The 129,080-nt window shown below is 51.3% G+C and overlaps 5 protein-coding genes across 12 annotated transcripts; 1 reads left to right on the top strand and 4 right to left on the bottom strand.

Annotated features, from left to right (window-relative positions):
* Nucleotides 1-46,282: 46,282 nt before the first annotated feature.
* Nucleotides 46,283-60,865, bottom strand: OSBPL7 (oxysterol binding protein like 7). 4 transcript variants are annotated; one of them, XM_032163380.2, is made up of 23 exons: nt 60,720-60,865; nt 59,255-59,416; nt 59,023-59,148; nt 58,782-58,835; nt 58,038-58,151; nt 57,558-57,668; nt 57,321-57,438; nt 56,287-56,390; nt 55,812-55,904; nt 55,595-55,727; nt 55,421-55,515; nt 55,138-55,233; nt 54,245-54,382; nt 53,556-53,649; nt 52,623-52,870; nt 52,302-52,439; nt 49,748-49,811; nt 49,570-49,648; nt 48,324-48,468; nt 48,066-48,210; nt 47,854-47,980; nt 47,528-47,650; nt 46,283-47,389 (listed from the first exon to the last, which is right to left on the bottom strand). In XM_032163380.2, the coding sequence occupies exons 2-23, from the start codon at nt 59,327-59,329 to the stop codon at nt 47,281-47,283; spliced, it is 2,529 nt and encodes an 842-aa protein (XP_032019271.1). In that variant the 5' UTR covers nt 59,330-59,416; nt 60,720-60,865; the 3' UTR covers nt 46,283-47,280. The 4 variants fall into 4 exon arrangements, 3 of the variants coding, with proteins under 3 accessions (XP_032019271.1, XP_032019270.1, XP_032019273.1); XM_032163379.2 differs by having other exon boundaries at nt 59,255-59,350; XM_032163382.3 differs by lacking the exon at nt 60,720-60,865 and adding an exon at nt 60,451-60,529.
* A 1,663-nt stretch (nt 60,866-62,528) lies between these two features.
* MRPL10 (mitochondrial ribosomal protein L10) lies at nt 62,529-70,627 on the bottom strand. 2 transcript variants are annotated; one of them, XM_032163377.2, is made up of 5 exons: nt 70,530-70,627; nt 67,594-67,763; nt 66,113-66,277; nt 65,711-65,855; nt 62,529-63,533 (listed from the first exon to the last, which is right to left on the bottom strand). In XM_032163377.2, the coding sequence occupies exons 1-5, from the start codon at nt 70,579-70,581 to the stop codon at nt 63,280-63,282; spliced, it is 786 nt and encodes a 261-aa protein (XP_032019268.1). In that variant the 5' UTR covers nt 70,582-70,627; the 3' UTR covers nt 62,529-63,279. The 2 variants fall into 2 exon arrangements, with proteins under 2 accessions (XP_032019268.1, XP_032019269.1); XM_032163378.2 differs by lacking the exon at nt 70,530-70,627 and adding an exon at nt 70,379-70,423.
* A 28-nt stretch (nt 70,628-70,655) lies between these two features.
* Nucleotides 70,656-76,182, top strand: LRRC46 (leucine rich repeat containing 46). 2 transcript variants are annotated; one of them, XM_058444724.1, is made up of 9 exons: nt 70,656-71,075; nt 71,176-71,281; nt 72,746-72,844; nt 73,371-73,479; nt 74,302-74,348; nt 74,615-74,724; nt 74,982-75,051; nt 75,283-75,425; nt 75,701-76,182. In XM_058444724.1, exons 1-9 carry the CDS (start codon nt 71,066-71,068, stop codon nt 76,069-76,071), a joined length of 1,065 nt encoding a protein of 354 aa, XP_058300707.1. In that variant the 5' UTR covers nt 70,656-71,065; the 3' UTR covers nt 76,072-76,182. The 2 variants fall into 2 exon arrangements, with proteins under 2 accessions (XP_058300707.1, XP_032019266.1); XM_032163375.2 differs by lacking the exon at nt 72,746-72,844.
* Nucleotides 76,183-76,633: 451 nt separating this feature from the next.
* Nucleotides 76,634-80,112, bottom strand: SCRN2 (secernin 2). 2 transcript variants are annotated; one of them, XM_032163373.2, is made up of 7 exons: nt 79,619-80,112; nt 79,139-79,320; nt 78,396-78,595; nt 77,743-77,958; nt 77,484-77,649; nt 77,222-77,402; nt 76,634-76,950 (listed from the first exon to the last, which is right to left on the bottom strand). In XM_032163373.2, the coding sequence occupies exons 1-7, from the start codon at nt 79,814-79,816 to the stop codon at nt 76,792-76,794; spliced, it is 1,302 nt and encodes a 433-aa protein (XP_032019264.1). In that variant the 5' UTR covers nt 79,817-80,112; the 3' UTR covers nt 76,634-76,791. The 2 variants fall into 2 exon arrangements, with proteins under 2 accessions (XP_032019264.1, XP_032019265.1); XM_032163374.2 differs by having other exon boundaries at nt 76,808-76,950; nt 77,484-77,671.
* A 3,740-nt stretch (nt 80,113-83,852) lies between these two features.
* Nucleotides 83,853-94,622, bottom strand: SP6 (Sp6 transcription factor). Of its 2 annotated transcripts, none has more exons than XM_032163371.2 (2): nt 94,579-94,622; nt 83,853-87,428 (listed from the first exon to the last, which is right to left on the bottom strand). In XM_032163371.2, exon 2 carries the CDS (start codon nt 87,369-87,371, stop codon nt 86,241-86,243), a length of 1,131 nt encoding a protein of 376 aa, XP_032019262.1. In that variant the 5' UTR covers nt 87,372-87,428; nt 94,579-94,622; the 3' UTR covers nt 83,853-86,240. The 2 variants fall into 2 exon arrangements, with proteins under 2 accessions (XP_032019262.1, XP_032019263.1); XM_032163372.2 differs by lacking the exon at nt 94,579-94,622 and adding an exon at nt 89,833-90,080.
* Between the last annotated feature and the right edge of the window lie 34,458 nt (nt 94,623-129,080).

The raw sequence follows: 129,080 nt of genomic DNA, 5'->3' as shown, positions 1-129,080 counted from the left end.
TATTGTTTTTGTTTTAAATTTAATAGATAGTTGCTCTTATCCTTCTGCTTGCTTTGCATTTATTCTGCTTTTCTTTTTCTGGCCCTTGAGGAGGAAGATTAGATTATTGATTTGAGACTTTTCCCTTTTTTTTTGAGACAGAGTCTTGCTCTGTCCCCAGGCTGGAGTGCAATGGCACAATCTCACTGCAACCTCTGCCTCCCAGGTTCAAGCACTTCTCCTGCCTCAGCCTCCCAAGTAGCTGGGATTACAGGCACACACCACCACGCCTAGCACTTTGGGAGGCCGAGGTGGGCAGATCACCTGAGGTCAGGAGTTCAAGACCAGCCTGGCCAACATGGTGAAACCCCATCTCTACTAAAAATATAAAAATGAGCCAGGCATGGTGGTGGGCCCATATAATCCCAGCTACTTGGGAGCCTGAGGCAGGAGAATCGCTTGAACCTGGGAGGCAGAGGTTGCAGTGAGCCGAGATCACTTCATTGCACTTCAGCCTGGGTGACAGAACAAGACTCTCTCTCAAAAAAAAAAAATTATTAAGATAATTTTATGGTCCAGGATGTGGTATGTATCTTGTGGGCACTTGAAAATAATGTTCATCCTGCTGTTTTCAATCGTAATATTCTTGTTGGTTGATGATGTTAGGTTCTTCTGTACACTTGCTGATTTTCTTTCTTTTTTTTTTTTTTTTTAACAGAGTCTAGCTCTGTCATCCAGGCTGGAGTGCAGTGGCGCAATCTTGGCTCACTGCAACCTCCACCTTCTCCTGCCTCAGCTGCCTGAGTAGGTGGGACTACAGCCACACACCCCCATGCCCAGCTAATTTTTGTATTTTTAGTAGAGATGGGGTTTCACCATATTGGCCAGGCTGGTCCTGAACTGCCAATCTTGTCATCTGCCTGCCTTGGCCTCCCAAAGTGCTGGTATTACAGGGATGAGCCACCGCACCTGGCCTCACTTGCTAATTTTCTATCTAATTGTCCTGTTCATTGCTGAGAGAGGGGTGTTGAAGTTTCCAGTATAATCATGGATTTGTCTATTTCCCCTTTCAGTTATATTAATTTTCCCCCTCTATGTTGGACAGCTCTGAACATCAGTTTATTTACATATTTTGTAGCTCTGTTGTTTGATGCATACAATTTAGGATTGCTATGTCTTCTTGAGAGATTGACTTTCATTTTCTCTGCTTCTGGTACTTTTCTTTGCTCTGAAGTCTACTTTATCCATGCCAGGTGCAGTGGCTCACACCTGCAGTCCCAGCACTTTGGGAAGCCAAGGTGGATGGATTCCTTGAGGCCAGGAGTTTAAGACCAGTCTGGCCAACATGGCGAAATTCTGTCCCTACTAAAATTATAAAAATTAGCTGGATGTGGTGGTGCATGCCTATAATCCTAGATACTCAGGAGGCTGAGGCATGCGAGTCCCTTGATCCTGGGAGGCAGAGGTTGCACTGAGCCAAGATCATGCCACTGCATTCTAGCCTGGGTGACACAGTGAGACTCTGTCTCAAAAAACAACAACAAAAAAATGAAGTCTACTTTATCTGATAATAATATAGCCACCCCTGCTTTATTTTAATTGATATTTGCATGACATATCTTTTTTAAAAATCTCTTTACTTTCAACCTGCCTATATAGTTATTGTGGTGCCCCCTTATTCGTAGTTTTTCTTTCTGTGGTCCAAAAATATTGTTTAAAATTCCAGAAATAAACAATAAATTTTAAATTGCTCATCATTCTGAGTAGCATGATGAGATCTCTCACCATCCTTCTGTCTTCCACCAGGATGTGAATCACCCCTTTGTTCAGTGTATTTATGCTGTATACACCACCTGCCCGTTAGTCACTTAGTAGTCAGTCTTGAGGGTTATCAGACTGAAAAAACATCATATATATAGGGTTTGATACTATCCTCAGTTTCAGGCATCCACTGAGTGTCTTGGAACATATCCCCTGCAGATAAGCGGGGACTACTGTATATTTGAAGTAAGTTTTTTTTAGGCAGCATATAATTGGTCATATTTTCTATAAACTCTGCCAATCTCCATTTTTTAATATGTGTATTTAGACCATTTACATTTAATGGAATTACTGATATGTTAGGAATTAAACCAGTGGGTTTTTGTTGTTGTTTTATGATTATTCTCTGTTTCTCATTTTTGTTCTTTTTCCTGCCTTCCTGTGGCTCAATGGAACATATTTTAGAATTCCATTTTGATAGTGTTTCTGAGTATATCTTTTTGTATAGTTTTTAAAATAGTCACTCTAGCTATTATATTATCTATCTATCAATCTAATCACATTCTACTGATGTAATTTTTCCCAGTTAGAATGAAACATACAAACCTTATCTTTCTTGGCTGGACACGGTGGTTCACCCCTGTAATCCCAGCACTTTGGGAGGCTGAGGTGGGAGGATCACCTAAGGTCAGGAGTTTGACACCAGCCTGGCCAACATGACAAAAGCCTAAAACAAAAAATACAAAAATACAAAATACTAAAAATACAAAAAAAAACAAACAAAAACTTAACCAGGAATGGTGGTGCATGCCTGTAATTCCAGCTACTCAGGAGGCTGAGGCAGGAGAATCACTTGAACCCAGGAGGCAGAGGTTGCAGTGAGCTGATATCACACCACTGCACTCCAGCCTGGATGACAAGGGTGAAACTCCATCTCGAAAAAAAAACCCTTATCTTTAAGGTCCTTTACTCTCCCCATTTTTAGTATAATTGTCTTAAATATTTCCTTTATATTCACTTAGAACCACACCAGGTAGTCTTATAATTTTGCTTCAACCATCAAACATAATTTAGAAAAATCAAGAGGATAAGTTAGTTTATTAAATGTATTCATATTTTTGCTTACCATGTTCTTCCCTTCTTCCTGATGTTCCAAGATGTTCTATTATAACATCCACTCTGTTTAAAGAATTTCCCTCAGCCATCTTTAAAGGTAGACCTGCTGGCAACAAAGTCTCTTAGTTTTTCTTCATGTGAAAATGTCTTGATTAACCTCTTATTCATGAAGGGTATTTTTGCTGAATGTAGGATTCTGGGATGAGTTATTTTCTATCAACATCTGGAAAATATGCCACTTCCTTCTAGCCTCCTTAGTCTCTGATTAGAAATCTACTGTCATTTAAATTGTTTCTCCCTTATAGGTAAGATACTACTTCTCTCTCACTGCTTTAAAGCCTTTTGCTTTGCCTAGTTTTCAGAAGTTTGTGATGTGTTTCGGTGTGGATTTGAGTTTAGCCTATTTGGGATCCACTTGACTTCTTGAGCCTGTAGGTTTATGTCTTTTGCCAAATTTGAGATGTCTTCAGACACTATTTCTTCAAGTACTTTTTTTTTTTTTTTTTTTTCCGACAGGGTCTCATCGCCCAGGCTGGAGTACAGTGGCACGAACATGGCTCACTGCAACCTCCCACTGCCTTCCAGGCTCAAATGATCTTCCCACATCAGCCTCCCAAATAGCTGGGATCATAGGCACGCACTGCCACGCCCAGCTAATTTTTGTATTTTTTGTAGAGACGGGGTTTCACCATGTTAGCCAGGCTGGTTTGAAACCCCTGACCTCAAGTGATCTGCCACTTGGCTTCCCAAAGTGCTGGGATTACAGGCCATATTAGCCAGCTAGTCTGGTACTCCTGAGCTCAAGGAGATCTGCCTGCCTTGGCATCCCAGAGTGTTGGGGTTACAGGCATGAGCCACTGAGCTTAGCCTCAGGTACTTTTTTCTTTCTTTCTTTTTAAAGATACTGTTTGTATTGAATGTGTTGATCTGGGCATGTCTTTCTGTGTTGCCCAGGCTGGAGTGCAGTAGCGCAATTTCGACATCTGGGCTCACTGCAAACTCTGCCTCCTGGGTTCAAGTGATTCTCCTGCCTCAGACTACAGAGTAGCTGGGACTACAGGTACACGCCACCATGCCTGAATAATTTTTGTATTTTTACTAGAGACGGGGTTTCGCCATGTTGGCCGGGCTGGTCTCAAACTCCTGGGCTCAAGTGATTTCCCCAGACTCGCCTCCCAAAGTGTTGGGATTACAGGTGTGAGCCACCGCGTCCAGCCCTTAAGTACCTTTTTTTTTTTGAGACAGAGTCTCGCTGTTGCCCAGGCTGGAGTGCAGTGGCGCGATCTTCGGCTCACTGCAGGCTCCACCCCCCGGGGTTCACACCATTCTCCTGCCTCAGCCTCCCCAGTAGCTGGGACTACAGGCGCCCGCCACCTCGCCCGGCTAATTTTTTGTATTTTTAGTAGAGACAGGGTTTCACTGTGTTAGCCAGGATGGTCTTGGTCTCCTGACCTCGTGATCTGCCCGCCTCGGCCTCCCAACCTTAAGTACTTTTAAAACCCTGCTCTCTTTCTCCTCTCCTTCTGGACTTCTGATGACAAGAGTGTTAGATCTTTTGTTATCGCTCCACAGGTCCCTGAGACTGTGTTCATTTTTTTTGTTTGTTTTAGTCTGTTTTCTCTCTGTTCTTCAGTTGGGTAATTTCTATTTTCCTTTTTTTTCAGTTTACTATTTTTCCTCTATTCTCTCCATTTTTACTGTTGAACTCATGCACTGAGTTCTTTATTTTGATTATTATATTTCTCAGTTCTAAAATTTTCATTTGGATCTTCTTTATGTCTTCTATTTTTTTGCTGAAACTTTCTAGGTTTTCATTTGTTTCAAGTGTGTTCACTGAAGTATTTTTATCATAGCTGCATAAAAATCTTTGTCAGATAATGTTAATATGCCTGTCGTCTCAATGTTGGCATCTATCAGTTTTCTTTTTTCATTCAGTTGAAAATTTCCTGGTTCTTCGTATAACAATTGATTTTCTACTGAAATGTGTACATTTTGAGTAATATGACACTCTTGATCTTATTTAAACCTTCTGTTTTAGCTGGCTTTCTTTGATGCTACTCGGGCAAGAAAAGGGGTGCCTTCACCTCTTTACTGCCAGACAGGGGTAGAAGGCAAGGCCCTCCACATCATTTTTATTGACACTGCGGGGAGAACTACCCTCAGTGGAGATGAAAGTCCTTACTCCTTACTCTGCCTTCCCTTGACACGGCTCCATTCGGTGGATGAATGGGGGAAGGGAAGGTCAATTTCCTCCCTACAGCCTGGCAAGGATGGAAGTCTAAACTCCTCACTTGGTCTTTGCTGGCATGTTTGGGAGTTGAGCCACAGTTTATTTTCTGTAATATTTAGCTACAGTAGAATGGCTATTGTCTAAAACAGCAGTCCCCAAACTTTTTGGCACCAGGGACTTGTTTCGTTGAAGACAATTTTTCCACAGACCTGGGTCAGAGAATGGTTTCAAGATTATCCAAGCAAATTACATTTATTGTGTACTTTATTATTATTACATTGTAATATATAATGAAATAATTATGCACCTCACTATTATGTAGAATCAGTGGGAGCCCTGAGCTTGTTTTTCTGCAACTAGATGGTCCCCTCTGGGGGTGATGGGAGGCAGTGGCAGATTGTCAGGCATTAGATTCTCATAAGGAGCATGCAACCTAGATCCCTCGTGTATGTAGGTCGCTCTTATGAGAATCTAATGCCACTGCTGATCTGACAGGAGGCGGAGCTCAGGAGGTGCATCAGCAAGTGATGGGGAGTAGCTGTAAATACAAATGAAGTTTTGCTGGCTTGCCCACTGCTCACCTCCTGCTGTGTGGCCTGATTCCTAATAGGCCATGGACCCGGAGCCGGGAATTTGACGTAGGCCAGGCGCGGTAGCTCACACCTGTAATCCCAGCACTTTGGGAGGCCAAGGCGGGTGGAGCATGAGGTCAAGAGATTGAGACCATTCTGGCCCACATGGTGAAACCCCGTCTCTACTAAAAATACAAAAAAATTAGCTAGGCGTGGTGGCATGCGCCTGTAGTCCCAGCTACTTGGGAGGCTGAGGCAGGAGAATTGCTTGAACCCGGGAGGCAGAGGTTGCAGTGAGCCAAGATCGCGTGACTGCACTCCAGCCTGGGCGACAAGAGCGAAATTCCATCCAAAAAAAGAGATGCTCTTGGTTATACTCATGTACTTATCTTCCAGAAGAACTTCGGACTCAGCATTTCAAATCCCCCTTTTGAAAATCCCATTAGAGTTTTGATTAGGAATGTATTGAATTTACAGATTAATTAGAGGAGTATATCTTTTTTTTTTTTTTTTTTTTTTGAGGTGGAGTCTTGTTCTGCTGCTCAGGCTGGAATGCAGTGGCGTGATCTTGGCTCACTGCAACCTCCGCCTCCCAGCTCAAGCAATTCTCCTGCCTCAGCCTCCCGAGTAGCTGGGATTACAGACGTCCAGCACCATGCTCAGCTAGTTTTTGTATTTTTAGTAAAGACGGGGTTTCGCCACATTGGCCAGGCTAGTCTTGAACTCCTGACCTCAGGAGATCCGCCCACCTCGGCCTCACAAAGTGCTGGGATTACAGGCGTGAGCCACTGTGCCAGGCCTTGGAGGAGTATATCTACTGCATTAGAATATTGAGTCATTCCATTGAAAACCAACGACTCTTTATATTTATTACTCCTGTATTTTATGTCCAACTTTGAAAAGTCATAGTTTTTTGAAATTTCTTGTTAGATATATTCTTATATCATCACAGGGTTTCTTTTTTAAATTGGAAATGGGATATTATTAAGTAGCTATTTCTAATCAATAATTGTCAATGTCTACAGAGTCATTAGTTTCTGTATATTCATCTTATATCTGGCCACTTTACTAAGTCTTTTCATTAATTCTTCCAGTGGCTTTTTTTCCCTCTACTAAGCATCCTCTTCCCCCACATTTCTGGTAACAGCTGCAGGAGTGCATATACAATACAGTACAAGTCAATCATAGCATCCCATGCTCCTGGATGAAAGGTTGGCACATGACTCAAGACAAACCAATCAAAACCCTTCTTGGGATTTTTATGGCTGCAGTTGATATAAAAAAAAAGGCTTATTTTTTCCCCTAGTTATGGTTTTCAGGTACTATCCTGGATGCCACTGGTAGCCAGCACCCTCTAATTGCATGGAGAAACCCATTCTCATTTAGGAGACAACGAGGTTGAAACACAAAGTGGGAAACCAAGATAATAGAGAGAGAGATAAACTAGGAGTATTTGGTCCTTGTTCCCAATATATTCCTGCCTTTCCCATCTCATGACACAGTAAGTCCCCTTTTGTTTAAATTGAGTGGGTTTGTTTATTTGCAACTAAAAGAATCTTGACCATACAGAACTGGTACCAGAAGTTGGGTGATGTAAGCAATAGAATTTGAAAAGTGAACCTGAACAAGTGGTGTGGAATGCAATGAAAACGCCCTCTTTCCATCCTGGGAAGGTAGCTGTTCTCATGGTAGTGGGTCAGCTGGGTTAACCATTTCCTGTTGTACCTTGGGAGTCAGATTATGTGGCCAAAAGTGATGAAATTATTGGTGAACTTGATGGAAAATGTTAGATATTGAACATAATTTACTTCCTGTGGTCTTCAATATAGTGCTACAAGATAAGAAAAATCTTTCTTTTAAGCTGGACCATCCAAGGAGGTTGGATAATTAGCTTTGTTAAGAAAGATTCAATCTATCTGTGGCCAATGATCTAATACCACCAAGAGACAATTGTGTGCTGTGTGTAACTGCAAAAGCTGAATTTTCTTCTCTATGCTCAAGTTAGGAGTCATCAGAGCAAATGATCTATTATACCCATAGTCTATTTTTTGTTTTGTTTTGTTTTGTTTTATTTTTTGTTTTCTTTTTCTTTTTTTTTTTTTTTTGAAACGGAGTCTCACTCTGTCGCCCAGGCTGGAGTTCAGTGGCGCAGTCTCGGCTCACTGCAAGCTCCGCCTCCCGGGTTCACGCCATTCTCCTGCCTCAGCCTCTCCGAGTAGCTGGGACTACAGGCGCCCGCCACCACGCCCGGCTAATTTTTTGTATTTTTAGTAGAGACGGGGTTTCACCGTGGTCTCGATCTCCTGACCTCGTGATCCGCCCGCCTCGGCCTCCCAAAGTGCTGGGATTACAAGCGCGAGCCACCGCGCCCGGCTTATTTTTTGTTTTCTATCTCTCTGTTCTACATGCACGGTGTCGAATAACCTGCCTTGCAGTCCCAGCAGCCCTCCCCTTATTGGAGTCTCAGCAGCTCCTGGGGCTATAGAGTGTTATTTGATACCAGCAAGAAAGAACAAGTCCGTTTCACAGTGTTCCCAGCAAAAGTCCTGTGATTCACTCCGGGCTGTTGTAGATCAAGTGCCCATCCCTGAGCAATCATGGGATTGCTCCCATGACAAGGGAGATGGGAATATATTGAGTGGCACAACCTAGATTTGGGAGCGGAAACAATCCCAGATTAAATATCCTGTCTGAGGATGGACTGGGGAGATTGTTCCCCAAAGGAAATTCAAGGTCTCAATCCCAGAAGGATGCTGAGAAGTGAACCCCAGATGTTCTAAGAAAGAACCTGAACCTAAGGCCAGGATGGCATCGTCAGAGCCTCCAGGCCTGTTTCTAGGAGACAGGCACAACCATAGCCAGGTTCAGAGTCAAATTTCATAACTGGGCAAAATTGTTAGCATTGGTTCCTTGAACATGGTATCCCCAGGAATTGAAATGGCAGACAGTCAGCTAGGATTTAAGGGAGTTGCGTCACCAGAGAAATCCCAGGCCTGGCAAATAGGGGCCTCCAATGGCTCAGCCCTGAGGTCATTCCCACTCTATGCCAGTAGGAAGTGGGGCACTTGAGGACTTGAAACTCCTCCTAGGTCTAGCCATGGAGGGCAAAGGACGAGGTAAATTCAGGCAGTGGCCACAATCAGGGCAATCTGATCTGCTAAGAAACAATCGATTTCACTGCCAGGGAAGTGAGTTCTTGCAGGTCCTATCCTCCCACCTGGAGTGAATTTCTAGACTGTGGACCACTGTTACTTTCCCTCCTCTCCCCTTCCTTTTAAAAAATATACGTTACTTTTTTTTAAAACAAAAATCCTAAGTGCTGTTTGTTTGTTTGTTTGTTTATTTTGAGACAGAGTCCTGCTCTGTCACCCAGGCAGAAGTGTAGTGGTGTGATCTTGGCTCACTGCAACCTCCACCTCCCGGGTTCAAGTGATTCTTGTGCCTCAGCCTCCCAAATAGCTGGGACTGCAGGTGTTTGCCACCATACCCAGCTAATTTTTTTGTCCTTTTAGTAGAGATGGGGTTTTGTCATGTTGCCCAGGCTGGTTTTGAACTCCTGGCCTCAAGTGATCCACCCGCCTCGGACTCCCAAAGTGCTGGGATTACAGGCATGAGCCACTGTGCCCGGCCTTAAGTGCTCATTTTTATAAAACAAAACAACATAGAAAGTTACAAAGTGAAACCTGAGTCTGTCCCCAGACCCTCCCTCTTTAGGTCCACTCTGACTCTCTAGAGAGTAACACCTTTAAGAATTATGTGTGAATCTTCCAGTGCTTTCCCTGTATACATACAAATACAAGTATACACCTGAACCATAGAAGAGAGTAAAATTGAAAAAGTCTCCCTCTATTAATTCTGAGGCCCATTCCCAGAAGTAATTATTTTTAACTATTTCTCTTTTTGGCTTTCCTGATAGTACTTCCATGATGCTAGAAAATATGCTTCCATCTCTGTGCCTAATCCATCAAGTTTAAACAGTAGCTTCTGACTCCATGTAATGAAAGGTGATGAATTTAGCTTGCTTTCTCTGCTTCCTTCTTTCAATCCCTGCCAGTCACATATTTATTTACTTCTTCTTCTACTATTTACTTTTATAAATTTAAATAATATATTTCAAATCTATTTCCTGACTTCTTGTTGGATCATTGCCTGTACAAAAATGATTTTTTTGTTCTCACACTTGATTGATAGTTTGGCTGGGTATAATTTCCTCTCAATATCAGTTAGGATTAAGGTTAGCTATAAATAAGAGACTCAAAATAGCAGTGGCTTAAACAAGTTGAAGTTTCTTTCTTTCTTTTGTGAAAGACTGGAGGGGACTAGGTTCCTCCCAGTTTTCCACTGTGTCACACTTAGGATGTGGCCCTTCTCCTCATGGTTCAAGAGGATGGCCTCATATTGGCTTTTTTTTTTTTTGAGACAGAATCTCGCTTTGTTGTCCAGGCTGGAGTGCAGTGGTGTGATCTCGGCTCACTGCAACCTCTGCCTCCCGGGTTCAAGCGATTCTCCCACTTCAGCCTCCTGAGTAGCTGGGATTATAGGCGCACACCAGCATGCCCAGCTAATTTTTGTATTTTTAGTAGAGACGGGGTTTCACCATGTTGGTCAGGCTGGTCGCGAACTCCTGACCTCATGATCTGACCACCTTGGCCTCCCAAAGTGCTGGGATTATGGGCATGAGCCACCGCGCCCGGCCCTCATATTGGCTTTCTAGGCAGCGGGATGGAGGAAGGTGCAAAGAAGGAAGGGACAGCTGGAACTTAGTCACATGGCCACACTTAGCTTCATGGAAGCCTGGATGTGGAACCTTCATTCTGGATGGCCATGCACCCAGCTGATTTTTTTTTTTTTTTGAGACATGGTCTCACTCTGTTGCCCAGGCTGGAGTGCAGTGGCCTGATCACAGCTCACTGCAGCCTCAACTTCCTGAGCTCAAGTGATCCTCTTGCCTCAGCCTCCAAGTAGCTGGGAATACAAGTGCACACTGCCACACCCAGCTAATTTTTAATTTTTATGTTTTGTAGAGACACGGTCTCGCCAGGTTGCCCAGGGTGGTCTTGAACTCCTAGGCTCAAGCAATCCTCTTGCCTCAGCCTCCTGAAGTGCTGGGATTACAGGTGTGAGCCGCTACACCCAGCCAAATATCAGGTGTTTGTGTTTCTTTGTTTTTTTGAGACAGGGTCTCACTCTGTCACCCAGGCTGCAATGTAGTGGCTTGATCTCTGCTCACTGCAGCTTCCACCTTCTGGGCTCAAGGGATTCTTACCTCAGTTTCTCAAGTAGCTGGGATTACAGCCATGCACCACCATGCCCAGCTGATTTTTGTATTTTTTGTAGAGATGGGGTTTGGCCATGTTGACCAGACTGGTCTCGAACTCCTGAGCTCAGGTGATCCACCTGACTTGGCTTCCCAAACTGCTGGGATTATAGGTGTGAGCCACTACGCCTGGCCAACTATCAGTCTTAATGCACCCTATACTTGTTAAAGGTTTTGCTCCACTTTCTTCTTCTTTTTTTTTGGACAAGATTTGGCTCTGTTGCTCAGGCTGGAGTGCAGTGGCATAATCATAGCTCAGTGCAGCCTGGAACTCCTAGGCTTAAATGATCCTTCCATCTCAGCCTCCTGAGTAGCTGTGGGACTACAGGTGTGCACCACCACGCCTAGCTCGCTTCCTTCTTCTTGCATCAGGTGTTGCTTATGAGATGTCAGCTGACAATCTGATTTTCATTTTACCTTTGTAGGTAATCTCTTTTTCCTCCTAGAAGTCTTCAAATGAGAGAGAATGACTTACGCAGAGCACTTGGGATGCGGGAGCACAAACCATTTCCTCACCATTCCCCACTGACCCGTGGTGCTTGTCCTCCCCACCAGACTCCATCCTTCGCCTGCCTTCTGTGTCTGCCGCTCAGTGAATGTGGATGTCCTCCAGCTCTGGCTCGCCCTGAGTGATGGCATCCTCCTGAGGCTTTAGCTACCACCTGTGGGATGAATCCCAAATTTATCTCCACCCCTTAATCCCTTTCTCAACCTCTAGGTACAAAATTATCTAATCATCCACTGGGTATTCCACCCGACTGACCGACAGGCACCTCGATCCCCCCCACGTGCAAATCTCAACTCTCCAGTGCCTCTCACCTCAAGCCGAACCTCCCATTTGTCCCTGTCTCAAGGAACTGGGTAAGTTTGCCCTTTATCCCAAGCCAGAACCTACCATTTCTGAGGTCTATACCTCTGTATGTTACTGTCCCTCCCTGAACTTTCTTCTTCCTTTGCTAATGCTCATTCATCTTCCATAACTCAGTTGAGGGACAGTGTTTTTAGGAAAGCGTTTCCTGGTTTCCTCCTGCCTCGGTCTGTGTTGGGTGTCCTCTCTTGGGCTCCCAATGTCTGGAGAGTCCCTGTGCCCCATCATCACTGTATACTTCCTTTTTTTTTTTTTTTTTTTTGAGACAGAGTTTCTCTCTTGTCACCCAGGCTGGAGTGCAATGGAGCAATCTTGGCTCACTGCAACCTCCGCCTTCAGGGTTCAAGCAATTCTCCTGCTTCAGCCTCCCGAGTAGCTGGGATTATAGGAATCTACCACACCTGGCTAGTTTTTTATTTTTAGTAGAGTCAGGGTTTCACCATGTTGGCCAGGCTGGTCTCAAATTCCTGACATCAGGTGATTTGCCCACCTCGGCCTCCCAAAATGCTGGGATTACAGGCGTGAACCCCCTGTGCCCGGCCCATCACTGTATACTTTCTAATCATCTGAACCCTCATCGGGACTGTGAACTATGTGAAGTTAGACACTGGATCTCATTTTCGAATTTCCAGCTATAGTGGGACATCTGGCACATACAAGTGACAGCTTCTTTTTGGTTTGTTTGTTTTGAGACAGAGTCTCGCTCTGTCGCCCAGGATGGAGTGCAGTGGCGCGATCTCAGCTCACCGCAACCTCTGCCTCCTGGGTTCAAGCAATTCTCTGCCTCAGTTTCCCGAGTAGCTGGGATTACAGGCGCCCGACAGGTAGCAGCTTCTATGGTTTGCTGTCCAGCCCATTTTTTGTGCACCTCCTGATAACTACACCCCCATTTCTTTGGGGAACTGCCTCTCTCCCTCTACATGGTCCTGAGGAGCTGAGCTGTGGTACTCTCTTCTACTTCCACGTCCTCTACAAAGGCGGGCATGTGACCAGGCTGGGTTAATCAGTTTTTCATGTCCCTGGCAACAGTGATTAGACCAATGGGTATCAGTGACCCAAGCAGGACCATCAGATTCTTTTTTGGAATTACCCTGCAGACACTGGAAGGAGGTCCCTTTCATGTTGGGATTGCTAGTTGAGATGTTATAGGTGTGGGGCTGCAGGTGGCCATCTTCCCTCCTTGTGGAGGGAGTCGGTGTGTAGAAAAAAGGCAAGCAGACTCAAGTGGAGATGAGATATGGGCAAGGATGGAGTCCTGGTGGCCTTGTGTCCTGAGTTCCAGTCCTGTTGGTGCCTGTTGCCCTCCTTCAGCCCTTTAGACTCTTAGAGTACAGTGTCCTCCCAGTGTGAGCCAGCAAGTTCCCTCTTAAAGTTGGTTTGAGTGGGTTCCTGCTGCCTGTAACTAAAAGAGTTCTGACTAATAGAGGACTCCGTACAAATTTAATGAAAACACTCATAAACTAAGTGAACCATCTCAGGCACTCTCGCCCACCCTCCGAGGTGGTGCAGCAAGACCTCCTCATCTATGCTCTTTGAAGAGGCTGATACTACCCCCTGCCTGCACTTGCAGTCTCCAGTCTGAACCCTGCAGAATGGCAAGTGAGACCTTTGTGATCTGACCTCAACTTCCGCAGCAAATTTCCCATCCTCTTCCTAGGCAGCCTCTGTTCCAGCCAGTTCCTTGCACATAGGTCACTGAACTTGCCCTGTTGTTTCAGACGGTTGCATGTGCCTCACATTGATGCTCTTATCCCAGCTGATTAATCCTGACCCACCCTCCAAGACCAATCCCAAGGGCATCTCCTCTAAAGTCTTTCCTGCCCCACCCAAGCATAGTTCAGCCCCCTTTTCTGCAGTAATCACCCCCCACTGCAAACCCATCATAAGAAATCACAATCATTGCTTACTCATCTGTCCTTCCTCTACTATGCAGGGTCCCTCAAGGGCAGAGGCATGCTTTTTATCTGCCTTTGTAGCCCTGTCTCCCAGCACTCACAGTATATTGTCAACAAACACATGTTGTGAGTGGTCTTGGGAAGAGGCTTCATTTCCTTCTCTATAAAATGGTGGAAAGGGAGTTCTTCTGACCCCGCACACTCCCAGGTTTCAGGTTTCAGAAGAGAGGCACGTCTTATGATTATCCATCAGGACCCACTCCATGCCAAGAGGGTGGAGAGCAGAAAGACACTGTGGACCTCATCGGACTAGCCCGTGTCTACACTGGCTTCTGGTACAGTTGATGATGGGTCCATTTAACTTAGAGTACCCTGACTCTCCCCGAGAGTCTCTGAGCTTTAAGCAGCCCAGTCTCCTCCCTCATTTTCCACCACCAGATGTGACAAAAAGAGAGGGGAGGTTCTTGGAGGTCTCCTGACCCTCCATTCATGTGTCAGGACAGAGACATCCCGGGGAGGTGCTGGAGGAGCTTTGGGGAAGTCAGAGAAGAGGACTGGGAAAATTCTCTCTGTTGCATGCACTCAAGTCCCTGGCTGTGACTGTGTTACTGTATGAGCCTTCCCACACCAGTGGTAGGCAGCATGGTGGAATGCTTAACAGCAGAGAATCTGGAATCCAGAGTAGCTGTGCAGCTTTAGGCAAGTCACCTAACTTCTCTGTCCCACAATTTCCTCATCTGTAAAATAGGGATGATAAAAGTAGTTACCTCACAGGGTAGATTGTGAGGAATAAGAGTTATTTGTAAAGCACATAATAACTGCTATTAGTGCTTATATATACAATAATAGGGTTTCCTGTGTTGAAACTCAATCTTGGGACCCATGAACTCTTTTTGTCCTTAATAAAGAGATAACTCAATGGGCCCATGAGCAGAGTGGGGGTGGGATGGAAATGATTATGAAACTGCAGTCATGTGTCCCTTAATGATGGGTAGGGATGCGTCGTTAGGTGATTTCATTGTGGTGGGAACATCAGAGTGTACTTCCACAAACCCGGATGGTACAGCCCACTTCACACCTAGGCTATGCGGCATAGCCTATTGCTCCTAGGCTACAAACTTGTACAGCATGTTACTGCACTGAATACTGTAGGCAATTGTAACACAATGGTAAGTATTTGTGTATCTAAACATATAAAATGCACAGTAAAAATACCATATTATAATCTTATGGGACGACTGTCATTTATGCGGTCCATTCTTGACAAATGTTATGCAATGCATGACTGTGCATGGAGGATGGAAAAGACATAGTGAAATTCCTCCAGCATCCACAAGAGGGCTCCTCAATCTCCCCAAAGCACCCACTTCACTATGATGAAGAGCCTCGTGGGACTCATTGCCTTTTCTTCTACTTGGGTATCTATCGAAGCAGGTCAATGAGAATCAGGCCACAAATGTGTGATGATGGCTGAAGGTGCTGCCTAGTGATGGCAAATGACCCACATAGAAGCATCTCCAAACTCAGGCTGTGTGCATCCCAATACACACCACCTCTTATCCCGCAGAGACACAGATATCCCCAACCTTTATCCCTGTCCCCCAGGACACTGGGGAGAGGGAGAGTCATGTGCTCTGTGGAAAACTATGCCGGTTCCCTCCCCCACGCCCACCCCTGGGAGTCAGGCCCCTCCACCAGCCTCACCCATTGGGCCCTCATAGTGATCTGGCCCCTAAGCAGCCACAGACCTCTCCTCAACCACTCCTGCCTCCCCAGCTACCTGAGCCTGACCACGGTCTGAGCTAGGTCACGTGGGTCTAGCTCTGGCCCTCACCTCTGGTTTTTGGGAGAGAGCTGTAAGTGGGATGGGAGTGAGGTGGGGAGATGGGAGACATCCCTGTGTCCTGCAGAGAGGGTGAGGATTGGGTTGAGAACAGGGTGGTGATTAGGCCCACTGCCCAATTCAGCAGAGAACTCATGAGTGACAAGGGACGCCACTGCTCTGGCGTGTACTTAGGAAGCGGGAGAGAAGGTGGAAGATCAGAAGGGAGGTCATGCAACCCCCCCTCCCTACAACGCAGGCCCAGGTGACCTCCCTGCAGCTGGGCTCTGTGGGGATGCAGCCTGCAGGGACCCAGATGTGGCGGAGTCACTTCTGACCCCCCACCCTCCTTTCCCAGCTCTCACATGCGTAGAGGAGCCAGGGGCAGAGGAAACAGCACTGGATTCTACAGGAGGCCTGGGTTCTAGGCCTGCTCTGTCACTCACTGTCATCGTCCCACTGAGGTTCAGGTTCCTCATCTGTAAGGAAGGATATGACGCCATCCAGCCCCAGCAATGGCAGATTGGCTCTCACGGATGATGGAATCAGAGTTTGGAAGGGATAGGGATAAGGGCCCTGCCAACTGTAGATGGGAACACAGTTCCTAAAATTACCTACCAGTTTAGTCGGGGCAAGAGCAGAACAGACCCTTAGTGGAATCTAAGGTCCACCATCACTCAAAAGACAGGGTTACTTCGCCATCAGTTCCTGGGACAGAGCACCATCCCGTGTCTGCCATCTGACTAATCCTCCTCCCCAGTTAAGGAGGCTTGGGCTGTGGGGAGTCTTGCCCCACCCACCTCAGATACAGGAGACAGCGTGGTTAAAAGAGGCCAGAAAGTTCTAGAAGGGCTGGCAAAGATGCAGGTTGAGAGGACAGAAATGGGCACTTGCCCCCAGGCATCACCTTCAGCGCACACTCTGGGACCGACCCGGGTGGCCCAGGGGTGGGATGTGGCGGGGACATGTGGACCCCGAAGCGTCTGCAGGCCGGCGGGTGTGGACAGCAGCCTTGCAGGAAGGAGCAGTGCGGGGCAAAGCCCGGGGCTCTCGGGTGCAGCAGGCCGGGTGGCCGCGGGGCGGAGCCCGAGGACCAGAGACGCCCGAGAGGGAGGGACCCGGAGCGCCTTGGTCTCGGTCGCCTGCGCCCGGAGCGGCGCGGACCAGTCCGCCGCCTTTCTCGGCTTCCCGGAGGCTGCCGGGCTCGGAGCACGCGGAGAAGGCGCAGGGTTCGCAGCAGCGCTCGGACTCAGTCCCCCAGTGGCGGGGAAAACCGGCTGGGACCCGGGCCGGGGTCCAGGGAGGCAGCAGAGTCTCCGCGTGGTCCGTCGGCACACAGCGGGGTTCCGTTCGCCAACACTAAGGCGGGGCGCGGCGGGACCCGCACAGAGAGCAGATCCCTGGCAGCCCTCATCTTGGCGGTCGTCTACCACCCTAGCTACTAAAGAGGCTGGGGAGGCTATAGGATGGCCACAGAAAAGGCACCTCAGGTCCCCTCAGTTGAGGTATTGAGGATCAAGAGGTGGTTGGATTAGACGAGGGAGGGTTAGACCAGGCACAAGCCGCTGCAGATCCCCCCCTTCCTTTTTTTTTTTTTTTTTTTACTTTTTAAGTTCTAGGGTACATGTGCACAATGTGCAGGTTTGTTACATATGTATACATGTGCCATGTTGGTGTGCTGCACCCATTAACTCGTCATTTACATTAGGTGTTTCTCCTAATGCTATCCTTCCCCCAGCCCCCTACCCCACGACAGGCCCCGGTGTGTGATGTTCCCCGCCCTGTGTCCAAGTGTTCTCATTGTTCAATTCCCACCTCTGAGTGAGAACATGCGGTGTTTGGTTTTCTGTCCTTGTGATAGTTTGCTCAGAATGATGGTTCCAGCTTCATCCAAGTCCCTGCAAAGACATGAACTCATCCTTTTTTATGGCTAGGAGGGGTCGAGGACCAATGGCCTCTTTCCAGGCTCAAATGCTCCTTTGCATTTCTTTTGATCACTGTTGTTTTTTTCTTGCAGATCAAAGTGATGAAAGTCAATTTTAGAAAATTTGAGAATTTACAACAAAAGTAAGAAAATTATAAATTGCTCCTAATGTTATCACCAAGAGACAGTCTTATTGTCTTTATTAATATTAAATTAATATATACAAAATCACACTGTATTTAAATTTGGCTGGGCATGGTGGCTCACGCCTGTAATCCCAGCACTTTGGGAGCCCAAGGCGGGAGGATCACTTGAGTCCAGGAGTTTGAGACCAGCCTGGGCAATATAGGGAGACTCCGTTTCTACAAAACATACAGAAACTAGCCAGGCGTGGTTGTGTGTGCCTGTAGTCCTAGCTGTTTGGGAGGCTGAGATGGGATGATCGCTTGAGCCTGGGAGGTTGAGGCTGTAGTGAGTGAGCTGTGATCACACCACTGCACTCCAGCCTGGGTGACAGAGTGAAACCCTATCTCAAAAATAAACAAACAAAAAAAACAACAAAAAAACCCAACATTATGTCAAGAACATTTTTCCATATCATCAAATAATTTATAAAAGCAGGATTTTTAAAGTCCATATTATATTTAATTGGGAGAGTAGATGACAACTTATTTAGTCAATTCCTTATTGATAGAAGGTTAGATTGTCAATCTCGAAATAGTCTCTAAATTTTGCCACAGCCAACATCCTTGCACGTGAGTCTGTGCCAACATATGCCTGTTCTTTTAGGACAAGAACTAAAACAAGAACCATTGGGTGAAATATTATGAATTTTTTTCTCAAATTTATTTTTATTCCAAAAGAAGTACCAGCTCCTTGTAAATGATATAACCCATCCTAAAGGACCCAGAAAAGAACACTGAAGTCTGCCTCCACTCTTTGTAAACTCCCCGGAGGTGACAGAGTCCTCATTTTTGTAGGAAGAGGTCAAGATTTTCCTGTGTGCATTGCGAGGTAGACATACTTTTGTATATGTATGTATATGACGAGGAACAGCAGATCACACTTATAACCCCTTTCTCTTTTTAAAATTAAATACATCATTTTGTGAAAAACACACATTTGGCCAGGCATGGTGGCTCATGCCTGTAATCCCAGCACTTTGGGAGGCCAAGGTGGGTGGATCACTTGAGGTCAGGAGTTCAAGACCAGCCTGACCAACATGGTGAAACTCCGTCTCTACTAAAAATACAAAAATTAGCTGGGCGTGGCGGTGAGTGCCTGTAATACCAGCTACTTGGGAGGCTGAGGCACGAGAATCGCTTGAATCTGGGAGGCAGAGGTTGCAGTGAGCGGAGATTGTACCACTGCATTTCAGCCTGGGTGACAGAGCGAGACTCCGTCTCAAAAAAAGAAAAAAAGAAAAACACACATTAATTGTGAACAACAACAACGAGTCAGATCAAACTGGGAAAGAGAGTAGAGCGTGAAAAGCTGGGGACTGAGGGCCTCTTCAGACTCACAGTGTCCCTGTGTCGCTGTGTCGGTAGGGGTGGTCACAGTGATGAGAGCCTGGCCCACTCCCTGTGAGTGCCTATCAGGAGAGGCCCCCAGACTCCTGAGGCTGGAGTGCTGGAGGGGAGACCCCAGAGTGGAGGGGGCGTGTAGACTGGGTGGAAGTCATTACCTCAGTGCCACTAAAGTCCATGATTCTGGGGAGACACGGGACCCAAGTCGCAGGGGAAGGACTGGCCTCTTTGGCAGAACCTGGAACAAAGACTTGCAGGTCCTCGGTCTGCCTGGGGTGCATGGCTTTCCAAGCCAAGGGAACTCTCTCAGCAAATTAAAGGGACCCTCCCTGCCTGGACATGGGCCACCTGATCCGAACAGCTCTGGCTCTGTTGGGCTGAACTGCTCTCCTCCACACAGCTGGGCCACCACCCTTCAGGCCCTCCCTTACTAGTCTGAGAGCCCAGAGGCCTCATCTGCCCTCCTCAAGCAGAAGACCCTCCTCTATGCCAACCCCCAGAGCTGAGGAAATTCCAACAACCCAAGCAGCTAGCTGAGAGGAACCATGAGTGGGCAAAGGTCCCAGGCCATTTAAGATGACTGTAGTTCAAAGGAGAGATCACGGAGCAGGGACCCGAGGAAGGCTGGACCATGCATGGGTCGCCCGTGAAGGACAATACCCCCAGGCCATCGCACGCTGGACTGTCCCCAGGGACCTGTGTCAGGGGCTGTCACTTCAGGGACTTTTAGATGATACCCATGACAGTGCTGTAGAGATGCTTTTCCTGTTGCATGTTAACAGTTGTGGGTCCAATGGGGTGGGTTTCCTGCCCGGGAGTTCTGCTCTGACACTTGAGGGTATGGTTGACAGCCTCCTTCCAACCCCTAGGGTGAGGTCTTACTCACTCTGGGTAGGTGACCACGCATCTCAGCTCAGTCTGCTGCTAATTAAATGCTCAGCTGTTACATGGAGATAGAATTAAATCAGGAGTTTGAGGAAGCTGATCATTATCATAACAATTATGTTCTATTTGGTGCCTACAATGACCCAGGCATTTTACATCGCTTTTAATTTTTTTAGTGTTTATAATTGCCTCCCAGGTAAATACTCTTCCCTGGTTTACTGAAGAAGAAGTGAAGTTCAAAGAAATTCAGTAACTTAACCAAGAAAAAATCAGTAGCAGATTATGGGCTTGGGCTCATGTTTTTCATTTCTCTATGTTCTTAAAACTTTTGAAAGACTTATATAATATTTTTTACATTTAAGTGAAATTATAACAAGGATAACTTTACCCTAATATGACAGCAAAAGCAAATTGCTTGGAAAACCTGGAAAAAACAAAACAAAGTTCCATGCGGATTGTCACTTCTAAGATGTTGACTGCATCCCTGAGATGAGCTGTTAGTGATCATCAAATCGAAGATCACTTTCCCTGGAATCACCTGAGAGGAAATGAACAAATTAACAAAAAAGAAAAATAAGAAAGCCCAAAGACTGGAAAACAGTTGTGCAGTTTCTTACAAAACTCAACATACCCTTACCATACGCTCCAGCAATTCCACTCCTCAGCATTTATCCCAGAGAAATGAAAACTTCTGTTCACAAAAAAGCCTGTACACAAATGTTCATAGTGGCTCTATTTATAAGAGCTCCAAATTAGGAAAAACCCAAACGCCCTTCAATGAGTGAATGGATGAACAAACTGTGGTTCATCTACACCATGGAATACCACTCCCAATAAAAAGGAACAGGTTCAGCAGGTGAGGTGGCTCACGCCTGTAATCCCAGCAATTTGGAAGGCCGAGGTGGGCAGATCACTTGAGGTCAGGAGTTTGAGAACAGCCTGGCCAACATGGCAAAACCTTGTCTCTACTAAAAATACAAAAGTTAGTCGGGTGTGGTGGCGAGCGCCTGTAATCCCAGCTACTCAACAGGCTGAGGCAGGAGAATCACTTGAGCTGGGGAGGTGGAGGTTGCAGTGAGCGGAAATCGCGTGACTGCACTTCAGCCTGGGCACCAGAGTGAGACGCTGTCTCAAAACAAACAAACAACAACAAAAAACAAACAACAACAAAAAACCACACACACACACACACACACACACACACACACACACACACAACCAGGACGGGTTACTGTGACACACACAACTCAATGAATCACCAGGACATTACAATGAGTGGAAAAAAGCCAGTCCTCAAGGTCACCAAAGCTAGAGCTCTAGGAAAAGGTCCCTAAAGTACCTCACATAAGATGGTGTCAGGATGCGGGTGGTTTTGAAGGGAGAGCCTGGGGGATTCCTTTATCTGACCCGACAAGAGACTTTTTTCTCTCTCTGCCTTATCTGGGGAGAGGCTGATTTCTCCAGGATGAAGACTCACTGGGCTGGTCTATACCATACCACCATATAACTGTACTTGAAAAGCTTCTTTCTTTTTTTTCTTTTTCTTTTTTTTTTTTTGAAATGGAGTCTCACTTTGTTGCCCAGGCTGGAGTACAGTGGTGCAATCTCATCTCACTGCAACCTCCACCTCCCGGGTTCAAGCAATTCTCCTGCCTCAGCATCCCTAGTAGCTGGGACCACAGGTGCACACCTCCACACCTGGCTAATTTTTGTACTTTTAGTAGAGACAGGGTTTTGCCATGCTGGCCAGACTCCACCTTGGCCTCCCAAAGTGCTGAGATTACAGGCATGAGCCACCATGCCTGGCTTTTTTTTTCTTTTTCTTTCTTTCTTTCTTTTTTTTTTTTTTTTTTGAGAGAGAATCTTACAATGATACCCAGGCCAGTCTTAAACTCCTGGGCTCAAGTGACCCTCCTGCCCAGCCTCCTGAGTACTTGGGATTATAGCCATGTACTATGGTACCTGGCTTTGAAACCTTTATTCTTCCTCAACCCCTCTCTCCCACCGCCTCTCCAGCAAACCAGCAGACCATCATCCCTGCTACCGCTTTAAGCCTCCTTATCAATCCCCTGTCTCTGGAAGGATGGCCTTTCTCCTGTCCCAGCTTTTAGGGGCAGATCATTTTCAGCTCATATCATTCCCCAGTCTCAGGTCTGCAAATACAGGACAGACACTGAAGCCAAGATTTTCTGACACCTGCCTTCTGTGAACATCACTTCATTCCCTGTGGCTTTTCCCAGCCCCTCCTTCAATGGAAAAACCGTCATGTTGTCTTGTAAGAAAATGTCATGGAATGGTAAGCTGACCTGAACTTGGCCATGAGTACCCTTCCTGACCCATGAGGTAGGGTCCTGATAGGCCACACCCTTGCCATCCCCAACTGTGCAGACCCCATGAAAACAAGTGAATCTCTTCCATGTCCTCTTCACATCCCATTCAGTATGCCCCAAATCACATCTCTCCTTGTCTCAAGTAGCAACTCCCATCCTACTGCACTTGGCTCCCATTTTCCCAACACATCCTTCTTCCATCTCATACAGACACCCCTTCCCACAGAGGCAGGTAGAACCTCCATTCTAAGATGTAAAAAGTTTTTCCTTCCCCAGCGTGTACACACAATGGTCTGCTGTCCCTGTAACTTATCTGGCGTGTACTTCTCTTTGAACACACTTCTTTCCTCACAGTCCTCTCTGAATGAGGTTCTCATCTTCCCCAGCCCCTCATACCACAGGGACAGTGGGGGAGGTTTGGGATTATTCTGGCTCTTATTTTCACTTCTAACAACTCCTCAGGAAACTGTGGCCCAGTATCAGTCCCTATTGTTTCTTTTTTTCTTTTCTTTTTTTTTTTTTAATGGAATCTTGGCCAGGTGCAGCGGCTCACGCCTGTTATCCCAGCACTTTGGGAGGCCAAGACGGATAGATCACTTGAGGTCAGGAGTTTGAGACCACCCTGGCCAACATGGTGAAACCCCATCTCTATCAAAAATATTAAAAAAAAATAGCTGGGCGTGGTGGCACGCGCCTGTAATCCCAGCTACTCGGGAGGCTGAGACAGGAGAATCGCTTGAACCCAGGAGGTGGAAATTGCAGTGAGGCAAGATCATGCCACTGCATTCCAGCCTGGGCAATAGAGCAAGAGTCTATCTCAAAAAAAAAAAGAGACAATGTCTTGCTAAGACGCCCAGGCTGGCCTCTTAACTCCTGGGCTCAAGCAATTGGCCCTCCTCAGCCTCCTGGGGCAGCTGAGACTACAGATGTGTGCCACCATGCCCAGTGTCTATATTAATGAGATGTAAGGTCAGAGGAAGATCTGCCCATAGACAAGAGATACCTTTCCTTCTCTGTAGGTCCATCTTACACCACCAATTTGCATCTGTCACTAAAAACAGATGAGCTATGGCATTAGAAAGGGGTTCCAGAGTGGTCGTAACTCTTCAAAAGCCCATTTCACCAGCATCAGCCTTACCAGCAAGTAGCTGATAGTGAAGATCAACCAGAATTTCCTCTAATTCCTATATATTGTGACATTTTCTTGGTAAAAGTGTGTGTGAGTGTGTGTGTGTGTGTGTGTGTGTGTGTCTTCCATAAAGCAGGGAGGTTGATTTTGCCACACACCATGGTCTGATGTGAATTCGACCCATCAGGAGCTCCTCTCTGGTTGTGTATGATTTGTGGGTGTCACTCTCCATCATTTCACTACTGAGACATATTTTCATTTGTTTTTATTTTTATTTTTGATCACTTTAGGAATACAGGGGTTTAGACATCTCCGAATTATGCTAGCAGCTTTCTTAGAATTCCTACCTTTCGGCCAGTGGATCACTAATCAGAGCAGACTACAGATGTCCCTTAAACTGTGCTAGGTTTATAAAGACCCTTATAAGGCATAGCTCACATCCCATCAGGAAAGTCATGACTGGTAGAGGAACCATGTGACCTAATTGTCTGGAAGAGGGTAGAAAAAATGAGACAGAGGCTTCTCTCATCTTTGCTGTTGCAGAAGATCAGGCCCAGCACACAGAAGTGGAGCATCAACACCCTGTCCCAGATGTCCAACAACACCGTTCTCTTCCCATATCCCATGGAGGCTCCATGGGACTGAGGAGAATCTGTTTTGGAGAATAAACGCTGAGTCAAGACCTCTTTGAAGACAGTCAGCTCCAGGAGAGGCAATATAGTCCTGGCCATAATTGAAGCTTTTACTGAAACTTTCTCTAGGAAGTCCCAAGTTCACAGGCAAAGATTTTAGATAGGGTCCTAGCAAGTACAACAGCTAGGAATCCAAAGCACTGTAGACCACAGGTCAGCGCTTTCCGCTGTCCATGGTGCTGGTGGCTGCAAGAGTTTTGGAGCAGAGGAGACTGATAGGGAGCTAATTATGACATATGGCCTAGTGATCAATAATTTGAGAATGTGGCCGGGCGCGGTGGCTCACGCTTGTAATCCCAGCACTTTGGGAGGCCGAGGCGGGTGGATCATGAGGTCAGGAGATCAAGACCACGGTGAAACCCCGTCTCTACTAAAAATACAAAAAAAGTTAGCCGGGCGTGGTGGCGGGCGCCTGTAGTCCCAGCTACTCGGAGAGGCTGAGGCAGGAGAATGGCGTGAACCCGCGAGGCGGAGCTTGCAGTGAGCCGAGATTGCGCCACTGCACTCCAGCCTGGGCGACAGAGCGAGGCTCCGTCTCAAAAAAAAAAAAAAATAATTTGAGAATGTTACCCATTAGGATCATGTAAAATCACTCCATGAGGAGGCCTGCCATCTGGACCTCAGCTAGACTGCTGCACTAGCCTTTCGAATCTCCCACTGGGATATAGGGTTCTGGGAATCATATTTTAGAGTGAGCTTGAAAAAACAAAAAACAGACAAACAAAAAAGTGAGATTGATAGGCAGTGACCTAATTGTACATTGGGGAAAAAGTGAAAGTTACAACAAACTTCAAAGAACAGGAGTTATATACATTTTACTTTCTGATCATAATGCAATTATGTTAAAATTTAATATTTGAAAATGAAAACAGATCTAAATAATTCACAGGGCCATGCATGGTGGCTCACACCTGTAATCCCAACACTTTGGGAGGCCAAGGTGGGAGGATGGCTTGAGGCCAGGAGTTCAAGACCAGCCTGGGCAACAAAGTGAGACCCTGTCTCTACAAAAAAATTTAAAAATCGGCTGGGTGTGGTGGCATAATGCTGTAGTCCCAGCTACTGAGGAGGCTGAGGTGGGAGGATCCCTTGAGCCCAGGAGTTTGAGATTGCAGTGAGCTGTGATCACATCATTGCATTCCAGTCTAGGTGACAGAGACACTAAAAAATAATAATAATAATAATAATAATGCATAGGTCAAAGAAGAAAGCACAGTGAAAATTTTAAAGTACTTAGAACCTAATTAAATGATAAAATGGTATAAAAGTTATTCATCCTTTTAACAGATTAACAGAGAAAAACCATATGATCAACTCAATAGATGCAGAAAGAAATTTTTAAGTTCAATGTTAATTTGTGATTTAAAAAACAAGCCTTAGAAGATTAAGAATAAAAGAGAACTTTCTTAACTTGAGAAAATATGTCTACAAAAATCCTATAATAAATGCCATCCTACATGGGGAAATGTAAGCATTCCCTTTAGAATCCAAGGCTGATGAAGTTGTGGAAGGAGCTAGTGAAGCTAATTTGACATTTTGGCAGAAACCAGAAACCTAATCTCTATTTTAAAGCATATAATCCTGAATTTATCAATTTTGGAATGGAAGAGTATGTTAAAACACCCTCAGAAATTTGTGCTATCTTTATGAAATATGTTACAGAAAAATGAAGGTATTAGCAAAGGTATCTTGCTTTGTTTTTGTTAAAATGTTTCTTTTTTGTTTTTTGTTTTTGTTTTTGTTTTAAGACGGAGTTTCACTCTTGTTGCCCAGGCTGAAGTGCAATGATGGGATTTCAGCTAACTGCAACCTCTGCCTCCCAAGTTCAGGCGATTCTCCTGCCTCAGCCTCCCAAGCAGCTGGGATTACAGGTGCTCATCACCATGCCCAGCTAATTTTTTGTATTTTTAGTAGAGATGGGGTTTCATCATGTTGGCCAGGCTGGTCTCGAACTCCTGACCTCAGGTGATCCACCCACCTTGGCTTCCCAAAGTGGTGGGATTACAGGTGTGCGCTATTACTCCTGGCTAATTTTTGTATCTTTAGTAGAGACTGGGTTTCGCCATGTTGGGCAGGCTGGTCTCAAACTTCTGGCCTCATGTGATCTGCCTGCCTCAGCTTCCCAAAGTGCTGGGATTACAGGTGTGAGCCACCGCACCCAGTCCCAAAATTAAGTGTATTTCTATAGACCAGCAATGAATTATCAGAAATTGAAAATTCTGGCTGGTCATAGTGGCTCACACCTGTAATCCTAGCACTTTGGTAGGCCGAGGCGGCCCAATTGCTTGAGTCCAGGGGTTTGAGACCAGCCTGGACAACATGGCGAAACCCTGTCTACAAAAAATACAAAAAACTAGCTGGGCATGGCACACACCTGTGGGAGGCTGAGGTGTGAGGATCACCTGAGTGAGGGAAGTCAAGGCTGCCATAAGGCTGCAGTGAGCCAAGAGCGCATCACTGTACTTCAGCCTAAATGACAAGAGTGAGACCCTATGAAAGAAAGAAAGAAGAAAGGAAGGGATAGAGAGACGGAGGGAGGGAGGGAGAGAGGAAGGAAGGAAGGGAGGGAGGAAGGAAGGAAGGAGGAAGGAAGGAAGGAAGGAAGGAAGGAAGGAAGGAAGGAAGGAAGGAAGAAGGAAGGAAGGAAGGAAGGAAGGAAGGAAGGAAGGAAGGAAGGAAGTTGAAAAATTTTAAAACACCATCTTTGTGCAGTGGCTCATGCCTGTAATCCCAGCACTTTGGGAGGCCAAGGCAGGCAGATCACCTGAAGCCTGGAGTTCAAGACCAGCCTGGCCAACACAGTGAAACCCCATCTCTACTAAAAATACAAAAATTAGCCAGATGTGGTGGCAGGTGCCTGTAGTCCCAGCTACTCAGGAGGCTGAGGCAGGAGAATTGCTTGAACCTGGGAGACAGAGGTTGCGCTAAGCCAAGTTTGCGCCACTGCCCTCCAGCCTGGGCGAAAGAGCAAGAGTCTGTCTCAACATAAATAAATAAATACATAAATAATAAAACAATAAAACACCATCCCATCTTCAATGGCATTAAAATATGAAATACTTGGGGAAATGGAACAAAAGATGTTCTTGATCTACACACCACTGAAACCTATAAAACTTCCTGAAAAAAATTAAAGAAGACCTAAATAAACATAGAAATATGCCATGCGTATACATCAGAAGACTCAATATTGTTACCGCGCTAATTCTCTTCAAATTGAACTAGAAATTCAACGTGATCCTAGCCAAAATCCCAGCAGGCATATTTTTTGGTAGAAAAAATCACATGCCAATTCTAAAAGTTATATAGAAATTCAAAGTACTCTAAACTAGCCAAAACAATTTTGAAAAAGAAACATGAAGTTGGATGAATTACACTACTTGATTAGACATTATACATAAAATTGCAATAATCAAGACTGTGTGATAGTGGCATAATATAAACAAATAAATCAATGGAACAGATTGGAGAATCCAGACATAGATCAACTCCCCTAAGGTATAAAGGCAATTCTGAGGGGGGAAAGGATAGTTTTTCAATCAAAAATGCTAAAAAGTGTGGGTATCTGCATGCAAGAAACGAAAGAAAAGAAAAACCACATTCAAAAATTTCCTCAAATGGATCATAGACATACATGTAAAACTACAAACCTGGAAGAAAATCTTTGTGGTCTTAGGCTAGCCAAAGATTTATTAGACACAACACCAAAATCTTGATTTGTAAAATTAAAAAATGAATAAATCGGGCTTCATCAAAATGGACAGAAGACTTGAACAAACACTTCACCAAAAAAGACATACTATTCAGATGGCAGTTAGCACATGAAAAGATGCTCAACAATATTTGTCTATTCTATCTTATTAAATCTCATTTTACTCAGTATCTTCTGTATCCTAACTCCTTCTACAAACGGAGATGCTACTTACTGTCTTTGCACTACGACAGGTGAGTTTTATTTTCTTATTTTTGTATTTGAAAACTTTTCTACAACAAACATGCATTAATTTTATCAGCAGCAAAAAGATTTTTTGTTAAACAAAAAAATATAAAGAGAAATTGACGACCTGTATCACAACCTCCATCACTCATCCAGCGGGATAGGGGTCCTGCATTACTTGTACTTTCAACCACGTCCCCCACTCCAAAATTCTGCGCCTCCCTTAAGCCAGTTTCTCCTCTGCTTCCTCCTCGCAGCAGCCGGCGCGTCCTTGTTCCGTCCGGGCATCTTCAACGCGTCCCTCCCTCTGGACGCTGCCGAGGAAATATTGAAGTGGTAGAGGGTGTGGGGAGGCCGTCCAAGAGTGGAGGTGTCCCGCGCCTGCTTTCTCCAGGAGGAGGAGTGCTGGCTGGGGTCTATCTCCCCGCTCCAGCAGTGCTGGGGAGGGGACCCCGCACGTGTGCCCGGAGCGCGGACGCGGTGATGCGGCTGCCCCTCGCCGCTGCCCCAGGCTCGCTGCGCCCTCCCTCCCCGCTCACCTCTGCATTTCTCCCGCCAGCAGGAGACCGAGTCTGAGCGCAGCCGCCGACCCTGCGCCTTCCCTGTGCACTTAAAGACCGCCAGCTCTGGGGGAGCCCGGGGACCCACGCCGCTCTGGGCACAGGAGACCGAGGCCAAGGCGCTCCGGGTCTCTCCAGTTCCGGCGTCTTCTGGTCCTCGGGCTCCGCTCCGCGGCCACTGGGGCCGCTGCACCCGAGCGCGCCGATCTCTGCCTCCGCTGCTCCTGCGAAGCTGGTGTCCACACCCGCCGGCCTGCAGGCACCTCGGGGCCCACGTGTCCCCCGGCCACATCCCACCTTGGGGCCACCTGTGTCCATCCCAGAGCGTGCACGGAAGGTGAGGCCTGGGGGCAGGTGACTATTTTTGCCCCCTCAACCTGCATCTTTGCTATCCTGGGACTTACTGCTCTTCAGAACTTTCTGGCCCCTGGTAGAAGGAGCTGTCTCTCCTGTGTCTGAGATGGGTGGGGCAGGAACTCCCCACAGCCCCGGGCTTCTTAAGTGGAGAAGGGGTGGGAAAGTCAGGAGCTGGACTTTCTGGATTGGTCCTGTAATTTTTTTGTCTTTTCTCTCCCATTTCCATTCCATTTGTTTCATTTGCTTTCTGAGAGATTTAATTTTATCTTCCAACTCCTATTGAAATTTTAATTTCTGCTATCCTGTTTTCAATTTCCAAGAGAATATTTTTATTCTCTGAATATTCTTTTTTAAAAATAACATTCTATCTTGTTTCTTGAATACCATATTTGACCTAATCTCTTTGATCTAATCTCAGCGTTGGTGAGATTTCCTTTTCCCTGGATGTCTCTGTTTCCTCCAAGTTGCTCTTTTCACTGTGTTTATTTTGGGTCCCATTTTTCACATTATAAGGTTTCTTTAGATGTTTCAGATTTTCAGTCAATTTTACCTTCTCTGAAGAAATCTCTTCTGAAGTCTTCTAGCCTGCTCCCATTTGAAATGTCACAAGCCACACTTGGTGATCGGCCGTCATTCTGGGAATGCCTTGTCTGCCCCTGTTTGAGAACAAGGCACTAAACACTTACAGGGCTGGCTGAGTTCATGGCTGGGCTTACCCACAATGGGGTCACTGTAGTGATCTGACTGGAACTTTTAGGGGGAACCCTTCAGAGTCTTTTCCTCATGAGGTGGTCTGATTCTGTAAGAAGGACTCTTAAACCCCTCACCTATGGGGTTTAATAATGTGGACAGGGTCTGGGTGCTGAGTGGAAGAAGAGATTTGGGAAGGGTGGTCTCGAATTGTAACTCGTAAAGATTCCCTGTCCCCCTGTTTCCTGAATGGTAGCCCCAACCCTCGGCTGCATCTGGCATCTCGCAGCTTAGAGACTGTTTATTTTAACCTCTCCACAATAAACCTTCATCTTTTGGGAATTGGAAGGGGAAGTTGCCTAGCTGTGTTAAGTGTGGAAGAGAATCTGAGAATGTACCTGTTTCTTAAATAGGCTTTTAAACAATCTTTTTTTTTCTTTTAACCCTCCCTAGCTTCTCCACTTCCAGAAGTACCTGGTACCTCGTATACCAGGGTCTTTAGGGAGTTACGTGCAAAGCAGAGTTCTGACTGTGCCTTCTCCACTGCTCGTGTCAGAGTCAGTTATTTTAGGTTTGTTATCACTCACTGTTTGTTTCCAGCTTCCACAACAGCCTCCTATTTCAATCACTGTGTTTGCCTTTGTCTTTTTTTTTTTTTTTTTTTTGACAGAGTCTCTGTCACCCAGGCTGGAGTGCAGTGGTGTGATCTCTGCTCACTGCAACCTCCGCCTCCTGGGTTCAAGCAGTTCTCCTGTCTCAGCCTCCCAAGTAGCTGCCATTACAGGCGACACCACCACGCCCAGCTAATTTTTGTATTTTTAGTAGAGATGGGGTTTCACCATGTTTGCCAGGCTGGTCTTGAACTCCTGACCTCAAGTGATACACCTGCCTCAGCCTCCCAAAGTGCTGGGATTACAGGTGTGAGCCACCGCACCTGGCCTCCTTTTCCTTTTAAGGTCTACAAAGATCTTGTTAAAAGAACCGTTTGAATGTGATAACCAGACAGAACCTTGGCTCTACCCAAAGAAATGAAGAGTGGTAAAAATGGCTGATATTAAAGATAAAATTTATATCTTTTACATTTTGTATTTATCTAAAGGATAATTTACTATAAAAATTAACTCCAAATGGATCATACACTTAAATGTAAAACTATAAAACTTCTAGAAAAAAACATATAACATATTTTTTACTTTCAGTTAGGCAAAAAATTTTTGAATACCACACCAAAGGCATGAGCCATAAGATAAACTATTGATAAAATTGGACTTCATCAAAATTAAAAATTTCTGCCCTCCAAATGACATTGTTAAGAGAATAAAAAGACAAGCCACAAGCTGGGAGGAAGTATTTGCAAAACATGTATCTGATAAAGAACTTGGACCCAGAATATATAAAGAATGCTTAAAACTCAGTAATAAGAAACAAACAATCCAATAATAAAGGGACAAAAGATTTGAACAGGTGGTTCAGCAAAGACACATTAATGATAAGCACATGAAAAGATGCTAAGATCATTAGTCTTTAGGGAAATGCGTATTAAAACCACAATGAGATACTACTATACATCTATTAGAATGAGTAAAAACAAACACACAAACACTCTAAAACCCTGACAATAACAAGTAATGATGAAGATATGGAGCAATTGGAGCTCTCATATGTTCTTAGTGGGAATGCAAAATGGTACAGCCACTTTAGGAAACTGTTTGGCAGTCTCTAATAAAATTAAACATACACTTAACAACTTTTACAAAGTTAAATAGACGCCTAACATAAGACCCAGCAATTTCACTCCTTGATATTTATCCAAGTAAAAGAAAACAGGTTCACTCAAAAATTGGTACATGGGACCTGGCTTGGTGGCTCACACCTGTAATCCCAGCGCTTTAGGTGGCTGCGGCGGGCGGATCACTTGAGCTCAGGAGCTTGAGACCAGCCTGGGCAACGTGGCAAAACCCCGACTCTACAAAAAATACGAAAATTAACTAGGCATGGTGGCTCACGCCTGTGGTCCCATCTACTTGGGAGGCTGAGGTGGGAGGATTGCTTGGGCCTGCGAGGTAGAGTTTGCAGTAAGCTGAGATTTGCACCACTGCACTCCAGCTTGGGTGACAGAGGGAGAAAAAAACATTGGCACATGGTTGTCTATAGTGGCTTTTTTCATAATTGCCAAGAACTGGAAATAATCCAAGTGTCCCTTATCTGGTGAAGGGATACACAAACTGTGATACAACCATACAATGGAAAACTATTCCACAATAAAAAGAAATGAACCATTGATACACACAATGATTTAGATCTCAAATGCAGTATGATAACTGACCAAAGCCAGACTCAAAAGCTATATATTGTGTTATTCAATTTATGTAACATTCTGGAATAGTGAAAACTTTAGAGACATAAAACAGATCAGTGGGTGTCAGCAACTGGAGGTGGGGAAGGGAGCTGACAACAAAAGGGCACAAGAGAATTTGGGGGTGATTGTGGATTACAATTGTGCGCATTTGTCAAAAATAATAGAATTGTCTTCTAAAAAGGAAGAATTTTGCTGTATGATCATTGTACTCTAAATAATGCTAAAGTTAATCCATTTGATCTTATTTAGTTGTGTTTGGCCAGGAGACAAAAGTACATGCATGTGTTCCATCTGTAGTTTTTACATGAACACCATTCTGTATGCGTGTTTAAAGTAGCTTTAGAATTTCCATTGTGTTGTTTATTTATTCGCTTATTCCCATATGGGATATTAAGGTTTTTGCTATTAAAACCAATGCTAGGCTGGGTGTGGTGACTCATGCCTGCAATCCCAGCACTTTGGGAGGCTGAGGCGGGCAGATCACCTGAGGTCAAGAGTTCGAGACCACCCTGGCCAAGATAGTGAAACCCCATCTCTACTAAAAATACAAAAATTAGCCGGGTGTGGTGGTGAGTGCCTGTAGTCCCAGCTACTTGGGAGCCTGAGGCAGGGAGAATCGCTTGAACCTGGGAGGAGGAGGTTGCAGTGAGCTGAGATTGTGCCATTACGCTCCAGCCTGGGCGAGAGAGCAAGACTCCATCTCAAAACAACAGCAACAACAACAACAAACAATGCTACAATAAATACCCCCTTCTCATTTGTGCATTTATTATATGAGATACAGTTCTGAAATTGGGATTCTGTGTGGAAGGGCCCATTCTCTCCAAGGGCAGGTGAAAGCAGTGAGTGTGGCTTTAATCCCAAGGGGCCAGCAAGAGTGAGTGGAGCTGCCCGGCTGCAGCAGAGCCCCCCATGCTTACCCACCCCTCCATCCGGGAGGAAATCGAGTCTCTTTCCTATTACCTGCCAACCTTACCCCAGGCTCAAAAGTTTTACTAATGGCTGACAGTCAGTACTTTGCTGCAATTAAACTGATGTTCATAAAGTTTTAATCATGCCTGAAAGAGCTTATGTGGTTTATAAAAATTTGCATCAGTATGACCACAGCAAGGAAAAAATTGAATGCACTAAATGGGAGGAAGCCATCAAAAGACAGCATTTATCATTGTCTTTGGTGGCAGGAATATAAGTGATTATTTTCTGCTCTCTGCATTTCTGCATTTTTATATGTATTAAGAGGGTCAGGGCCAGGTGCAGTGGTTCATGCCAGTAATCCCAGCACTTTGAGAGGTTCAGGCAGGTGGATCGCTTGAGCCTGGAAGTTTGAGACCAGCCTGGGCAACATGGCAAAACCTTGTCTCTCCAAAAAATACAAAAATTAGCCGAGTGTGGTGGTGCATGCCTGTAGTCCCAGCTACTTGGGAGGCTGAAGTGGGAGGATCTCTTGAGCCCAGGAGGTTGAGGCTGCAGTGAGCAGAGATTGTGCTACTGCACTCCAGCCTGGGCAACAGAAAGGTTGATGGGTAGCTTTATAATGGAGGCTTCAAGATGTTATCAACTGAAGCCACAGGTCACTCTTGGTATCACTAAGAACGGGACAACCTGATATTCAGTGCCTTCTGGTGGCATGATGTGAAGTACTTAGTACTATCTCTGAAAGAAATGTTCTTACCCAAAAGAAAAGTTAAACTTGAATTGAATCAAGCCTTTAGATCTAACTTCCAGTTCTCAGGAAATACAGAGGATAAAGGAACAAGTTGAATGCCATCACAAAGGCATAAACAGGCTAATCTAGACTATGGGACATTCCATAGGACAACCGACCTGGTTTCTTCAACAAGCCAATAGTTTGAAGGAGGATGAGGAGAGGATAGATACTCTGGGTTAAAAGATATTTAAGAGACATCATCAAATACAATCTGAAGACCTTAACCAGATCCAGATTCAAACCAACTGACTATAAAAAGATATGCTTGGAACACTTGGGAAAATTTGAAAATGGTTTAGATGTTAGAGAAAGCCAAAGAATGTTATTTTCTTAAGGCATGATACTGGCACTGTGGTTCTGAAGAAAATGTCCACATATTAGAGATGAATAGTGAAATATGTAGGGTTGAAAAGATGTGAGGTCTGGAGTTTAAAACAACAAAGCAGAATGAACAGATTAGGCAAGTGGGGCAAATGTTTGACGATTGCTCATTCTAGGAGATGGAAATATCAGGATTTATTATATGTTCCCTCTGTAATGTTATTTTATAATGTTTTCATAACAAAAATTTAAAAGAAATACAGTAGGTGGTTATGTTGTAAAGATTACAGATAGCAAACGGGTGTCTTCCAGGGATACCAACATACATTATGTAAAAATTGCTTATTCTCAAATAGCTGAGATAGAAGAGCTTAAACAGCCCTGGCAGTGAAAATAAAAGGGATATGAAAGAAACAATTTGGATCAAATAGTTTCATAAAACGAGAGAGTGACAAAGCTGTATTTTTAAATTAGTCTATAATGTACTATATTATTTTACAAAATGTCACTTTCAATATGAACGTGTACTAAAATTAACAATATAGGACTGTTGTGGTGGCTCACGCCTGTAATCCCAGCACTTTGGGAGGCTGAGGTGGGCAGACCACCTGAGGTCGGGAGTTTGAGACCAGCCTGACCAACATGGAGAAACCCCATCTCTACCAAAAATACAAAATTAGCCGGGTGTGGTGACACACGCCTGTAATCCCACCTATGGGAGGCTGAGGCAGGAGAATTGCTTGAACCCGGGAGGCAGAGGTTGCCGTGAGCCAAGATCGCACCATTGCACTCCAGCCTGGGCAACAAGAGCAAAACTCCATCTCAAAACAAAAACAGAAACAAAAACAAAAACAAAAACCAAAAAACAAAAAACAATCTAAATATTTTCAACGTAACAAACCAAGGATGTGAGGACTAGAAAGCAATAGTTTTCATTTCTTTGGGTGGCCCAATTTTTCCAGTACCAGATAAAGACATTCTAGGTTTAATTCTTTTTAAGATTCCCTTGAGGTATATTCTATATCTTTATTATCTTTTGTTTTGCATTTTTGATGCATATAAAATAAGATTTGTGGCATATATTTGGGATATAAATTATAATATTAAATTCCTGCAAATCAAACACCCTAAGACCAAAATGGTACCAATAATTCTGCATCTATCTGTGTACTCCTTCCCTCTCCAAATCCCTTGGTCTCCCCTAGGTCTCCCTGAGAATTTACTACTATCCTGAATTGTGAGTTTGTTATTTCTTTTTTCTTTTTTTTTTTTTTTTGAGACGGAGTCTCGCTGTGTCGCCCAGGCTGGAGTGCAGTGGCACGATCTCAGCTCACTGCAAGCTCCGCCTCCCAGGTTCACGCCATTCTCCTGCCTCAGCCTCCCGAGTAGCTGGGACTACAGGCGCCTGCCACCATGCCTGGCTAATTTTTTGTATTTTTAGTAGAGATGGGGTTTCACCGTGTTAGCCAGGATGGTCTTGATCTCCTGACCTCGTGATCCGCCCACCTCGGCCTCCCAGAGTGCTGGGATTACAGGCGTGAGCCACCGCGTCCGGCCTGAGTTTGTTATTTCTTTAAGAAATTCTTAATCTGGCCAGGCGCAGTGGCTCACACCTGTAATCTCAGCACTCTGGGAGGCCGAGGCAGGTGGATCACTTGAAGTCAAGAGTTTCAGAATTGGGAGGAGAAGAATCTGGACCCTCAGTTCTCCTTGAGACCAGAAGTCAAGAGGCCATGGGAGCCAATTTCATAATTAGCCTTAAATGGGTCCAACCAATCAGCACCCTGGATGGATCGGGGTCATTTCAAGTATTCTGCTACCTTCCCTTTCCCTGAGGTCAAAATAATTTCTCCTCCTTCCTGGCCTCAGGATTTTGCAACACTGTTCCCGTCCTTACCTGTTGGTTCTACTGGTTCTGGATTTTTCCCAAGGTGAGAGTCAAGGAATTTGTACTAGGTCCAGGCTTGGGTGATTAGGCCTTCCTTCTCCACCCAATCCTGGACGAAGATCCCAGTTTTCATTGTTACCCCTTCACCGCAAATGGCAGAGAGAAAATAGTGGGAAAAAAAGTATTTCCAACAACATCCTCAGAAGAGTTATAGCCCAACCTGGCCTCTTTCAATTAAAAAAAAATCATAATCAGGGGAATAAACAGGAACATTATCAAGGCCTGGATTTCTCCCACGGAGTATTTCGCTGGATATCTCAAAGTCTCGGGAAGATTTCTGGGCTGCAGAAATTTTTTTTGAGCTCAGGCAGGAGGAATTTTATGACACTGGATTATGGATTATTCCCCTAAATTAACTCAGTCAGTGTTATCACCCAGTAATTACTCTTCCTGTTATAGGAAGCTGAGCCAGCTCCAAACTGGTTTAGGTGGCTGTCCTCACCAAACCTGACCTAAACTATTACCACAACCTTTGCCCTGCTCCTCCTTTTTTCAAGCTTTCCTGCCTTCCCCCATCACCGTAGGCATGGGAGCCACCTCCAGCTTATGGTGATAATTGTAAATGATAAGCTGGAAGTGCACTTTCATACATAGTCACAGTAAGATAAACACTGAGTGTTGTTTTGTGTTTTTGTTTTTTGTTTGTTTGTTTCTTTTTTGAGATGCAGTCTCGCTCTGTTGCCCAGGCTAGAGTGCAATCGTGTGATCTCAGCTCATTGCAACCTCCACCTCCAGGCTTCAAGCAATTCTCCTGCCTCAGCCTCCTAAGTAGCTGGGATTACAGGTGCCTGCCACCACACCCAGCTAATTTTTTGTATTTTTAGCAGAGACAGGGTTTCATCATGTTGGCCAGGCAGGCCTCAAACTCCTGACCTCAGGTGATCCACCCGCCTCGGTCTCCAAAGTGCTGGGATTACAGGCGTGAGCCACTGCACCCAGCCCTGAGTTTTGTTTTAACCAAAAATTATCATATAATTATATGGAGAAGATAAATGGGGAGGAAGCGAGTGTATGGCCAGTGTAAGAGTGCTAAATCCTCATCTTCCTTAATAGATCAATTATTAATAACATTGCTTAAAACTGAAAAATCAAGACATTAATATCAGGAGGAGCATTGTATTCCTATATAGGGAGGAAATACCAGAAAAAAATAGCTGAAAGGGTTTGGGATGAATGACAAAGGGGCTGAGAAAGAATGAAGCAAAGAACCATTGTTTTTTGTAATAAGCACTTTATACACAACATTTTTTAAAAATTATTTTTAGTTAATCAATAGTAGTCTTGCTAGGCCGGGCTCAGTGGCTCACGCCTGTAACCCCAGCACTTTGGGAGGCCGAGGCGGGCAGATCACGAGGTCGGGAGTTTGAGACTAGCCTGGCCAACATGGTGAAACCCCGTCTCTACTAAAAATACAAAAATTAGCTGGGCGTGCTGGCAGGCGCTTGTAATCCCAGCTACTTGGGAGGCTGAGGCAGAATCGCTTGAACCCAGGAGGTGGAGGTTGCGGTGACTCAAGATTGTGCTACTGGACTCCAGCCTGAGTGACAGAGTGAGACTCTGTCTCAAAAAAAAAAACAAAAACACCCTACATTGAGAGTGGTCTTGCTGTGTTGCCCAGGCTGGTCTCAAACTCCTGGCTTCAATCAATCCTGACACTTTGGCCTCCCAGAGTGTTAGGATTACAGGAGTTAACCACTGTGCCTGGCCATATTTTATAAGTTTTAAAACACACACATATGCATGATAAATGTAAAAATAAATTTTAAAATAGAAAACCCTTAAAAGAGTTTTGTCCTAGTTTTCTTTGACAGGAAGAGGATTTTATACTGTGCAAATGTGACTATGATTTAGATTTTATAATAAATCAATTCATTTCAGGTTAAGTGTGAGATTTTTAAAATCCCTATTAATATCAAGAATGAAAAGGGATAATCACAAAAGATCCTACAGGCATTAAAAGAAGTTCAACTTAACAACAAATTTGACTATTTGAATTTGAATGGACACACTCTTCCAAATAAAAACCAAAAACTTACCAAAACTGGCAGAAGAAAAGGTAAAAGCCTTGAATAGTTCAATATCTGTTAAACAAATTGTCTCTGTTATTCAAAGTGTTTCCTCAAATAAAGGCCCAGATTGATTTATCAGTGAATATTTTCTTTCTTTCTTTTCTTTTTTTATTGAGACAAAGTCTCACTATGTTGCCTAGGCTGGTCTCGAACTCCTGGTTTCAAGCCATCCTCCCGCCTCAGCCTCCAGACATGCTGGGATTACAGGTGTGAGTATTTTCACATTTAAGAATGAAATATCAGCAATATAATCAAAGTCTTCAAGAAAATAGAAAAAGAAGAGGGAACTCCTCCGAACTCTTTGATGAGGCCAGGAAAACGTTTACAGAAAAATCTAATATTATAAGAAAGATAAATTAGTGTCCGATTTCTTTCATAAGCATAGATGCAAAGTCCACATAAATTATTAGAAAATTGATTCCAGTGATACATAAAAGGGATAATACCTCATGACCAGGTGGGTTTATTCAAGAAATGCAAAGGTATTTGAAAATAAAATACCCTTGTGGGGCCTTCGCCGCTCCAGGCACAGGCGACTGAGGCAGCGGCATGGCGCGTCCCTGGGGCTTGGGCATCTCTGGTCCTTGGGCTCTGCCCCACGGCCACTGGGCCTGCTGCACCTGAGCCAGTCTGGTTGGGTGGCTGGGCTCTGTCCCAGCTGCTCCTGGAAGGCTGATGTCCACACCTGCCTGCCTGCAGGCACTTCGGGACCCATGTGTCCCCCAGCTGCATCCCATCCTGGGGCCACCCTATGTCGGTCCCAGGTGTGGTACCTGGGGGCAGGCTCCCATTTCTGCCCCCTCAACCTGCATTTTTGCCAGGCTGGGACTTCCTGCCCTTCCAGAACTTTCTGCCCCCTTGTAGCTGGAGATGTCTCTCCTGTGTGTGAGCTTCCCACAGCCTAAGCCTCCTTAACTGGGGAGGGGGATCAGTCACCTGACAGACACAGGATGCTCGGTTGTCTCCGGAACTGATGGTGAGAGGGACCACAGAGATAAGGGGTGCTGTCCCCTCCACTTTGACCAATGCCAGAGCCCCCAACCTTTCTGGGCAGACACTTTGCATCCTCCTATTTTTGGCGAAAGTCTCAGGAGAGTTAAGGCACCAATTGGTATCTGCAGGTTCACACACTAAATTCTGCTTCTGTCTCTCTCAGGGGGAATTGCTGCTGCCTTGGGAAGGCCCACAGGTGTGGGAGCGGCAGAGCTGGTGGTGACCGTGGCCCAGGTCATCTGAAGCCAGTGTGCTCCACAGCTAAAACAACCCTCAGTTCTCCTCTGTCCTAGGACAAACAAGACACCGGTGAAGGGGTAAGGCCAGCAGTATCACCCCCAAGCTACAAAGGAGGAGACTGAGGCTCAGGAGGTGAAAGGAATAAATGGCAGAGCCAGGGCCAGAACTCAGGATTCCTGGCTCTTGGTCCAGGGCTCTTCCCCGCCCAGGCTGCATGGGAGGTGGTGGGAGGTGAATGTGCCAGCCTCTGAGGGCTGCGGCCCACTAGGCCCAGCTTGGAGGAGAGTGTCTCTCTTGGGCCTGTAACATCTTGCTTAATGGAGGAGAAGGGAGGGAAGGCCAATGTGACCTGCCTTCGGCATCTCCCACCTTCGCTCTCCCTCCTCAGGGGTCCTAGGTGAGATGGCTTCCCACAGAAGCCAAGGCTTCTCTGCTAAACTGGCACTGGCTCAATAGCTCCCTTCCTTCTTGTCCTCATTCTCATCCCTCCCAGGAGGGCACCGTGGACACCACCTCCTTCAAACCATGTGCACGCGTGCACACACAGACACACAGACACACACACACACACTTCACCTAACGTTAGCCTACAGAACTAAATGCAGGGGTTCCCATCCCAGTGTGTGATGGGCTCTGGGGTGACAGAAGCAGGAGAGGTTTTAGTGGAATCTTAGGGAAATGTCCATCTTATGAGGGCTCTGGAGGAAGGGTGTCCTGACCAGCTGTCCTTGGGAGGGATGTCACCTGGAAGTGAAGAGACACCAGCAAAGGGGGCCTGAACTCCTTCCCCCAGACCATCTGGGCAGCTCTTGGGAGTGGCTAGGGACACCTGGGTCTCCCAGAACAGGGGTTTCCTGACTGGTGCGTTCTCTTTGAAGATGAAGAGGGCAGGCGGGGGTGGCCGGCAGTCCGTAGGAATGCGGCTGTAACAGTGTCTGCTGCTGCTGTCGATCACTGCTGGGCTGGGTCCAGCCAGGGCCACATCCTTGGAGGCCTGATACTCCATGCAGCTGGTGGTGCAGCCACCTGTCAGGTGGGGCTTGGGATGAGACTAAATTGGTTCTTTCAAGAGCCTGGGGTGCCCTCTTGAGGATGCCTGGAGAATCTCACCACCTTCGTCCTAGACAGACTGTGGCTGACTCTCAGGCTTTTCTCTCTTCTTCCTGCTCCTGCCCTGGCCCTGCCAATCTCTTCTTCACCCACACCCCTCCCAGAGCCCAGCCCACCCACCTACCCTCCTCTGGACAGATGCTTCATTTTGAGGGGCCTCTCATATTAGGGGTCAGCAAGGCCCAACATCCCCAGGGGCCTGGCATCCTGGGGTATAGTGCCCACAGTTTGGACTTGCTCATCAAAGCCACCCCTCCACATACTTTAGGGCCTGGAGACATCTTTTAGCAACCTGATGACTTTGCACCATGTGATGACATGTGTTAATGAGACATGGGCCGTGCCAGGTGGCTCACGCCTATAATCCCAGCACTTTAGGAGGCCAATGCTGGAAAGTTGCTTGATCCCAGGAGTTTGAGACCAGACTTGGCAACATAGTGAGACCCTATCTCTACTAAAAATTAAACAAACAAACAAAAAAAACTAGCCAGGTGTGGTAATGTGCGCCTGTAGTCCTAGCTAATTGGGAGGCTGAGGCGGAAAGATTGCTGAAGCCCAGGTGTTCAAGGTTGCAGTGAGCTATGATCGCGCCACTGCACTCCAGCCTGGGTTAGACCCTGTCTCTAAAAGAAAAGAGAGAGAGACATGAGTAGTGCTCTAGAACCCCCACCCGTGGAGCCACGCTCTCCCAGCCCCTGGAACCGCCTGCCTGAGTCCCATGCAGACCTGACTCTGGCCTGTCGGGATCTTGATAACTCTCAGTGTTCCCCTCTGATGGTAATGCCTCTTAAGGTACAGATGAGGAGAAGATGAGGGTATGTGTGGCAAGAATCAGGAAGACCAGTCCCTGCTCCACCGCATAAGGCCAGGTGATCTGGTTAAGTGCCTGTACCAGAAATAGGTCATTGGATGAGCGAGACCTGGCCCAGGCCAGCCTGTGAATGTCTCTCTGAAGTCCTACACTGCCCTCCCTGACCACCTTAAGGGGAACAGAGATGGGTCCCAGGGGGAGAGTGCTAAGCCTCTTCTCCTTTTCTACCCCTGCTAGTACTAGAGGGTCTCTAAAAGGGGAAATCACTTATAAAACGTGTCCTTTGCAGTAGGGAGACACCATTAAACTAATGACTCAATGGCAAGGTCCCTTGAGCATTCCCTAAAGGGATTGGACATGGCCAGGCAATGTAATCCAGGATCTTTAAGGTGCCTGTGTCAGAACTGGGACTAGACTAGGGCAGCCTAGAATAGGAGAGCTGTGCACCACTCCCGGGGCAGACTGGAGCTGGTGGAATTGAGGTCGGACATAAAATCTCTGCATTCTCAGCAGGCATTGGTCAGGGGCTGGGGGTTACCCCACCACTCTCCCCACCACCTGCATTCTCCCCGAAACAGAGAGAGTGGGACTCCCCTGCACACATCCCCCTGGGCTGCATGCCATCCAGGTGAAGCTGGGAGGCACAGTGCTGGCCCAGCAGCCTCCTCCTGCCCTGAACACCCCTCCACTTTGACCTCATGGAGGGAATGTGAATGCCTGGGCCTCTCACCTGGTTCAGCACTCTTTCCCCTCTCTGTTTATTACACACACACACACACACACACACACACACACACACACACACACACACCCTTTTTTCAGAAGATGCAAGCAGTTGGGGGTTTTATGTATTTTTGACTTTTTTTTGTTTTTGCTCCTTCCAACCCAGGTGTCCCTGTCAGCTATTCAATAATGATTAATAAAAATTTTAAAAATTGCTTAAATCCCTCTGGGTGGAGCAGTTTGGAGGTGGAGGGTCCAAGGAGGCAAAATGAGGACTGAGACACCTCCTGCCTACCTTCCTCTCCCTCTGCCAGCATTGCTTGGCCCGAGCATTTCCCTTGCTGTCCAAGCTCCGTCCTCCTTTGCTCATCCAGGGAAGCAAGTCCCTGGTTCTCCAAACTACTGCACTCTGAGCCTAGTTAAGGGCCATTAAGCCCCCACATTCTCCCCTTTGCCCCAAGCCCACCATGTCCTCCAACGAAGGCAGGAGATCTGGGTCTGTGCTTGGCTCCCCACGACCCAGTGGTAATGGGTACTCCTGTGGGACATCTGGACGAGGCTGACAGGCTTGAGAAGGGGGCCCACCATTCCTTTCTCAGATCACTGACTTGAGCACTCCACCCTGGGATTCTTGGCGGCCAGAAGCTGGCACCGCTCCCTGAACTCCTGGCTGGTGTGGGCCCCTCACACTCTGTCCATGGAGCACAGACTGGGGCCAGAACCCCAGGCTGCCCTCAGCCTGGCCTGAGCTCCCATCAGCAGTGACCCACAAAGCCCTGGCCAGGTGGGGAACGTTTCTAAGGAGACCACAGTCCTTCAGATGGGACTGCCCCTTCATCTGCTGGGCCCCAGAAGAAGCAAAAACAACCTTACCCCCCGCTTCCAGCTGTTGAGATGGCACCTGGGCTGTGCCTGGGAAAGGACTCGGGGGAGGATGCTGGTCTAGAGGGCACAGCCACAGAGGCAGAGGAATTTTGAGATTTTGGCTCCCCTGGAAAAATAACTTGGGAATTTGGTATATTTTAAACTCTGGTTCTCTCTCTTTTTTTTTTTTTTTTCTAGATGGAGTCTCACTCTGTTGCCCAGGCTGGAGTGCAGTGGCACGATCTCGACTCACTGCAACCTCTGCCTCCTGGGTTCAAGCAATTCTCCTATCTCAGCCTTCTGAGTAGCTGGGATTACAGGTGCGCAACACCACACCTGGGTAATTTTTGTATTTTTAGTAGAGATGGGGTTTCGCCATCTTGGCCAGGCTGGTCTTGAACTCCTGACCTCGTGATCCACCCGCCTCTGCCTCCCAAAGTGCTGGGATTACAGGCGTGAGCCACCGCGCCCGGCCTAAACTCTGGTTCTTAAAATATGTGGCAGTTTATCACGGGCTGGTCGGTCAGGTGCTGTGGTGCTCTGAGGGGAAAGGGCCCGGAGCAGGGCAGCACATGCTGTTTAAAAATATCCTGAATGTGTGCAGGCCTTGGCTTTTTTTGGAATGGGTTGAGGTTATTTCTGGCATGTGGTGCCAGGACAAGTGTGTTCATTTTAACTTTGATATTCTCTGTAAATAAACTGGAAATGTGGACCACCGCTCCTCTGCAGGGGATGAGGAGGAAGAAAAAGATGACAATGTGAAGGGCTGTCATAGCTCAGGGGTCCCCTCTGTTCCTGCCACTCTGCCACCCCCCAAAGAAAGCATGACTTCCTCCTGGGACACTCACTGGACCAGAGCAGGACTGGGGTCGCTGTTGCTGCAGGTGGTGGGGTGGGACTGGGGAAGAGGGGCTAAGAGAGAACGAATAAAATGAGGAGCCTGGGTCACCTCACAGATGTTCTCCTTTAAGACACAAAAGGAGCCAAATGAAAGACTGAAGCCTCTAAACAGAAGGGGAAGGCAACCTGACCAAGATCACACAGCTTCAGAATCAGAGCTGGCCCCAGGGGCGAGGGCAGTGGGGAGGAAAGGCAGCTGGTCCTGTTCTTCCTCCCTCCCTTCCGCCCTTGAACACTCATTGATCCTGGGGAGTCAAAGCGGGGTACTAGCAAAGAGCTGACTTAGGGTGCTGTGTGGGGGCCAGCACTCTGTGCCAGACAGGGGGCCAGGGGCCATGTGGTTTTCTACCGGTTGAAGAGTTTGGATTTTCCTCTAGGCACTGGGAAGCAGCCAATGTATTTTAAGCAGACATGAGGTGCCACATTTTCTCTTGAAATACCGCCCTGGAAGCCAGGCACGGTGGCTTATGCCTGTAATCCCAGCCATTTGGGAGGCTTAGGTGGGCAGATCACCTGAGGTTGGGAGTTTGAGACCAGCCTGACCAACATGGAGAAACCTCGTCTCGCCCGCCCTTCCTTCCTTCCTTCCTTCCTTCCTTCCTTCCTTCCTTCCTTCCTCCTTGCTTTCTTCTTTCTTTTCTTCCCTCTGTGGCCCAGGCTGGAGTACACTCGGCTCGCTGCAGACTCCCTGCGTCCGCCTCTCGTGATTCTCCTGCCCTCGCCTAGGATTGCTGTCGCACGCCACCACCCCTCCCTGGTTTTTCTCCTTTGGCTGGTGGCGCGGTTTCACCATGTTGGGCACGCTGGTCTCCAGCTCCTGACCTCGAGTGGTCTGCCCGCTTCGGCCTCCCGAAGTGCTGGGACTGCAGACGGAGTCTCGCTCACTCGGTGCTCGGTGTTGCCCGGGCTGGAGTGCGGTGGCGTGGTCTTGGCTTGCTGCAGTCTCCGCCTCCCAGCCGCCTGCCTTGGCCTCCCAGGGTGCTGGGATTGCAGCCTCTGCCCGGCCACCGCCCCGTCTGGGAGGTGGGGAGCGTCTCTGCCTGGCCGCCCATCGTCTGGGTTATGAGGAGCTCCTCGGCCTGGCCGCCCCGTCTGGGAGGTGAGGAGCGCCTCTGCCCAGCCGCCACCCCATCTAGGAAGTGAGGAACGTCTCTGCCTGGCCGCCCATCGTCTGGGATGTGAGGAGCGACTGTGCCCGGCCGCCACCCCGTCTGGGAAGAAGTGAGGAGCGCCTCTGCCCGGCCACCCATCGTCTAGGAAGTGAGGAGCACCTCTGCTTGGCCGCCCCGTCTGGGATGTGGGGAGCGCCTCTGCCCGGCCGCCCTGTCTGGGAGGTCTACCACAGAGGCCAGAAGCAATGTGGGGGCTGGACGTGGTGGCTCACACCTGTAGTCCCAGTACTCTGGGAGGCCGAGGCAGGTTGATCACTTGAGGCTAGGAGTTCGAGACCAGCCTGGCCAACATGGCGAAACATATGAAAAATACAACTGACAAACCAACCAACCAACCAAGCGACAACAAAACAGGTCTACCCTGGAGTCATACTCTTATTTTTTCTATTTTCCTCCTTTTCTGATCCTTTATCCCACTTTCTTTTTCTTCCTCTTCCTTCTCCTTTGTCAAATAGAGAATTGAGTTATTATCATTGATCCATACAAAGTCCCTCTCTCATTTATTTTCTTTAATTCCCACCCCCCATTTCTATTCCCCGTCTTCCCATGTGCAACCTTCCTAATATGTTTGATATGCATCTTTATGTTTGTATGTACTTTTAGAAAATGTTTATTGTTTTGTGTGCAAAAAAAAAAAATTAAAAAAAAAAAAAGAAACCTCGTCTCTACTAAAAATACAAAATTAGCCGAGCGTGGTGGCACATGCCTGTAATCCCAGCTGCTCAGGAGCTGAGGCGGGAGGATTGCTTGGACCTGGGAGGCATAGTTGCGGTGAGCTGAGATCGCACCATTGCACTCCAGCCTGGACAACAAGAGTGAAACTCTGTCTCAAAAAAAAAAAAGAAGAAGAAATGCCGCCCTGGAGGCCACTGCAATAGTCCAGGCAAGCGTTGATGAGGGCCCAGCCTAGCCAGTGCAATGGAGAGAAGGGGCCAGTGCGGAGAGACACCTGGGGTAGAAGTGACAGGGCATCAAACGGGAGGGAAGATGGCCTCTGGGCTTTTGGCTCGGGTTGGTGGTGGCTGTATTCAATTCCTGAGGTTGCTGTAACAATGCACCACATATTGGGTGACTTAAAACAACAGAAATGTATTCTCTCATAGCTGAGGCCGGGCGTGAGCAGGGTTGGCTCCTTCTTGAGGCTCAGTGGGAGAATCTCTCTCAGCCTCTCTCCAAGCTTCGGGCGGTTGCCAGCAGCCTTGGCACTTTTGGCTTTCAGATGCATCGCTCCCATCTCTGCCTACGTCTCCACGTGGTTGACTCCCGTGTGTCTGTTTCACACACTTGTCTTCCCTTGCGTACGTCTGTGTGCCCAAATTTCACTCTACTTATAAGGAGACCAGTCACTGGAGTAGAGCCACCCAAATCCAATGCGACCTCATTTTAGCTTGTCTCTGCAAAGACACTATTTGCAACTAAGGTCACATGCACATGCCTGGGGGCTAGAAACATTTCTTGGGGACACAATTCATTTTACCCATGACAGTGGCAGAGGGCTTTCCACTGACCTTGAGCCCACATGTTTTTCAATGAATGGTCACAGGCCAAAGTCTGGGACAGTCTTTATTGGAGCTTGGAATGTCATAGCAATTCGCCCTCATCAGAGGCAGACTGTGAGAAAGAGCAGCGATGTGGTGGACCCCCAGCAGGGGGAAGGCCGGGCTACATGAGGGAGCCCTGCTCGCCTGCAAGCAGGGCACAGGCGCACACGCACACACTCTCCCACATGAACTTACACTCACACCTGCGCACTCGCTGCCGGTGGGTCGGAGGCCAGGTGCCTTGGGCTGCTCCCCTCCTCATGGAGAGGCCTCCTCCACTCTGGGGGATCCGCTGAGCTGAGACGGGAGGGAACCACTTGAGGATCAGGGACAAAGGAGCTGGAAGCTGCAGGCATTTTGCAGTCAGGGAGAAGGGATCCAGGACAGGAGGGATGGCCAGGGACCAACGAAAGGGAGCTGGAGAAGGCCCTGCAGGGCCAGGGAAGGGGAAGAAGACGCTGGAGATGGGCAGGGGAAGGGGAGGGAGAACAGATCAACTCTCCTTCACTCACTGCAACCTCACCGCCGGGGACAGAGCCCTGGGCACAGAAAGCCTGGGGAGCGTCAAGGGGTCCCTTGTGTCCTAGGAAGGCACTGAAATGGGGAACAGATCCTGGGAGCCAGAGTCTCCCCCAAGTACCCCAAAGGGGACAGGAAGGGGAATGGTGAAGCGGGAAGGGTCTTACATGCTGGTTGTCTGGGGCAAGGAGACTGGGAAGCACAGATTCTGCTTCTCACCCCAAACGGTGGGGTGGGGGCTGGGCTGAGATGTAGACCCTCTGGCCAGCAGAGGGGAGGGAGGGCCAGGGCTACCCCTTTGGTCTCAAGGGCAGTGAGGCGGGGAGCCTGGCCTCACCCATGTGTCCGTGGTAGGGGGTGGAGGCAGGAGGAGTGAGGAACCAGAGCCTCCTGCCCCCGGGGGCCAGAGCTACCAGAGCACGGCCCCATCCATGTTCCCATAGCCTGGCTCGGCCCGCAGCCTCCAGTAGGTATTGTTGGTCACCCACCACTCCTTCCCGCTGCTATCTGTCTGCCGCCTGGTGGGAGAAGGCGGTGGCAGTGAGGGGTGAACATCTAGAAGGCAGGCTAGGGTCCTAAGGTGCTGCCTCCCACACCTGCCCCGCTCCAAGCAGGGCTCATGGGGAGACCCAGGGTGGAGGGCGAGGCCAAGGCACCTGAAGAAGCGAGCCTGGTGTACGATGTTGTTTTCCTCCATGACTTTGCGCCTGTCTCGCTGCAGCTGCTCGATCCTTCTCTTCTGGGCCTCAGCAGCCTGTATGTTCCCCTCCTCCAGGTACCTGAGGATCCAGATCAAACTCAGGGGAACTGCCCATCTGCAGGGGCCCCCAAACCCAAGGCCTCTGTCCCTGCCCAGCCCTGTCCTTTAGACAAGCCTCATTTCTCTGAGGCCACTCAGTGAAGGAAGGACAAAGCCCCAGCTCTGTACTCTGTGGAGGGAGTGAACTAGATGGTTCTAGGCCGGCACCCATCCGGCACTGACCTCTGGTCTGGCCGGAGCCTCGTGTCGGTGGAAGGCAGCGACCGTTTCAGCTCTGCTGTCAGCTCATTCAGCTCCAAGGCAAACTGGGTGAAGCCGAAGTTTCGCTCATGGTCGGGGGGCATTGAGTCTGGGGGAAGGCAAGGGGCTGGGGCAGGTGCACCATGCCTGAGCTGCTCCAGCCTCACCCAGCCCTCTGTGACCCCTCCACTTACTGGGCTTCCAGATGCACTGGCCACCTGGCGTGGGTCCCCGGTACAGCCCCTCGTGCCACTTCCCAAAAAGTCGGTGGAGGACACGGCCACTCCGACTGAGCACAGCGCCCTGCACCTCGTGGACATTGGAACTCCAGTACTTGGCCTGGGGTGGGGAAGGCAGGGTTTAGGGAGGTGTCCCCTCCCCCTTAGCCAGGGTGACCTCCAGAGACTGAGGCTGCTGGGGGTGGATGGGCAGGGTCAAGGTGGCACACACACCTTGCAGAAGGTGATCTTGCAGTGGCAGGAGCTGTCCTGTGTGTTTCGGATGAGCACCTCCCCATAGTGCTCGATCCAGCGCTGACCGCTCAGGACATTGTGAATGCAGGACGTCACCTTGTTCCACTCAAAGTGGTCCCCAAACCTGAGAGAGACAAGGTATGGAAGGGCAGCTGGCTGGCCCCAGGGAACAAATGAGTCAGGAGCCTCCTGTCTTGCTGGAGCAGGTCACATGGGTCTGTGACAGGAACCCTGGGGTCCCAGCTCCGGTTCTGCAGTGAAGGATGACTTATAATCACAAGGCAGAGTGGCCTTCACAAACGTATTCAACGAACACATCTCCACTCATCTACAAAGCCCCTGAGTGCCTGAGCAACGGGGATGAAAATACACAAAATGTCCTGCTCTTGGGCACCAGGAACCGTGTGTACATTCACATCCATTATCCTGCTTAATCCTCACCTCTTTTGGGTATCACTTCTTACTGTCATGTCACACACAAGCAGGCTCAAGGCTCTGAAGTGTCAAGTGTTTTTGCTGCTTGCATCACTATTTTTTTTTGTTTGTTTTTGTTTTTTTTGAGACGGAGTCTTGCTCTGTTGCCCAGGCAGGCTGGAGTGCAGTGCAGTGGTGCAATCTGAGCTCACCGCTACCTCCGCCTCCCAGGTTGAAGCAATTCTCCTGCCTCAGCTTCCCCAGTAGCTGGGACTACAGGCTGGTGCTAATTTGCATCACTATTGAGTGGCAGAACTCAGGGCTTCTGACTCCAAAATCCAGGATCTCTACCACAACACCCAGACCACTCTCAATACCCTTTTTCTTTCTGGCTTCAGTTCCCTGCCTGTAAAATTAGCTAGATGAGAGTTTTTCAAATTTTGTCTGTGACCCCTGAGTCCTGAGATCAATTTAGGTTTCTGTGTGCGTGTATGTGTACACGTTGGCTTGAAGTCTCAAAGGCATTTCTGACTGTGAGACTGTGAGTCATGGTCAAAAAAGTGTGAAAACCGCTGAGTCAGATGACCTCGATGGGCCCTTCCAGCTCTACTACGTTCCAAGGCTTTTCATCTTTCTCTATTGGCAACTGCCGTAAATATAGGTGTAAAACCTACAGACACTGACCCCACTACAAGCAGCTTCAGGCCAGACCTTCCTATCCCGTCCTTATCCTGTCCCTAAGGCCATGCCCCCTCCAGCCTGAAGGATTGCCTGTGGCTTGGCCTGGCTGCTAAGAGTCTAAGAATCCCACCTGGGCAGGCTGACGTTGACTGTTCCCACAGGCACAATCTCCAGGGATTTGCCCCAGAACTTGTTCTTCCACTTCATATCTGGAATTGGATTAGGGGAGGGAGAGAGAACAACAGAGATAAGGCCAGAGGGTGTTCCCTTTGCCCAGGGCCACCCCGGCCCTGCCCTCTACTCCTCACCTTGCCAGAAGGCGAAGTTCTCAGACTCTGCATGGCAGGCCGAGATAGGGGGGTGGTGCGAGACCTTGGTGAGCAAAGAAGTTATCTTGAGGCTATCCCTGAGCACCATTAGGGCACCCCAAAGTCCCTTATTCCCACCCCTAGTTCCCCTAAGTACCACAAGACCAGCTGGTTCCAGGTCTCTTGTCTATCACCCTTGGCCACCTCCCAAACCCATCATCCTCTCTTCTTCCCATGAGGCCCCTATGTTCTCCCTTCTCACTCACTCTTCCTCAGGAGCTCCCCTGGCTGGCCCTGTCTATGGCGAACCCCTGCTCAAGCCTGAAAAGTTCCCTGCAACAGTGATGGGGGGGCCTCCACCCCATGCCCTGCCTGAAACCCAGCCCTCACTGACGACCCTCTTCCCTACCATCTCCCCCCGCCGCACCCCAAAGCTGATCATCACCCTGTAACCACCTGACAGGTGGGAACCCCATCCCCTGCCTGAAATGCAGCCCCTGCTGACGACCCTCTTCCCTGCCATCTCCCCACCACCGCCCCCCAAAGCTGATCATCGCCCTGCAAACTCCACCCCACACCCTTGGAAACACTTGGCCTTGTCCCCACTTGGAATGGCTCCACATCTGGAGCCTTCAATTCCAACAACCCACAGCCTGCCTGCCTTGCCTCTCTCTCCGCCTGTCGCCCACAGCTCCAGCCAAGACGTCCAGGTCCCCGACTGCACTGCCCTCCCATGGTCTGCCAGCCCCCTCTTGCCCTTCACAGCACTCTCACCTAATACCCTCAGCCACCTCCCCCACTTGCCAGAAATGCCAGCGCCGGCCTCCTCTGTGCACCCCTGGTTCTGACTCTGTTGCCAAAACACAGACATGACCCACACTAAGAAACTGCTAAACCTACAATGTCCCGTATCTGGGGCCTTGACATCCCTCACCAGTCCTCCTCTGAGGACCTAGGCACGAGCCAGGCCCTTCAAACCTCATTTGCCTCCCACAGTCTGTGACAGAACAGAAGTGGGTCAGGGGGGCGATTCCTTCTGCTCTGGCTGCAGTCAGCCTGCTCCCACCGATGCCCCCCAGGCTCCTCCCTCCTCCTCCTTCTGCACCTTCAGTTTTTCCCTCTTTACTTCTCTTTCTCTGAATATAAAGATTTTCTGTTTCTTCCACCTTAAAAAATAGCAAACCTTTCTTTTCTAGACACACACATCTTTCTTCACATATGTGTAAAACATTTCTGGGAGGAATCCCAAAAGCTGGTAGCAGTAGTCCCTTCGGAGTGTTGGGATGAGAGGGAGGCTTATTTTCTGTCGTATGCACGAGTGTACTGTGTCAATCTTCACCATGTTTCCAAAAACACTTCAAATCCAAACAAACAAACACACAAACTGCCTCGACCTTTACCCCCTACCAACTGCCACTTCTCTCTCCTCTGTCCCTTATGATAAAGTTTTTGGAAAATAGTCTGCCTTTTTCTCTATTTTTTATAAAACCTACACTCTACACCCTCTGTAATCCAGTCTCTGTCCCCATCCTGTCTCGGAAACCTTCCTCACGCAGGAAGCCGATGACACCCCTCAGGTCCCAGGGACCCGCGCTCCCTCCTGCCCTCCTCCCTAGACACTGCGAGCGGTCCTCCCGAGGGCCGTCCTCCCTTGATGTCCTCCTCCCTCTAAGCTGGCCATTCCTCGACCTGTTAGTGCCACCTGCTGCTCTTGGAGGAGCTCCAGGCCAGCGACTCCAGAGCCTCCTGGCCGTCTCCTATGGAAGTCGAGCCCACAGAGACAGTGCTCCCACACACACCTCACTAACTGGCGCCACCATGCACCCACTGAAGACCCCAGACCAGGCCGCCCAGACTTCTTCCTCTCGACAAAAACCTCCCCATTCCCTACACGGGAGGGTACCCTGCTGAGCACCAGGCCCCGTCGGGGCAGCACATAAACAGCTCTTGAACCAAACACACCGCAGCCTAAGTGCAGGGACTCATTAGCTCTACAGAGATGACAAGCTGGACCCTGTCAGCCTCCGCCAACCAGGCACATGCCACCTGGGTGTGCTTTGCACACTGCGATTCTGAGCAGCCACTCCGCTGCCTCAAATCCTCCACGGTGCCAATGCCTTCAGGATTTAAAAACACACATACAAAAGCCCAAGGCCTCTTTCCCTTCACTGTCAGGCTCCTCAGCGTCTGGCCCGCCTTGTCTTCCAGCCCCATCTCTAACCTTCCCAAGCCTGCTCCATGCATTCCTCTACACCATCTAGAAGGAACGTCCCATTCTCCCCAGCCCCTGTACTCCCAGCTCTCTCCAATTCATCCTTCAGTTCATCCTAGCCCAAGATTGCCCCCTAGAGCATGAGCCCCCAGGTGGAACTCCTGGGATCCAATGGCTGGACCTCAGAACGTGGGCCAGGAAGCACCGCAGGGCCCGGCACAGAGCCAACTGCCCACACTCCTCTCCCAGGCCCTGGTCCCTCTGCCCCAGCTCTGGTCCCAAAGCCCAGGTCCCTCCTTGCCCCGGACACCCAAGGCCAGCCCTCTTCTCCCAAGGCCACACCTGCTCACTGATGAAGCGGAAGCCTCGGTCAGGCCGCTCACACTCGTAGGTCTCCCCCAGGACGGGGTTGAAGGGCTTGCAGCCGGCTCGGTGGTATGTGGAGGAGTAGGCCGAGACAGCAAAGGCTGCGATGTACACCTGTGGGGGGCAAGGCAGGTGCAGGGTACTGAGGACGGGGCCACCACCCCAAGCAAGCAAAGTATGGGACCTTGGGGTGGAACTTCAGCAGTAAGGAACAGCCCAGCCAGGATTTTCTGGGAGAAAAGGTCCCAGGGAGAAGGAAGCAGCCTTGGGCTGGGCGTGAGGACAGGAAGCAGGTACCATGCGCTCGCAGGGGTCGGTGATGCGGCTGGCCTGGTCCAGGAGGCTGCTGTACTCCAGCTCCTCGCAGAGCCGCTGCAGAGTGTTGAGCGGCTCGTTGAGCTGCACAGGCATTGACACCTTGGACAGGTCTTTGCCGATGTTGTTGCGCAGAATGTTCCACAGGCTCACGTCAGCCCCGGGCCCGCTGGCCGCCGGCAGGCAGCGACGGCGGGGTGGCCCCATGGATCTCCCTGGAACACACCCCCCTGGGGCCGCCCTGCCATGTCACTCTCCATCTGGGCAACAGGCATCCCAGACATGGCAAGCCCACAGCCCAGTCCAGGGCCCAGCTGCCTCCCAAGCCCCTGGGACACTCGCCCCTGAGCCCTTGTCTCGACTCACAGCAGGGCAGGGTGACTGGGGCTGTAACTGCTGACGAGTTCCCAGGGACTGAGTTGGCTGGCAGGGGTGGGAGCCATGCAAAGGGGCAGACAGTTCCCACTGCCAGAAACCCTGCACCCCAGGAGCCCCTCCCGAGTCCTCACCCTTGCCTTTTGTTCCCTTTATAAACACAGAAACAGAGGTCAGAGTGCAGATTATCCAGCCCATTTTATGGATGAGGAAATAGGCTCTCAGAAGTAAAATGACAGGTCCAGAGCCACACTGCTAACAAGCAGCAAAGTAGGATCTCTTGCCTCCCTCCCAGGCCCTAGGCAAGCCTGCTGCAACAGAGGCAGCCCCAAGGCCGGAGCCTGGCCCACCCCGACAAAGCTGCTCCTGGAACATTTCCCAGTTCATGACCTGGCCTTCCCTAGCTCCTGCAGTCAGCATCCAAAGCCACTAGCCCATCAGTCACCACAAGGAATAGCCTTTGCATGGGCCTGAGCCATGGACAAACCCTGTTTTTCCACCCGCCTCCCACCCCTTCCTGCCTGCCCACCCAGCTGGCACCTTTCTGACAGCGCTCAGCTCCCCTGAGGTCCAGCATCTCCTCAGACAGGCTGGTGGTGACTTCACTGGTACATGACTCCTCCTCCTCTGAGGCCTGGGCCAGGACAGATGACAGGCCGGGCAGACTAGGCCTCCCCCGGGCAGCTGGGCAGTGCCCAGGGCCTGGCAAGAATCTGCCCAGCTAGCCCTTTGTTGGGAAGGGGAAGAGAATGTATTGGGGGGGCTCTGAGCCCTAAGACATTGCCCCGGGATGCCTGGCATCACAGAATGTGCCCAGCCACCTTGGGAAGGGGAGGGCCGGGCCCTGCGGCTGGTGGGAGAAAGCTCAGGGACTTGGTGGGACACAGAAGGAAGGGAAGTTGGGGATTACTGAGGTTCAGGGTCTGAGAAGAGGGGATCAAGGGTGTGCTGAAGCTGAGACAGGGTCATAGGAAGATGACTGGGGTTGCAGCTGTGGCAGTAGTTTCAGGAGAACCCAATGGCGATAAAAATGTCACACTCCTCTAGGAGAAGAGTCCCTAGCAGAGATTTCTGAGCAGGGCCACACAAACCCAGCTGATCTGGACATAGTCCCAGAGATAGCAGCTGAGGTGGTGAGAAGGGGCTGAGGAATCTATGGTCTCTGTGGATCCCACCCTTCTGTTCCCAAGGTCCCCCCCGCCTCACTGCCAGCTTCCCTCCTCCCTCACCTCATTCTCAGAAGAGCTGGCGGAGAGGAGAACCTCACAGGCATCGAAGAACTCCGTGTGGGAATCAGCAAGGGACAGGATGCTGGTCTGCGACAGCTGGGGGGTGAGCTCGCGCCCCTTCATGTACAGAGCTTCTTGCTGTGGGAGCAGCCAGATGGATGTCAGGCTCCGGGGCCAAGCCGAGGGGATCAAGCAGGGCACCCGCTTGCCTGACAGTTCCATTGAGAGGGAGGCATAACCGGGCACTTTTGCTGAGTCAGACACCTTCTGAGCAGAAGAGGCAGAGGGGAGTGAGAGGGGGACAAAGGCATAGTAAAATGAGCCCTGGCCTGGGAGTGAGGGGACACAGTCTCCGTTATAACTGTTTACACTTCCTGGCACTGACCCTGAGCCCCACTCGAAGCCCTCTGTGTGCACTAACCCACTCAATCCTGACACCTACCCTGTGAGGTAGGTGCAATTGTCACCCCCACTTTGCAGATTAGGATGCTGAGGCTCAGGATCACAAAGTCGGCAGGCAGGAGAGCCAGATTTGAACCCGTGGAACGCAGCCCCAGAGTCTGTGCTCAGAACCCGAGTCTCAGTTCAGCCCATCTGTAATTACAGGAGCCTGAGCCCACCCATTAGATCCTTTGAGCCTCAGTTTTGTTATGTTGAGGGTGAGAATCACTGCATCAGAGGACTCTGAATTAAAAGTAAAAGTACCCTGCATGTTGTTACATAACGATCGAGATGGGGCTGCTGCTGACCTTATGGGAAAGCCAATGGAGCCAGGATTTTGGGGGCTGTCTTTGGGACTAAAAACAAACTTCACCCACTGCCCTGGGCCTTGGCTCTCGCTGGGAGAGAAGGCACAGGAGAATCGCCCCCCACAACCCACCCTGGCTCCGCACCTCCTCAGGGTTGAGGGAGCTGAAAGAGTCCGCTGTGGTGTCGGAGGAGGTGGACAGTGAGTGGAGGCGCCTCTGGCCAGTGGAGGCCTCAGAGACCTGCAGGGAGAGGGTGAGGGACACAGTGTCACAGGAGGATGAGGTCCTCCCCCACTTGCCGCATCTCTGCAGAGACTTCCTCTGCCAACTCCCCACCCTGACCCAGATTTGCTATCGGACCCCAGGCTGGCAGTCCCCAGCTTGAAGCCCTCTCCCCCCACCAGCCACCCTGTCCCCCAGGCCTCACCCCCATCCTTGACAACTCTGAGCCCTGGTGCATGTCCCTCAGTCGGTCCCGTTCCATGGTGAGGGCGGCCAGGACGCTGCTGAGGGAGCTGTGCACTACAAGGGGTGGGGCAGACCATCAGAGTCCTCGCTCACTCCTGTCTGCTCCCCAGCAGCCCCCTCAGCATGCACTTACCCTTCTGGGCCAGGGCCCAGAAGCTTCGCTGCAGGTGGGCATAATCTGTGGGTGGCAGCCCACGGGTGCCCGAGGAGTCCCGAGACTCCAGGTAGCGAGACAGGTTGGGAACAGAGCCGTGGAGACGACCAACCTGTAGGTGAAGGGGAAGGGCTGAAGGGGCCGGCCGCCTTAGAGCATCCTGCCCCAGCTACGTGAGGTGCACGCCCCACCTCACCCGTCCAATAGTGTCATCCTTGGCAAAGCTCTGGGTGCACCACATGCGGCTGGTCCGTTTCCCCTTCTTGGGTCTTTCGGTTGTCACTGAGGCCTAGCAAGTCAAGGTGGGGGCAATTTTACTCACAGGGTGGGGAAAAGGGGCAGCAACCATCACAGCCTGGGAGAAGTAGACGGCCTCCTGCCCATGGAGGAGGGCGCAGATTACCCAGCACAGAGGATGCGGCCGCTCAGGCAAGGCGACAGAGACAACTGACATCCCAGTGGAAGATGACAGCCACCCTGGCAGAGGCGTGGGCATGGAGGAACAGAGACAACCTTGACACAGTTTGGACATGGGGCAGGGGTGGGGAGGAAACCAGGCGATGCGTGGCTCTCCAGGAAACTGCAGCGATGTGGGAGGAATAGGACTCATCCTGGGGAAGTGATGGGATCGGGGGCCTGAGCAGGACCCTGTGTGTCCCCCTGGATCTTACCTGGTGTGTGGGGATAACAGGGGCTGAGGGGATTCGGTGCAGGGACTCCAGGCTCTGGAGGAGCCTGTGTAGTTCCTGGAGCTTCCCCTGACACTCAGAGAGCTCTGTGGGGAGAAAGAACAAGGATATCACTCTCTCTCTCTCTCTTTTTTTTTTTTGAGACGGAGTTTTGCTCTTGTTGCCCAGGCTAGAGTGGAATGGTGTGATCTCGGCTCACTGCAACCTCTGCCTCCTGGGTTCAAGTGATTCTCCTGCCTCAGCCTCCCGAGTAGCTGGGATTACAGGCACGCACCACCACGCCTGGCTAATTTTTTGTATTTTTAGTAGAGATGGGGTTTCACTATGTTGGTCAGGCTGGCCTCGAACTCCTGACCTCAGGTGATCTGCCCACCTTGGTTTCCAAAAGTGCTGGGATTACAGGCATAAGCCACCAAACCCAGCCTCAAGGACATGACTCTCCCAACACTGACTTCATGGAGATCCCGATACTGCTCCCTGTTCCCTGCTCAAGAGCTCGGGTCCCTACCCCTGTTGGTGTGGTGCTCCCTGGTTTCCTGAGACTGCCTGAAGCCTAATTTCTGCTCTGTCTCTAGACCACGCCTCACCTCTGCTGCCTTTGAGCAGACTGGGGATGTGCTCACCCTCTCTCTGTCTCTCTCTACTTGGTTTACACTTCTCCCTCCAGGCCAACTTCACAGACCCTACTGCAGGAACCCTTTCCTAGAGCACACCCCTTCCCGGGCACTACTCCTCAGGCCCCTGCCCTGTGTGGGCATTCAGTATCTGCTTTGTCACTCCTGTCCTTGCATCCACGTCTGTCTATGTGCCCAGACAGACTCTTACTCCTCTGTAAGACTGGGACTCCCCTAGACAGGACCCAAGTAGACTGGATCTCCTTGGAGGCAGAGGCTGTCTCATTAAATTGGGGCTCCCTGAGGCGGGGATGGAGGTAACATTTTCCCCTCCTGCTAATGCTATCTAGACCTGCCAGCTTGGGCCCTACCCTTGGAGGTGCTGTGCCTAGGACCCCTCACCATGAGAGCAGCGGTCCAGCCCATCACTGTCCCTCAGCCAGGAAGACACTTTCTCCCGCGGTCCAAGCCCAGGTAGGGCTGAGGCAGTAGCTGCTGTTGGAAGCTGGGCACCAGGAACCTGTGGGGTGAGTCCAGGGTCAGGAAGGATGATGCCCACCTCCCTGGGTCTCACAGTTCCCCATAGCCCCCACCCCTGAATTGCCACATTACCTGCCCCCACCCCAGGGTCCACCTTACCTTCCGGTGAGCCGTACTGGGCAGTGAGCCACGGGGCATGTCCAAGCGGTGGGCTAGGCGGTGGGCACGCAGCTGTGCCACCCAGCTCTGGAATAGGTCCTGGGATTTGATCTGCAGAAGTGATGGAGAGGCGGAGGGCTATCTGAAGAGAGGGACCACTTTCCAAGAGCAAGAAGTCAGGGCTCTGGTCCCCATACAAGCAGGGTCTCTTCTTACAGAGCCTGGTTTGTGCAAGGTTCACTTGCAGGGAGACAGAGCGTAAGGTGCCCAGGTGTCTGAACCCTTAGCTCTGTGCCTGTCCGTACAACAACCAAGAAGTGCAGGTTTGCCCTTGGCTGTTTTTACAGGATGGAAACTTACTTCTTGTCAAACTCAGAGACAGACCCTGAGTTCCAAAGACCCTCAGCCCCTGCCCCTGTGTGTTCCAATGCCTCTGCCAGGCTGGGGGCCAACACAGGTCCTGCCTCCCAGGGATGTCACCTTGAGGTGGTAGATGTTGTCTTCAGTGTCAAGGTCAATGCGCTGGGCCTTTTTGTTGATGGACATGACCGACAGCCGGACATCGATGGAGCCATGGAGCTTCCCCTTGGTGATCTGGGGTTGAAGCGTTGGTAGGGGGACAGGGGACCTGTTTTAGGCTCTCAGAGCCATACAGCCACCATCTCCCTGATGCCATTGTAGGCTCCAGGGCCAGGTGGCAGGTTCACCCTCATGTCCAAGTCACACTATCAGTAGAGACTTGTCAATCATCCTCCCATGTGCAGAATGCTCCCCTATGTCAAGTCACATCTTGAGCTCTAAGAAGTCACAGATCAAGAAAAACTATTCCCACCCTCAAGGGGTCTGCAGGGTTGTGGAAGGCAACACCCTCCCAGAGAGATCCTGGGTACCTAGGCCTTCAGTTCCTTGTTCCCAGCCTGAGAATGGGACCAGGATGAGGGTGGTAAAGCCCCCATTTCTTGGGCACTTGTTTTGCCTTGTCCAGAGAGGCTTGTGTGTATGACCTTCCTTACCATGACAGCTCTGCACCTGGGGGATGGTGCTGTCCCGTTAGAGATGAGGAAGCTATGGCCCAGGGATGTAACTCGCCCGAGATCACACATTCAGCAAGTGGTGGACCTGGGATTCATACCCTGCTCTGGTCGATTCCAGATACCCCGTGCCTTCCCAGGGCATACTGGGGCCAGACTCCTCCCACAACCCCAAGTCACTGCCCGGACTCACGTCTTGTCGGGTTGTTGCATAATGAAGGATCCCGTCCTCGAGCACAAAGTATCTCTGTGATGTTGCCCAGGAGTGACAGGACCCAGGAGGCCAAGAGGAAGGGCATGAGGGAGAAGGCAACCACACAAATTAGCTTTTCTTTTCCTTCTCATCATGCAAACACTATTGGACTGCCCGGCAGCTGCCCCCCATTCCCACCCCGCCCCCATGTCTGGCCCCTCCCTTTGCCTGCCCACCCTACCTTGTGCCAGCCTTTCAGAGGCCACTTCCTCTTCTTGAGCAGGTGACCTTCCTGCCTCTCAGGCATGACACCCTCTGTCCCCAGCCTGCCCCGAGGCTCCTCCACCACCTCCCACAGCTCAGATGCCTGCAGTCCAGGACAGAGGGAGGGGAGCACTGGTGAGACGTCTGCCTTGCCCCTCCCGGTCCGGTTCAAGCTTGGCCCACCCACCACCGCTTTCCCACTCTCTGACCTGCTGAGCACTGCTGGGCTTTGAGGACTGAGCGCTCTCAGGCAGGAAGGGCGGGTCCCTCTCTTGGAAGTCCATGGAGAAGGGAGAGGCCACTCCCTGCTGGGGACATAGAGCAGGGAGCAGGGTGGAAGGGGAAGGATGTCACCTGCTCCTGACGGGGTCCTTGAAGCAAGAGAAAGACCTCCTTAATGCAAACTCTGCTATCACCTTCCCCACCTCCAGCCCCTCCCACACCCTCTGAGATAAGGGCTCTCCAACATACCCTCTGCTCACCTGCCATGCCTCTCCCAAGTCTGCCCCTCTGTCCCGACCCCACCCATTTTCACTTGATATGGACGCTGCCCTGAGAGTGAACTAGCACACAGCAGACGGGCAGGTGCCCAGGGAAAACCACAAGACATATGCCCAGCCCCGCCTTGGGCACATACTCTGGGGCCCCAGGAAACATTCAGTGCTTTCTTTAGAGGCTTCCCTGGGAGTGCTCAGAGGTGAAGCAAGGGAGTGACAGAAGAGGCTCCAGGAAGAGGCAGAGGGGTTCAGAGACTGGACAAGCGAGACCTCCTCAATCCAGCTGCCTCTGCCTTCGGGACCCCTCCACCCTGCCACCGTAGCTCAGAGACTTCTCTGCGATGATCCCCTTGCAGAAAACTCCCCAGCCTCCCACCAATTAGTCTCCATATTCTCTAGTGCTTGGAGAAACTGAGGCCTGAGATAGCCCCCATTTTCCCATGTCTCCTGCCACCAAACATGCCCCTAGGATGCCCTCTTTGGACCCTCAGTGCCCCCTAAAGCCTCACCATCCCCTGTCTACCCTCCCAGTCCTTGGGGCTCTGAGAAGTGCCACCCACCCAGAGAGGGCAAGACACTGGGCTAACGGAGATGCTTCATGAGAGAAGAGGGGGCCCAGGACATGCCCAGGTCTGCACAGGTCCTGCAGCAGTGCCCACAGGCACCCTTGGCACTGGCCCTGGCCATCCTGGCTCCACCGGGAGATCAATAATGCATGAGGCTCTGCGTGTGTGAGACGGGGGAGGGGACTGGAGGGGCGAGGCTGGTTTGAGGTGGGGGAAGCAGCCCAGATCTTCTAATGGAGCTAGCAAGCACCTGAGGAACTGAGGCCCAGAGGGGACAGGGATGTGGCAGGAACGGGTGCCCAGGAGGTTGGGGCAGAGGGACCGTTGCTGCAAGAGGCTGACCTGGGAGGAAACTCCTGCGTTCAGCCATTGAAAGTTCTCAAACTCTTCCGGTGTTCAGGTATCTCTGTGCCCTTCTCCCGGCCCTGTGGGGATCCTGGCCCCTCACTGCTTGTGGGTGGAGGGGGAGGCTCTATCGGTAGGAAGGTGAGGGGTCTAGGCGAGCCAGGTGGGTGCCCCCTCTCCACCTCCATTCAGGAGCAGACCCACCAGCTTCAGGTGGGAGGAAGCTCTTCTCAGGAATGTCAGCTGCTGCCACGCAGCCCCCTTACCCCAGGGTCCATGGACGCCAGTGCTCCTTGGCCCTCACGCCGCTCTGCCTCTGAGTCACCGTCTCCGAGTCACCGGCTCCCTCCTCACCACGCTGAGCAGTGGCAGCAGCTGCTGCAGGAACCAGGAAGGAAGGAGACGTCGGAGCCTCCCCTCTAGCCGGATCTCCCCACCTCCCTCTCCCCTGTCCCCTCCTCCCGCCAAGCTCCGGGCAGCCGCTCAGCTCTGCCCCCCTGCTCCCCGGAGGACTCAGGGCTGAGCAGACTGCCCTAGCATCGATGTGGCTTGGGAGTGGGGGCACAGTCCCCACTGGGCATGGTTCCAGATAGATGAGAGCACTGGGGAACTGCTGGCTGTACGCCAGTGGTGGTAAAGGATTTATTCAGACTAGCATGGCAGTGACCCTGTTAGTGCCCAAGGCCAATTCCTAATTAACCCCCGCCCTCCGCCTCTCATTTCACATCTGAAAATAGACTGCAAAATTTGGAGCCAGCAAAAGTATCAGGTTGATGGTGGAGGGACAGATGCCCCCTCTGGGACCATAAGAGAGTGCCAAGAGCACAGTCAGCAGGGGCAGTCAAGCCAGGAGAGGGACAGCCAGCAGTCCCCACACTGAGGCCCTTCTCTGGGGTGATGCCCCACTAGGTCAGACCCCATGGAGATCTGAAAGTGCCTGTGCGTACAATGACACCCCACAGCCTGCAGTCTCTGATCAGGAGCAGGCCTGGGGCAGTCACAGCTGCTGTTAAAAGGGCTGCAATGCTGGTCCCCTCCCTTCCCTTTACCCTTCTGCTGGAGTACTGTGCCCAGCTGCTCAACTCTAATGAAAAATCGGCTCTTAACAAAGATCTAAAATTCATTCAAATGAATGTGGCACAGACCTACAGTTTCAAGTGCAGCTAAGTTTTCTGGAAAGAAGTAGTCTTTTCTGGAAAGAATTAGGTGGGGCCTCAGGTGAAGGGTGTGATTCAACTTTCTTCTGACCCAAAAGTGGCATAGGCCACTTATCCCTTCTACTTCATCCCCATCGAACTTGATTTACGTTTCAGGGTCTCGCAGATATCTTGGGGACACCCACTGTCTTGCCTTTATTCAGAGCCTCAGCGCCGCTCCAGCCACCCCAGGAGGAGGGTGTTGTTAGCACCTGGCAGGGTTCTGGGAGGGACAGGAGCACTGGGCAGCACTGACCAGACAAGCTCTGGCATCCAGGAGCCTCAAGGGCCTTTTAAGCCACTTCCCAGTGATTGAACATCCCTGGGCATACAGCACAGGGCGAGGCACTGTGGGAAGCTGGTCCTCGGCCAGGCCACAAAAAAGCTGCTGCAGATCATCCCTGCAGGGGGACATCCACTGCAGACGGTGCCTGTCCAAGACTAAGGAAGCGGTGGCATTACTTCAAGTCCGAGAAGGAATGTTGAACAGCCACCTTCCCCGGGTCACCCCTGCATCCGCCCAGAATGTGCTCCAATCAAGGATGATGGTGGACTCTGAGTTAAGCATCCCATCTCCTTTATTAGGAATTTCTGGTTCACGAAGACTTGCATGAGGCCTCCTACCCTAGAGCTCTCAGAATTCCCCATTAATAGAGAATCCTAGTTTTCCCGCAGGCCTTTTGTCCAGAACCACCAGAGACACTTTAGCTAGTGGGTACAGCTGTCAGCTGCCTTTAACAGGGCAAGCATGTGCAGGATGCCATTTGTGGGAACAGGTATAGGAGAAGAGGATTTTCCTAGGAAGGGAAGCGAGTGAGGAAAGTCAGATGACAGAGAAGCCCCCGAGAGTAAGGGAGGATAACCGTGTAAACCACAAAATAAAGTAGAATGTATTTCATTTTATTACAAAGCAGTGTTCCCAAACTTTCCACAGCGTACACCTCGAGGGCGGAGAACTAACAACCAAGCACATCTGGATGGTGGATGGGACCCACTTCTGGGTAACCTGATGAGGAAGCTCTAGTGTAGAAATTCAGGACGCGGTCTTCAGAGCAGAGGGTTTGGTTCAAGTCCCTGTTCTGCCACTTACTAACTGCATGACCTTGAGCAAGCCACTTAATTTCTCTGCTCCTTCTCTGTGAAATGGGTACAATGTGCTCAGGAGTGAAGGAACTAATACATGTACAGCACTCAGCACAAAGCCTGGCACACAGCAGCCTCTCACCAGGTGCCATTCTCAGCACAACTGCTTGGTTGAGCTACTGTGGCAGTGGCAGGTTGTGCCCCAAGGGGGTGGGCTCAGGAGCCCCGTGCAGCAAGAGGCAGTGACCAAGGAGGCAGGGGATAATAGCCTTATCTTTTCAGGATCTCTGCCTTGGACCTGGAGAATGGAGAGAGACTTTGCTCCTATCAGGTCCCAAGCTGGGAAAACTAAGGACGAAGCCGGTGACTGACATCTGAAATGGAATCCTCTGCATCTCCGAGTGGCCCGATACCTGACAATATCATTAATAGTGAAAACCAAGTGACAAACACACTCCCCGACCGCAAGTTCTTCCACATCTCCCATGGAGGAGAGCACAGCCAATAGGGCAGTGTATTTATGCGCAGGGCTGGCTAAACAGGCTGGCTACGAGTCCGGAACAGGGTCAGGATCTGGCTTCCCATTGGCCGACATGACAGAATCCCTCTCGCGTTGCTCTCTGATGTACTGGTCCAACAGGGTGGTCAGCTGGAGGGGCTGGTGCTGGAGCAGGGAGTGGGTCTGGGCTGTGAGGCGGGTGAGGCCTCCTACAAGCTCCCCCTGCACCAGGGGCAGGCTGGGGAGCTTGGAGTAGTTGATAAAGCCCTGCCTGCTGAGGATGGTGTCATCAATGCAGCCACCTGGAAGAACACAGGACAGGGTCAGCTGGGCTCCTTGCAGATGCCTTTCTTCTCTGAAAACAATGTTTTGACCCTAGGAACTTGCTCTCCATTGCCCTTCTCAAAATCCTGCCTTCCCCAGGACCTGGGTTCCACTGTGCCCCACACCACACCCACTCTGCTTGGGATCGATCCCTACTTCTTCACTCTTCCCTCAGAAAACTCTTAATATATCCACCTGGCCCTGACCCCATTAAGTCAGTGTTTCCTAAACTTCCTTGTAAATAAGAATCAGGCGGCCAGGTGTGGTGGCTCTTGCCTGTAATCCCAGCACTTTGGGAGGCCGAGGCAGGCAGATCACCTGAGGTGAGGAGTTCGAGACCAGCCTGGCCAACATGGAGAAACCCCCGTCTCTACTAAAAATACAAAAATTAGCCAGGCGTGGTGGCGAGCGCCTGTAATCCCAGCCACTCGGGAGGCTGAGGCAGGAGAATCGTCTGAACCCGGGAGGCAGAGGTTACAGTAAGCTGAGATCGTGCCATTGCACTCCGGCCTGGGTGACAAGAGCGAAACTTCGTCTCAAAAAAAAAAAAAAAAGAATCAGGATGAGGTCGGGTACGGTGGCTCAAGCCTATAATCCCAGCACTTTGGGAGACCAACGTGGGTGGATCATCTGAGGTCAGGAGTTTGAGACCAGCCTGGCCAACATGGTGAAACCCCATCTCTACTAAAAATACAAAAATTAGCCAGGCATGGTGGCGAGCGCCTATAATCCCAGCTACTTGGGAGGCTGAGGTGAGAGAATCGCTTAAATCCGGGAGGCGGAGGTTGCAGTGAGCTGAGATCGCGCCATTGCACTCTAGCCTGGGCAACAAGAGCGAAACTCCATCTCAAAAAACCAAAGAATCAGGCTGAGTGCAGTGGCTAACGCCTGTAATCCCAACATTTCAGGAGGCCAAGGTGGGATAATTGCTTGAGCTTAGCAGTTCAAGACCAGCCTGGGCAACACGGTGAATACAAATACAAAAAATACAAAAATTAGCTGGACATGGTGGCACGCACCTATATTCCCAGCTACTTAAGAAGTTAAGGTGGGAGGATGGATTAAGCCACGGAGGTCCAGGCTGCTGTGAGCCATGACCGGACCACTGCACTCCAGCCTGGGCAATGGGAGTGAGGCCCTGAATCATGGAATGGAGGGAAGTAATGGGGAACTACTGTTTAATGGGTGTCGAGTTTCACTGTTAGAAGATAAAACGTTCTGGAGATGGATGGTGGTGATGTTGTATAGCATTATGAATGTACTTAACACTGAACTGTACATTTAAAATGGTTAAGATGGTAAATTTTATGTGTATTTTACAATTAAAAAATTGAATACATATCACGGAGTGTTGAGGGGGTATTAAAATCACAGATTCGCTGGGAGCAGTGGCTCATGCCTGTAACCCCAGCACTTTGGGAGGCAGAGGTGGCGGATCATCTGAGGTCAGGAGTTCGAGACCAGCCTGGCCAACATAGTGAAACCCCATCTCTAATAAAAATGCAAAAAAAAAAAAAGATTAGCTGGGCATGGTGGCAGGTGCCTGTAATCCCAGCTACTCGGGAGGCTGAGGCAGGAGAATTGCTTGAACCCAGGAGACAGAGGTTGCGGTGAGCTGAGACTGCGCCACTGCACTCCAGCCTGGGTGATAGACTGAGACCCCATCTCAAATCAAAAAAAAAAAAATCAGATTCCTGTCCCGTCCCCTCCCTACAGAGACCTATGAAATCTGGATTTCCAAGGGATATGTGCAGTATTCTCTGCTCCTTAAATGAGTCAGCATCAGGGGAGTCTGGGAAACACTGGTCACTGGCCCTCAGCACCCTTTACTTGGGCTACTTGTTTTAAATATCTTCATCTGTGAGGGTTTCAGCACCTACTACCCCACTGTTAGACTCAGGGTATCTGAATTTTCTCTCCCTGCTCCATGTCTGCCTTCCCTAGTCTTCCCTCCAGTGCAGAAGTGACCTGGGGTAATGAGACAACACAGGTGTGGGAGTGATAGTCGGCCCTCAATAAATGTGCTATTGACTCAGGCCCCATCTGTGAAAGGATGCTCTCTCCAAGAACATTCACGGTTTTACCAAGACAAGCCTAGCAGATGGCAGCAGGCCCCTCTTCACCCCACCCCTAACTGGCAGGGGTGCTTGCTCACCTAGCAGCGGCAGGAATGGCACAGTCCTTAAGATCCGTACCATCTCCTTGACCTTGGGCTCTTCACTGACCAGCAGCATGTTGTGCCCCACAAAAAGGGGCAGCAGATTTTGGTACTTGGAATCCTCCAGGAAGGGCTTCAGGACCTGGGACAGCAGGAAAAAATGGCTTATCGGGGACAAGTGGGAGGAAGAGCCACCTCATGGGTCATGGGCCACATTAGGCTGAGGGTGCAACCCAAGGGTCTTCTCAGCCCCTAATCATAGGTTAGACACCAGATTAGAGGGTGATTCATGGAGAGGAGGAGTAAGAAGTATTATCACTGGGGAGCAGATGGTGAGGTCTGAGTCTGGTGGGGGTGGGGGGAAGATGGGCAATCCATGCCAAGGGGCCTGCTCCCTACCTGGTTGGGGAAGACCTTCATCAGGATCTTGTGTTTCCGCAGCTGGTGTCGCATAAGAAGCTTGTCCTCTGCGCTTAGAGCCACGTTCTGGCAGACGGCTATCATTCGGTTGTCCTGGAAAATTGCTGCTATCTCCCGGCGGAGAAGCCTGATGAGGCCTGTCTCCTGAAGTTGGAAAGCAATGACCAAGGGTACATCAGCTGTCACTTCTCCTGGCAACCTTGCTCCCTCTGTGATAGGTTCTAGGGCTTCCAGTGATGTCCAAATGTGCAAAAGATCAGGGAACAAGTAGGATAATTGGGCCTCTGACTCTCAGAGACATGTAACATCTCCCACTCCTCTAACCTTTTCACTCTCACCTTAGATAATTGCAGTCTTTAGCAGTGTTTTTCAAACCTGAGAATGCTCAGTTCCACTCCCCCGAAAACAGGCCTGCAGTCTGCCCCAGTCAACAGTGCTTGACAATAATATTGCTAAAACTACTTCAATTATCAATCTGACACCATACTTACGCTGAATTATTTTGCCAATCATAAATATAACTCTTTTGCGGTGTTAGTTTAAAATTGAAAAATTTGGCTGGGTGCGGTGGCTCATGCCTGTAATCCCAGCACTTTGGGAGGCCAATGCGAACGGATTGCTTGAGGTCAGGAGTTCGAGACCAGCCTGGCCAACACAGAGAAACCCCGTCTCTACTAAAAATACAAAAAATTAGCTGAGCATGGTGGCATGCACCTATAATCCCAGTTATTCAAGACGCTGAGGCAGAGAATCGCTTGAACCCAGGAGGCAGAGGTTGCAATGAGCCAAGAATATCCCACTGCATTCCAGCCTGGGTGACAGAATAAGACTCTGTCTCACAAAAAAAAAAAAAAAAGAAAGAAAGAAAGTAAAAAAAAATGGCCGGGTGGGGTGGCTCATGCCTGTAATCCCAGCACATTGGGAGGCCGAGGCAGGCAGATCACAAGGTCAGGAGATCAAGACCATCCTGGCTAACATGGTGAAACCCCATCTCTACTAAAAATGCAAAAATTAGCCAGGTGTGGTGGCGCACGCCTGTAATCCCAGCTACTCAGGAGGCTGAGGCAGAAGAATCACTTAAACCTGGGAGGCGGAGGTTGCAGTGAGCCAAGATTGCGCCATTGCACTCCAGCTTGGGCAATAAGAGCGAACTCCATCTCAAAAAAAAAAAAAAAAGAGATTGGAGAGATACTCTCTCCAACCCCACCTGCTAGGGTAGCTCTCACACACACATTTTTGGAGACAAGAAGGAAATTCAGGAGGCCCGCCCAATCCAGAGCCCAAAAGCCAATATAGAACCAAGTGCGGATTTCATCTTAAAGTATCTGGATCAGGCAGTCAAACTGAAATAATGACATGAGTGACAATGGGTGAGTGTCCTACTTCACTATGGCCAGAGACAAGATTACTTTAATCCACCATCCCACCACCAAGTGACATGTATCCAAACTCCTCCTTACCTCCTGTGGGGGCCTGGGAGGAGATGGCAGGCATGATGGGTGGATGGCTGGTTTCGGGGGGATATATTCAGTCACAGCCATCAGTTTCTGCCGCTGAAAGTGCATCACACGACGGTGGCGGGTAACAGCCTTGGAGCCATAGCGGACAGTCTGGAGGGTAGGCAGCCGGCCTGGGAGGGGATATAGCAACATGGTTAGATGCAACCTCTTGGAGGCCCTAGTTTATCCCAGATGGAGAAAAAACACACCCTCTAGCAGAGAAAAGCACAGCTCACAGAGCTAGACTCAGCACAAGAGTGGGATAAGGAATTGTCTGCCAAAAGTCCTGAATTTCCAAAGCTTCTCTTCCCTTTCAATAAGTGACCTGAGGTCAATTACTTAATCTCTTGAGGCTCCCATTTCTCCAGCTTTTCTTAATGTGCAGAAATGCGAGAAAAATATGAGAACAAAGGAGAAAATATTTTGAACACATTAAGAAAAGGGGGGCCAGGTGCAGTGGCTGACACCTGTAATCCCAGCACTTTGGTAGGCCAAAGCAGGCGAGATCACTTGAGGTCAGGAGTTGAGACCAGCCTGGCCAACACAGTGAAACCTCATCTCTACTAAAAATACAAAAATTAGCCAGGCATGGTGGTGTATACCTGTAATCCCAGCTACTTGAGAGGCTGAGGCAGGAGAATCGCTTGAACCCGGGAGGTGGAGGTTGCAGTGAGCTGAGATCATGCCACTGCACTCCAGCCTGGGCATAGAGTGAGACTCCGTCGCAGGAAAAAAAAAAAAAAAGAAAGAAAGAAAAAGGGGATAAGGTTGAATACACTTTTTCTTAAAATGGTCAAATAGTAAATATTTTCAGTTTGGGGCCCATGTAATCCGTCTCTAACACTCAACTCTGAAAAAAGCAGCCACAGACAATATGTAAAGAGACAGCAGAAGCTATGTACCAATAGAATTTTATAAAACACAGTGACTGGCCCTGCCATAATATGCCAACCCCGGTCTAATCTAGTGGCTCTCAAGGTATGCCCCACCTCCACCCCAACCAGCAACATCAGCATCATTTGAGAGCTTGTTAGAAATAGAAATTTTGCTGGGTGTGGTGGCTAACGCCTGTAATCCCAACACTTTGGGAGGCCAAGGTGGGCAGCTCACTTGAGGTCAGGAATTCAAGACCAACCTGTCCAACATGGTGAAACCCCATCTCTTAACTAAACTACAAAAATTAGCCAGGTGTGGTGGCACACACCTATAGTCCCAGCTACTCCGGTGGCTGAGCCATGAGAATTGCTTGAACCCAAGAGGCAGAGGTTGCAGTGAGCAGAGAATGTGCCACTGCACTCCGGCACTCCGGCCTGGGTGACAGAGCAAGACTGTCTCAAAAAAAAAAAAGAAAGAAAAATAAATATAAATTCTCAGGCCCTGCCTAGACCCACTGAAGCAGCAACTCCGGGGTGGAGCCTAGCAAATAGTGTTTTTTGTTTGTTTTGTTTTGTAGAGACCAGGTTTCACTATGTTACCAAGGCTGGTAACAAATAGTGTTTTAACAAGCCCTCCTGGTGATGCTGACGCATGCTAAAGTTTGAAAACCACTGCTCTAACCGCTGCGCTGACACCCTCTCCTATGATTTGAAGAGGAGAAAAAATGTTACACCATTCTCACAGCTCTCAGACAAGTTTCTCTTTCCTCCTCTCTTCCTGTTTACAGGTAATGCTACAGAGCACCCCACAGAAAACAAGGGAGGCACTCAAAAGCCCTGAGACAAAGTGACCCCTTCATCCTCAACACAAGGGCCAAGACTAGAACTTCCCACTTTCAGTCATTCCCAAGACTGGGATGTGACCTCAGAAAAAGGTCCAGATAGAAGGCGGCTCTAACAGTCAGAGAGTATGGATATTTGCTGGGGTAAGAGGTCTTTTGCCAGCAGCCACAAAACCTAACTGTTAAGACTGCAGGCAGGCTTTGGGATCAAATTAAACTGGATTTTTTTTTTTTTTTTTTTTGAGATGGAGTCTCGCGCTGTCGCCCAAGCTGGAGTGCAGCAACGCAATTTCAGCTCACTGCAACCTCTGCCTCCAGGGTGTAAGCGATTCTCACGCCTCAGCCTCCTGAATAGCTGAGACTACAGGCATGCGCCACCATGCCCGGCTCATTTTTGTATTTTTAGTAGAGTTGGGGTTTCGCCATGTTGGCCAGGCTGGTCTCAAACTCTTGACCTCAGGTGATCCCTCCGCCTTAGCCTCCCAAAGTGCTTGGGATTACAAGCGTAAGCCACCGCGCCCAGCCGAAACTGGATTTTAATCTTTCTTTCACCAATTACTAGCTGTGACCTTGGCCACCCAACTGGTCTGAACTTCAGTTGCTGCGTCTGTAAAGAGGAGATGCGAATGTCTTTCTCACAGGGTGCTTTAGATTTAAATGATTTAAAAGATTTAAATGAGCTAACACATATAAAAATAGTTATCACAGTGCCTGGCCTATATTAAGTGCTCAAATCCATTCATTAAACAAATATTTACTGCACGCTTACTAACATCAAGCACCATGCCACTGCTGGCTATGCTGAATGAACATGGTTCTGCCCTTGCGGAGTTTAATAGAGGAAACAAGCAACTAAACAAATGCAAAATTACAGATAGCGACGGGGCTAAAGAGTCCAGGGAAGACCTGAGGTGACATTTAGGCTGAGACATTAAGATGGAGACATAATGCAAAGGTCTGGGCGAGGAGTGGTCCAGGCAAAAGAAACGCTGAAAACAGGCAACAGCTGGACGTTGTTGCTGTGATTACCAGTCTGGAGTCACAAGGAACCGGACGGGGTAAGGAGGCCAGCGATCTAGCTGGGGTCAGAGATTATGGGAAGAATCAGTAGTAGAGGAGGGCAGATGAGGACTAGAGAGCGGCGGCAAGCCACGCCGTGAGGACCTGAGCCACTCCTTACCCGCCTGGGGCAGGAAACCCCCTCGCATCATCCCCGCCACGGCCGCAGCCATCTTCACCGGAAGAATGGACGGAAGCCGAGTGGAAACGGAAAGAGCTAAGGATTGTGGGGTAGCGAACCCCGGGGCCGGAAGCAGTGGCCGTACCCGCCAGCTGTAGCTGTAACACGCATGCGCTAAGCCGGGCCAACGGAGCCCGCCTTTACCTCCCCACTCGGCGTCCAGTCTCTTAGCAACGACTCCGGCTTCCTAGGAACTGCTCCTTTCTCAACCATTCCTGCCCACAACGCCCCAGCTTGCTGCCAGCAAAGCCCCTCCACACCCCTCAAACTCCAGACCCTTCACATCAATTTACTGTTGCCTTCGACTTCACCCCAGCAATTTTCTCGGAATCGACCCCTTTTCCTCCTCTCCCAGGTCTCTGAGTTTCTCTCTCCTCCTGCCATCCTGAGTTCTGCCATCCTTAGGGGCCGCCCAGGCTGCTAGGCTCCTTTTCGTTCCTCTCCCGCCTCAGACCAGCAGCCTTTTATTTTAGATCATGTCTGGAGGTGAGTAGGGAGGTGGGACGGTGTGTAGAGCAGTTGGAAAACAGCGGGGTAAGGCCTCCAAGAGTGAGGAAATGTCACAGTTGGACTCATCTTTTCACAGCGAAGTCAGCCCAGGGTCCAGAGGAAGGGGGCGTCTGCATCACTGAAGCCCTTATCACTAAGCGGAACTTGACTTTCCCTGAAGATGAGGAACTGTCAGAGAAGATGTGAGTGCATGGGGGAGAAAAGGGGTGCTAGAAGGCTGAAACACTCAGGATGACCAGGTCCCTGAGGTGTACTGATTTGTCAACTGATCTTTGTCTCTCTCCTTACTTACTCCACACATCCAATCAGTGGTAATGCCCAGTTGATTTTCCCTTCTTAAAAATAATTCCATTTCTTTTTCACCATCCTCACTCAACTGTCTTAGATAAGGCCGTGTTCACCTCTCTCCTATACACCCAGCACTTTGGGAGGCTGAGGCAGGAGGGTCGCTTGAGCCCAGGAGTTTGAGACCAGCCTGGGCAATAGAGGCAGAATCCTATCTCTAAAAATAAAAATAAACCAACTGAGCATGGTGGTGCACACCTGTAGTCCTAGGTGCTTGAGAGGCTGAGGCAGGAGGATCGCTTGAACCCAGGTACCTGTAGCTGCAGTAAGCTATGATCATGCCATTGCATGCCAGCCTGGGCAACAGGGTGAGACCCTATTTCTAAAACAAACAAACAAAAAGTAAAGTATTTTTAATTACTTTTGTAGAGATGGGGTCTTGCTCTGTTGGCCAGACTGGTCTTGAACTCCTCAAACAATCTTCCTACTTCAGCCTCCTGAGTAGCCAAAGTGATCCTTTTAAATAACAAATCTAATCAGGCACTCACTGATAGAAACTTCCTCCCAAATAAAATCCCAATGCCTAAGCATGAGTTGACTTCTGCTTTTCAGCCTTATTTCTGGCCACTCTCCACAAGTGTACAATTTCCCACACTGTGTACTCACACCTTAGCACCTTACTACTCAGAGTATGTGTGAGCGGGAGGGGGTGCAGGGGTAGGGCAGCAACATTGGCATCACAGGGGGCTTGTTAGAAGCGGAGAATCTCAGCCCCTCTGCCCGATCTACTGAATTAGAATCCACATGGGCATATTGGAGTTTCTGAAGGGCTGAATTAGCACATAATATTCCTTCTGCTTGAAATGCCTTGTCCCCATATCCTCCTACTTTCATGGCTAATGCCTACTCATCTGTCACCTCCTCTAGGAAGCATTCCGATTCCTCCTACTCTGAACTTAGTGCACAGCCTATGTACACCCTTTGTCCCCTGTACTTGCTTCTGTTATCCACTTGTCATAGATGTTTGGCCTGCCTGCCTGCCTGCCTGCCTGCCTGCCTTCCTTCCTTCCTTCCTTCCTTCCTTCCTTCCTCTCTCTCTCTCTCTTTCTTTTTCTTTCTTCTTCTTCTTCTTTATTCTTTCTCTTTCTTCCCCTTCTTCATTCTTTCTCTTTCTTCCCCTTCTTCCTCTTCCTTCACCTCCTTCTTCTTCCTTTCCCCTGTACTTGGCTCTGTTATCCACTTGTCATAGATGTTTGGCCTTCTTCTGACCTCAGGCAACCCTGCCTTGACTCTCCAAATCTTGGATTACAGGCATGACCACCCCCCACCTCTTTTTTTTTTTTTTTTTTTTTAAGACCCAGGGTGAAGTGCAGTGGCATAATCATGGCACACTGCAGCCTCGACCTCCTGGGCTCAAGCAATCCGCCTGCCTCAGCCTCCCAAAGTGCTGGGAGTACAGGGTAAGCCACCATGGCCAGCCTGCCCTGCTTCTTTAATAGTGGTGGGCATAGACTGTCATTTGTCCCTAGTAGGCACTCAGCAATGTTGTGGAATGAATGAATGGGTGGATGGAACAAGTGCTTTTTCCTCCATGAACCACTCAAAAGGAAAGTGAGGAAGGATCTTTCTGCAGTCTTATCTCTGTCCCACCCCTGCCTCCATCATCCAAGCTGGCCAGAGGAAGGCTTCTCTTGCCTCTGAATCTCTCCAGGAACCATAAGCTGCCATCCCCCAATTTCCCAGAGGGCCCTTACTCCTCTCTCTCACCCTTCCCAGTGCTAACGATAGAGATACAAGTCTGCAAGTCAAGCCAGTTTCATGATCTAGACACCACCTCAAGATGTCAAGATGTTTCTTACATCTGATTAAAATCACTCAGCCAACTGCCCCTCCTTGAAACCCCTTCCCTCCTCCCTCTCTCCTATCCTCCCTGCTAAGAGACCACGAGTGGTGCTCTAACTCCACCCTTACTGACTCTTCTCCCAGGTTTCACACTCTTGATGAACTGCAGACTGTCCGCCTGGACCGGGAGGGGATTACTACTATCAGGAACTTAGAAGGCCTCCAGAATCTTCACAGTCTCTATCTGCAAGGGGTAACTTCTTTCTCCACCCTTCCCCTCCCCTTGACCCCTGTGGACCTAATCTGTCTCATCTAAAGGAGCCAACCAGGTCATCTTGCCCATTCCCTGGTGTTCAGGCAGGCAGACCTTCATTTAAACCATTCTCAGATGAATGACATAGGGTCCTGAATTGAAAGACTAATTCCCTCAAAATAGATCCTGAACATGACCTGTGCTCCCTCCACTGTTCTTTAGGCACTTCTCTTGATCCAGAAGTTCTTCTTGGCATCTACTCTAAATCTTTCATGTTAAATAGCTCCAGCCCATTTCCTGTTTTGAAGAAGAGGAAACTATGAAGATTCCTCTACATCACTCAGATCCTACTTGAAGGCTGTTTGGTGGTGGTGGTGGTGGTGGTTGGTTGATCTTCAGCCTTCCCCTGGTTGAATATTCCCAGCTCGCTTCAACTTTCCCCATAGAAACTTTACCCATCAAGTTCCTGTATGCTCATTGTTCTGTCTGTGTATGCAAGCCACCACCAAGGCCCTTTCCATTTTCCTGGTGGCTTCTTGGTTTCCTTTTCTGATTCCCAGGTCACTCTTTGGTTGCGGACTCATAAGAGTACACTTAGTCAGGTTTAGATACCCCAGGTTTACACCCTTAACCATGCACATGGAGAAAGAAAGTCATCTTTCTTAAGGTAGTGGCAACCTGTTCAAGGAGTGGGGTGATCATTCCCAAAGTGCCAGATCTCCAGCTGCAGGAGTAGACATGGTCTTGGGGCTTTGTCCCCGTAAAGGGCCCCCGGCGCATCTGATCTCAGCTTGGTTTCCCCGCTTCGGTTTCTTCTTGCAGAATAAGATCCAGCAAATTGAGAACCTGGCTTGCATCCCCTCCTTGCGGTATGTGGTGCCAGGGCTCAGGCAGGGGAAGAGGGGTCGGGGGAACCTAGCCATACCCCAAAGAACTGGTTCAGATTTCTCCAAGCCTGGGTCCTTGTCAGTCAAGGACCAGCAAGCCTAGATCTACTCCCTCACCCCAGAAGGCCATGTGTCCCTACTGGTCATCAGCTGCCTAGCCCAGGGGCCCCGGTGTCAGGTACCCTCCTCTTTTCCTCCAGCTGTTCCATGATTCAGCTCTGCCTCTGTACCCCTTCCTTCCCCTACAGCTTCCTGTCTCTGGCAGGAAACCAAATCAGGCAGGTGGAAAACCTCCTCGACCTCCCATGCCTCCAGTTTCTGGACCTTTCTGAGAACCTGATAGAAACGTTGAAGCTGGGTAGGAACCCACTTGCCCTCACTTACCAAACACATCCCCTGTGGGGCATGCCCTCCCCTCTGCACCCATCTGCCTATGCTTCTATTAGCCACGCCCCCACAGGTCCACATTTCATCCTCAGGGAGTTCAAGGGGTTGTGCCTAGAGGTACTGGCTTTGGACTAAAAAGTGGGTATGAGAACCCCATTCCCATCGCTTCATGGCCTTTTGGCTAAGATCAAGTGAGAACCCCATTTCCTCTCTCTTTGCTGTGTGCAGATGAGTTCCCCCAGAGCCTTCTCATCCTCAACCTGTCTGGAAACAGCTGCACCAACCAGGATGGCTACCGGTAAGGAGTGGAGGGTAGGAAGAAAGGTCGTGGCTGAGCTCTACCTGCTAACTCAGCCCAGGCCCCCCTCAGCCTGCAAACCTGGGGTCACTGTCCATGACACCTTCTCTCCTACCTCCTCCCTAGCTCATGAGCCACCACCCCTCCGGGCGTGGGTGCTGTGGTGCATGTCTTTGCATCTTCCATGCCAGGGTGCCCTCCTGGGTAACCTCTGCTCCTTCTGCTTTGCAGCGAGCTGGTGACAGAAGCCCTGCCACTTCTCCTGGATCTGGATGGGCAGCCTGTGATGGAGCGCTGGATTTCGGACGAGGAGGATGAAGCCTCAAGCGATGAGGAGTTCCCAGAGCTGAGTGGCCCATTCTGCTCAGAACGAGGTGACCCTGCTTTCCAAGACTTTCAGCCTCCCCAGAGCCCACCTCTGCCCTGTGGGACATGAGGGAAGCTAAGATGGCAGTGGCGTCTGGGGAGGGGAGCCCCAAGTGCAGATCAAGATCTGGGCCAGAGCCAGGTGTCAGTTCTGGGCCCCAGCCTCAGGCTCCTTCCCACGAGGGACAAGGGGCCAGCCAGAGACTTCCCTGAGCCCAAGGACCCTCCTGCTGAGCCCAAGGCTCCACCCACCCTGTACCCTCCACCCCCTGGCCCCTCACAGGCTTCCTCAAGGAGCTGGAGCAGGAGCTGAGCAGGCACAGGGAACACCGGCAACAGGCGGACCTGACAAAGCACCTGCTGAGGATGGAGATGCAGCCCACCCTCACCGACCTGCCGCTGCTACCTGGGGTGCCCATGGCTGGGGACAGCAGCCCTTCTGCCACTCCTGGGCAAGGGGAGGAGACAGTCCCTGAGGCCGTCTCCTCACCCCAGGCCTCCTCTCCCACCAAGAAACCATGCAGTCTGATTCCCAGGGGCCACCAAAGCTCTCTCTGGGGAAGGAAGGGGGCACGAGCAGCCACAGTCCCCAAGGCCTCTGTGGCTGAGGCCCCCAGCACAACCAAAACTACGGCCAAGAGAAGCAAGAAATGATTCTCTGTCAACCTTTCTCTATTAGTGGAGAGGAGTGGGGCCTGCCCCCCTTCTCAGACCTCTGACCTGTGACAGGAGGCCATCCCCAGTAAAGTGTCTCTAGGCCCTGAATATGCTTTTCATGTCACTTGGGGTATCTCAGGGGAAGCAACCAGTGAAAGCTCCAGGAAACAAAATACAGAGCCCAGTGAGCCACCTGATTCTAAAGAGCGAGTTTGGAATCTTTCGGGAGCTACCCACAGGGCAGGCATGCCTCAGGCCCCTCGCTGGCTTCCTGGCTCCCATGTGGGCAGGAAGCGGGCACTACCTCATGGAAGATGCCATCTCACTGCCACCCCTACATAGTGCCCTTCCCCGGTCCAAGCCAAGGACCAAGAAGCTGTGGTCCTAGTCATCCCCAACAGCAGCCAGCTCCTGTCCCCTCCCTGTCCTCCTATCTAGTCCCCATCACTCACCCACTCATAGGAATGAGTACACAACCACAGGCCCTGCAGCCAGCCCACAGCTGCCTTTGGGCCTCACTTGGCTCTCCCACCCCCACTGGTCCTGGGATAAAGTTCACTGAAGAGAAAATAAAGCACATTTATTAAGGCAAAGGCCAAGCTGGCCGCTCAGAACATGGCCAAGGAGTGTGAAGGGATTGCTCCAACTTCACCACCACTCAGGGCAGTTGGCCCCAGGGGTCCTGGGCCCACCCCAGGCCAGCAGAAGCTATGAAGCTTACGCGTAAACCTGACTCTCCCTCTTCACGAAGGCCTGGAAGAGGCTGCCCAGCTCCCGGAAAGGTGGGGTCCACTCGCCGGCCAGCAGCCCCTGTGTGGCCTTGAGGCCTTCCTGCTCCAGATCCCGCTGTTTCTGCTGGAGCTGCTGCCCCCGATCCTGCCCCAAGGGAAAGCTGAGATGAGTCTGTCCAGGACAGGCTTCCCACCAGGTGAAGGGGGGACTGTGTGCCACCTCACACAAGCAGGAGAAAGGAGAGACCCCCCCCCCGACATTCCCCAAAGGCAGTTGCTGGCTTTTAAGGGAGGAACTCCTCTCCCCAGCTCTGAAATCTCTTCCACTCCCAGGTTCCCTCATATTTCCAGAGTCCCACTGGGAGTGGGGGAGGTCTGTCATCCCCTCAGAGTAGCCCCTACTCCCTGGGGGATACCTGATCACTCTCCATCAGCCCCAGGGCTGCCTGGTGTCCACGGTAGAGGGTATGCCGACGATCTACCTGCGTCTGGAATCGGGGCAGGGTCCGAACAGGGTCCTGTGCTCCAAAAGTGGGGGACAGCACCTGGGGGGCCTGAGTCACCCCCACCCCGAAGATGAAAGGTTTGAACACAGACCTAGAAGGGGCACAGATGGAAGGGCGGAGATATATCAGATCCTCTCTTCTCCCCAGCCTTCCCCACCCTCATTCTTCCCACCTGGATGGGTCTGGCGTGGCGGTAAGAAAGTGCACGCAGGGCTGCGTGGGATCCTGGGGCAGGACAGACACCATGCTGGCCGTGGTGCAAAAGCCTCCTGAGTCCATACAGATACCACTCTCCTTGTCCCTGAGGATGCCCATCATCACCTCTGCCGTGATGCCCCCTGCCAAGGAGTAGGGGGGAAGCTGTGGGAGGGGAGAGTGGCCGGCACTGCTGTGGCCCTCCTGGCCCCCAGCCCCCTCCACCACTCACTAACCTTGCCGTTGCCGCAGCAGCTCCCCCCCTGCCCGGAAGCGAGCCTTGGCAGCCTCCATGCGCACAGGCTGCTGGGTCAGGGAGAAGACCTGAGCAAAGTCAAAGGCGCCCTGCCCATCCCACCAGCCCTTGGCCTGGGCATGCGTCTGCAGCTCCGGGTGTTGGGCCGAGATGTCCTTGCCAATGCTCAGCTGGTTGGAGATGTTGCGGGCCCCCTCTGTGGAGGAGATGGGGGAGCGGTTCATTTACCATTGAGCATCTATTCTATGCCAGGCACTGGGCGAGGTGCTGAGAACATGGTGGAGAAGAGAACGACCTACCCTCATGGAGCCTACGGTGTGGTGGGGGAGGCAGACAAAATAATCACAGAGATAAATGTAAGCATGCAACTGTGTTGAATGCGATGAAAAAGAAGTACCTGCTTGCATATAAGCAGGAAACCTGACCACCCAGGGAAGTCCAGGAAGGCTTCCCAGAGGAAGCAACAGGCTATAGCACAAGCAAGACTTAACCAAGTGAAGGGGAGGAGAATTCCCAAGTGGGCTCATCTCCCATCTCCCTGGATGTCCCAACAGGCTTGCACCTGGATCGGGCCCCTCCCCGCCCCTACCATCTCTCCCACTTCCCAAAGCTGGCAGAAAGGGAACACCTCACCCTGGATCCTCTGTGCAGCCCAGAGCCTCCCAGCTGTCTCCAGCACCCATGCCTCAGTGCGGTCAGCCAGCAGGAAGGTGCTATGGTAGGAGAATGGCACAGGGTCCTCCAGGCAGCTGCCCCCTTGCCCATAGCGCTCCAGTAACCCTGTGATCACATGCAAGGCCTCCTGGGCAGAGCTGCTCAGTTCCAAAGCCAGCCTGGCAAGAGAGAGGGCCAAGGGACAGAAGGGTGACAGAGGGATCAATGGCTGGTGGCAGAAGCTCCAGGGGACAGAAGAGGGCCGGAGAGGTTTGGTGACAGGCCCAAGTCATACAGCAAATCTGCTGGCACTGATAGTATCAAACGCAATTATGCCAGTGGCTTTCAATGCTCTGGTTCCATGTGCTATGCTTTGAGGGTTCCATGAAAAGGCCTGAAACACAGTTTCAGGGAGAGAAGTGTCTTGAGCCCCCAACCTCTCTCCACCCAGAGCTGCTCCATTCACTATTACTGGTTTTATAAATCGGGACTCTACGTGAGATTTCAACTGAAAGTAAATAACCACTGCTCTATTTCTGGGCCAGGAGAGGCTCAAAGGTGGCTGCTGCTGCAGCCTTCCTCACGAAGGCACAAGGGCAAAGTCTGCAGAGAGGAGGAGGCCCCTGTGAACCAGGCTGGGGGAGGGATGGATGGGCCCAGGTCAAAATTCAGCCCCCAGATTTCTGGCGTGTCAGGCAGATGAGGAAGGGCAGGGTCTGCACCTGAGTAGGTCCATGCCCAGCAGGGCTTCCCCCTCCCCAACTGGCTCCTTCGTCCACACAGCCTCGTTGCCAATGCAGACACCATGCTCGTTGGCGCCCATCTCAGCCCCCCATAGCCAAGAAGGACGGCTCAGAATCACAGCCTGCGTCTTCGACACCTGTTCCACTTCAATGTAGGTGCACTAGAGGTGAGGGAGGAGAAAGGAAGCGTCCACTCATAGAGGGGCGGCCCCTCGAGTGCTGGCACTCTGCCAGTCACCTTATAGATCCCTTTGAGGAAGGTCTCATTCCCATTTTACAGAAGAGGAAACTGAGGTAGACTGAGGCTACATAATGGGCTCAGGTCCAGGTTGGTAGACCTAAAGCTTATGCTCTTCCACCACTTCTGGTAGCCTCCCAGGTGTGGGGAGCAGGGAAGAAGGTCTTAAAAGAATGCAGAAATCTGCCACACCTCCCAGCACCCCGTAAAGTCTAACCCACCTGGAGCCGGCTCCCAGGAGTGTGAGTGCCTGCGGGGACAAACACCACCTCCTGCACCTCGTCGCGGGGTCGGTCCGAGTTCTTGGCAAAGATCACAGCAGGGATGGCTGAGGCCGGGGGCACGGAAACAAAGCAGTCGCAGGAACATGGGGAGTCAGGGCTCGACGATGCCATCTGGGGAGAGGCGGGCCTCTCCATAACCCTGGCCACGGCTCAGCCCCGAGGAGCCGCCTACCCCGACACGTTAAAAGACGCGCAGGGAAGACACCGCCGTGGCTCCTGGACGCTCGGCGCACACACCATGCACGGGTGTGCGGGAACGGAGGTGCCCACCCTCTCCCCAGGCTCCAGGCTTGGGAGTCCGCAGGCGGGCACTCCGAGGGTCCCGCCCCCACTGGGAGTCCCGGCCCTTCGGAGCAGTCGTGGGACCGTCCCCTTCGCTACCCCAAGAGTCCAGCGGCCCTGCGCATGTCCAGATACCCGACTCTCTTCTGTCCAACGCTTCTCTCACCCCCAGTACTGTATTCCTCTCACCCTCTCTCCCTCCCAGACCCCAGCTCGGTCCTGGGTGCCACCTCCTCCCCTTCTGGCCAGGGCCGCCCCATTGGGCGGAGACTCCCAGGTGACCTGGAAGGCCTTCGGCCTCGGGGTCGGAGCCGGAACGGAGCCTGCAGCTCCGCGATTTTCCACCAGGGCGCGCGCCTGCACTACTTCCCGGAGCGGAGCGGCCTTGCGAGTCCCACCTGGCTCCCTGTCCTACCCAGGCGCCCATTTCAGGCCTGACAAAGGCTGCTAACCCCGCGGAGTCACTGCGGGGAGCTGGAGCTGGGGGTGGAAAGGATCCCGCGTGGAAAGGGAGACTTTGTCAGAGAAAGGGGACTGCTGGGACATCTGGAGATTAAGGAAGAACCTCAGATACTTGAGTCCTGGTTTGAATCCCAGAGGCGCAATCCCAGGCTGGAGGCGCCCGGGGGAACAAGATACAGAATACGAGAGTGGTGGAGGCTGGGTGCGGGGGCGGGGGGGCTCGCCCCTGTAATCCCAGCACTCTGGGAGGCGGTGGTGGGAGGATCACTTGAACCCAGGAGTTCAAGACCAGCCTGGGTAACATAGCAAGACCTCACCTCTACAGAAAATATTTTAAAATTAGCTGGGCGTGGTGGTGCGTGCCTCTAGTCCCAACTGCTCGGAAGGCTGAGGTGGGAGGATCACTTGAGCTAGAGAGGTTGAGGCTGCAGTAAGCCAAGATCACACCACTGCACTCCAGCTGCGGTGACAGAGCAAGACCCTGTCTCTTAAAATTAATAAATACGGGAACGTGTGCACAAAACCCGTCTCATCCCAGAGGGCCTATCTGTCCGACAGTGCTCAAACCCATAGGAAGATCGCTTTAAAAGGAAATTTGGAACTTTCTAGTTCAAAGATTTGGTGCCTTTACCTGTGGCGAAACTGAAACCACAAAGAAGTCTTGGCCAAAGGTGACACAGAGTCATGTGGAGGTACACTCTGATCCCAAATGTTTTGATTTTCAGTTCATTTTTCTCCACAAACCATCTCTCCATAGCCATCATTAAGACAAATGCATCTTACACCCTTTTGCTCTGTGGAGCCCTCCAGAATGGAGGGAGGGGAGATGCTGCAGGTTATCTGCTTCCAGGGGTTGCACTGAATCTATAGATGGCTTTGAGTAGTATGCACATTTTAGCAATAGTAATTCTTCCAATCCATAAGCATGAAATATCTTTCCATGTCTTTGTGTCTTCTTCAGTTTCTTTCATCAATGTCTTATTTTCAGAGTACAGATCTTTCACCTCTTTGGTTAAATTTATTCCTAAATATTTTATTATTTTGGTAGCTATTGTAAATAGGACTATTTTCTTTATTTCTTTTTTGTATAGTTTGTTATTAGTGTATAGGAACACTATTGACTTTTGTACATTGACCTTGTATCCTCTGACTTTACTGTATTTGCTTAACAATTCTAACAGTGGGCCGGGCGTGGTGGCTCACGTCTGTAATCCTAGCACTTTGGGAGGCCGAGGTGGGCAGATCCCCTGAGGTCGGGAGTTCAAGACCAGCCTGGCTCACATGGAGAAACCCCATCTCTACTAAAAATACAAAATTAGCTGGGCGTGGTGGCACATGCCTGCAATCCCAGCTTCTTGGGAAGGCTGAGGCAGGAGAATCGATTGAACCTGGGAGGCAGAGGTTGCGGTGAGCTGAGATCGCGCCATTGCACTCCAGCCTGGGCAACAAGAGCAAAACTCCGTCTCAAAAAAAAAAAAAAGAAAGAAAGAAAAGAAAACAATTCTAACAGTGTTTTAGTGGAGTTTGGCTTTCTTTCAAGCCTACTCTGCTAGGGTGCTGGTGGTCAGTCACGCTAGGATTAATGGGAAGGTGAAGGCTTTCTGATACAATGTCGGGGAGGGGTTGTGAGGTTGCCAATTAATGTCATTCCAGAAGCAAACATCAAGGCTGTGTGCTGAGAAATCTGGGCACCTGAAGCAGCTTGCAGGAAAGCGGGTTCATCTCCTGCAGTTCCCTGGCTTCCCACTGTGGGGCGGAAACAGGCAGGAGGAGAGGCAGAGAGAGGCCACAGCGCATCCCCAGGTTGCAGTTCCCAGGCTGTCTTCTTCTCTGTCACTTTCTCATTTCTTATTTCATTCATCCACCCTAGAGGGTAGGAGTAGATTCTACTTCCACTTCCCAGGAGAGGAACCCAGAGAGCCAGCCCAGATGTTCTGATTTCCCTAACCCCTTCCTGTGCCCTCCACGATCTTCCTGCCAGACACCCCATCTGAGGGGGGTCAGAGGTGGCCTTGGATTCCGTCGTGGGGGGGTGGGGGGCAGGCCAGCCAGGCAGCATTTCCAGCAAGCAAGCAAGCGTCAGAGCCCCACCAAAGGCCCCTGCTAAGAATGCAGGTCAGCGGGAGGAGCTGCATAGGGAGGAGGGGTGGCCCCAGCCCTGCCCAGACAGGCCTAGCCGGCCGCACAGCTGCCCTCCTGTCCCTGGGGGCAGCAATGGGGGTAAAGGAGGACGGGACTCACCAAGTTCCTGGGGTCTAACTCCCCTAGAACCAGGAAGACAAAAGAGGCACCTGGAGGAGTGGGGCTGGCATAAGGTCTCGGGAAAACACACCTGTCCTTCCTCCTCCCAGCCTTCTAAATCCAGCAGCAGATGGAAACAAAACAATTGGCCCCAAACCAGTCTGGTTTCCTCTACAACCCCTAAATCATTCATTCTGATGACCCTATCCTAAGGTAGCCATAAACATTGTGACCCCAGGATCCCAAATTAAGTTATGGGATGGGCCAGCCTGAGTACCAGATTTGGCTTCGAGAAATTGGGTTAGGGTTAGAGTGGTGGATCTAGAAATCCCACTAGGGGAAAATAATACTTTTGGCGAAAGGTAGAATGAGAAGGTGAAAGAACACAGTAACTCCTGCCCCCCAGCCCCCTTGGAGCCCAAAACCTATCTTCTGTCAACCTTCCTGGCTTTGGAGCTCTGGAATCATGAGGCTTTCTACTCATTTGCTGTGAATTAGGCACCAACTTTGTATCAAGCACTGGGAGGCCTGGGAAGATGTGTACAGATGGATATTTCTGCATATCTCTGGGGACGGGTGCACATGGGTCCAGTGCGGGTATGTTTGTGTGCCTTGTGGTTGTGTAACCATGGTGGGTCTCTAGCTGTGAGCTACAGTAGGAGCCTTTCCCTCATACTTTCCAGCTGGGCGGGAGCCCATCAGATAGCTCGGCTGCCTTTCATCGCCTTGTCCCTGATAAGGATCATCCTGGGTGAAGAAATCATTGCCAGTCACCCCCAGCTCAGTCACAGGCAGGGGATGGACGGACATGCACCCTCCATGGGGATGGAGTGAGGGAGCCAATGACTGGGAAAGAGGGAACCAGTGTTCTTAGCAGGGGAAGGGAAAGAAGAGGTTTGTATGTGGCGGAGGAAAGAGATATCTAGAAACTTCTCATAACCACAGGTATGAGACCAGGGAGGGACAGCCCGGGTATCAACCCAGAGGAAGCACCTCCCTCCTTCTGTACCAGCCACCTCTGGGGCAGGATCAGACCCCAGCTCCAACCCAACTCAATAGACATGAGGCTTTCCAAGGGGCTGCAGGATCATTGGGAAGCATCCACCCCACTCTGTGGCCCAGACCTGGTCCTCACTGCTGAGGGACACTGAGTCAAAAAGGAAACAGAGCTGGAACACAAAGGAAGCATGATGTAGTTGATGACTTTATTGCATAAAAAACACAGGCTGTTTCTCCCTCCTACCCCTTCAAAGTGAGTTCACAGCAGTTAAAGAAAAAATAAATTCCTACATTTTTCCTCTAGGGGGGCTGCCTAGAAAGACAGGCAGCCAAGCAGCCTAGATCTATACAAGAGGGGAGCAGAAGAAAACCTATCCAAAGCCTCTACCCGCATACCTCAGAGCTTGGGGCTTCCATTGGGGGGAGCATCTGTGTCTACCACCAACACCCATTTGGGAGTTCCCCTTAGGATGGCCACTGGAAAAGGCTGTCTTGGTGGCACAGGGAGGGGATGGCTGGTTTCGATGGGTGGAGGAGAAAGGCATCCTACACCCACGGTGCCCTTCCTCTCTCCCCCTCTCCACCTGGCCAGGCAACTTGCAGGCACTGCCAACTCTCTTCCTGCCCCCAACCTTCTCAGCAAGGAAGGGGATCTCTGGTTGGGTTAGCAGGAGGTAGGGAAAAGAGAAAGAAAGAAAGAAAGAAAGAACATTACTTCTTAAACTACCCCAGGCCAATGAGTCGCTCCGGAAGGTCATCCTGTCCCTTTTAAGGAGGGCCCCTTTGTATACAAACACATATTCCCACCCAGATCCCAGCCCCCACTTCCCATATAGCTCCCAGACCTTGGCTGGGCTCTAGCATCTACAAGGGAAGAAGAGATGCTGGGCCCAGATCCCAGGATCTTGGAAGTGGTGAATAAGATGGGGTCTCCCTGGCTAGAGACCCCAGGCTCAGTAGAGAAACACACATACATGCACACAGGTACACACAACATGCACACACATAACCTAATATTAAATAAAATACCCTTTGCTTATAACTTAAAAATCAATACACAGCTAATCTCCGCAGAGGGCTCCGGGTGAAGAAAGGGAGCAAGGGGAAGGGGGAGGGGTATCAGAGGGACTGTAAGGCCTCTCGAGAGTGGGAAAGCCCTCCAGCTGCAGGGGCTGTGGCCTGCCAGACCCTTCCTCATATCAGCTTCTTTCCCCTCTGCCTGGCTCAGCCTCTGCTGGGCTTCTCACCTCCCTCCCTTCCTTTCTCCCCCACCCCATGATCAGAATCAAAACGTGTTTCTAGCATCTAAAGGAGAAGGGAATGCGGACAGCTTCCTGGATGTCACCTCAGAAGGCAGAACCCCTTCCAGTGGGAGAACAACTCTTCTCCCTTCCCCTGTGAGATGAGGGGGAGGAAGGAATCCCCTAATGAACATGCTACAGCAAGAGCAAGGGAAAAACAAGGGCCAAACTAGAGAGACAGTGGGGTTTATTTTCTTGGTGATGGCTAAAGAGATGGTCAGGCAGGCTGCAGGCCTCCACTCTAAGTGGGAACCAGTGGACGTTCCTCTGCTGAGACACCCCCAATCTGTCCTCAACCAGCCCAAGAAACCCTCTTCCTTCCATCCCTGAGGGGAAGGCAACTGGTGGGAACTACATGGATTCTACTGCTGGCTGCCTTGAAAACACACCTAGGATAATAGATGGGAAATGTGACTACTGAACTTTATTTATCGTAAGGACCAAGAATTAAGGGCTGAATCAGAGGTGGAGAGGGAAGGGGCTAGTTCCTTCCATACCCCACCAAATCCCTATCTCTCATTTTAGAAGGGGACTTCCCTACTAGCCCCCTACATCTAACTCTGTCCTTTATCGCCAGCCCTGGCTGGGAGGCTGTCAGGAATGCCAGCCCTCTTTCCCTCTTCCTTCATGGCTCCATCAGACTGGGTCTGAAAGGGTTAATAAGGAAGCTCATCAAAGGAGTTATTTTTACAGCAACAACCTTCCAAACCAGAGAGAGAGACCCCTGCCAAGGGGGACCCCCAGGCTCCCCCATCCCATCTCGGCTCTCCCTCCGGAAACCCTAGGGGCAGAAGCACTTTAAGTGGGATGAAAGGGACCCCGCCGCAGGGCGGCTCCGGAGGCGCTTTTATGTCCTGGTTCCCAGGCGCTAAGGACGTGTCCAGACAGCCACCACCAGCGCCCCGGGCCGGCCCCACTTCTCTCTGCTCCGGGGACTGGGACTTGCTGTCTCCTCTAGCCTGGCCCCGCCAGCCAGCCGCGGTACGGGTGTCCCACCCCAACCCCCCAGCCCAGGGGCAAGGGAAACTGTGAGGCAGGGGAGAACAGAGGGGCATTGCACAGCTCCTACCGGTCCAGTCAAATGCAGCCTGCCTAGTAGCCCCAGAGACTAAGAACCCCTAGCGCCCCATCTCCCTGTCCCTGCACCACTTTTCCTCCTCCCTGAATAAATACGCACCTTCCCCTCTTCCTCAAGCCACCCCCAAGGACGTCAGACCTGGGGGCTCGCATCCAGTGCCCCCCGGGAGACCCGCAGGGAGGCGGCACGGAGGAGCTCAGTTGGAGGGAGCCGCGCTGCCCTCGGCCTCGCGTTTGCCTTTGCCCCCGGGGGGCTCTACTGCGCCGCCGGCCTTGCCCTCTCCGGAGGCCGCCCCGGCCGCCTCCTCCTTGACGCCCTCGTGGGTTTTCATGTGCTTGGCCAGGTGGTCGCTGCGCATGAAGACGCGGCTGCAGACTGCACAGGGGAACTTCTTGGTGCCGGTGTGGGTCTGGAGGTGGCGCTGCAGCTCGTCCGAGCGCGTGAAGCGCTTGCCGCAGAAGAGCCAGTTGCACACGAAGGGACGGTCGCCGCTGTGCCAGCGCAGGTGCGCCTTCAGGTGCGACGTCTTGGCGTAGGCTTTCCCGCAGCCCGGGATGTGGCAGTTGTGCAAATGCTTCTTCTTGCCCCCATCGGGCCCACACGGAGACCCCAGTCGCTCCGCCTCCAGGCAGTTGGGGCAGCGACAGACGGTCTGGCCTGAGCTGCGGGGCACCGACCGCCGGGAGCCTTTGGGACGCGCCGCCCCGTCCAGGCTGGAATCCAGCCCTTGAGACTCCGGGGCGGCTACTTCCAAGGCCTTAGCCCCGTCGGGCGGCCCTAGGAGATGCTGCCCTCCGGCAGCTGTAAGGAGGTGGTGCGGATGCGGGTGGGGTGGCGGGGCACAAAGCTGGTGGTCTCCGACGTAGCCCCCCAAGCCCGCCTGAAGCGCCCCCGGGTGGCCAGGTGAGGTCAGCGTGCCCTGAGTGTGGGGGAGGTCCATCCAGCTGGTGCCCGGATGAAGGTCCCACCACGAGCCATCCTCCGCGCCTGGGTGAGTCGGCCTGAACCACGATTCATAATGGTGTGACATGTCCGGCTGCAGGAGCTTGGAAAAGGGGCCCGGGGCCAAGGGACTGTCGCTTTCCAGGTCCTCGCAGGTTACCCGCGAGGAGGCCCCTGGCAGCTCATAGCCCTGCGAGAAGTCCACCTCCGGGCCCAGCGGGAGGCTCTGCAGCTCTCCAGGCTGCAGCGGGGAGGGGTAGTCCCCGGCCTCAGGGCTCGTGTGGCCCTGGTAAGTTTGGAGAGGCTGCAGGTCGAGGCGCGGCGGGGAGGCGTGCGGCGCTTCCGTGTGCTGGCTGCCCAGAGAGCCGCAGACAGCGGTTAGCATTGCCGGGATCCGGGGTGGGGTGAGGGCAGGGACGGTCAGGGGCACCTCAGACGGGACCTAAAGGAGGCGAAGAAGCAGAAAAGTAAGGGAAATGACCAGCTCACTTTCCCTCCTAACCCAGGTCCTCCTCTCTGGCCCCAAGTGTAAAAGAAGGATGCACCTCTGAAGGAGGACTAGAGATCAGTTTAGAGAATTCGGGAGTGCGAGGAAGGGTCCAAGATGTGAGGTTCTCATCCAAGCACAGAGGATGATGGAGGTCTACCTTCCTCTGGGTGATCCCTGCCGTATGACCCAGCTCATCCCTAGAGTTGGGCCACTCCCAGGATGGTAGGTCAGATACACCTACAGCACAGTGCTAGAACCATCCCCACCCCAGCTGCCCAGGCCAGCGCAAGGGGCAGTGGCATTTTCCCCCTGCAGACTTGCGTCAGCCCAAATGGAGGATCTAGACCCATCTCAGCTTCCCCAGTTTAACTCAGGATACAGATGGGAGAGGGGATGGTCTATTTCTGAAACCCAAAGCTTCAGGTGACCTGCCCCTCATAAAGCCCCAAACGGGTCCTGAGTCTTTAGAGAAAGAGTTCTCATGCCATTCCCAAAGCATGTTCAGTAATGAAAAGCATTTCACCGTCTACGCTGCTCCCCGCCTGGCCTGGTCACATCGGGCCCACTAAACCAACTCACATACCCCCACCCCCTTCCCTCAAGCAGGGACTTCACCTCCCTGGGGAGCAGCTCTCTGGCCACCAGATACTCTCTGGAATCTGGGAGATACCCCCACCAGAGAAAACCAAATTTCCATCCCTCTCCTGACTCATACCAGTGCAAGGCAACTCTCTGACTGCTACCCATCTTCCTCTCCATGCTAGAGGAGGCCCAGATATAAAGTTGGGAGGGAATGGCTTCCCCAGAGAAGAGCTTGACAGCAAGCTCTGGAGGGTACAGTTGCACCCCTTTAAGTGATATAGGGTCAGAGTGCAGGAAGAGGAAGGCAACAAGAGAAGTCATAACCACAGAACTTAAGAGCAAGAATTGCCTAAAAAGATGACATAAGCAAGTGCATCCCAGGCATGGATCATTTTTTAGAAGCCCCCCCAAGATGATTCCTATATGCAGCAAATGTTGAGAACCACTGCTCCAGGCCAATCTTCTTATTTTGAAGAGGAGGAAGCAGGCTGAATGACTTGGCACAGTGACTTGGAGAAGGATGTTCATTTATTCATTCAATAAACCAGGTCTCCTAACTCCTGGACTCTCAGTCTGTTACTTTCTGTAAACCAGTCTTTCTGTAGACCCTTAGAACGCTAAAGACCCCCAACCCTTTCTCAACCACATATCTGTGGCTTGAAGTTCACTGTCTTCTCACCACCTCTCCCTAAGGCCTGGAAGCCCTGCTGCCTCAGCTGGGCAGGTTTGTATGCCTGGGTCTTCTCTACTGGTGGGGGAGGAGACCAGTGACTTAGGGCAGGATTGTTTCCTTCCCACAGCAGGGCTTAGCTGACCCTACCATCTTCTGCCTCTGGGACCAGGGAGGTGGCACTGATAGCCTGGGAGAGGGAGGGAGAGGAGGACGGGGGCACCTACTCAGGCTCTGGCTGCCTCACCACAAGACAAAAACAGGGTGAAGCTGCAGGAACAGAGCCCCAAGCTGGGGTGGGGCAGCACAGAAGGGGCTGGGCAGGAGCTGTGAAGCCGGGGACCCTAACAGCTTTTGGTGCCTGGGAACTGCCCCAGGGGCTGGAGGGTGGGAAGGCTAGGATAATCTGGGCTCCAGAGTGGCTTCTCCTGGCAGAGAGCTGGAGAGCCCAGGCCTGGGATGCAATGGCCTGCTACCAAGATTTTGGAAACCCAAAGCGGGGTGATTCTCAGGTTCTAAGACCTGTCCCACTGGGTGGAAAACTGCCCTGGAGCTGGCTCAGTCTAGCAGAAGATGCAAGACTAAGACCCAGGAGAATAGAGGAGGGGGCAGGTCTTGGGGGTGATGTGGAGCCACCCTTAGGTGGCAACCCTTTGGTTGCCTTTATGGTCCTTGACCCACCTGCCCCAGACGGGCAACACTGCCCTGCCCCAGAACTGAGAGGAAAGAAGGGAACAGGATTGAGTACCAAGTATATGTCCAGTTCACTTCCAGGCCTAGAAAGATTTCAGGAAAGGAGAGAGCACAGCGCACATCGCAGGCTTCTCTCTCCCCGAAGTGAGAAGGCAAGTCGGTGCACCCTTATGCCCCATTCGGCTCTGCCTCTCTGGATCACCGGCTAGTACTCCCAGTTCTCAATGTCCCGGTCCTCTGGTTGTCCCAGTCGCTCCAGTTGCCCCGGTTTCCAGCCTCCTCGGTCTCTCCAGTCTCTCCCGTCCGCCCAGTTTTCCCTCCATGGGGGTTCTAACCCCTCAGATCCTTTAGGACTACCCCGCTCCCAAGGCCGTAGCGCTCACCCCTGGCCACCCCGACCCGCGCTCCTACCTCGAGGCTGCGGCGGCCTCCGGGCACAGCTGGCTGGTGCGCTACAGACGGTCGCTCATGGGCCCTGTGCGCCGGCGAGCTCTCCAGCGGTGAGGGGCAGGAGCCCAGGGCGAGCCAGACTCGGTGGCTGGCGGCAGGCGGCAGGCGGCGGAGGAGGTGAGCGCCGGCGAGAGGGCGGAGGACAGAGGGCGGGCAGGAGCCAGCGAGCGAACAAGGCCAGCTCCGCCCGTGACTCACCCGCGCTCTCTGCCTTCATCCTCTCCCCAGCGTTCCTTTTTCCCCCGAACTCGCGGCCCCGCCCACCTCACCTGCGGCCGCCTTTAACCCTTGCGGGCTCGGCTGGACCGGAGGCCCAGCCGGGGCCGCGAGGAGGGGGCGGGCGGGAGTGGGGGAGGAAAGCTAACTAGGGCGTGCGCCGCCCGCTCCCTCGCTCCTCCCTGGTCCCCTCCACTCCCAGGGCGAGGGGCCCGGGTGGGGTGATTCCCAGATTCTAAGACCCGCCCCGCCGGGTGGAAAACTGCCCTGGAGCTGGCTCGGTGTAGCAGAGGACGCAGGACTAAGACCCGGGGGGGAATGGATAAGGGGGCAGGTCCTGGGGGTGAGACGGAGCCACCCTTAGGCAGCAACCCTTAGGTTGCCTCGATGGCCCTTGACCCTCTCTGGACGGGCAGCCCTGCCCAGGAACTGGGAGGAAAGAAGGAAACAGGATTGAGCGCCAAGTATGTTTCCAGTTCGCCTCTAGGCCTAGGCCGTGTGAAATTTGTCTTGGCTGCCCTCCTTCCCCATTCCCCAGACCCCCGACCCCCGTCCCCTGCCCCGCCTCACCCCCCCGCACCCCGCGCTGCTTCTCTCCACCACCACCCTTCCCCGTCCTTTTTTCCCTCTCCGTTTCGGGGTCTCCCTCTCTGACCTTTCTGGATGACCACCTCCTCTCCTCCCCTCTCCCAGCTTCTGCCCACCACCGGTCTCTGCTGCCCCCCTACTCCGGTCCCAGGTCCCAGCAGCTCTCACTTTGCCCCTCCCCTTAGGTAGCAACCCCAGTGCCTCCGAAATCCACCTCTCAAATTCGCCTCTCCTCGCCCTCCTGTCCTTTGGGAAATGCTCAGCCTACGCACACCCTCGCCCCCGAGCACCCGGTTCTGAAGAATGGGCAGGCGCCTGAATGGCCCTGGGAAGGGACACTTCTGGAAGGAATTGAGCTATCCTTTGCCACCATTCCTTCCTAATTCTCACCAGAATAACTAAACCCAAGGTTCTCAACTTTGGGGAGGGGGTCTTGGATTCCTTTGAGAAAAATGCACACGCCCAGTGCAATATTCTGGTAAAATTTCAGCGCGCTCTCGGAGCTCACAAAAACTTCTCTCAAGATCTGGATGGGTCGACATTTCCGAGACCCGCCAAGCACCGGTGGGTAGGGAAGTTCCATCCCCCACCCACGCATTCTTCTGCCTGGCCGCCGAGGTGGCCCCATGCTTCACTCCCATGCCGCAGTGTTGATCTCTCCATGTGACCCCTTTTTTCACAGGGGAACGCCGATTAATTTCCCTATTTCTTTCATTTGGCAAGTTGGTCTCCTCTGTGCGCTTTGCCGTCGGCTTTTTAAAATTTCGTTTTCCTCTTTACAGTCGATTTCATACTTGAATTTAGGCTGATTTAATCTCGCCTCTACAGCCCCTATTCTACCCCCATTGGTTTACCTGTCCTGCATGCCCGTTCGGGACACACTCAAACTGTAACTGAAAAATAGCTAAACCGAGTGCATAAGCGGAGTGAAAAATCAATCCATGCGTGTATGCGTATGTGTGTGGTACCCCTCAGACACGCACACGTTCTTATCCAGAATCGATGTCGGATTCATCTGTGCATCTCCCTCTTTTCTAAGGCTCATTTCCTTCATCCGGACCACCTGGGTACACATTGGTAGGGTCTCTTGGGGGCTTAAAGGAATTGATGTGCCTAAAAATGCTTAGCCCACGGGGCCCCTGGTAAGTGCCGGGTAAATGGAAGATATCCTTGTTATAATTATTAAATAAGTCAGTTCCCAGTAAATATTGGTTGGATTAAGGTGTATGCACAAAGCCCTGTGGACTAGAAGTTGACGGATTTAAATTCTAGCCCCAGCTCTACACCTGCTAAACTGACCCTGGCAGGTAGGTGCCTCTAAGCCTCAGTTTCTTCCTTGGTGAAATGCTGTAAGAGCAGCCACCAAGCTAGAGAAATGACAGGTATTCGGAAGCCAGAGGTGCCGCCTGACATCGGGGGATTGAGATTTCTGATCAGTCGGGGTTTGCTTTTTGCCTTCTTGTTACTTGGGGCTCTGGATGTGGATTCACAGAAACTGCTCTGGATCTTTGTGGCCATGGCTAAATTGACAATCCTCTTCATCAATGCAGCTTTCTCTCCATCCATTCAGCCTACAAATCCTGGCCAGTTGGGTTTGTATCCTAGTTCACAGCTACCTCTGGAATGGAGTAGAAGCTCATCAGGTCCAAAACAGAGCCCCCAGTAGGGGACTCTGGTTCCTGATTTGACCTCTGGGCATTCCTGCCTCCTCCTCCAAGCTGCCTGCTGGTGCTGCATCTACTGTTCCTAAGGTGCTAAAGCCTGTGCAGGGGTCTGACTCTGGGTAGGGGGACCAAGTTCCCCCTCTCATTTATAGGCATCAGATTGCCTTCTCTTCCTGGCCCCTTCTGCCTTTTCCCTGGAAAGCAACAGGGATTCAGCCCAAGGATGGTAGACACTCCCCGCTACTTTCACTCTAGGCCCCCTTTAGCCCTACCCCAATCCAACCAGACCTGTAGCCATCTGGAATCCCACGAGCAAAGACCCTCTACCTGCCTGCAGCTCATCAGCAGGAAATTCAACAACAATGCAGTTGTCTCTGGAAACTCCCAGCCATTCTGATTTCCTGCTCTGCCTAGGTTTCTGCTGCTCACTGAGGGTACTGGCACTATCTTTCCTCCAGTCCCCCTCTACTTGCAGTCCTCTGCTTCCAGCCCTTTTGGTTGCCCACTTGCTAAATGTTTTCCCACCGAATGACGGCCCATGGTCTGATGTTGACATAATGAGCAAGGTCACCACAGCCCATTGCCCATATACTTATTGCTACTCAAAATTGAACAACACAGCCCATCGCATCTCCTGTATAAACTGAGATCTGTCTTGGACTTGGGCCATTTCTGCTGCTCTTCCTCATTTTCTCAAATAAATAGTCAGATTTCCCCTGCAAGTGTCCAGCCCCCAATCCTGCCACCCCTCTTCTTCTCAAGCTTCATCTATAGTCGGTGATCCACTTTGTACCTGGAGAAACCTCATTAGTCTGCGTGTTTATCACAACCAGCGTTTATTTACTGAGCACCTACTATGTTCCAGGTGCTTTACACAAATATCTCTAATTCTCATGAGCATGCAGCAAAGTAATTATTATTATTCCCATTGTACAGATGAGGAAGCCAAAGATCAAAGAAGTTAAATGATCTACCCAAGATTACAGAGTTGTTAAAAGACAGAAGAAGAAACTGAGTTCAGATCTCTCAGGTTCCAAAGCCTGTATTCTGCCTACTAGTCCATCTGGCCTCAATATGGCAAATTGATGACCCTGGAAGTCTGGCTCCCCTAGAGCCTGAAGGCGGAGGAAACAGCATTCTTAAATGAATCCCTAGATGAAAGCCATCTCCTATCTTGAGTCTAATGGACAAACTGATCCCATCTTGAATTACTGAGACAAGTCAGACTCTACACTTGTGATCCCTTCCAAACCTCAACTGTCCTGTAGAGATTGCACTATGAGAATATCAAAGCTGGTCTAGCCCCAAATTGTCTAGTCCAAGCCCTCGTTTTACTGGTAGGGAAACTGAACCCCAAAACAGGGAAGTTAGTAGCAAGTTAGAAGCAGAGCTGGGACCAGACCAGAGTCTGGTCCTGTTTTCCTCTTCTCACTCACTCCTCTCCTCTATTTCCCACTCCCACCTCCAGGCTGCACTTCCAAGCCTGCAAGCTGATGACCCTGGATGCCAACATATTCCTTATTTCCCCTCCTCTCCCCACCACAATCTCCTGATTCTTAGAAAACCAGGTAGAGCCCAAAGCTGGAGTCAAATAGTTTTCTTTCATTCATCCTTTATTTCATTCAACAAACACTTATTGAGGGTCTTCTTAAGGCCCAGCACAATGCTGGACACTAATTTTATTATTAATTTCAAAATCCCTAGCTACCACCATCCCTTTTCAGTCTAGAAGATGAACCCGCCTGAGGATAGTGCATCCGTTTGTTGGTGTGTGTATATCTACAAATGTGTGTACATATTATGCCTGTGTGTACCTGTGGGCTTGAGTGTAGAGTGTCTTCTCTCCTCCATCATAAATGCAGTTCCCCATAGGATGTGGATGGTGGTTTCTCCCTTACTATCCTTGCAGGTGTTCTGTCATTCAGGATCTTCCAGGCAGTGAGTGTGTGTGCCCTGTATTTCTATTAACATTTATTTGCCCTTCCTTTCTCTTGGAATAAAGTTCCCAGCTATGAATCCCTACCCCACTTCTCCACTGGGCTGACTACCCCAGCCCAGTCAAAAGACCTCCAAGGGATCCCTTTGGTTCTCCATGCAAACCCCACCAAGATCTCCCTCTTATCTCCCCCTTCCCAATTCAGAGAGAACCAGACCCTTCTCTATGACCCCTACTTTAGAGTGGAGACCTGATCCTCTTTGTGGAGGTCCCCTGTACAGGACAGGGAACAGCCTCTCTTACCAGTCCATGGAGCCCAGAGCTGGCGGCGGCAGTGAGGGCCAAGTGGCGGTGATAAAAGAGCCAGGCTTTATAAAGGAGGTGACAGGCAGTGCCAAAGGGGGAGGTGAAGGAGGGAGTAGGGATGCTGCCAATTCCTCACGGCCTCGGAAGCTTTTAGGATAATCCAGGAAACAGTGGCCCCCAGCTCTCCTAGGGGAGTGGTAGGGGGTGAGATCTGAGTCCGTGAGGTCTGCCAGGAAAGGAGGATTTCAGCTGGGAGTGGGGGCTGGGGGCATTTCCTTCCTTTCGCAGAGTTGGCTGGGCAGTGGGAGAGGGACAAAGTGGTTCTTGCAGGATGGAGGAAATGACAGCATTGCTAGAGGGGAGAGCTGGGATGGCTGGAACTCTCCAAATTCCATCCCCTCTTCCTGAGGTTTCCTCCATGGACTTGGTAAGAAAGAAAGAAGTTCCATTTTTGAGACTTGAAAGACGCATGCCCCCCACCCAACACACACACACCACACGGCTTCAAGTCAGTTCCTCCTTGCAGAGCTTCATGTCAGTGTTGTTGGCCTCTCTGAGGCACAATTTCTCTCTCTCCCTTTTCATCCTCTTTTTACATACTCACTTCCCAACTTGGATCCCCAGGAGGACCCAGTGTAATCTATCTTTTGGACCTGGGATCTCTCATTGTCAAATGGGAAGGGAGGACCTTTTCCCTGACTTTGGATGGGGTGGGGCAGCTTAGGATGGACAAGAGGTCACCTAAGACCAGAAAGACCAGAGGCAGAGTCCAGCCAAGAACTGTTACAGACAGTTCAGGACTCCTGGAACTCCAGGAGGGTGAAGAGGGTGGGAAGGTGGCCTGGAAAAGGGAGAAGGGGCCTGAAGGTGAATTTAGGGGGAGCCCCCAGATCTCTATTTATATAAGCCTAATTTTAGGGTGGTTGTAAGTTTAGGTATACTGGCTAACACAAACATGTCCCAGGGCAGAGATGGACAAAAGACCAGGAAGGAGAACGGAGATGAAACAGAGTAAGACTTGTTTCCCAAAGCTCACTGAAGCTGCGAACTCTGACCCACATAGGAGAGTGGCCTGGGGACTTTTCACAGGATGACATCCTGTTTATGACCACAGCCCAATGCCCTTGGCAGAGGACAGGAGCAGTTGTACCCCCTCTACACACCAGAACCCAGTACCCCAAGACTTGCACGCTACCTCCCTCCCACAGGATGAGCCAGGGAGTCTTCACCCAAAACTCTTCTCCTGCTCCTCCCCTATACCCTCAGCAACCTCTAGACTGGGGATTCCCAGTCTCTTCATTAACTTTTCAGCAATTATCCCATAAAGGCTCCGACAGGTCCTTCCTCTCCCCATTTCAGAGATGAGAACACTGAGGCCCTGAAAAGGTAAAAGTTCAGCAGAAAGCCACCCATCAAGCAAGAGAGAATAGAGTATTAGAGGGCTTAGGAGGCAGAGCTGGACCTCCTTCTTCAATCTTAGGCAAAATTGGGAGGACAGGGCCAGCACAACCCCCTGGGGGAACCCAGGCGTCAGGACTGAGGCAGGCTCCAGGGAGGGGCTTCCCTGTCCCTCCCCACCTTCCAGCACAGAAAATCAGAGTGGGGAGGGGAAACAAGCTGAGGAGACCACACAGGTGGAGTAAATAATGTTAATACGGGAGCATTATCGCTAGGGCATTTCCTCATGGATAAATGTCTCAAATACCAAAGGATGCCTCCAAATTATAGTTAATTACAGAGTTGATTTGCATAAATTATAAGGTGAGCATACAAATTCTTTCAATCGGTTCCATATGCTTAGGTAGCAGGTCCAGTCCAAAAGATGGGAGAATCTTGGGGTGGGGGGGAGTTTGGGAGAGGAAAAAGACCCAGCCCTCAACCTGGACCTTCAGGCCCACACACCTTCCCCTGGACTTTGGATCAGTCAGGGGTGTGTGTAGACCCTGCCTGGACAGCAATGAACATAGCCAGCACCCTACTTGGCAGGCGACCCCCTTTCCTCCTCTATTTGCACCTCCAGACAATATGTTTTCCCAACACCAGTGATGGGTGGGAGAGAGGAGCTGGGAAAGCCAGGGGTGGGTGCCATGCGGCCTATAGCTTGGAGTGGGGGGCGGGACTGCAGAGTCCTGGCTTCTGGCCTTTGGAGCCAGAAGAGGGGAGGGGGCTGAGGAAGCTGAAGACCCAGTGGGGCTAAGGGTAGATTCAATTCAAGCCCCTGTATCTTGATCGCAGCTCCCCTACCCGCCCCCTGGCCCCCCACACGAGCCACCTCCCCCAACTCCAGCTCACTCCCAGCGCCAGCCCTTGGATCTCAGGTTTGATGTTGCCGCTGCCTGCACCTTCCAGGTGGCTCCTCAGCGGCTCAGACTCCCAGACTTTCGTCTCCAGTGCCTGGGCCTATTTCCTCTGCCCTCGCCTCTCGGTCTCCCACCTCCTCCTCCCGCCCCTAGCTGCTAAGACTCTACTTCCTTCTTCAGCTCTCTAATTTGTTCCTCCCTCCGGCCCCCATCCTCAGCCCCAGAGGCCCATCTCCTACTGTTCTTCCTTCCATCTTTCTCCTCCTTGCCCAGCCTCCCTCCCCTAAAGATCCCAGGGCTCCCCTACACTCAGCTGTCAACTTCCCTTTTCCCACCCCCCAACTGCTTTCTGCTTTCCAAGCTACTCTTCCTCCCACCCCTAAGCTTGCTTACCTCACTGTCCCCCAAATCCTTACTGCATGTAGTCCTCTGATTTTTCTCAATATACCTGCTCCAAAGGCAGACACTACTGGATTTGCTTAGGCTGCAAGGGGGAGGCTGGGCTAAGTAAGATCTCCCAAGTGTGTGCAGGTGAGAGTTTACCTTCATCTTTTTATCTTAGGGCAGGGGAAGATGATGAAGAAAGAGCCTAAAATGGTGTCTGGTACTTAGCAAGTATTTTACAAATATTTGTTGAATTGACGAATGAGGTGGAAATGGGCACTGGTCTGTGGAAATTCTATGGCAGCGTCAACTTGCTGACAAAAATTACTACTTGTCTCAATTAATTTTCAGGTCTCCTATGCCACTTCTGTACCCACCAACCTAAGCTTTCCTGCACCTAATCAATGACAGATTAAGCATCTTTGTTTTTGAGACAGTCTCCCTCTATCACCCAGACTGGAGTGCAGTGGCGCCATCTTGGCTCACTGCAACCTCCGCCTCCTGGGTTCAAGTGATTCTCATGCCTCAACCTCCCAAGTAACTGGGATTACAGGCACCCACCATCATGCCTGGCTAATTTTTGTATTTTTGTTAGAGACGGAGTTTTGCCATATTGACCAGGCTCCTCTGGAACTCCTGGCCTCAGGTGATCCGCCTGCCTCAGCCTCCCAAAGTGCTGGGATTACAGGCGTGAGACATGATGCCTGGCCTAAGCATCCTAAAGTGCCACTCCATCTTGGCACTTCCCATCTCCAACACATCCAGTGGCTCCACAGTGCTAACTGTGCCATCCAGGACCCTCCCACTTCATCTATGCAGTCTTCTGTCTCGCTGGTCCTCGTACAAACCCTACAGCCCAGCTCAGCCCAGTGGATTTAATGTTCACCAAACATGTCCAGCCTTCCTACCTTTGTTGAAATCATTTCCACCCCTGCCAGCCATTCTTGCCTCTGGAAAGCACATTATCCTTCAAGCTCCTGGCTGGCACATAGGCGGCTTTCTCTGCAAAGGCTTCCCTTATCAGCACATCACTGGCGTGCTCCTCTGAACTTCCTCAGCACTTATTGCCTCATGCTCTGCTTCCATGGGCTTGTTTTCTTATCTTCTCTACTGGTTGGATCCTTGAGGGCAAGAACTCTATCCTTTCATGCCACAGGGTCCTCAGCCCAGAGCCTTTCTTTGAGAAAGGGGTGGATAAGCCACAGCTGAGTGAATTAGAGAAAGGGCTCCCCAGAATCCAAGCTTCCAGAAGCTTGTCAGCTGGGGGAGGGCATCAGTGAAGGCAGAAGCCTGGGTCAGGAGGACTTAAAACCCAAAGATCCATGAAGTAAGCACACACAGCTTCCTACTGTCCCCCTGGCTGGCCCTGGTTGTGTGAGGGAGGTGGAAGGACCCAGAGAGTATCTGGGACATGTAGGGTTGGAGTGGGGGCTGAGGGAGAGTGAAGCCCCCCACCCTGTCACCCTGCTTGGAACAAGGAATTGGAGGTTTGGGATGCTTGGAACAAGGAATTGGAGGTTTGGGGCAAAGAAGCAAGGGCAGTAAGTGGAGCCGAGAGAAAAGGCTGGCTGGGTGTCAGTCATGGAGACAGGCAGAGGCAGAAAAAGCAGAATCCCCTTAGTCCCTCAGTAGGAATTTAAACTTCTTACAAGGGTGGAAAGATCCCAGTCATGTCGTGCCTCAGCTCAAAAACATTCAATAGCTCCCCATTACCTACAGGAGAAAATCTGCACTCTTAGGCCTAGAATTGAAGCCCCATTCCCCATCTGGCCTCAGCCTCCCTTTCCAGCCACATCCCTTCCCCCTCCCCAGGAGGCTTCTACTCCATCCTTACCGCCCACACACCTTCACACCCCACACTGTTCCATGTGTGAAATGCTCTTCCCCATTTCTCTGCCTGATGAGCTCCTATGGATCTTTTAAATCCCAACTCCTATGTCCTCATGCTCTCTAAAGCCTTCTCCAGTTTTTCAAGTTATACTTTTCTGTGCTCCCATAGTTCTAAAATATAGAGTGTTTAATATTCTCTGATGGGTAATACAATTAGCTGTGTGCATGTGTCAGACTGTGAGTTCCTTGAGGGACTGGAAATTTCTGTTCATCTTTGTATCTCCCCCAGCATCTTATACAACAACTAGTACTGAGTGTGCAATAAATATATGTCGCACTGGATTGAATTTACACCTTTTGCAGAGGACAAGCGGCTGCCAGGTCAGAGGTTGGTGAGTTCTCTATAAATCCCTTTGTCAGCTGGGTACAATGGCTCATGCCTGTAACCCCAGCACTTTGGGAGGCGGAGGCAGGAGGATTACTTGAGGCCAGGAGTTGCAGACCAGCCTGGGCAACATAGTGAGACTCCGACTCTACAAAAAAAAAAAAAAAAGTTTAAATAAATCAATCCCTTTTGTCACGTCACTGAGAGCTGGCCTCATGGCCTTCAAGACACTGCATCAAAAACACACCCTGACCCTTCCTCTTTCACCCTGACACTGTGCCCAGTGCCCTGTCAGGAATCCAAGGTCAGGGCTGACAGACGAGGCTCCATAAGAGGCGCAGCATCCTGTGTCCTGGTCAGCTGGGCACGGCCACCAACCCACAGCCAGGGTCATCCAGAGAACCTCCAGCAGGATCCCACGAGAGGGGAATTAGAGAGGAGGCTGGGTATCAGGACCTGGCAGGCGGAATCAGGCGGGTAGGGGGAGGGAGGGCAGTGCTCTGGAAAGGGGGCCGGTCTCATTGTTGTGGTCTGTCTGGGAGATTCCTCCCCTTTTTAATTTGCTTCCTGATTGAGGGGTTGGCTCTGACTGCCCAGCTCCCCCGTCATTATCTGCTGCCGGTGGCTCAGGTGCTGGCGAGCCTGGCGTGGCCCCTAGGTTATTACCTGGAGCTCTGGGGGTGGCAGAGGCTGCCCCTCTGGCCGGGGTGGGGGCCTGTCTGGAATCTGCCCTGATCCTACCACCCACAGGGCAGCCATCTTGATGCCCAGCATAGTGGACACATTCACTTGGTTCCAAGAGTCAGCTGATCCCAGGCGGACTTCAATGTCTAGAGGAAGCTTCACCTTTGGAGTGCCTAGAGTATGGATTCAAGAACCTGAAGGGCCAGGCGCAGTGGCTTATGCCTGTAATCCCAGCACTTTGGGAAGCCGAGGCGGGTGGATCACTTGAGGTCAAGAGTTCGAGACCAGCCTGGCCAACGTGGTGAAAACCCATCTCTACCAAAAATACAAAAATTAGCCAGGCATGGCAGTGCGCGCCTGTAGTCCCAGCTACTTAGGAGGCTGAGGCACAAGAATCGCTTGAACCCAGGAGGCAGAGGTTACAGAGAGCTGAGATCATGCCACTGCACTCCAGCCTGGGTCTCACTCAGACAGAGTGAGACTCCGTCTGAAAAAAAAAAAAAAAAAAAAAAAAAAAACCTGAGGCAGCCAGCCACGGTGGCTCACACCTATAATCCCGGCACTTTAGGACGCCAAAGTGAGCAGACCGCTTAAGCCCAGGGATTCAAGACTGGCTTGGGCAACATAGCCAGACCCCATTTCTACAAAAAGCACAAAAATTAGTTGGGCATGGTAGGGGTGCCTGTAGTCCCAGCTACTTGGGAGGCTGAGGTAGGAGGATCACCTGAGCCCAGGAGGTCAAGGCTGCAGTGAGCTATGATCACACCACTGCATTCCAGCCTGGGAGACAGAATGAGACCCTGTCTCAAAAAAAAAAAAAAAAAAAAAAAAAACTGGAAAAAAGCCTGGCATGGTGGTGGCTCATGCCTGTAATCCCAGCACTTTGAGAGGCCAAGATGAGTGGATCACCTGAGGTCAGGAGTTCGAGACCAGCCTGGCCAACGTGGTGAAACTCCATCTCTATGAAATACAAAAATTAGCCAGGTCTGGTGGCGGGCGCCTATAATCCCAGCTACTTGGGAGGCTGAGGCAGAAGAATTGCTTGAATCTGGGAGGCGGAGGGTGCAATGAGCTGAGATCGTCCCACTGCCCCCAGGCTGGGTGACAGAGCAAGACTAAGTCTCAAAAAACAAAACAAAACAAAAAACTGGGCGTGGTGGCACACACCTGTAGTCCAAGCTACTTGGGAGGCTGAGGCACGAGAATCGTTTGAACCTGGGAAGCGAAGGCTGCAGTGAGCTGAGATAGCACCACTGCACTCCAGCCTGGGCCACAGAGCGAGACTTCGTCTCAAAAAAAAAAAAAGGTAAAGCACCCAAAGTTCAGTCCATTTCTCAAAGGCTGTGAAAAGAGTTGAAGTCATTCATTAAGAAGAGATTCCAAGCCATGTGGGGATGAGAAAGAGACAGCAGTGAAGCTAGGGGATTCCCCTGCTGAATCCTTCCTATTCTGTGGTGTTCAGAAAACCAAGATTCATAGAGGGGAAAAAGTGACATTGATCTATGAACCTGGGACAACTAGAACCCAGCATGTGGGATTTCTGTTGTGTAGGTGCAGAGGAGACTCAGCCTCCTCTAGTGCCTGGAGCATTGGACTTCAGACCTCTGCCCAGTGCCTGTGGGCACAGCCTAGAACCCTGGCAGAGAGGGCACCCTTGCCTCTTCCATCTCTGAGTCCCCAAAGTTCTGGCCCTTTGCCACATCCTTGATTGGGCCTGTGGGCTTCAAGGACAGGAGATAATATCAAGATAAACAGGAAGCGCCAAATTAGAGACACGAAGTTTGTTGTTTTAGAGGGCGCCCAGCGCCAAGCAGCGGTGCCAGGTTGGCAGCCCTGGAGCCTGGTGTCCGCCTGCTCTCTGCACAGCCAGCTGCCCCTTGGACCACAGCAGGAAGGCCCTCTGGACAGGAAGGGAGGATGGGATGGAGCATGGCAGGGAATGGGTTAAGCAAGCCATTCTATTTTACCCACCAGCTGAACATTTGCAGTGTCACCTCTGATTCATTCTGGGCATTTAGTTTAGTCACTCATTCCACAGATATTTTTAAGCGCCTTCCCTGTTCCAGGCATGTGCTCGGTACAGCCTCTTCCCCCTGAAGGTAACATCCTCACTAGAATGTAAGCTTCATGGAGGCAGGGGGTTTCATTCATTGCACTACTCCCAGTGCTTGGATTGGTGCCTGGGACTCTGTAAGTGCTTTGAAAGTTTGTTGAATAAGTTAATGGAAGGACGAATAGATGGAGGAAGGAAGGAAGGAATGGAAGAAAGAAGGAAGGGAGGGAGGAAGGGGGCTCTTAAGCGGGCATAGGAGGGTCCCACTATTTTTCAGTCCACTGGACTTCTTTTTTTTTTTTTTTTTTTTTTTTTTTTGAGACAGAGTTTCTCTCTTGCTGCCCAGGCTGGAGTGCAATGGTGCGATCTCCGCTCACTGCAACCTCTGCCTCCCAGGTCCAAGCAATTCTCCTGCCTCAGCCTCAGCCTCCCAAGTAGCTGGGATTACAGGAATGTGCCACCACGACCAACTAATTTTGTATTCTTCTTTTTTTTTGAGATGGAGTCTTGCTCTGTCGCCCAGGCTGGAGTGCAGTGGCGTGATCTCAGCTCACTGCAAGCTCCGCCTCCCGGATTCACGCCATTCTCCTGCTTCAGCCTCCCAAGTAGCTGGGACTACAGGGGCCCGCCACCAAGCCCGGATAATTTTTTGTATTTTTAGTAGAGATGGGGTTTCACCGTGTAGCCCGCCTCGGCCTCCCAAAGTGCTGGGATTACAGGCATGAGCCACCACGCCTTGCTTTTTTTTTTTTTTTTTTTTTAGTAGAGATGGGGTTTCACCATGTTGGTCAGGCTGGTCTCGAACTCCTGACCTCAGGTGATCCACCCACCTTGGCCTCCCAAAGTGCTGAGATTACAGGCGTGAGCCACCACACCTGGCCTACACTGGACTTCTTAATGACAGCATTGATTGTCCGCAAGTGCTGTCCTCTCCATTCCATTCTGTCCACCTCTGAATGAGTCTTTGAGTCTTTTTTCCTTTTTTTTGTTTTTTGTTGTTTAAGAGACAAGATTTTACTCTATTTCCCAGGCTGGGGTGCAGTGGCGCCATCATAGCTTACAGAAGCCTCTAACTCCTGGGCTCAAGCAATCCTCCTGACTCAGCCTTCCAAGTAGTTGGGACTACAGGTGCACCACCACATCCAGCTAATTTTTAATTTTTTTTTTTTTGTAGAGATGGGTGTCTCGCTGTGTTATCCAGGCTAATCTCAAACTCCTGGCTTCAAGTGATTCTCCCATCTTGGCCTCCCAAAGTGCTGGGATTACAGGTGTGAGCCATGGCACCCTGCCGAATCTTTGAGTCTTGACACCAGTAGGTGGTTATGGTCCAGTTCCTTGCCCAGATGCCCACAGGGACTTCAGCTTCCAGGCTGCAATCACAGAGAATGAAGAAGGAAGGCTGATCTAGAAATATGGGCAGCTCTTACAGGAAAGCCCCCCAGCCTCTAACAGGCCCTCTCTGGGCATTGAATGTGCCAGTGGTCTTCCAAGGTCCGGGACGTGATTGCTCTCCTGGGCCCTGTCTTGCTGCCCTTTGCCCCCCTCCCTCCTCCTCTCTACCTGATGGTGCCAGGTAAGGCTTCAGGCATGGCAGAGGCTGAACTGAGAGCCACCCCACCTTGTTCCTGTGGCTCCATCCCCCTATCCACACCCAAGAGGTGAGATCCTGGGGCAGTTGGCATCTGACAGCCTGGCATCGACTCATGCCAACAGCTTGGAAGCTGCAGTAATTAGAAGGGGAGAGGGAGAGAGGGGGAGAGAAGGAGAGCGAAAGCAAGCTCTAGAGAGAAACCTTCTTCTCCTGCCTGCCGCAGGGCAAACTACTTGGGCAAACTACTTCAAACGAATTCGTTTCGCTCTTGTGAAACTGAAGACAATTTCCTTTTCTGTCATAAAACAAATTATTGCTCATCAGGAGTGCTGGGCTAGTCTCTCTCCTGAGGGTGTGCTCCTGCTCTTGTGCAGGAGGAGGGGAAACATTAGGGGAGGGGACCCAGGGTGCAAAAGGGATTCCTGGTAACCATCCTGAGAGGGAGTAGGAAGAGAAGCTTTGAAGAGATTCATGCTCCTCTCAGGAGTGAAACAGCACTGTGTCCCCCTTGTCAACCTCCCCAACAGACCAGGGAAAGGGTCCAAGAAGGTACCGCTTGGCTCCAACCACAAGGACCAAAAGAGCCTCTGAGAGGGTCCATCCCGCCTCCATCCTCCTGCCTCCAAGCCACCCTAGGGAAGGCTCCACCTCCCCCCTCAGGCACCTGTTCCTGCTGTGGAGGGGTGACGACAGGAAAGGGAGGCCCAGAGAAGTTAAGAGACTTGCCAGAGATCACTCAGCAAATTAATTAATGGCAGATCCAGGATAAGAACCAGTGAGTTGTCTTCCAGGCCAAGATCGGAGGGTGCCTGGGGACTTTTGTTAGCACCTTTATGACATTGGGTTGCTCGGTGAGCAAACGGCATCCAAATGCTGCTGCTATCCCTGGGGCAAAGTCTAGAAAGAGGAGCTGGTGCAGCGGGCTCCCTCCATCCCCAGTCATCAGGCCCCCATACTGCCCCAAACATACCCTTTCACCTCTCCTGGTCTTTGCTTTGAAAAACTTCCAGGGGACCTCCCTTCAGACCCACAAGAGGAATGATGGGTAATTTTTCTCTTCCCATCCCATCCACCCCACTAAACGTTCATAGCTCTTTTCTACACTGATCACCGGGCCAGGGCTCAGGGGAGACTTGCTTAATCTTTATGCTTCAGCTCTTACCAATTTTTCATCACCTCTCCTAATAATTGCCCTCTTCCCCTCCCTCATTTCTCCAAGCTCTGGTCTCATGGCTTTTCTGGGAATTGGGGGAAATATAAAGGTTCCTGTCCCTGAGGAGCACCTAACTGGGATGGGAGGGGATACAGACCTGACACTCACAAGCACCCAGAAGAGAAGAGAAACGGGAGGACTCTGGCTGGAAAGAATGTGGGTATCAGGATGAGGAGAGGGAGGGCAGGGAAGAAAGGCAGAGGCAAGGCCAGGGAGGGGTCTCTGGGAGGGTTTCTTGGAGAATGAGGGCAAGGAAGATGTGAGGAGGGGTATGGAGTAGAAAATCCAAGCCACAGACTGCCTGGAGACAAGGAGGAAGATGGGCCCAGGTTGGGGGTCATGGTAATGCCTGGGAAGGGGCTGGGAGCCAGGAGGTAGGGTTCAAATCCCTGCCAGAGATGACGCAGGGAAGTGGGAGGGCCAAATACAAACAACCATTCCAGTGATGTGGAAACCTAGTTTTAAGCCAGGGTGAATGAAGAAATGTTTGGGGACTGGCTGCCGGACCGGAGCAGCCAGATAGCCACCGTGAACAAAGGCTCTGGGATCGCATCCGCGGCCTGACGGGAGATGGAGAAATTGCCTTGCCCACCCCTCTTTCCCCAGGCATGCGTGTTTCTTTCCCACCCAACCCGCTGATCGGCACTCGGGAAAGGGGGGCCCACCACCTGCCAAGTTCCCTGCTTGGCAACATCCCCAAACGTTCTCTCTTGTGTCCAACCACAATTCCTCTGGTGGCCATTGGAGGCTTGGCAAGGAGAGGGCAGTGGGGAGATGGAAAGCGACTGCCCCTCTAAAAGTGGCTGGGAGGGAGACAGGGAGGGGGAGGTGAGCAGAGGGCAGGGCCAGGAGAGGATCGTGTCCGGGCGAAGACTCCTGCTCATCGGACACGCCACGCTGGGAATCTGAGAATCTGTGGTGGGAATGGGCCGGGCTGGCAGGAACAAAGGATGAAAGCGAGGTCGTGCGGCCGGCTGGGACGTACACACCCATCGCTGACGTACTTCGGCGGCCGATGACCTCAGCCAGGCCGTCAGACCCCGTCTTATCGCGCTGCCCCAGTGAGGGTCCCCCTGCACCAGTCCCCAAACAGGGCCTGAGAGCATGAGATAAGTCGGTTAGATGCCAGAAGGACCTGCTGTGAGGAGGAGCTCAGGGAATGACATTTCCCAGACACAGGCGGGGTCAGAAGAGGGGATATGGGAGGGTGAAGAGAAGCGATGAGGCTTAGAGGGAAAGTGGAGAAACCGTCATGTCAGTGACCCTGACCTGAGGATCCAGGGTCCTGGTCGTCAATTCTTCGTGTCTATCTAAGAATTCTGACAGTGGGAGGGCAGGGCCCTGGCTAGGCCTGGAATACCTCTAGAGGACTTGGGTTAGACACCATAACTTATTTGCTTTTTGGTGGCAGGAACATTAAGAGACTGAGTGAAGAACCCACAATGATCTCAGAAAGTGTGGAATCATGCCTCTTGTGCAAGGGTAGCCCACCACTTGGCCACACAGCCAATGGAGGCTCCGATCCTCCCACCCCCACCCCCATGGACCCACTCAGCTTCCTGGGCCTCCGTAGAAACCTATTGCTGGCATTTCATCTGTTCCTTTGGACCAGGAGCGGAGTAAGGCACAGTGGTTATGGTATAGCTCCCTCTCGCTTACCCCATTCTGGGGAAGAAAATGGGCTCTTACTGTTTTTTCTCTCTCAGTTTTGAGGTGAGGAGCCTGGGAAGGAAGAATCTGCTTGAAGAATTCATCTGCCCTTCTAAAGATCTCACCCCACTGGAAGCCTTTGGCAGATCCTCAAGCACAGCCACACTGCCTGTGTGCCCCCCAACCACCCCTCACAGGTAGATATAGTTCCTCCCAAACAGAGCATGACATGCAGCCACACACATAGAGCCTCCACCAGCATGCACACGCGCACACACATGCACACACGCCCTCGCTCAGTCACACGCCCTCTTAGGTCATCACTTACCCAGAGGTTCATCCAGACCCCAGTGCAGGCATACACTGTGGCCACAGCAGCCCACAGTGACCACTGGAGCAGGCACACCCCACTTACTGCAGCACAGAGCCTCGCCATGCCAACAGGCCCCCACACACTCCCGGGATCCCCTTCACCCAAGTGGTCCCTCACACACTCTCCACTCCCATTCGGGCAAGTGTGTGCAGTGAGCAAATACTATGATAATGAAGTGCAAAGATGGACCAACATGGTGCCTCCTGGATACATGTGTTTACAAGGTGGCGGGAGACTCAGTCACATGAGCAGAGTGTTGCAAAGCAGCACTCGAAGTGCTGGAAGAGGAAAAAGCATCAAGTACCTTGGGGACAACCCAAGTCTTGGAAGCCACTTGCCTACACAGCCAGTGGGGGGCACTGAGCCTTCCCACTTTCATACGTGGCAGCCAACCTACAGCTGCCTGCATCAGAGCCGAAGTGCTCCCGACCTCCACCAACCTGCCTCCATCAGGGACAGAGCTTTCACACTGACGAGGCCCTCACCTACTCCCTAGAAGCCTCCTAATGCCAGCCAGACCCTCCTAACCCCGACCGTCATGCATACGCATAGACCCATCTTCAAGCCCTCTGCTCTCACACACCCTCCCTCCAAGGAGCCAGGGCCACTTGTCACTAGAGGAGCCATAATTGGCAGGTGCTGAGGATGCCACGGAGCTTTGGAACAGGCAGAGGGGAGGGAGGAGAAGGGTTCCTGAGGTAGGGGGCTTGGGAGCCGGATGGGGGAAGAAGGAGGGGGCTGGCTCCAGTGCCCTCTTCTCCGCTCTGCAGGTGTAATTAGCCCTGGCAGATGAAAGGGCGTCTTTGAAAGCAGGCGAGATCCTTGTCTGTCAGCAGGGCGCTCTGGGTGGCATCGGCAGCTTATCCTGAAACCACACACGGCACCAGAGCCGGGCTGTCTGGGTGCTGCCCAGGAGGCGGGGAGGCAGACCCCGGGGGCGTGAGCCCTTGACTCCCCACTGCCCCATATCTCGGCCCTGGGCTCCCTGCTTCTATGAGCAGGAGCTTCTCAGAACAGAGTCTTCCAGAGCCTGGCAGTGCCACTCCCAATAAACTGATGCCCCATCCTTGGGGCCTGAAGGGACAGGGTACTACCTCCCCTCCCCTACCAAGCTGGACAGGAGGCCAAGGACAATGGCCCTAGGCAGTCCTTTCATCCTGAGATCTCAAAGCGCCATCTAATTAACCCCGCCCAGGTTGGGGACTTCCTCTGGAGTCCCTTTGGAGGGGTGTGGTCTGGGACCAGCAGTTCCCAGATCTTAGCTTGGATAGGAGCACCAAGAGGGCAGGATCTCCCAGTCCTCATCCTGTTTGGGATCTGGGGAGTCGAGGTACAGCAAATTGAGGGTGCTAACACCAAACTCTGAAAAGGGGGCTGACAGGGATCTCAGGAGAGCCTGAGTTTGACACCCAAAGGGGGATCATCCCTGATGCATCCTGTCCCTCCTATTGCAGTTGGGTTCAAACTCAAGCAAAGGACAAATCTCATGAACACTCAGAGTGAAAGAGGCTGGCTCTAAAGGCGTAAACACAGTGCACGATCCCACCTACTTGAAAGTCAAAAACAGTCAGAAAAACTAATCTATACTCTTTGAAGTCAGAATAGAGATTCCTTATTTTTGGGGGGTTTAATAACCTGAAGGTGGTATAATGGGTGCTTTGGGGTGTTGGTAACCTTCTGTTCCTTGAGCTGAGTGTTGTTTACCCAGTTATGTTCATTTTGTGAAAATTCATCCAGTTTTGTGCTTATGATTTATGTATGTTCTATATTTATAACACTTTTCTATATGCATTTCATAGTTCAATAAACATTTACATTAAACATTTCTACATATCAAGCCAATACTTTGTCTTATGATTCCTTTAAGGGGCTCTCACATTTGTCTCTTTCCTCAGCTGGAAGATCAAAGAGTTTGCTCCAGAATGAAGACCTGGTGAGGCCAGATTCTCAGAGAAGTTCTGGACTGTGTATGTGTGGGGGGGAAGAAAGACAGGAGGCTGTGCAGAGCCAACACATTGATACACCCTATTCCCTACCCCCCTGCAATCCCCAGACACACTAACCTATTTCACTTTGCTAAAAACCAGTGAATGCTTTGATGCCAAGGGAACCAATGAGATCACCGGGATCCCTGCTCTCCTCTGCCCTGCCCCCACTATCTGCTCCTGAAATCTGTTCCCAGTGAGGGTCCTACCCTCTCCACCTCTCGTGGTCAGCTCTGTCCCTTTCATCTCCCTCCTCTGCTTCAGGGTCTAAAAGAGATAGCTTTGGAGGGGTGGAAGGTGTTTGTGAAGAAGCTGCTGGTCCCCACCTCATCAAATGACATCCCTGCTTCTTTCCCTCCACCCAGGAAAAAGGCAGGAGGCACTGATTTCCCCTCCTGCCACTGAGGGAGAGGGCTTTGAGCTGGACTTCCTGATAACTGGGGTGGTAAGAAGTCCTCGGAGGGGGTGAACAAAAGCCGGGATTATTTAAAGACTGACCTGTCTGGAGACAGGGAGAGATGAGATCAGTTTACGAGGTCCTAAACTTGCTGGGTTTTCACTGCAAACAACTTCACCACCCAAGCATGAATACATGGAGGTACTTGCTCCTGACATAGAGTATCCAGCTGGGAAGGGATCCTAAACATCTGGGTTTCCTAATTGGCACCCCAGAACCCCCAGCCATGCCAGAGACTGAAACTGCCGGTTTTGTGTGACTTCAGGAGCATCCACCTCCTCCTGCGCTGAACTCAGTGACGTCCCACTGGCAACTTCATCTCCACTGGTTTGATGGGCTCTATAACCTAGAGTCTGGGGTTCACCTTCCCTAGTTTTCTGGAAAATTCGTACCCCCTGCCCCCAAACTCATCCTCCCTAACTAGCTCCCCTAAAATGTGCTAAGAAGAGGGATTGTTCTCTTCTAACCCTCATTCTAGCAGGTGGAGTCCATAACCCTCAAGTATTCCAGGGATTTTTGTTTTGTTCACTAAGTGTATCATAAGCACCCAGAACAGTGTCTGGCACACAGTAGGCATTCCATAAATGTTTACTGGATGAATGAATGGTGCTCACGCTTGGAAAGTTCCTCCTGAAGCCCATCCTATATCCCTATTACTATCATTTAAGCTTTCAGCTCTGGCCCTAGAAGAGAGGAGTCAGCTATCTGCCTGCATCAGTCATCATTTATTGAGCACCTACTGTGTGCAAACCATTGTGATATGTGACTGTCTGTTCATAACTTAAGAGTCTTGGCTCATCCCAATACCTCTTACTATCTGTCCCCACTTCTCTCTCCAAGTCCAGTCTTCATTCAACCTCACTGGCCCATTTTCTTAAGAATTACTCAAGATTTAATAAGAATGAGAAGCTTGCTTTCTGTGATTATAATTGTTTGTTCTAGTTCTTCTTTTGTCTCCATTTAAGAGAAGTGAAAACCTCTCCATTTCTTTTTGTCTCTGTGCCTCCAACTCTCTGCATAGCATGTGTCCCTGCCTCTGTATACCCATCTGGTCTCTGTTTCTGTTTCTCTTTTTTTTTTTTTTTTTTGAGACAGAGTTTTGCTCTGTCACCCAGGCTGGAGTGCAGTGGCATGATCTTGGCTCACTGCAACCTCTGCCTCCCAGATTCCAGCGATTCTCCTGCCTTGGTCTCCCGAGTTGCTGAGACTACAGGTGCCTGCTACCACCCCCGGCTAATTTTTTTGTATTTTTAGTAGAGACGGGGTTTCACCATGTTGCCCAGGCTGGTTTTGAACCCCTGAGCTCAGGCAATCCGCCTGCCTCGGTCTCCCAAAGTGCTGGGATTACAGGCGTCAGCCACCGCACCCGGCCTCTGGTCTGTTTCTTTGCTGGAGGAGTCGCTCTTTCTTGGGATCCCCTCTCTAGGTTTGATTCCTTGGGGTGTGGGTTTGTCTCAGCCCCGATCTATTTCTCTGTCTCCCTCTCTTTCATTTCCTTTACAGCAAATAGGTAAAGACGTGGTTGAAAAATAGGAAAAGGGGAAGAAAAAAAGAGAAGCTATCATGGGGTGTTTTCTCTCAGGTATCAGGGTCGCAGGTAGTTCCAACCTCAACTGGGAACAAGTCCCAACAGGTGCAACCCCTGTCCAGATGTTGCACAATGCAGGCGCGTGCCCAGAGCCCAATCCCAGATCGGTTCCCGGGCAGAGGTCCGGATTGGGGATGTATCCAAACCAGAAATATCCTTTCAGGTCTCTCTCTCCGATACAAACCCCGGCAGGGTCTGCTCCTCCCGGAGCCGGCTTGCAGGCGTGTAGGGGGAAGCCAGCGAAGTTGTTTGCCGGGAAAGGACAGTTTGGGACCCGGGAGGGGAGTTCCCTGCGTCTGGGCCGTGCGGGGAGCTACAGGCCGGGCGGGGGTGAGTAAGGCCCAGCGGACGCAGGAGGCTCAGTGGCGGCGGCGGCGGCGGCGATGGGGAGGAGGGTAATTAGCAGGGAGGCTCTCGCCACAGCACGTCCCCACAAATGAGAGGCCCCAGGCCCCAGACACCACACAACAAAGCAGGAGGCAATTATTTGGCTCCAGTGGGAGGGGACAGCCCTTTGCCAGCCCACTGCAGCTGAGCACCCAGCCTCCGTTGAGGACGCGGAGGGTGGGGTGCAGAGACCCCTCTCACCAGCCCCCCGGTGGCAGAGGCAGGGCCCCGAGGGACTCCCGCTGGGTTACCCTTAGAGGAGGTCCCTGTTTGGGAAGGCAGAGCCGTAGGAGGCCCCAGCCTGATTAGAGCCGGCCCTCAGCCAGCCCGGAGCCTCCCACAAGGCCTCCAGGAGACCTCCTGGGGACTCCACAGGGAAGCGAGAATGTCCTGGGACCGGGGCTGGAGAGGGCGGAAGGGGCTTTTTGGGTCCTGGAGAAGCCAGTGGCCAACATCTGAACCCCCCTTCTCCAGCTGTGGCCGCACAACTGGCAACCGGGAGGCTCTCAGGCAGGTGGGGAAACCACAGAGAAGGGAGCAGGAGCCAGGGAGATTCCAGAGCTCCGGCCTAGGCCTGGAATTCACACGATTGCTATGCAAACGAAATGCAAATACATCTTCTTTTATCTCCCCTTCAAAAATCATCAAATCAAGCATATTTGGAAGAAGGCCAGGCCTGATCAGCTGGAGGACCCCCAGCCTCTGCTTGCCTCCTTCTCCCTTTCCACCTACCCATCCCTACAGGAAAACTAAGTCCTGCAATACCTTAGATTCACCTGGGACCCACCTGCAAAGGACTTTCCCCTCTTTAGATGAAAGAGCCCAAAGTATAGATGGGGAAAAAGAGGCCTTAAGAGATTAAGGTACTTTCCCCTGCTCTAACAGCCCACCTGGAGGATGACAGGCCTCCTGGAACCTTCTGACAACAGCCCTAGGTTAACAGCATGCCAGCGGGGGGAGGGGAAAGAGCACAGAACTGGGAGTCCTAAAATCTGATCTCTGGTCTCGGCTTTGCCTCTGACTTGCTGGGTAATCTTGAGAGAGTTACTTATCTTCTCCAAGCCTCAGTTTCTCTGAATACCAAGTGGCTATCTCTGGGAAACAAGGCTCTTCCCGAGTTGAGCCCCTCCCTGTGTCAGGGCCATCCCGCATTGCTGCCAAGCGTCCTTGAGCCAAGTGCTCTGCTTGTCACCCTCCCCAGCTCTCACCACTCTCTGCTTCAGGCCAACAGAGGATGAATCCCAGCCATTGGCCTCCCCTTTTCTTTTTTCTTTTCTTCTCTTCTCTCTCTCCCTCTCTCCCTCCCTCCCCGCTTCCTTCCTTCTCGCTTTCCTCCTCCTCTTCTTCTTCCTCCTCTCCCTCCTCCTCTTCCTTCTCCTTCTTCTTCTTCCTTCTCTTCTCCCTTCTCCCCCCTTCTTCCCTCCTCCTTTCCTCCTTCTTCCTCTTCCTCTTCTTCTCGTTCCTCCCTCCTTCTTCCCTCCTCCTTCTTCTTCTTTTTTGTTTTTTTGAGACAGTCTCACTCTGTCACCCAGGCTGGAGTGCAGTGGAGCAATCACAACTCACTGCAGCCTCAACCTCCCTGGCTCAAGTAATCCTCCCACCTCACCCTCCTGAGTAGCTAGGAGTACAGGCGTGCACCACCACACCCGGCTAATTTTTAAAATTTTTTTCTGTAGAGGCTGGGTTTCATTATATTGCCCAGGCTGGTCTCGAACTCCTGGGCTCAAGTGATCCTCCTGCCTTGGCCTCTCAAAGTTCTGGGATTACAGATGTGAGCCACCACACCCAGCCTCATTTTCAATCTTCCTCAAAATTCACTTTAGGAGCCAGGCAGGGGGTACATGCCTATAATTCCAGCTACTTGGGAGGCTGAGGTAGAAGGACTGCTTGAGTCCAGGAGTTCGAGTCTAGCCTGGACAACACAGCAAGACCTCCTTTCTAAAAGAGGAAAAAGCAATTCCCTTCAGGAGGCCTCACTGGGTTAGCCCTGCTGACCTCTGGTTGCTGCTGATGTTGGGGTTCTCTCCAACTAGGAAGGGCTCACTGGTCCTGTACGTTTGCCCTTGCTGATATGGGCTGGGAGAGCTCCTAAGTAATTTGGAGAGTGTATGTGGGATCCTCATTGTGCCCCCAACTGCACCCAGGATGGAGACAGAAACTATCTCTTATGTTAGACTGGGGGCTTCGCAAGAACACAGGCTGCGTCTTTTCCAGTATATTGTAGCTCTCTGAGGCCAGAGAGCCCCCATTAGGGTGGGACTGTGTCTCTACCATTAATACTTTTCCCTAAAGTTGAGGACTCTGCCCCCTCCACCTGCCCAAACCTGTGGTCAGCAGGAGCCATTCCACAGAGGAGAGGGGCCTAGACAGCTGCCTCTCCCAGGTCTTCACTGACTGCTTTCTCAGCTCCCCCCTCAGCCCTCTTTTCTGGGCCCCTGCCACCACCAGGGGAGCAGCTTTGTCATTTCCCCTCTCCCACCCAGCTTCTTCTCTTCTCAGAAACTCTGGCCTGGCATCTGCCTCCTCCTCCTCTTCTCCCAGCTTCCCACCACCCTCATCCCTCTCCAGGGCCTCAGGGCAAGTATTTGCCATCTGCCATGTCCATGCATTCCTGGGGCTGGCTCCCAGGCTCCCTGCTTCCCCGGGGGGCCTGAGAACCCTGATCATCTGCCCTATACCATCAGAGCTGCCCTTGCCACCCTCAGAACGCCTGAGTCCTTTGTTCCCCAGTCCCCCCCAAGGCCTCCTGCGGCTTGCAGTGCCAGGGCTGTTAACATCCTAGGCTGCCCTCACCCCTCTGGAGCCAGAGAGGCTAACAGAGCAAGCCCAGGGGGTCCCCTCTAGCGCCAGCAACTCCCAGTGCCTCCCTCCTTCAGGTCTCCATCTTCACCTCAGGGAGACTCCCTGCCCTGAGACCCCACCACTTCATATCCATTTGCATATACTTGTTGGTCCAGCCTAAGCAAATTAATGCAAATGCAATCCAAACCAGAGGCAATGAAGCAGCAACAACGCTGGATGGCCCTGATGCCAGGAGAGGAATCAACATCTGGAAGAACCTCTTTTTCCAGAGATGGACATTCAGGGAAACCGAGGCTGGAAAGAAGTGCATTCCTTGCTTGTGCATTCCTGGCTGGGATGCCTGATTCTCTGAAAACTTTCCAGGGCCACTGACCTGAGTTGTGTAACAGTGCTCTCCTTTTGCCCTTAGACCTCCTTTAACTGTGGCTCTTCTTTCACACACTTTCGATCTTTTTCCTTCCCTCTGATCTTCCCCTTCCCTGAGTCCTGACATTCCTTGCCCTCAGCACAGGAGCCCTGCACCCCACCATCATTCCCTGAGGGTTAGTGAAGTAGGTGGTTCCTGTGGACTCTGAGAAGAGCTGAGGAGCCTCCCCTGTCCCAGTGAGCTCCCCACTAACCTGCCCTGTTGCCAAAAAATCCCTACCATTAGAGTGTTTCTGTGAGTACCATGTTCTGTTTAAAGACATGTGTCACTGTGGGTCTGGCTGACATATTCTGGAATTATCACCTTAGCAGAAAGCAGGGACTTGGGATCCTCTGGTAGATTTGAGGTGGTTGAAGAAGAGAAGAAGACCTGGAGTGAAAAAAGGAATAGACACTGTCTAGAAATGCATTCAATCAACGGATGTTTATTGAACACTTACTATGTCCTGGGCCCCGAGCTGGGCAGTGGGGATGGGGTGAACAAGAGTGGCTGGCTTCATGTAGGAAAATAGGTGTTTCTCAAGCTTGAATTACACCAGCATTACCATGGATGACCATTAAAACCCAAGTTCCCAGCCGTGTGCGGTGGCTCACGCCTGTAATCCCAGCACTTTGGGTGGCCGAGGTGGGCGGATCACCTGAGGTCAGGCATTTGAGACCAGCCTCGTCAACATGGTGAAACCCTGTCTCTAATAAAAATACAAAAATTAGCCAGGTGTGGTGGTACATGCCTGTAATCCTAACTACTTGGGAGGCTGAGGCAGGAGAATTGCCTGAACCCGGGAAGTGGAGGTTGCAGTGAGCCGAGATCGCACCATTGCACTCCAGCCTGGGCAACAAGAGTGAAACTCTGTCTCAAAAAAACAAAACAAAACAAAACAAAACGAAAACAAAAACCCAAGTCCCCAAGCCTCTGTTGATCCAGTGAGTCTACGGGGGCCCAGGAATCTGCATTGAAACAAGCATTTCCCCGGCCGGGCGCGGTGGCTCATGCCTGTAATCCCAGCACTTTGGGAGGCCGAAGGCAGGCAGATCATGAGGTCAGGAGATCGAGACCATCCTGGCTAACACGGTGAAACCCTGTCTCTACTAAAAATACAAAAAAAAATTAGCCAGGTGCGGTGGCAGGCACCTGTAGTACCAGCTACTCGGGAGGCTGAGGCAGGAGAATGGCGTGAACCCAGGAAGTGGAGGTTGCAGTGAGCCGAGATCGCGCCACTGCACCCCAGCCTGGGTTACAGAGCAAGACTTCGTCTCAAAAAAAAAAAAGAAAAAAAGAAACAAGCATTTCCCCTTCCCCTTCCCAGTCATGTAGCTGTAGGTGGTCTGGTGACCACACTTTGAAAAGCGCTGGTGGCAGGTCCTGGGTTCTAAGAACAGCCTGGAGTTTCAGGGATCCATGGAGGTAGAAAGAGGGAGGGAGGGAGGAGGGTGTTGTCAAGAAGAGTTAGCCAGGGTAGGAGGTGACAGGCAGGGTCTTCTCCTCATGGCCTGCCATGCCCTGAGAGGGGCTGGGGATCCACCAGGCTCTCTCTGCCTGCAGGTCCCCCCTGGCCCTTCACCATCACTTGGGGGCTTCCCTGGACCCTTCCCTGGGATCAGAGGGTCTTCCACACTGAGGCCTCCCAGCACCCTGTTGATTCCCACCTTTCATTTCTCTCCGGGCCCCAGGGCACTTTCTCCTGAGTCTACAAAGGGTGGGCACTAATGGGAAAAGGTGGCAGAGACCCCAGACCACACTCCCCACTCTGTAGCCCCGACCCCCTGGTCTCAGAGGGCTTCCTGGAGTCAGTGTCTAGGCTGAAGAGGGAGGGCCTGAGAGGATGAGATTTGAGGAAGCAGGAATAGAGGTTGAGAGGGAAGGAGAAGGGAGGGAGGCTGCCCCTCCTCCCCTCCAGCGCTTGGTGTTTGATGCTGGGGGTGCCGAGACATCTCCTCTCCCGGAAACTCAAGGCCAGACAGATAAACACAGATGGAGGGAGAGACTCGGCTGCTTTATTTATGGGCCCGGTGACAGGCCCTCTCCTGTCTCAGAGTCACTAATCTACCGGGCGGAAGAGACATCCCACTCCCTCGCCACCCTCTTCCCTCCCTCCTAAGACTGGGGCTCAGCCAGGCTCCAAGCCTCCCCTAGGTGGTCAGGCAGTGCCAGCTCCCATGGGCTAGAGGGGTGTCCAGAGGCTCAATAGACACCTTCTCTCTCTCTCCCCCAACAAAACAGGGTGTCCTTCCCCTTGAGAAGGTGGACACTTCAAAGGCCTTGACTTAAGAAGTCCCTGAAGAGACATCCTAGGCTGCCCCGACTTGGGTCTATCCAGAGCAGCGGTTGATGGGGGACCCCAAGATGTCCCTAAGGGGTCAGACCCAGAGCTGAAGGGTGCTGCCTCCTGATGCTTCCTTCAAATTTACTTCCTCTAACAGCAATTAGCACTCAAATAAAGGGGTCTTTGGGGACCCATCTTAATTGCTCCATTTTCTCCACCTCCACCTTCTCCTTACCCATCCACATTTTCACAAACCACCTCCTGCCACCCTCCAATGAAGGGTTAAATTTCACTGTGGCTGCTGAAGGGGCCACCAGGAATAGCCCCGCCTCCCATCAGCTGGGAAACATGGGGCTCTCTGACTTCCCTGATTCCTTCAGTTCCCTCTCCCTGCCCTGTGTCTGTCTGCCAGCACCCCTTCATTCTGCCATCTTTACCTGGGTCTACCCCAAATCTCTGCATTGGGGCAGAAGTGAACTCAGCCTTACAGACAGAATGGGTTCCTTGGGCCCCAGGGTCAGAGGTCAGAGAGCACCAAAAGGGCAGGAAGCAGAGGGGGTCAGGGAGGGGGCAGATCCATACCTGTCGGTGGCTTTGAGGCCGGACACTCAGAGCCTTTAAAGCCCCAGAGATTCGGGGATTTGGCTCATGGGATCAGACTGCCCGGCTCCCTGACTCACAGTGGCCAGACCCAGACTGAGACCTGCTCAACTCGCCCCTCTCTTTTTCATTTAAGCGACTTTGGGTCATCCATGGGCCAGGGAGCCCAAGTTTCCCCCTCCCATGGCCCCGCCCCATTGTTGGCACCTTATCTGAGCACACACACTCGAGCCTGGGGAAAAGGGGGTGATTTGCAATCCTGGCTCAGATTTACAGTGAAGTCCTAGGCGGTTTCTTCCTCCGGTGAATGGGCATAGTTTGGGGGTAAATGGCATTTACTAGCCTCTCCCCCAATCTCCTGCCAAATCAATTTCAGATTCTCCTCTAGAAAGCTTTCCCCAATAACTCCACTCAGCCCCTTCCCTGTATCTTCTTCCCATTCTCCCAGCACTACCTCAATAATTCCATTCGGTTGCTGTCTGCCCTTGTTCCTGGTCTCTGCTGATGAATCAGGGATGTATTCTGTCTTCCCACTCAGGCTGAGACATCTCTGTGGTCAAGAACTACGCCTCCCCTATCTGACCACTGCTCCTTCACGGGGTTTCCTCTAGATCTCCTCCCTGCACTGAGCACAGGAAGCTGACTGCTGGCAGGGGAGGAGGCGGCAGAGGGGAGGCCCATCCACCTTTCCACTCAGGAAAGATTTTCACAAGTAGACAGATCACCCAAAGGAAGTCAGGGCAACATAGAAGCATAAGGGAAAGAATTCCCAGTGGAGGTGACATTTTTTTATTTCAATTTTTTTTTTTTTTTTTTTGAGACAGGGTCTCTCTCTGTCACCCAGGCTGGAGTGCAATGGTGTGATCCCAGCTCACTGCAGCCTCAACCTCCAGGGCTCAAACAATCCTCCCATCTCAGCCATCCAAGTAGGTGGTACTATAAGCGCACACCACCACACCCAGCTAATTAAAAAAAAAAAAAAAATGTAAAGATGGGGTCATCCTGTGTTGCCCAGGCTGGTCTTGAACTCCTGAGTTCAAGTGATCCTCCCACCTCAGCCTCCTAAAGTGCCAGGATTAGAGGCGTGAGCCACTGCACCCAGCTTATTTTTTGTTTAATTGGCCAATTACAATTGTAAATATTTAGCAGTGAACATGATTTTATTTTATTTATTTATTTATTGAGTTGGGATCTCACTCTGTCACTCAAGCTGGAGTGCAGTGGTGTGACCATAGCTCACTGCATCCTCAAACTCCTGGGCTCAAGCGATCCGCCAGCCTCAGTCTTCTGAGTAGCTAGGACTACAGGCATGTGCCACCACACCAGCTAATTTTTATTTTTATTTTTTTTTGTAGAGACAGGGTCTTGCTATGTTGCCCAGTCTGGGACACGACTTATTAAGTCCATGCTGAGAAAAAGAAGAGTGAGTTATTCTCCCCCACACTCAGGATTTTCCAGAGAGCTTCAGAATCCCTCCTCCTGCCCCACCTCCCCATTCCCACTTGCTCCTTCCTTGGAGGCCCAAGGCAGAAGGCTGCAGGGGTCTGCCTCATCTCTCATAAAGTCGTGTTGCACTTCCCCTCCACCCACTTGCCTACCCTGCTCGCCTGAGGGACTGGCTCCATGCCAGCTGTCACCTGCTCAGCCTCATCTAGGGTGCTTACTCAGGACAGAACCAACTGGGGAGACAATGTCTCCTCTTCCTCACGGCAGCTGCCAACCTCTAGGTCCCCTTCTGTGCCCCGAACCCATCCATGCATGAACACACTCTGAACCCAGGGGTGTTTGTCTGCCCATGACAGGGAAGGTGTAGCCGGGCACATTGGCTCACATCTGTAATCCCAGCACTTTGGGAGGCCGAGGCGGATGGATCACATGAGGTCAGGAGTTCAAGACCAGCTTGGTCAACATGGTGAAACCCCGTCTCTAGTAAAAATGCAAAAAATTAGCCAGCTTAGTGGCATGCGCCTGTAATCTCAGCTGCTCGGGAGGCTGAGGCAAGAAAATTGCTTGAACCCAGGAGGTGGAGATTGCAGTGAGCTGAGATCATGCCACTGCACTCCAGCCTGGGCGACTGAGTGAAACTCAGCCTCAGAAAAAGAAAAAAAAAAGACAGGGAAGGTGGATGTTTGCTCAGCCTGGGTGTGTTTTTCACCTGTCTCTGTCCCCTCCCCTTCTTTCAGGTGATTATGGAATCCGTGGTCTTGGAGAGGTCACTCATCCCTCCTGCAGCCTCTGCCCCAACCCCCCAGCATGCTGATGAACATCTCTTTTAGGTTTAAGACCACCACCACCCTGGAAAAGGAACCACCATACCCCTCCCAGGTCTTCTGAAGCAACAAAATGTACTCTCCCTTGTCTGCTCTGCCCTGCCTTGGCAGTTGGGTCCTAACTTGAAATCCATCTTCGTTGCCACCCTGTCTGCTGAAGATCTCTGAGGTTGCCCACACTGACCACTGATCTCCTTGCTACCTCCTGGAGATAATGGACTTCACTTGTCCACCAGGGTCTCGGCCTGAGACCTGCATAGGGCTGCTAGGCTGGCTGGCTTCTGTGATTCTCATTTTGAAGGCTACCTTTCTAAGCTTAGGCTGCTGGATCTTCCGATCCTGATTTCTGATAAGCAGAAAGCTGGGAGGGGCTCCAGCTGTCCTGAAGGCAATAAAAGTTCTCATTTACTGAGCCCTTACCAGAAGCCAGGCACATGCTTTTTAAAAATTTAATCTTCATGGCTGGGTGCGGTGGCTCACACCTGTAATCCCAGCACTTTGGGAGGCTGAGGCAGGTGAATCACGAGGTCAGGAGATGGAGACCATCCTGGCTAACACGGTGAAACCCCATCTCTACTAAAAAATACAAAAAATTAGCCGGGTGTGGTGGCGGGCGCCTGTAGTCCCAGCTACTCAGAGGCTGAGGCGAGAGAATGGCGTGAACCCGGGAGGCGGAGCTTGCAGTGAGCCGAGATCGCGCCACTGCACTCCAGCCTGGGCAACATAGTGAGACTCCGTCTCAAAAAACAAAAAAATTTAATCTTCATTACAACTCCATTCTACACAAGAGGAAATGGAGGCACCGACAGAACACGGTAGCACTTCCCAATCAGAATGCAGCCCCCTCTGAGTCACCGACAGAGTGAAGGTTCTACACACAGCAGGAGTGGCCCTCTTTGGACAAAGCTCTGCCCTGGGCAACTGAGAGAAGGGGCAGGGGACAAGAGAGGGAAGTGAGGGAAGGCAGTTTCTCCAGGAGCTTTCAGTCTGAGGGAGGAGACAAGACCTCTGTCCTCTGGGAGTTGCTAGTCTGAGAGAGGAGTCAGATTGCACTTGAAAAATCAGTAGTTCCCTGATCCCTAATGCCACCATCCAGGTGGTACCAGAGGTCTTCATGACTGCATGAGCCTAGCTCCCCACCCACCGTGTCCTGGGAAAAAACACAAATAAGATTCCTCTTCCCTGAGTCGCCGGAGCAAAGAACAGCAGAAAACTCCTCTATGAGGTTGAAGGATTCTTATTAGATGCAATAGATGAAAAGGCCTATTGACTTCCAGGGCTAAGGGCCTCACTTGGGGAAAGTTCTTGTGGATGGTATTTGAACTTTCCCATCTAGAAGCAGGGGAATGGCTGGGATGAACTCTAAAGGCATCTTGGAATTCCATCCTATCCTATTTCCTCTCCTTCATCCTAGCCAAGCTCTGAGGATTATGACAGCGTGGGCAATAAAAAGTGCCTAATTGGTTGTTGTCCAGCCGAGGCTGCTCCCCATTTCCCTTGGCGGGGGTGGGAAACCGGCTGAGTCAGTTTCACTTTTGCTATTGCCCAGTTTCCCCAGGGTTGCTGGGCACTAGCGGAAGCAGGGCACCCCGTGGGAATCAGGAGCTTGTCCCTGATGCTGCCTCTGAGGTGAGCATCCCCCAAAAGGCAGAGGACCCCTAGAAAGCACCAGAACATTAGGCTACAACTGCCCCTTCCCTGTGGAAAGAGGATAACTGGCAGGCTTCTCTCCAAATGCCCAGGGCCAACCCCACTGGCCTCTGAAGGAGTTGGGAGGAGGCACAGGGGACACCCTTTCCCCGGGCCTTGGTGGTGAAGCCTCTTCTGCAGCAGAGGGCAGAGGTGGAGACATGGGCTCTACAGCCAGGTGCCTGGCTGGAATCCTGACTGTGTGAAGCCAGTGGTGTGATCTTGAGCAAGTTACTTAAGCTCACTATGCCTCAGTTTTCTCAACTGCAAAGTGGGGCTGATTATAGGACCTATCTCATAGGGAAAATGGGCTTGAATGAGTCAATGCACGTAAAGAGCTTGGAGCAGTGTCTGGCATGCAGTAGGTACTCAATAAATGGTAGCCATGAGCACTAGCTCAGCCTGGCAGTGGGCATGGGGAGATGGGATGCAAGTCAGAATCTGGACATGGCAGGGATGGGGGTGGGTGAGTAAGATGACTTCTGAACAGAGATCCTGGGCTTCCCAATGTCTGCTCATCTGGCAGTGAGATCCCAGCAAGCCAGGAGGGTCAGTGAGAGTTTGGCCTGGGTTCTCTCCTGAGCAGCTGCATCCCACTCAAGCCCTTCCACCACAGAGCTCTCCCTCCCACCGCCCACCTTGCCTCTCCCCACCTTCAGCATGAAGGCTGCTCTCTCCTTCCCATGTCTTTCCAGGAAGGGTGGAGCCAGGCTCCTCACCTTCCTGGCAAACCTGCTGGCGTCCCCCCACCCAGGTCACATCCTCTCTCCTAGGAACCTGTGAACAAACTGTTCTTTCTGCTGGGGACACCCTGCTCCCTTTGCAGCTCTCACTCTTCCTCCTTCCCAAGCCAGTCTGGTGCTCCTCTCCTCTAATGGGACGTTCCCAGGCACAGTATCATCCCTGCCCTAAGTCCTACCCAGTGCCGGCAATCTGGCCCCCTTCTCAATGCCCAGGTCCTGGACGAGTGCGCAGTCTCCCCCATCAGACTAAGAAGTTAAGCACTGTGTTTTACCCCAGAATCCACTGGACCGTGCAGTCCATCCATGAGCCTCCAGCCCTCAGCCACCGTTACCCCTTTCCCTTTCCTTGGGTTTCCCATTCTGATCCAGGAAAGCAGCATAGTCACTGGGCTGCCTGCCACTTCCAAGGCACCTGGGGGCTTGGCAGACAGACAGCCACCTGTCTCAGGAGGCTCAGGTGGATACTAATAGGCAGTGGAGGCCAAGGGCCTCCCCACCAGAAACCCCCAGAAGCCCCTCCAGCATTGAAGCTGGAAACCATTCAGTTACAGAGTCCAATCCCACCCAAGCAGACTGATGCCGGAGGAGGTCCCAGGAAGACCCTCATTTAGCTGCTGCCCTTCTTGCAAACCTTCTGCCTCCACCTTGCCACTTCACTGCGGTCTCTTGAGGGGAGAGATGCTTATGGGTGGGAGTTGGAGTGGGAAGAACTCTGCTTGGCTCCTGGGGGGCAGCAGAGATTTATGGGACTGGATTTTTACAGGGTAGGGAGAGGCCCCAGGCAGGAGCTATGGAGCCCAACAGAGGAGCAAAGGCATAAAACCTCCAGACATGAAAGTCCCAGCGGCAGGCCCCCCCAGGCCTGTGGGTGGTGAGAGATTTACTGCTCTTGCACAAGGCCTGCAGGGGCCTGGGGAGCTGCAAGGACACTTCAGAGCCAGAATAACTCCCCGCCAAGGCCTTCACCTTTCTCCTCTAGGAAAAAAAAAATACCAATAGAACAGGTTGGAGCTGCCAAGAAGATGGTTATCACTGCTGGGACCCCGCCCCGCCTGGAGACGAGGTGGCTCCCAACTTCCTCCCCCTCCCTGAACTCTCCTCTCTGCCCCCAGGTCAGGGAGAGGTGCCTGGGGCAAGACGAGGGGAGAGTGGAGGTGGGGCAACTTCCAGAAGGGGCCTCCCTCTGGAGAAAGTGGGGCTCCGGCTTTCACTGTTCCTTTGCCCAGACAAGGAATGCACAGCAGTGGCCAGAACCCCTGACAAGCCCAGGGGCCTGGAAGGGGGCAGTGAGTGGGTTCTGCCAGCCCCAATATTTAGGGAATGCTTTCACAATGCGCATGTGGGTAGGAGTCTTACCTGACGGGGACAAGGATGGGAAAATAAAGACAGAAACACAGAACGTCCCTTGTGCTTAGCGGCCATCTCTCATTTCAGCCAATGAGCCAAAAAGCTGAGACGGGAATTTCTCAAATGGAAAGTGCCCGGCCCCAGCCCCATGCCCTCTGCCCTTGCTCCACCAAACCCAGCTGCCAGTTTTCTCTTGGGCCAGACCCTGGCTCCTTCCCTACCCACTGAAAGGAAGGGCAGTAGCCCTGTGCCTACTGGGGACAGCTCATCTGGTTGAAGGGTGTTTCTGCCTCTTCTGGACTCTGTGCCCCATCACCCTGGTCCCCCACCTGCATGGAGAAGCCCAGACCCCCAGCAGGGTGGGGGTGGGGTGCATTGCTAACCACTTAAAAGGGCCAGGCAAGCACCCTGAGAACAGGTGAGGAGCCAGAGCCTTTGAACTGGGAGGGGCAGGAGCTGCTGCTGAAAGATGGAAATCCTGGGCCATGGCTTGCAGCGCCATGGGAGAGGGGTGGGCAGGAAGGCCCATAAAAAGCTGGACCTTCCCCTTCCCACCCCTCAGTCCAGTCCCTCAAGGCGCTGAGACAGCCAACTGAGTAATGTCTCAAGTGCTCAGCCAGGGGGCACAGACTTGTCCCTTACCAGGCCCCACCCTGATTGCTCCGTCCCCACCCCCCAGGGACAGGCCAGGGGAACGGTGGGGAGAGAGGACTGAGGCACTGCTGCCCAAGAGGCAAGAGGTTGAGTGGGGAGAGCCTCAGGTGGGGTGTGGGGGAAGCAGCTGTATCATCCTTTTTCCTGCTGACTGGCAGGCTGGGAAGGGAAGGAAGAGACAGGTCAGTGCCCCAGAAAGGAAGGGGAGGAAGTTAATGAGGAAAGGTGGCTTTGCACCCCTGGCCCCCGCCCCCTCTGCCACCAGCTTCTGACTCCAGGCTCCAGGAGTGGGCCGGGCTGGTCAGGACCTGCCTCCAGCCTGCCTTCCTCCCGAGCAGGTCGGGAAAATTACTCTCCTGGTACTGCTTTTTATTTTTTGAAGCCAGATCAAAGGTGGGACCCAGCTGGGAGCCATAGTAAAATCTCAGCAATGTGGAGCCTTGGAGTTTCAGAGGTGAAACCAGGAGCTGGGGGAGGGACCATCTCAGGCCCAGGCTGCACGGGTCAGAGGCCAGAGTGGGAGTGGAGAAGAAGAGTCAGGAGTGGAGCTGGTGGGTGGGGCCCTGCGAGAAGAACCAGCTACTTGAAAAATGCAGGCAAGTCTATGGTCACCTTGGTGTGCACCACAGCTCTCTCAATGCAGGGACCCACCCACGCGGAACCCCCCCACACCCCAGCATGCAAGCCATTCAGAAACTTCTCTCCAGGCCTGTGTTCATATTGCCCCCATTGCCTCACTGCCCCCATTGGTCACCTGCTCCAGTGCATCATTTTATTTTATTTATTTTTGAGACCGAGTCTCTCTCTGTCGCCCAGGTTGGAGTGCAATGGCGCGATCTCAGCTCACTGTAACCTCCGCCTCCCGGGTTCAAGCGATTCTCTTGCTTCAGCCTCCGGAGTAGCTGGGACTACAGGTGCGTACCATGACGCCCAGCTAATTTTTCATATTTTTAGTAGAGATGGGGTTTCACTGTGTTAGGATGGTCTTGATCTCCTGACCCCATGATCCGCCCGCCTCGGCCTCCCAAAGTGCTGGGATTATAGGCATAAGACACCACGCCCAGCCTTTTTATTTTATCGTAATTTAATTTAATTTAATTTTTATTTTTATTTTCAGACGGAGTTTCACTCTTGTCACCCAGGCTGGAGTGCAGTGGCACGGTCTTGGCTCACTGCAACCTCCACCTCTCAGGTTCAAGCGATTCTCCTGCCTCAGCCTCCCAAGTAGCTGGGATTACAGGCACTCACCACTATGCCCAGTTAATTTTTGTAATTTTAGTACAGATGGGGTTTCACCATGTTAGCCAGGCTGGTATTGAATTCCTGACCTCAGGTGAGCTGCCATTCTCAGCCTCCCAAAGTGCTGGGATTACAAGCGTGAGCCACCACTCCTGGCCTGTTTTTAAATTTTATTATTATTTTTGAGACAGGGTCTCACTCTGTTACCCAGGCTGGACTGCGGTGAAGCCATCAGTGCTTGTTGTGACCTCGGCCTCCTGAGCTCAAGTGATCCTCCCACCTCAGCCTCCCAAGTAGCTGGAACGACAGACTCGTGCCACCACACCCAGCTAATTTTTTTTTTTTTTCAGGAGTCTCACTGCTCTGTCACCCAGGCTAGAGTGCAGTGGTGCAATCTCGGCTCACTGCAACCTTCGCCTCCCGGGTTCAAGCAATTATCCTGCCTCAGCCTCCTGAGTAGCTGGGATTACAGGCGCATGACACCACGCCTGGCAAATTTTTGTATTTTTAGTAGAGACAGGGTTTCATCATGTTGGTCGGGCTGGTCTCGAACTCCTGACTTCGTAATCTGCCTGCCTTGGCCTCCCAAAGCGCTGGGATTGCAGTTGTGAGCCATCGCGCCCGACCCACCCAGCCAATTTTTACTTTTGTGTGTGTGTGTGTAGAAATGGGGCATCTGGCTACGTTGCCTAGGCTGCATAACCTTATATAACAAGGAAGTTCTTAGATTAGGTAACTTTACTCCCTCCTGCTTCAAACAGAGCATATTCCCACTTTACATGCCCGAGTTCAGATTAGCAAAAAGCACCTTCGGCGGGGCGAGGTGGCTCACGCCTGTAATCCCAGCACTTTGGGAGGCCGAGGTAGGTGGATCACCTGAAGTCAGGAGTTCAAGACCAGCCTGACCAACATGGTGAAACCCCATCTCTACTAAAAATACAAAAATTAGCTGGGCGTGGTGGCGGGCGCTTGTAATCCCACCTACTCAGGAGGCTGGGACAGAAGAATCCCTTGAACCCGGGAAGCAGAGGTTGCAGTGAGCCGAGATCGTGCCACTGCACTCCAGCCTAGGTGACAAAAGCAAAACTCCATCTCAAAAGAAAAAAATGAAAAATGCGCCTTCTTGGGGCTGGGCGCAGGGGCTCACGCCTGTAATCTCAGCACTTTGGGAGGCCAAGGCGGGCAGATCGCCTGAGGTCGGGAGTTTGAGACCAGCCTGACCAATATGGAGAAACTCCGTCTCTACTAAAAATACCAAAAATTAGTCTGGCGTGGTGGCGCATGCCTGTAATCCCAGCTACTCGGGAGGCTGAGGTTGCAGTGAGCCAAGATATTGCCACTGCACTCCAGCCTGGGTGACAGAGCAAGACTCTATCTCAAAAAAAAAAAAAAAAAAAGAAAAAGAAAACAATTTTCTTTATTAATAGTAGAGATTTAGTAGTATTTTTAGTAGAGGTGGGGTTTTATCATGTTGTCCAGGCTAGTCTCCTACTCCTGACCTCAGGTGATCCGCCCACCTTGGCCTCCCGAAGTGCTGGGATTAAGGTATGAGACACCCACCGGGCCCAGCCATTTGTTTTCTTTGAGACAGGATCTCGCTCTGTCTCTCAGGCTGGAGTGCAGTGGTTCGATATCAGCTCACTGCAACTTCCACCCCCCAGGCTCAAGCGATCCTCCCACCTCAGCCTCCTGAGTAACTGGGAACACAGGCATGCACCACCATGCCCAGCTAATTTTTTTTTTTGAATTTTTAGTAGAGACAGTGTCTCACTATATTGTCCAGGCTGGTCTCAAACTCCTGAGCTCGAGCAATCCACCCGCCTCAGCCTCCCAAAGTGCTGATGGGACTGCAGGCATGAGCCACTGGCCCAGCATAAGTGCATGTGGATGTAGACGAAAGGAAGGACAGAGGGCTGCTCCACAAATTCTGCTGTCACTAATGGACTGGACGACCTCAGCCAACTCCATCACATTCTCAGAGCCTAGGCTTCCCCTGGCCATAAAATATGGGGTTAATTGTCCCTTCTAGGGAATCTAGGAGGGTTAATTGGGCAATGGCTCTGAAGTGTCTAGGAGGAGAAGGAGATCTATAAATATAAGGGATCATTAGCGGGCACTTCACAGCTGTTTTGTGGGCCCCAGTGTTATTATTAATATGATTATCGTTATTGTTATCGCCCCCATGGCCCACTTCCCGAGTCTCTCCCAGCCGGGTCAGTGCTTTCAGGTGACAAGTGCTGCTTCTGAGCCCAGCCTCCAGCCCCTGTTCCCAGCCCTGGTCCTTCTGAACCCACACCCTCCACACTCAGGGTCTCTGGGGAACCCTCAGCAGGCTAGCAATGGGACGGAGATGTGGTTTTGACAGAAGTGAGGGCCTAGGAGGGAGAAGGGCAGAGGGAAAGAGGGCAGTGCCTACATTCTCAGCCTCCCTTTGTCCCTGGGGACACTTCTAGTCTGCGGTGGGCAGCTGGGACTCAGAGAAGCAGACTGGGCACCACATGGAGCTGTGGTCAATGGGGTCGGGAAAGGTGGGGAGCAGGGGAGTACAGGGGAGGGGCTGAGGCAGAGAGAAGATGCTGCTACCCGGGGAGGTAAGACGAGCTGGTTGGTAGGAAACCAATTCCTTGAAGAGGCTTGGTGTTGGTTTCTTTGTTTTTGTTTTCAGACAGGGAGACAAGGTTTTGCTTTGTCACCCAGGGCAGAGTGCAGTCCGCAAACACAGCTCACTACAGCCTCAAATCCTAGGCTCAAGGGATCCTCCCGCCTCAGCCTCTCAAGTAGCTGGGACTACAGTTGAGAGCCACCAAACCTGGCTAATTTTTAAATTTTTTTGTGGAGATTGGGGTCTCACTAAGTTGTCTAGGCTAGTCTCTAACTCCTGGGCTCAAGAAGTAATCCTCCTGCCCTAGGCCTCCCCAAGTACTGGGATTACAGGCATGAGCCACCATGCCCAGCCCAAATGGCTCTTTTTTTGTTGTTTTGTCTTTTTTATTTTATTTTATTTTTTTGAGATAGAGTCCCACTCTGTCGCCCAGGCTAGAGTGCAGTGGCAAGATCTCGGCTCACTGCAACCTCCGCCTCCCAGATTCAAGCGATTCTCCTGCCTCAGCCTCCCAAGTAGCTGGGACTACAGGCACGCGCCACCACAACCGGCTAATTTTTGTATTTTCAGCAGAGATGGGGTATTGCCATGTTGGCCAGGCCAGTCTTGACTTCCTGACCTCAGGTGATCCACCCACCTTGGCCTCCCAAAATGCTGGGATTACAGGAGTAAGCCACCGCATCCGGCCCAAAATGGCTCTTTTTAAGGAGTCTCTTTGTAGAGGCTGGAACCCACTCTCAGTCTCCGAATGAAGCAGGCCCTATTCCTGGGGAATAGCAGGCACTCAATAGCTGCTTGTTAAACTGGATCTCCCTGCCCGCCCTGTGTTACTGTAAGGTGAACGCTGGGCAGCTGCTTTCAAATGCCTTGCGCGCCCCCTGGTGGTGACACACAAAGGCTGAGGAGGCACCCGTGCCTTCCACCTTAAAGGGCTCTTTTTACCTGGGGCCCTGCCCTTTCTTCCTGAGGCTCCACAGATCCCA

This window comes from Hylobates moloch, unplaced genomic scaffold (genome assembly GCF_009828535.3).
Source record: "Hylobates moloch isolate HMO894 unplaced genomic scaffold, HMol_V3 SCAFFOLD_10, whole genome shotgun sequence".
Taxonomy (NCBI): Eukaryota; Metazoa; Chordata; class Mammalia; order Primates; family Hylobatidae; genus Hylobates; species Hylobates moloch.
The sequence above is the reverse complement of the archived record's forward strand: the minus strand, read 5'-3'. Positions and strand labels throughout refer to the sequence as shown.

Bases quoted from the DNA above. Each gene is read 5' to 3' on its own strand.
- OSBPL7 (XM_032163379.2), bottom strand. The intron at 57,439-57,557 runs GTAAGGTGGACC...CTCACCCCACAG, and splicing joins CCAGTACGGCTCACCGGAAG to GTTCCTGGTGCCCAGCTTCC. The intron at 55,728-55,811 runs GTGAGGTGGGGC...CTTCACCTACAG, and splicing joins AGGATGACACTATTGGACGG to GTTGGTCGTCTCCACGGCTC.
- MRPL10 (XM_032163377.2), bottom strand. From the start codon at position 70,581: ATGGCTGCGGCCGTGGCGGGGATGATGCGAGGGGGTTTCCTGCCCCAG. The intron at 66,278-67,593 runs GTAAGGAGGAGT...TTCCAACTTCAG, and splicing joins CTCCCAGGCCCCCACAGGAG to GAGACAGGCCTCATCAGGCT. The intron at 63,534-65,710 runs GTGAGCAAGCAC...GTGTTCTTCCAG, and splicing joins GCCATTCCTGCCGCTGCTAG to GTGGCTGCATTGATGACACC.
- LRRC46 (XM_058444724.1), top strand. The intron at 71,282-72,745 runs GTGAGTGCATGG...TTTAAGACCCAG, and splicing joins GAGGAACTGTCAGAGAAGAT to GGTGAAGTGCAGTGGCATAA. The intron at 74,725-74,981 runs GTAGGAACCCAC...TGCTGTGTGCAG, and splicing joins GATAGAAACGTTGAAGCTGG to ATGAGTTCCCCCAGAGCCTT.
- SCRN2 (XM_032163373.2), bottom strand. From the start codon at position 79,816: ATGGAGAGGCCCGCCTCTCCCCAGATGGCATCGTCGAGCCCTGACTCC. The intron at 78,596-79,138 runs GTGCAGACCCTG...CTCTCTTGCCAG, and splicing joins CTGGGCATGGACCTACTCAG to GCTGGCTTTGGAACTGAGCA. The intron at 76,951-77,221 runs GTATCCCCCAGG...CCCTTGGGGCAG, and splicing joins GGCTGATGGAGAGTGATCAG to GATCGGGGGCAGCAGCTCCA.
- SP6 (XM_032163371.2), bottom strand. From the start codon at position 87,371: ATGCTAACCGCTGTCTGCGGCTCTCTGGGCAGCCAGCACACGGAAGCG.